Source organism: Littorina saxatilis, linkage group LG15 (genome assembly GCF_037325665.1).
Source record: "Littorina saxatilis isolate snail1 linkage group LG15, US_GU_Lsax_2.0, whole genome shotgun sequence".
In the NCBI taxonomy this organism is placed as follows: domain Eukaryota; kingdom Metazoa; phylum Mollusca; class Gastropoda; order Littorinimorpha; family Littorinidae; genus Littorina; species Littorina saxatilis.
In genome coordinates this window covers 32,541,741-32,656,740 of record NC_090259.1, presented here as the reverse complement: position 1 = coordinate 32,656,740, position 115,000 = coordinate 32,541,741, and the positions used below count along the sequence as shown (strand labels likewise).

Here is a 115,000-nt window from a genome sequence, read left to right as displayed (position 1 = left end):
TGTGTGTGTGTGTGTGTGTGTGTCTGTCTGTGCGTGTGTGTGTGTAGAGCGATTCAGACCAAACTACTGGACCGATCTTTATGAAATTTGACATGAGAGTTCCTGGGAATGATATCCCGGACTTTTTTTCTTTTTTTCGATAAATACCTTTGATGACGTCATATCCGGCTTTTTGTAAAAGTTGAGGCGGCACTGTCACACCCTCATTTTTTAATCAAATTGATTGACATTTTGGCCAAGCAATCTTCGACGAAGGCCGGACTTCGGTATTGCATTTCAGCTTGGTGGCTTAAAAATTCATTAATGACTTTGGTCATTAAAAATCTGAAAATTGTAAAAAAAATTATTTGTTTTTAAAACGATACAAATTTACGTTTATCTTATTCTTCAGCATTTTCTGATTCCAAAAACATATAAATATGTTATATTCGGATTAAAAACAAGCTCTGAAAATTAAAAATTTGAAAATTATTATTAAAATAAAATTTCCGAAATCGATTTAAAAACAATTTCTTCTTATTTCTTGTGGGTTCCTGATTCCAAAAACATATAGATATGATATGTTTGGATTAAAAACACGCTCAGAAAGTTAAAAAGAATAGAGATAAAGAAAAGCGTGCTATCCTTCTCAGCGCAACTACTACCCCGCTCTTCTTGTCAATTTCACTGCCTTTGCATCGAGCGGTGGACTGACGATGCTACGAGTATCACGCTCTTGCTGTAAAAATGCAGTGAGTTCAGTTTCATTCTGTTAGTTCGACAGCTTGACTAAATGTTGTAATTTCGCCTTACGCGACTTGTTTATAGTTCAAGATGATGGGTTCGAATGTTCGAATGTTAAAATCCAACGCCGGGTTTCAACTGCGACCACCCCTCCACTTTGACAGATGCCAAAAATCAACATCTTGGAAGCTTGCTGTGCAGAGTGGAAATTTGTCAATGAATTAATTTCTTAAAAGCCACAAGACTGACTGGTATCAATCTGAGACATCAATTCATCCACAAATTCAAACTATGCACACGAAGCAGTGTAGAATTCAAACTATGCACACGAAGCAGTGTTGAATTCAAACTATGCACACGAAGCAGTGTTGAATTCAAACTATGCACACGAAGCAGTGTTGAATTCAAACTATGCACACGAAGCAGTGTTGAATTCAAACTGTGCACACGAAGCAGTGTTGAATTCAAACTATGCACACGAAGCAGTGTTGAATTCAAACTATGCACACGAAGCAGTGTTGAATTCAAACTATGCACACGAAGCAGTGTTGAATTCAAACTATGCACACGAAGCAGTGTTGAATTAAAGGGTGTTGATTGGATACATGTGTCTAGGTGGAGGGGTGGTCACTCACACACACACACACTCACAAACACACACACACTCACACACACACACATACACACACATACATACACACACAAACACACACACACACATACATACACACACACACCCACCCACCCACACACACACACACAATCACACACACACACACACACACACACACATACACACACACCACTACCACCACCACCACCACCACCACCACTCTCGTCTCAATTACCCGTCTATGTTAAAGGTCCTTGTCTACATTTTTATACTGAAATCGCCATTTGACCATTGAAATGCAGAGTCTATTATCTACAAATATCAACAATACACCCCCTTTCGATGAGGAAAGACGAAGCCAGTGTAGCCGTTTAAAAATTCATTGTAGTACAGTATTCCAGCGTAGTACTCATAGTAGGATATCCATATTTGGAAAATGCCAAGCGCAAAACTCCTCTCAAACCCCGTGCGTTAAAAAAAAAAAAAAAAGCGTGGACAGCGCTCCAGTGTCAAACTGTTGCTGCAGTTGTTTGGGTGTGGCTATAAGCATAGTGACATGAATTTGATTAGTCAGTATTTTTAGGCAAAGCACATGTTCTCAGCAAACAGAAAACAAAATATTGGAAGCGTGAGTCACGCTACCCAAAAATAAAATCTTTTTTTACATAATTATATTTTTTTTCTATAACTTTTTTTTTCCCCATGGTTCATTCATCATTTGACATCATTTTGTATCGAAATCTAACCATAAGATTATTGAAAAAAAGCAAAAATGTAGACGACCACCTTTAAAACATTTAATCAAAATTTGACTGAATGTAAAAACGATAACACACACACATACGCGCACACACACACACACACACACCCACCACCACCACCACCACCACCAACGTCTCAATTACCCGTCACTTTAAAACATTTAGTCAAAACTTGACAAAATGTAAAAATGATAACACACACACACACACACACACACACACACACACACACACACACAACCAAACAGACAGATAGATCGACAGACGCACACACACACAGTCACACACAAACGTTAACACACACACACACACACGCACACACCCACCCCCCTCCCCCACACTTAACAATGGTTATTTAACTGTTGTGACCTATATTTCAGACTGGAACGACTTCTGCAAGGAGTACGCGTTACGCTGGACAAAGTTTCACTCTCTTTGGCTCAACTTCAAAGGCCCGCTGCTCATCATCAACTTTGACGATCTCACTCACTCCTTGGAAAAAGAAGTCCACAGGGTAAGTCCTTTCTGTAAAAGATCCAGTGCCTAAGTCACAGCATGGAGAGCAAAGATTTGTCGTCACGTTTTGTCGCAGATTACGATATAAACAGCCAGCTATAGGAGCTTCCCACAACTATCTCACTTATGCCTACACATACCTATACTATAGTGTTGCCAGCCAAACGAAACTTCATGCGGTTTGTCAGTTCGCATCTCCCGCCAAATAGTAATTAACATTTCATTTGAACACGTTCTGAGGCTAAAGAATGTATGCGGTATTCAAAAGTTGACCCGCATACAATCTTTTACAATTTGTTTACGTTTATCAAACACAATGTCTTGACATAAAGTACTCAAAACAGAAAGAATTCTCCCTCTCGCCGAGACCAATAGACTTCTATGATTGTAGGCTTTTGACGTAACTAGTTCACGTGCGGGACTTGCTGTGAGCCTGGCCGAGGGCGACTAATAGACCGGGCGGTGGCAGTACAAAATTAATTCGTAAACAATTTGCAGTTTTTGACTCCTAGCTTACATGAAAGTGAATGAAACTTGGTATTTTTTTCAAACGGATAGCTGTCTGTGGCATGACTGAAAGCTCTAGGTCGCGGAGTTGACCGGTCCTGTAACTTTAACCTACATAGAGAATACTACTTAGCTTGTTGTGTAATATCAGATTTACACGAGTTTTTTTTAGTTTTAATACTGAAATGCGAGCAAAAGCGAGCTTTTCAATATTTGAAAAAGCATAGAGTGCAAATCTGGTATTTCACAGCAATCCATGTAATATTCTGTTTATCCTACATACAATATTTGTGTGCTTTTTACTTCAAACGGTCGCGTTTTAAATCGTCCAAATACTTAAAGACGCGTCATATGGGACATCAATCTCTTCCAAATCCTCGTGAAATCGTTGACGTCAAAGCAAAAATTCCTCACAGTGACTCTAGAAAGTATAGTGTGACCTGTAATTTCTCAAAATGCTTTCAGATGGAACAGCAAGCGCAAAGGTGTTTCCAGAATGACGTTTGTTCGGTGACGTTGTGAATCCTTTTTAGTGCAAAATTAGGTCCCGACCAGACTAGTTTGACACTCCTCATTTACATGGCTTTAGTTATGACATGGATGGTCTCTGTCGCGTATGTAGCTAGGATACATAAATATACTAACCTGACCACATATGTCTATCGACCTGCTAACTACCTGTGTGCCTAACTTACTTTTGTGTGTGTGTGTGTGTGTGTGTGTGTGTGTGTGTGTGTGTGTTTGTTTGTTTGTTTGTTTGTTTATTTGTTGCTTAACGTCCAGCCGACTATGCAGAGCCATATCAGGACGAGGAAGGGTGGGATGAAGGGGGCCACTTGTCAAGCGATTCCTGTTTACAAATGCACTAACCCATTACTGTGTGTGTGTGTGTGTGTGTGTGTGTGTGTGTGTGTGAGTGTGTGTGTGTGTGTGTTCATGCGTGCGTGCGTGCGTCTGTGCGTTCGTGTGTGTCTGCGAGTGTGTTTGTGTCAGTGCACGCGTGCGTGCTTGCGGCGTATGTCATTTCCTTCTCTAATTGTCTTGTTCGCTCACTCACTTCACTGATTCAAGTACTGATTAGTTACAACTTTTGTAAGTGGTCGTTTATAATTCTGCATCCATTCATTTCTTAATTGGTGTTCCAGATCTCAAGATTCATCGCACATCCATCCCTGCATTTAGATATCGCCTGCGCTCTGGCGGATTCAAGGGGCGGGGCGAAGAGAAAGGTTGCACCTTTTGACAAGAGTGAGGCTTTCTCGGTGGAGCAGATTGAACATGTCAACAAGAACATCCGCGCAGTGCAAGCAATACTGAGGAAAAAATTCACAGAGGTCGCGGCAGCCATCTCGGTTTGGCAGCGGAATGCCACCGGAACTGAGCAAACTTGGTTAAAACTGCTGAAAGTTATATCGTAGTGATAGGCGCAATATGAACCGATTTCGGACCACATTTACACGGTGATTAAAACTGCTAAAAAGTTATATCGTAGTGACAGCAATATGAACCGATTTCGGATCACATTTACACGGTGGTTAAAACTGCTAAAAAGTTATATCGTAGTGACAGCAATATGAACCGATTTCGGACCACATTTACACGGTGGTTAAAACTGCTAAAAGTTATATCATAGTGATAGCAATATGACCGATTTCGGACCACATTTACACGGTGGTTAAAACTGCTAAAAGTTATATCGTAGTGATAGCAATATGAACCGAGTTCGGACCACATTTACACGGTGGTTAAAACTGCTAAAAGTTATATCGTAGTGATAGCAATATGAACCGATTTCGGACCACATTTACACGGTGGTTAAAACTGCTAAAAGTTATATCAAATCAAATCAAATCAAATTTTATTTTTCGAGGGTTGTGGCATAAGCAATACAACGAGCTTTTTATATCGTAGTGATAGCAATATGAACCGATTTCGGACCACATTTACACGGTGGTCAAAGCAACATTCATTCAATGTTGGCTTCGTAAATTGTTAATTCCATGACGATGTAAGTACCAAAACACACCCTGTTAGCTATGGTACTGGAGTTCTGGTCCTTGATCCTTTTCTAAACTTCCGGTGCGGCACGACGCGGTAAATTTTCTGCTTTTTTCTCAAAGTATACTCTGTTTTACACCCTGTAAGCCTTCGATGCAGTTGTAGACATATGTCAGGTAATACCTCACCAAGTTGTATGGTGTATGAGGCTGTCGTTGTGGCACAAACTTGCAATGAAATCTTCGATCGGGAGGTAACGTCCCAGGTCTTCTTAGATTTGATGTGGTAATGTCCTTGATGTTTACCTTTCGGGAGCATTATCGTCCGTTTTCTATACATATTTTACAGTCTAACACATTCACGCATTAAGTCAGCTGCTCTTCCCACCTTTCTTATCAACAGAAGGTCCATGCTCCGTGCTCAGACGTCAGTAGTCACTCCATTCATTGTCCTATGTATTCATGGGTAACGTCCTTGTCTTTTTCGCCAAGCAAGGCACAAAAGATAACGTCTTTGTTCACTTTTTGAAAGAACAATTGCAACACTGTTTTGGCCAGTTTACAGTTGATACATGTGTTCTAAAATCTCTCAAGCGTTGAATTGCTTCTAGGGGTACTACAAGTGTTTCCTCAAGTCTACTAACGTGTTTTGGGGTGTTTTCGCATTTCATCATGAAGCCAACAGTTCAAAGGGTGGCATTCCAACTGAATACCCCTTCCCCTACAATACACAATAGCATGAGTATTTCTCTGTTATGAATTCGTTGTTCCTTGTTTCAGCTGATGGACTTCAGGTGTTATCACTGTGAAGCTAAATTTGACTCACTCCGCGCCACTAAAGAGCACCTTGAGTCAACGCATTCTGACAAACCACTCAAGTTCCGTCAGTTAACAATTGATCATGCTACATTACTTCAAGCAGCAAACAAAAGACAAAAGAAAACGAAATGATTTTGGCGTTTAAAAGGTGAACAGTATCTCTGAGCTTTACATCCAGGCGTGAAAGGAATTAAGTTACATGCCGGGACACGACTTCGAGTGACGGAACAGGCCCGACCGATACTTGTAGTGTTTTGGGCAAGTAAGACAGCGGAACATGCCCTTTGCGTCGTGGATGTGCCTGTGCTGTGCAAGCAAATCCTTGGTGGCAAAGGTTTTGTCACAGTCGACGCACATAAAGGAGGGTGGAACGTTTGCCCCTTTGCAAGACTTCTGGTGCCTTCTCATGCAATGTAGGCTTTGGAAAACCCTCTCGCAAGTTTGACAGTTGTGTGGTGCTTTATTGTCATGCCAATTGAGATGGGAATCCAGGTAAGTCTTTTCCATAAACCCCTTGCCACACACCTTGCAGAGGTATCTTGCACCTTTTCCAGCGCTGTGTACCAGTCTGGCGTGCTCATGCATGTGACTGGATGTTTTGAAGGTTTTGCCACAGGTGACACACAGCCGCGGGAGCTTTTTGTGAGGGGTGGAAGTGTGGGTCGGGTTTCCCGGATCCACAGGCGTCGGATCCACAGATGGACCAGGTGCAGTTGCTTCCACCACGACCTCCGAAACGTTTAAGACACTGCCATCTAGCGTTTCCACAGACAAATCCGCCATCTGAAACAAGCATCACCTCGCACACCATTAACATTTTGTTTGAATCAAACAAATGTAGGCTCAATCCCCCCTCCTAGTCTGCAAAAACAATGCACAAAATTTTCATTGTTTTCTCTACTTTATCTTTTTTTCAACTGACATCATGTGCATATCGCTGTTGGGAATTTAGAACAGATCAATCAACTGTAAACTGGCCAAAACAGTAATGCAATTGTTCTTGCCAAAAATGAACAAGGACGTTATCTTTTGTGCCTTGCTTGGCGAAAAAGACAAGGACGTTACCCATGAATACATAGGACAATGAATGGAGTGACTACTGACGTCTGAGCACGGAGCATGGACCTTCTGTTGATAAGAAAGGTGGGAAGAGCAGCTGACTTAATGCGTGAATGTGTTAGACTGTAAAATATGTATAGAAAACGGACGATAATGCTCCCGAAAGGTAAACATCAAGGACATTACCACATCAAATCTAAGAAGACCTGGGACGTTACCTCCCGATCGAAGATTTCATTGCAAGTTTGTGCCACAACGACAGCCTCAGACACCATACAACTTGGTGAGGTATTACCTGACATATGTCTACAACTGCATCGAAGGCTTACAGGGTGTAAAACAGAGTATACTTTGAGAAAAAAGCAGAAAACTTATCGCGTCGTGCCGCACCGGAAGTTTAGAAAAGGATCAAGGACCAGAACTCCAGTACCATAGCTAACAGGGTGTGCAAAAGCTGAGGTGCGGACTAAGAGGGAGAAGGCGGGATCTAACCCCCCCCCCCCCCCCCGCTCATAAGGGAAAAAGGGATTTGTGCAACTGACATGTGTTTATGGAGAACAGCGACTACAGCAATAATTTGTCTTTTCTCCATAAGCAGTTTTCTTTTTAAAGTTTACAGAGTAAGAAAGAAGCGAGGGTTTAGGAAGCAGAATATATTATCCAGGTCAGTCTTGAGACTGTGGAGTTAACATGCACTATTTAAAATCGGAATTATTCTTTCTTTTTAGTAAGGGGTTTGGTCCCAGTAAAGTCCAGTCCCTCCCATTGTTCTAGCATTGGGGGTTTAATCGGTAAAATATCCCTTGTGCTCCCGCTGTGGGGGTTGATTGCCCCGGCACTGACCAGAACTGGCTATTCTACTCATGCTAGAGTCTTGGTGGGGGATGGAGGGGCCAGCCTGCGACGCCTCCCCTAACCTTTCCCCAACACCCTTTATGGCCTGCCGTGCCCTAACCTTGCCACCCCCATTTGTTTTGTCTGCAACGTAGTTCTCTCCCCCCCCCCCCCCCCCCGCAACGTTATGTATAAACGAATTTAGCCATAATTTGGGAATTTTGATTTTTGAGACATGAAATCCATATTTGTAAAAAAATAAAAATAAAAAAATTCTTAACGGAATGAGTTTATATTGGTGAAACAGCCTGCATGCGCATTTCTTTCTTGTTCTTATATTTTTGCTTTTTCATGGATCCCCTTGGGGTTTCTTGAAATCAAATTTGCCTCGCCAAATTGCCGTCGGTACTTTGAATGCCTTTTCTCTACCCAAATTTCATAAAGATCGGTCCAGTAGTTTAGTATGAATCGCTCTACACACACACACGCACAGACAGACAGACAGACACACACACACACCACGATTCCCCCTCTATGTTTAAACATTTAGTCAACAAGAAAAAAACAGGTCACGTGAAGCGATATAAAAATATTGAGTGAATCTGTAGGCATCAAACTAAAAAAATCAACTCCAAAAACCAGTCATCGGCGAGAATATATTCAGCTAGTCTCGGTTAACCATAACCGAAGACCGAGACGGGTCACGCTCGTCTCCGCAAAGCATGTGAACATTATACTCAACGTATTTTCTTTAATTATGAGAACGTTTTTATAGTATATATAACATATCTATATATTTTTGAATTCAAGGGAAGATGAGTAAATTACTATGCAGTGATTTTTAAATCCGTTACTGAAAATTAGGTTTTGAGGACAACTTTAATGAGCAAAATAATCAACTAATTTTTAAGCTTCCGAGCTGAAATGCAATCCCAAATTCCAGACTGAGTCAGAGATTGCTTGACAAAAATTTCAATCAATTTGGTTGATAAATGAGGACGTGACAGCCTCAACTATCACGAAAATCCGGATATAATGTCATCAAAAACATTTATTGAAAAAAAGAAAAAACTGTCAGGGGATATCATACATAGGAACTCTCATGTCAAGTTTCATGAAAATAAGTCCAGCAGTTTTCTCTGAATCGCTCTACACATATACCCAGACACACACACACGCACAAAGACACACACACACACATACATACACCACGACCCTCGTCTCGATTCCCTGTCCATGTTAAAACATTTAGTCAAAACTAAATGTAACAAGAGGCGAAGCCTTCGAGGCTCACGTAAGAAATCGACAAACAGTAACACAAACTCAATCACTCCGTCACACATACACACACACACACACACACACACACACACACACACACACACACACACACACACACACACACAGTAAGCATAGGTGAAACTGTGCAAGAAAGCGAGACACTAGATCTAGATCTGTCTGTCTGCATGTAGCCTACTTACAGGGACACGACTGCCAACTAGTCTCGGCCCGCTCAAAATAAAAAATAACAATGACCGAGACTTTCAGTAATTCCTTCGCGTGACGTCTAACCCTCTTACGCCATAATGTGACATCTTCAAATGACGAAATGTTAAAGTTTCTACCACAGACATACACACGCACAAACAAACACACACACACACACGCACAAACGCACAGACAGACAAAGTTACGATCGCATAGGCTACACTTACATGAGCCAAAAAGCAGTCTTTGCAGGAAGTTGCACTGTATTCAGGAACAATTAACAGTTAGGTACATCATTTGGTCTGTCCAAAAGGGCACATTTTCATTATCACCTCATTATTTCATACTTTTGAGTAAAAAACATTACTGTCATTAAAATTAAAGAAAAATACGCATTAACTATTTAAGATACAAATATAGTTACATCTAAAACCAATGATATGGTACAGAAAAGACAAACACTTTATACAAATGTCAGGTAGGAACATGCAAGTAATTTGAAAAATGCATTTTTGATTCCAGCTGTACAGAAACCATCTATATATATATACGACTAGTGTCTGTCTGTGTGTCTGTCTGTCTGTGCGCGATGCGCGGCCAAGGTTCTCGATGGATCTGTTTCAAATTTGGTGATCATATTCAGGTACACCCTGGACACAACCTGGTCGATGAGATATTTCAACACGTGCTCTCAGCGCGCAGCGCGGAACCGATTTTGGTTCCACCTCAGCTATTTTGGTTCCACCTCAGCTTACCCGGGCCCCCATACCGACACACCATAGCCGCTACACCACATCACAACGCCAAAGTTCTCGGTGGTTCTTTTTCAAATTTGGACACCGTATTCAGCTACACCCCGGACACAATATCATCGATGAGATATTTCAACACGTGCTCTCAGCGCGCAGCGCTAAACTCATGTTCGTTTTTGTGTTCATTTCACCATTATAAGTAACTCTTCCTTATCTTCTCCAGTGTTTGGCGTTTATCTCCCTTCCTTCGTGTGGCTTTCCCGTTCAGTTGTAAGTTACTATTTATTTTTAGAATGTCACTGCGCTGTCCAGAACGCTTCCCTTGCACCCGTAAGTTGTTCTTACTGTCAAAGTGAAAAGGTCGAATCAATTTATAGCCACGCGAAAAATACACTCTCACCTATCTCTATATATTTATAGATACAGATATGCATATATATATACGACTTCTCTGTGTGTGTGTGTGTTTGTGTAGGCAAAAACCTATGTATTATAGAGTTCTGTTTGTGATGGGGTCTAGCGGCTTTTGTCTGTATGTATGTTCTGGCATGTGAGAAGCCACAGTAGATAATATAGGGCTAAGAAATAAGCTCTAAAATTCTCAATCCCGTTTGACAGGACTTCGCCTTTCAAAGGTGATTGTGGTGAACCGCCACGCTGTCTGTCTCACCCCAAATTCCCGTTTCTGAGAGTGACTATTTTTAGAATGTCACTGCGCTGTCCAGAACGCTTCCCTTGCACCCGTAAGTTGTTCTTACTGTCAAAGTGAAAAGGTCGAATCAATTTATAGCCACGCGAAAAATACACTCTCACCTATCTCTATATATTTATAGATACAGATATGCATATATATATACGGCTTCTCTGTGTGTGTGTTTGTGTGTGTGTGTGTGGGGGAAAAAACCTGTTGATTGTAGAGTTCTGTTTGTGATGGGGTCTAGCGGCTTTTGTCTGTCTGTATGTTCTGGCATTTGAGAAGCCACAACAGATAATATAGGGCTAAGAAATAAGCTCTAAAATTCTCAATCCCGTTTGACAGGACTTCGCTTGCAGAGGTGATTGTGATGAACCGCCACGCTGTCTGTCTCTGTCTCGCGATTCACCCCGGCGAAGCCGGGTATTCCTCTAGTTCAATATATATAAACACATGCAAACACATATTTTTATGTACACCCACACACTACATCAAACACACATCTATACAAACAAGCATGGAAACAATCATAATAACAAGAATATGAACACACACAATCACTTAAAACTGCAAATACATTTTCCTTTAAACACAAAATCATGTATATTTTGAGTCTACAGATTAGAAAAAGGCAACAAAGCAACATAACATGACTGAAAAATACAAACATTCAATGCAGACTGGTTAAAAAACAGCACGTTTAACACCTGCAAAATGTAAACAAAATATATCACAGACTGAGATTTATATTGTGCATTAATATACCAAGGTAAAATAACAAACACAATTACTATATATTCATATATTCAGACACACAAACGCATACACATACACACACTAATTTCAAAAAAACACTTAACACAAAAAAATTGTCATTTACAGGTTCTTAAATGAAACATTTAATATCACTTCATGTACTTTTCCAGCTGTTTTTTTCCACATTAAATTATCTTTAAAGGCACAGTGCGCCTCCCGTAAACCATCACAGATACTGTCAGGCTTTTACACACAGTACAATTTTTTAACACCCTTCCATTTGAACGCTCACCAAACGGGAACATCCTAGGTGCCCTACGTAAAGAGCGAGCAATTTACAAAGAATTAATTTTGCGGATTGTGTCAGAGACAATCGGACTGTGGTGCGTTTTGGCGTTAGACCTAACTTTTAAAATCTAAATAATAAATTGACAGCTTGTTACACAAACATTCTTAAATCATAAAAGAATTCTTTTTTCATCAAAACAATTCAGTACAATTCGAAGTTTTGAAAGTTTGAAAAAAGAAACACCCAGAAGCAGGGTCACGCAAGGTCGTGGTTCTCGTAGCAGACGACGGTTTATGTCTATCGCCAGTTCCTCTGAACAGTCAAAAGCCATCGCGAGAGTTCTTGTGAACCACAGCCGTTTGTTTTGTGCATAGTCAGAGGTACATAATAACGTGCTATTGCAGATAAGCTCACATCGAGTCGCATTCAAATTACTAACTGACGACTGCATTGTGAAAAAGGGAAACTGGATCACACGGGTTCACGATGGCAGGGGTAAGATAAACCACGCAAAAATAAATTCTTTGAAAATTGCTCGCTCTTTACGGAGGGCACCTAGGATGTTCTCCAGAGGTGAGTGTTTAAATGAAAGGGTGTTTGTACTGTGTGTTGAAGCCTGACAGTATCTGTGATGGTTTACGGGAGGCTCACTGTGCCTTTAAGGTTCACTTTATTTTATCATGCAGGGAATGCACTGACTTCATTATGACATTAATAAGTCATTTTTGGATTAACCTTGAAGTCAATTAGAAATGAATTGGAAGTCATTCAATTACACACATGACTACGCCATGAAGGGATACATGTGTTTTGATTTGTTTAATTAGTTGGGTTTCTTTTTTTCTCTCCACAGACTACATCCTCAGACGGGACTATGCAGCTTGGCGAGTATCCATTAATACAAATCTTATTCATGAAATTACCATCACAGAAATAGCTGTCATTAAGAATATGATAGATTCAAACTAAAACATGGATGCGAATCCCAATCACAGACAATGATAAATGCAAAAAAAGCATTCATATGATTATCACAGATAAGCAAATAAACAATGGCGACTGCACATGAGAGCGAACAACAAAAAGACAACAAGCACTGTACTCACGTTAAAATGCCGTGTTATTTTTATTCTGGAGATCGCATGTCACAAATAATTCACTGTAAGCTCAGGTTATATATAAGTGATCTTAATAACGATCTAGTGAGACGCCACGTTGCTACAGATGCATCTTGTGACTGCGGATTCCCGTCCGAATCCGTAAAACACTTCATACTCGATTGTCCAAATTATCGCGAAGCACATCAAGAAACTATACATACCCTCCCTAATCACACAATTCACCTCCCCCACCTTTTAAACGGAGACAGACAGTATTCTTTAGATTTGAACAGGAACATTTTTTCCACCGTACACTCGTTCATTGAACGTTCAGGCCGCTATATATACAAGCCGGACAACAACTTTAACTTCTGCACATCTCCTATCCATCCCTCTTCTTTTATTCATCTCCCCCCCCCCCCCCCCCACTTCCTTTTACTGTCTTTCTTTATAATCATTATGCAACGTTTATTACGTTATTAATAGATTTGGTTTATTTAGACAAATTGTTCAGCCGTTACCGCCTTATGTTGTACTGTCATGCAGGAACACCACTTTAAACTTCTAGCTTGTTGCTGTTTCTGTGAACTTTGTATACATTTCATGATTGTAACCTTTGTTAAAATAAACTTATGTTTAAACCAAAATGACGAACAGGGACCAAATAACGGCGAAGTTTCGACCGTCGAAAACGTCACCGTTATTTGTTTCCTGTTTGTCATTTTAATGTGAGTACAGTGCTTTTTGGTCTTTTTGTATCACAGATAAGTCATTCTGAAACAGCAGATTGGTGTATAACCCAGGAGAAGTAAGGCAACATGGAGATGCATGTAGTGCCTCGTAGCAAATGTATAATCTGCTTATGAATCAACTATAACCATGGGACAGTGACCAGAATTTAAGCTGAAAAACTGATGTAGATTTTAATCTAACCCGGATCAACTTTCTGTTTGCAAAAACTATTTTCAATCATGCTGACGAAGACACAGGAAACATTTTTATTTTTTTTATTTTGCTTAACGCCCAGCCGACCACGAAGGGCCATATCAGGGCGGTGCTGCTTTGACATTTAACGTGCGCCACACACAACTTGAGACAGAAGTCGCAGCACAGGCTTCATGTCTCACCCAGTCACATTATTCTGACACCGGACCAACCAGTCCTAGCACTAACCCCATAATGCCAGACGCCAGGCGGAGCAGCCACTAGATTGCCAATTTTAAAGTCTTAGGTATGACCCGGCCGGGGTTCGAACCCACGACCTCCCGATCACGGGGCGGACGCCTTACCACTAGGCCAACCGTGCCGGTTCACAGGAAACATCTTCAGTGATCAGAAACACAATACTGGCAATGTCTGTGTAAACAAATGTAAAGAATAAAATTGAGGTATATGTAAATCAGTATATATTATGAGCAGCCAGATTTTTGGGTCAGTTTTGACAGTTTTCAGAATTCAATAGATACACTAATTATATATAATTATCACAAAACAGAGAATCACAGATTCATAAGTAAATTTTAATATAAAATATGCAAATACATACACATTAAAGCGGCACAAAAAGTATGGTGTATGTTTACAACTGTTCATTGAGCAAGAAGAGATTATGAGCAATTTGACTTAGCCCCAAACAAAACAACATCACATTTAGCACACATGCTCGGAGGAGAAAAGTGCAGCCATAAAAGAAGAAAAGAAAGAATACACTGAGATAAAAGAACAAAAAATGTTACAACAGAGAAAGAAAGAACAAGTCGCGTAAGGCGAAAATACAACATTTAGTCAAGTAGCTGTGGAACTCACAGAATGAAACTGAACGCAATGCAACGCAGCAAGACCGTATACTCGTAGCATCGTCAGTCCACCGCTCATGGCAAAGGCAGTGAAATTGACAAGAAGAGCGGGGTAGTAGTTGCGCTGAGAAGGATAGCACGCTTTTCTGTACCTCTCTTCGTTTTAACTTTCTGAGCGTGTTTTCAATCCAAACATATCATATCTATATGTTTTTGGAACCGACAAGGAATACGATGAAAGTGTTTTTAAATTGATTTCGAAAATTTAATTTTGATCATGATTGTTATATTTTTAATTTTCAGAGCTTGTTTTTAATCCAAGTATAACATATTTATGTGTTTTTGGAATCAGAAAATGATGGAGAATAAGATGAACGTTTTATAAATATTTTTTTTTTTTTACAATTGTCAGATTTTTAATGACCAAAGTCATTAATTAATTTTTAAGCCACCAAGCTGAAATGCAATACCGAAGTCCGGGCTTCGTCGGAGATTACTTGACCAAAATTTCAACCAATTTGGTTGAAAAATGAGAGCGTGACAGTGCCGCCTCAACTTTCACGAAAAGCCGGATATGACGTCATCAAAGACATTTATCAAAAAAATGAAAACAACGTCTGAGGATATCATACCCAGGAACTCTCATGTCAAATTTCATAAAGATCGGTCCAGTAGTTTAGTCTGAATCGCTCTACACATACACACAGACAGACAGACACACATACACCACGACCCTCGTCTCGATTCCCCCCTCTATGTTAAAACATTTAGTCAAAACTTGACTAAATGTAAAAAGGAAAAGGCAGAACAATTGGTAAGAGGGAAGGAACTGGTGTGTTTTTTTTGCACTCAGATATTGTGCAATCTTCATTTTATCCCAAACAATATCACAAAAGCTTGAAGGCAACCTCAGTAGAATGAGCACAACATAAAACAAGTTGCGTAAGGCGAAAATACAACATTTAGTCAAGTAGCTGTCGAACTCACAGAATGAAACTGAACGCAATGCAACGCAGCAAGACCGTATACTCGTAGCATCGTCAGTCCACCGCTCATGGCAAAGGCAGTGAAATTGACAAGAAGAGCGGGGTAGTAGTTGCGCTGAGAAGGATAGCACGCTTTTCTGTACCTCTCTTCGTTTTAACTTTCTGAGCGTGTTTTCAATCCAAACATATCATATCTATATGTTTTTGGAATCAGGAACCGACAAGGAATACGATGAAAGTGTTTTTAAATTGATTTCGAAAATTTAATTTTGATCATAATTTTTATATTTTTAATTTTCAGAGCTTGTTTTTAATCCAAATATAACATATTTATATGTTTTTGGAATCAGAAAATGATGAAGAATAAGATGAACGTAAATTTGGATCGTTTTATGAAAATTGTTTTGTTTTTACAATTGTCAGATTTTTAATGACCAAAGTCATTAGTTAATTTTTAAGCCACCAAGCTGAAATGCAATACCGAAGTCCGGGCTTCGTCGGAGATTACTTGACCAAAATTTCAACCAATTTGGTTGAAAAATAAGAGCGTGACAGTGCCGCCTCAACTTTCACGAAAAGCCGGATATGACGTCATCAAAGACATTTATCAAAAAAATGAAAACAACGTCTGAGGATATCATACCCAGGAACTCTCATGTCAAATTTCATAAAGATCGGTCCAGTAGTTTAGTCTGAATCGCTCTACACACACACACAGACAGACAGACACACACACATACACCACGACCCTCGTCTCGATTCCCCCCTCTATGTTAAAACATTTAGTCAAAACTTGACTAAATGTAAAAAAGCAAACACCTAAAAAAAAAAAAAAGAAGAAAATAATAAGACAGAGTTAATTATGACAAATACAAGCATGATATTGAGGGCAGCTTGGTAGGTAGAAATTGGACGGATATATTTTTTGGGAAAAATTCACCAGAACAAACTATTTTGGTGTCGTTAATTATATATATCTCTTTCATGCGCACATGCAAGAAAAAAAACAAAACACACACACACACACACACACACACACACACACACACACACACATGCTCCAGCATGCACAGCAGATCTCATTTGAGTAACCGAAAAGCTTGATGCTACACAGTATGGTTTAAAATTATAACAGATGCACATCTCCATAAAATATAAATATTTCAATATTACGAAGTAGTGGATTTTGCATAGCTGTGCCATGAATTAACTGCATTCATATGTACTTTCTTTCTGTACTTTTCTTTCTTTATTTGGTGTTTAACGTCGTTTTCAACCGTTCAAGGTTATATCGCGATGGAGAAAGGGGGGAGGGGGGGGGGGGGATGGGATAGAGCCACTTGTTAATTGTTTCTTGTTCACAAAAGCACTAATCAAAAAATTGCTCCAGGGGCTTGCAACGTAGTACAATATATGACCTTACTGGGAGAATGCAAGTTTCCAGTACAAAGGATGCAAGTTTCCAGTACATTTCTTACATACTGCTTGACTAAAATCTTTACAAACATCGACTATATTCTATATAAGAAACACTTAACAAGGGTAAAAGGAGAAACAGAATCCGTTAGTCGCCTCTTACGACATGCTGGGGAGCATGGGGTAAATTCTTCCCCCTAACCCGCGGGGGGTATTCAAATGTACATGAGTAATTCCATACACAAAACAGAATGATAAACTGCATAAAACCAAATCACTTTAAAAATCGCGTGAAACTAGATTTTTCATACACACTGAAAAAAAGTGTTATATATTGAATCAAGTTTTGTAACACAACATGAATTTAAGAAATCTTTAGCACACAACTCCAGTCAAAATATATTACAAACTGAATAAATATAAATATAGATACAAAGGACACTGACAAGAAGTCCATGCAACCTACGAGTAACTTTTTTTCTCTCAAAATAAACTGCACAATATAGCATCAACCTCAAATATTGTCTTTGACAATATTAACCATACATGCAGAGCTTTTCACATTTTAAAGAGAAAAACAAAATACACAAGGTATATAATTTCACCACGTTGCACAACTTCCAAACTTGAACTGACAAAGCACCCGAGTTTCTGTTAAATATGGAACCCCTCCTTTAAAGGGGCAGTGCAGGGGTCACAGTATTGCTGATTCGCAACGATTTGTGTTTTTGTCCCAGATTACGATATCAACAGTCAAAAACTTTGCACAACTATCTCACAGGTGCCTACACATACCTTTAGTGTGCAGCCAGGCAAAAACACTTTTGCGGTTTGTCAGTTGAATCTCCCGCCAAAATGTAATTAAATGTAACATTTCCTGTGATTACGTTCTGGGTCTGAAGGCAGCAGTGTGTGAATTATGCAAAAATGGACCCACATGCCATCTTTTAAAATGTTCTTACATAATAAAATACAATGTCTTGACGTAAAGTACCCCAAATAGAAAGATTTCTCTCTCTCGCCAAGACTAATAGACTTCCATGCAGGCTTTTAGCGTAATTAATTCATGTGCGGGACCTGATGTGACAATGGTCAAGGGTGATTCGCTGTCAGCTAGGTCAGACACTGTACTGACCAAAATAAATGTACCTCAATTTTAAAATTCCCTTCCTTTTAAGACTTTATTTTTTCAGATCTTTGAAGGTTCTGAAAGAGGGGTTGCATTGGACGGAGATATACTGAGTAATTAATCTAAGTCAATATGGGAAATGAGCATTTTTTTAACAGACACTTTGTGCGTAATTCATATATACAGAGTGTATATATATAAATAACAATACAAGTCCAAGGCATTTCTTTCATGCATTATTAAATATGATTGTCTGTACAAAAGTATTTGTCAAATATTCTATCTAGTAAATCAGACACTTTACATCATTGTATTGTGCCCAACAGTTCAATTAAGAGGTGCATCAGAGTAGTACAGCGTTTAACGTTTCTTTCAAAACACAACATTGTTAGAAATACTTCCTGAACAATTGGGAGGGAGAAAAAAAGCTGAAAAGTTTGCTCCCATCAAGGTACATAGGTACCAGAATTCAAAATACCCTTGTAGCCAGCCAAAACTGTCCTTACATTGCAGGTGGTCTGCCATGACGGGTTTATTTTGGTCAAGGTATTAGACAAAGGGACACTGCTGGAACTCTTTACTGGGAAATAACAGCCAGGCAAATTGGTTTTGAATGATTATATTAAGGGCAGAACTCAATCGTCATATTACAGCAGAAAATTTGGAGCGGGCGAAAACAATTTTGCTCAGTATTAGGGACCAAGAAGCTTCAAAACAGTTAGAAAATCAAAGTTTGTACCCTAACTAAGACGGAGCAGGTCGCAACAACGCAAGTTTAATTTTGTTTCTATATGATTCTTAACCAAAAGTTGCCATTCTTTTCAGGACAAGTATCTCCTAAAACCCTAACCAGATAAATTAAAGGCCTTTCCGAAGAAATATAATAGTAATATTCAGGAACAATATTTGAAGCAATCAAATTTGGAACTCAGTTTGGCTGAGTTTTATGGATGGAGAGGCTTAAAAATACATAGTCAAACAAAGTTTGTTCCCATACTAGGCCCAAACTGGTAGTGATAAGGCACATAAAATGTATTAATATTTTTTGTATTTACCAGTCAAAAAACCAATGGTAACAAGAGGGATTAGAATTTTATAAGAGTTACCTGTCCCAAAAAGAATGGTGACTTCTGGTTTAAATCATAAAAAACCCCATTACATTTGCATTATTGCAACCGGTTCGGTCTTAGTTGGGGTTCAAACTTCGTTTTCCTAACTGTTATCAAGCCGTCCATAACATTGAGCCAAACTGTGTCAATTTTGCCCACTCCAAATTTTCTTCTGTAAAATGACCTTAAATGCTCAGCTTGAAGGTCAATTTTGCTTGTCCGCGAAGGTCAAGCTGGCCTGTGACCAGAGGACCTCACCCTGCAAGTGCCACTGTATTATGATGTCAAGGATTTACGGAGAAAAGAGATGCAGTACCGTACCTGCAAACAACTGGCCTCGTTTGCTGTATGTGTTAGTTACCATTGCAAATGAGTGCAGTGCAAGTCACATTCAAATCCAGACTTTTTTCTAAGGAAATAAGGGTGAATAACTTTTCAGAGAAATAGAAATCTCTGTTTTCAACTTGTAAACTTGTGTAGAAAATCAAACACAGTCAAACCATTAGCTCGATCAACACAGTACTTATAGGAATATTGTCCGTTTTCAAGTGCACTGCCACACCAACTTCATGTTAATTAAGGGGTGACTTTCATGTCAAAAACCATCAACAAAGGCAAAACCAAACCATGAATAACTACTTCAGGACAAAAAGAATGTGTAAAGCAGTTGGTGACTAGATGGTATTTAAAGCTCTGTTAGAAGTGCATGGAGGCAGATTTAAATTGTGCATTATGACTTTATATCTATCAGTACCTAGTGACAACTTTTTTTTTTTTATAACCATCTGATCAAATTATCAAATGCCAAGCTATAGGACCAAAACATCATCTCCTTGATTATATTTGATTCTTGATTGACTATTGATAGGCATTAACATCAAAGAAATACTGCAACACATCCATATAGCAAGAATATTATCCCATTCCATTAAGAAAACAAAACAGAGAGAAATTAAGGGGATCAACTCAGCTCCATCTCCAGATAGCACTGTTACTACTTCTTCAAACTGGGACATCCCTATAATCAGACAGGAAGGTGATGACATTTCTATCCAACACCCTGGGTCAGGAAGGCGATGCCGTCATGATGACGTCCCTATCTGACACGCTTGGACAGGAAGGTGATGACGTCACAATGACGTCCCTATCTGACACGTTTGGACAGGAAGGTGATGACGTCATGATGACGTCCCTATCTGACACGCTTGGACAGGAAGGTGATGACGTCATGATGACGTCCCTATCTGACACGCTTGGACAGGAAGGTGATGATGTCACAATGACGTCCCTATCTGAAACGCTTGGACAGGAAGGCGATGCCGTCCCTATCTGAAACGCTTGGACAGGAAGGCGATGCCGTCATGATGACGTCCCTATTTGACACGCTTGGACAGGAAGGCGATGCCGCCATGACGTCCCTATCTGAAACGCTTGGACAGGAAGGCGATGCCGTCACGATGACGTCCCTATTTGACACGCTTAGACAGGAAGGCGATGCCGTCATGATGACGTCCCTATCTGAAACGCTTGGTCAGGAAGGCGATGCCGTCATGATGACGTCCCTATTTGACACACTTGGACAGGAAAGTGATGCCGTCATGATGACATCCCTATCTGAAACGCTTGGACAGGAAGGCGATGCCGTCATGATGACGTCCCTATTTGACACGCTTGGACAGGAAGGTGATGCCGTCATGATGACATCCCTATTTGAAACGCTTGGACAGGAAGGCGATGCCGTCATTCTTTCTTTCTTTATTTGGTGTTTAACGTCGTTTTCAACCGTTCAAGGTTTTATCGCGACGGGGATGCCGTCATGATGACGTACCTATCTGACACGCTTTAACAGGAAAGTGATGAAGTCATGATGACGTTCCTATCTGACAAGCTTGGACAGGAAGGTGATGACGTAATGAAGATGTCCCTTTCTGACACGTTTTGACAGGAAGGCAATGCCGTCATAAAGACGTCCCTATCCGACATGCTTGGACAGGAATGTGATGACGTCATGATGACGTCCCTATCTGACAAGCTTGGACAGGAAGGCGATGACGTCATGATGACGTCCCTATTTGACACGCTTGGACAAGAAGGCGATGACATCACGATGACGTCCCTATCCGACACACTTGGACAGGAAGGCGATGATGTCATGATGACATCCCTATTTGACACAAAGGTGATGACGTCACGATGACATCCCCATCTGACAGGAAGGTGATGACGTCAAGTTACTACTTCTTCAAACTGGGACATCCCTATAATCAGACAGGAAGGTGATGACATTTCTATCCAACACCCTGGGACAGGAAGGTGATGACGTCATGATGACATGCTTGAACAGGAAGGTAATAACATACCTATCTGACACGCTTGGACAAAAGGTGATGACGTCATGATGACGTCCCTATCTGACACACTTGGACGAAAGGTGATGACATCATGATGACGTCCCTATCTGACACATTTTGACAGGAAGGCAATAACGTCATGATGACGTCCCTATCTGACACGTTTTGACAGGAAGGTGATGACGTCATAATGACGTCCCTATCTGAAACGCTTGGACAAGAAGGCGATGCCGTCATGATGACGTCCCTATTTGACACGCTTGGACAGGAAGGCGATGCCGTCATGATGACGTCCCTATCTGAAACGCTTGGTCAGGAAGGCGATGCCGTCATGATGACGTCCCTATCTGACACGCTTGGACAGGAAGGTGATGACGTCACAATGACGTCCCTATCTGAAACGCTTGGACAGGAAGGTGATGACGTCATGATGACGTCCCTATCTGACACGCTTGGACAGGAAGGTGATGACGTCATGATGACGTCCCTATCTGACACGCTTGGACAGGAAGGTGATGATGTCACAATGACGTCCCTATCTGAAACGCTTGGACAGGAAGGCGATGCCGTCATGATGAAGTCCCTATCTGAAACGCTTGGACAGGAAGGCGATGCCGTCATGATGACGTCCCTATTTGACACGCTTGGACAGGAAGGCGATGCCGTCATGATGACGTCCCTATCTGAAACGCTTGGACAGGAAGGCGATGCCGTCACGATGACGTCCCTATTTGACACGCTTGGACAGGAAGGCGATGCCGTCATGATGACGTCCCTATCTGAAACGCTTGGTCAGGAAGGCGATGCCGTCATGATGACGTCCCTATTTGACACACTTGGACAGGAAGGCGATGCCGTCATGATGACGTCCCTATTTGACACGCTTGGACAGGAAGGTGATGCCGTCATGATGACATCCCTATTTGAAACGCTTGGACAGGAAGGTGATGCCGTTATTCTTTCTTTCTTTATTTGATGTTTAACGTCGTTTTCAACCGTTCAAGGTTTTATCGCGACAGGGATGCCGTCATGATGACGTACCTATCTGACACGCTTTAACAGGAATGTGATGAAGTTATGATGACGTCCCTATCTGACAAGCTTGGACAGGAAGGTGATGACGTAATGAAGACGTCCCTTTCTGACACGTTTTGACAGGAAGGCAATGCCGTCATAAAGACGTCCCTATCCGACATGCTTGGACAGGAATGTGATGACGTCATGATGACGTCCCTATCTGACAAGCTTGGACAGGAAGGCGATGATGTCATGATGACGTCCCTATTTGACACGCTTGGACAAGAAGGCGATGACATCACGATGACGTCCCTATCCGACACACTTGGAGTTGGACAGGAAGGCGATGATGTCATGATGGCGTCCCTATCTGACACAAAGGTGATGACGTCACATTGACATCCCCATCTGACAGGAAGGTGATGACGTCACGATGACGTCCCTATCTGACACACTTGGACAGGAAGGTGATGATGTCATGACATCCCTATCTGACAGGAAGGTGATGACATCACGATGACGTCCCTATCTGACACGCTTGGTCAGGAAGGCGATGCCGTCATGATGACGTCCCTATCTGACACGCTTGGAGAGGAAGGTGATGACGTCACAATGACGTCCCTATCTGACACGCTTGGACAGGAAGGTGATGACGTCATGATGACGTCCCTATCTGACACGTTTGGACAGGAAGGTGATGATGTCACAATGACGTCCCTATCTGAAACGCTTGGACAGGAAGGCGATGCTGTCATGATGACGTCCCTATCTGAAACGCTTGGACAGGAAGGCGATGCCGTCATGATGACGTCCCTATTTGACACGCTTGGACAGGAAGGCGATGCCGTCATGATGACGTCCCTATCTGACACGCTTGGACAGGAAGGTGATGATGTCACAATGACGTCCCTATCTGAAACGCTCGGACAGGAAGGCGATGCCGTCATGATGACGTCCCTATTTGACACGCTTGGACAGGAAGGCGATGCCGTCATGATGACGTCCCTATTTAACACACTTGGACAGGAAAGTGATGCCGTCATGATGACATCCCTATCTGAAACGCTTGGACAGGAAGGCGATGCCGTCATGATGACGTCCCTATTTGACACGCTTGGACAGGAAGGTGATGCCGTCATGATGACATCCCTATTTGAAACGCTTGGACAGGAAGGCGATGCCGTCATTCTTTCTTTCTTTATTTGGTGTTTAACGTCGTTTTCAACCGTTCAAGGTTATATCGCGACGGGGATGCCGTCATGATGACGTACCTATCTGACACGCTTTAACAGGAAAGTGATGAAGTCATGATGACGTTCCTATCTGACAAGCTTGGACAGGAAGGTGATGACGTAATGAAGACGTCCCTTTCTGACACGTTTTGACAGGAAGGCAATGCCGTCATAAAGACGTCCCTATCCGACATGCTTGGACAGGAATGTGATGACGTCATGATGACGTCCCTATCTGACAAGCTTGGACAGGAAGGCGATGACGTCATGATGACGTCCCTATTTGACACGCTTGGACAAGAAGGCGATGACATCACGATGACGTCCCTATCCGACACACTTGGACAGGAAGGCGATGATGTCATGATGGCGTCCCTATCTGACACAAAGGTGATGACGTCACGATGACATCCCCATCTGACAGGAAGGTGATGACGTCACGATGACGTCCCTATCTGACACACTTGGACAGGAAGGTGATGACGTCATGACATCCCTATCTGACAGGAAGGTGATGACATCACGATGACGTCCCTATCTGACACGCTTGGACAGGAAGGTGAGGAAACGTTGCGAGTAGTAGTCGGGCGGCATGGTGGAGTGCTCGCCGCAGCCGTACTTGACGATCTTCCAAAGTCGCGCCACCTTCCGTTTCAGAGTCCAACGCGTCAGGAAGTCTACGATGCCCAAAAAGTAGCGATACTCCGGTCCCTCGATGATGTGCAGCGCGTTGGGACAGAGGGGCAGCAAGCGTCTGCGCGGATCGGCGAAGGTGTCCGGGATACTTTGCAGCGAGTGAGGGAAGTGAACGCCTTTCTTGGGCACTGAAAATCCGTCCAAATCTACTGACGTGGTGGTCTGCGGTGCACCGGGCAACATGTGCTGGTCTGTGGGCTCTACCGAAGTGTGGCTGGTGGTTGACGCGGTTGATGGGGTTGACGACTTTATCTTGGACCTGCGGACATACACCGTGAGTGACCATGATCGCATGCCATCACACAACAAGAGCTGGTCGACCTGCTTTCAGGTAACGTTGTCATCTGTGCAGAAATCAATAGTTTGTTCTTTTTCTGAGAACACGTGTCACTGAGACAAAGTCATGGCGAAGTGTTAGAGAGCGAAGAGAAGAATAACAACATTATCTTCTATTCCTTTGTCAACGGTATCTGTAAGGTAAAAGTAAAGACTAATGTCTGTATGCAGCACATTCAGATAATAAAGTTGTATTGAACCGCATTGAATTAAATTGAATCAAATAATAAAAATGCCAAAGTAAACAACCATATATAACATCCAAGCTAAAATGTAAGAAGTGTACTTATCTTCCAAAGCCAGTAAAAAAGGCTGTGCAGCCAACACACGTACTCACTTTGTGATGCGCGACACAAGCTCCGGCAGACCCTGATATTGCTCCTTCTCACTCAGTTTATGTCGTCCAATCAGAATACTATAGTCCATTACGTTCAAGTTTTTCAGGAAAGTGGAGTCAGCTGTGATCTGATCGATGAACCATTCCCTGCTGGACCCTGTTGTTGTTATCACAAAACAACAGTGAGATTATGCTTCTCACACAGCTGCAGGGGGTGAACTGAACCATAACTTTTATACACAGTGTTACAGACAGACAGACGGGTAACTCCGTAATTCTTTTATTATCTACTCCGCCACTTTGCCTCACCCAACGAGCAACCGGTAGGTCATCGCACAATCAGCGAATCATTACGTCATTTACCAAACGGGTGTGATATAATTGGGGGGGGGGGGGGGGGGGTCTTATAAGGGGGGTTCCACTGTAATACGCAAGTATTTTTTTGAAAACTCTACATGGACAAGACGAGTCACTGGTGGGTATAAACACCGCTAGCCAAGACGTTTTACAAAATTATTTTAACATTCTTCAACAATTCCTACCAAATACAAACAATGACTTCTGTGCAAATCCCTGCTACACAAATACAACAAGGAAACAAAAGCAAGCTGTACAAAATCCCCCATTTAAACCGCGTGCAGAACTACAAACATATCACAGTCTCCACACAATCAACACTGACAAATTACATATCCATTCTGAGCACTGCGTTTCGTAACACACAGCATACCATCGGCCCAGTGACTAAACGCTTGTTCATTCAATGCTCCTTGGTCAGTTACTGTCTGAGGTACCATTACTGTTGTCTGATATTGAGAGTGCTTACATGTATTGCTTATGCCACAAACCTCGTAAAATTTGATTTGATTTGATTTGATTTAATTTGATTTGATCTATTATTATTTGGTCTCAGCTGACTGACTGATGGATGGACGGTCATACAGACATATGTACACGGACAGACAGACAAACTGACAGGCAGACAGATGTACATGGACAAACTGACAGACAGACGTACACAGACAGACAAAGGACAGACAGAGACACAGACACAACATACCAAGCTGAAGATGTTCCTGTAAGAAGTTCTGATCTTTGAGCACAGTGATGGTGTGAGACCCAGGGGGATCTGGCTGGGAAAAAAAGTAAAAATACACAGATGAACAATTTTCTTCATGTTACCAAAATCTCATATCACTCTAAAGAAAACAAGAAAAGCAAATGCAGGTTACACGACTCGCCTTTGTAATGCCCTTGATCACTCGATCCCCCCTCCCCTGGACCACCCTAACCCATAGTAGACTCCCTCCCTTTTAAGACCCCCAACCCCTGATAAGACAGACCTGTTTTCTCAAATATTCTGTTCATAACCTCTGTAATTTTAAGCCCATTTTAAGACCTGATTTTCTCAGGGTCTTAGGTCTTAAAAAGAGGCTTTCACTACATACAACTCCCCCCCCCCCCCCCCAAAAAAAAAAAAAACAGAATAAACAAGTCGCGTAAGGCGAAAATACAACATTTAGTCAAGCTCAGTCGAACTCACAGAATGAAACTGAATGCATTGCATTTTTTCCGCAAGACCGTACACTCGTAGCATCATCTGTCCACCGCTCGTGGCAAAGGCAGTGAAATTAACAATCCAGAAAAGCGCGGTAGCGGTTGCGCTGAGGAGGATAGCACGCTTTTCTATATTTCTATTCTTTTTAACTCTCTGAACGTGTTTTTAATCCAAACATATCATATCTATATGTTTTTGGAATCAGGAACGGACAAGGAATAAGATGAAATTGTTTTTCGGAAATTTAATTTTAATCATAATTTTTATATTTTGAATTTTCAGAGCTTGTTTTAATCCGAATATAACATATTTATATGTTTTTGGAATCAGAAAATGATGAAGAATATGTTAACGTATTTTTGGATCGTTTTATAAAAAAAATAATGTTAATTACAATTTTCAGATTATTAATGACCAAAGTCATTAACTAATTTTTAAGCCACCACGCTGAAATGCAATACCGAAGTCCGGCCTTCGTCGAAGATTGCTTGGCCAAAATTTCAATCAATTTGATTGAAAAATAAGGGTGTGACAGTCTTTCTTTTCTTTATTTGGTGTTTAACGTCGTTTTCAACCACGAAGGTTATATATCGCGACGGGGAAAAGGGGGGGGGGGGGGGGGGAAGGGGGGGGGAGATGGGATAGAGCCACTTGTTAATTGTTTCTTGTTCACAAAAGCACTAATAAAAAAATTGCTCCAGGGGCTTGCAACGTAGTACAATATAATTATGACCTTACTGGGAGAATGCAAGTTTCCAGTACAAAGGACTTAACATTTCTTACATACTGCTTGACTAAAATCTGTACAAACATTGACTATATTCTAAGGGTGTGACAGTGCCGCCTCAACTTTTACAAAATGCCGGATATGACGTCATCAAAGACATTTATCAAAAAATGAAAAAAACGTCAGGGGATATCATATCCAGGAACTCTCATGAAAAATGTCATAAAGATCGGTCCAGTAGTTTACTCTAAATCGCTCTACACACACACACACACACACACACACACACACACACACACATACACCACGACCAGGGCCGGACTAGGCGAAGAGGAGGGGGGGGGGTTGCCAGTGGTGGCCCAGGGGGATGTCCCCCCTGGCAGCAGGGGCGGATCAGTTTATTTTATGACTGGTTTTTTTGAAAAGTATATTGTGAAGATATGGGTGTGAAGGCGCGAAGCGCCGAGCCGACGGCGCGAAGCGCCTAGCTTGCTAGGGGGGTTCGGGGGCATGCCCCCCCGGAAAATTTTGAAAAAAAGGATGCAAAATGGTGCAATCTGGTGCATTCTGAGGATGATCATTACCAGTTTCAGGCAGCAGATTTTGTCACTGATTAATACCCCAAAAATTGAAACTCAATGTAAAATAAAGAAATGCATACCTCATTCAATATTTTTATTTTTTGGCTGGGGGGGGGGGGGGGGGGGTCCGGAAACCCTAGAACCCACCCCCCCCCCCCCCTCGTTGTGGGGGTCAGGGGGCAAAGCCCCCTGAAGCTGACGGGTAGGTCATATTCTGAGATAGGAAAATGGTCGCTCGATCCTTGCATGAAACGGCATAAAATAAGCAATAATAAAAAAAAATTAAATAAGTAAGGTACATGTTTAGGCTAAGGGGGGGGGGGGGGGGGGGTTGCGCAACCCCCATAACCCCCCCGGTAGTCCGGCCCTGACGACCCTCGTCTCGATTCCCCCCTCTATGTTAAAACATTTAGTCAAAACTTGACTAAATGTAAAAAAAGAAGATGTTCAAGCTTCATAAAATAATGTCCGGCTAATTGACACACACTTGCCCCTGATGTGACCTGTATCAATCCATTTCAACCCTAAGAATATTTCACATATACAAACTTGCATAACCCCCCAACCTCCGAGATAACTTCAACGTTAAGTTTTTATGAAACGAACATGACCCTGCTGTGACCCCAACATTTGACGAGGACCAACTATAATGTTATTTGTTGACACAAAGGCAAAACATGTTGTTCATGTTTTCAGTGGTTTATTCAGGAAGCTGCAAGCGTAGGAAGGCATAGCGCATGCGCGTGCATTATACGATACAGAGCTATGCGACATTTAGGTTTACTTATGTTATGGTTTCGTATACTCGATCGTAGTGTAGGCAATCATATTACATCTCCCTTTCCAAGATAAAAATTCCATACAGGGAGTTATGCTGGATTGTTTCAAACAAATGTCTTTCCTATTTCAATGTTCATACATCAAGAGCACACAATATTGTTGAACATTTCTGAGTCTGTTTTCAGCTTTGGAGTGTTCATGTTACAAGTTTGTATTATTAACATTACATAGTTGCTTCAGGTAAACATGCTGGAAACACGATTTGACTAAAATTGTCTTTGGCACATATGATGACATCTTCTGGAACTGTCTTTGGATTGTTCAGCTGGCTGTGGTCAGATAACAAAAAGATATGGAATATCCAGCTGCTATGCACTATAATGTGTAACCTGCTACACGGTTACTTACATACAGGTGTGACAGCCTACATACACATGCTGTTCACCTATAACAGGCCATGAATTTCACAACTAAAAGCATACTAATGCTTCTACCAACTTTAAACACAACTGCTCATACTTTGGCAGATACTAGACAAATAGAACAGCCTAGCTACACATGCTGTCTACTTGTGCACAGGCCATGGGTTTATTCTTTATATCTAACAGGTTGGTTGATCTTTCTACCACTACGAGTGAACACAGCAGATGGCTCTGGTGCTGCTGCTGGTGAGTGTGCAGCTGGGTTGTTGACAGTTGGAGATGCTGTGTTATTTACTGGGGCTCTGACTGGGGTGTCGGCTGGAGTGTTGACTGAAGCGTTGACTGGAGTCGGAGTTTTATCAGCAACCGGCGAGTCTGTGTTTTCAGTTAATTGTTGCTGTGGCGAGTTTCTGATGTTGACTCTGTTTCTTCTCATTATTCTTCCGGTTGGTGTTTCTATCAGGTATGACCTTGGTTCCTGACATTTCTCTTTGACCACCGCTTCTTTCCATTTGCTTGAAGGTTGGTCTTGGAATCTGACGTGCTGGCCTGGGGTCAGTTGTGGCAAGTCCTTAGCCTTGGTGTCGTGGTATGACTTCTGGTTGTCTTGGCGGTGCTGTAGTCTTTCGCGAATGAGGTCGTCGGTTGGATTTCCGGTGTGTCGAGTAGGAAGATTTCCACGAGGTTTTCTTCCGGTGATCAGCTCTGAGGGACTAGGAATTTTGGGGGAAACTGGAGTTGTGCGAAGGCACAATAGGGTAAGGTCAGGGTCACTGCCGTCCTGTTTTGCCTTGATGAGAGCTTGCTTTACTGTCTGCACCTGTCTCTCAATGAAGCCATTTGACTTGGGGTAGATGGGGGAAGAAGTGACATGGTCAAAACACCACTCCTTGGCGAACTCTTGAAATGCTTTTGCCGAAAACTGGGGCCCGTTGTCCGATTTGAGCGTTTTGGGAATTCCGTGCTCGGCAAATATCTGCTTCATCACTGCGATGGTGGTCTTGCAGGTGTAGTCGTTTGGGAGTTTCCTGCAGACGAAGAACTTGCTGTAATAATCAGCGACGAGGATGTGTTGGGTGTTGTCCACTGCAAAGAAGTCTACACCCAAGACTTCCCAGGGCTGTGTCGGAATCTCATGAGGATTGAGTGTTTCCGGCACTTGGTTCTTTTGGTGCTCCTGGCAGATGGGGCATTGAGATGTCAGTTTTTCGATGTCCTTCGAAATACCTTGCCAGTACACCGAGGCTCGTGCCCTTAGTCTGGTCTTCTCTATCCCTTGGTGGGCTGCGTGCAGTTGTCTCAGCATCTCTTGCTGGAGGTTTAGCGGAATGACCACACGATCACCTTTGAGTACGATTCCGTCCTCCACAGAAAGTTCGTCTCGGAATGACCAAAAACTGCGAATCGGTTCGGGGACTTCTTGTATGGTGTCTGGCCATCCGTTGATGATTGTTGGGATAAGCTTGCTCAGAGTCGGGTCATGTTTGGTTTCCTCTTGGAGTGACTTGGTTCTCTCCGTGCTGAATCTGACCTGGCCAACAGTGAGGTCGAGATCAATGGTCTTGACGTTGCCAGGGCTCGGCAGTCTGGACAGTGTGTCTGCTACTGTCATGTCCTTGCCGGGTTTATATTCGATTGTAAAATCATACTGTTGTAGTCTGAGGAGCATTCGCTGCAGTCTTGGGGGTGCTCTGACGAGAGGTTTGTTGAGGATCATAACCAGTGGTTTGTGATCCGTTTTGACGAGGAATTTCTGACCGTATAGGTAGGTGTGAAATCGTTCAACCCCGTAGACGATGGCCAAAAGTTCTCGCTCAATACAGGCGTATCGCGTTTCAGCGTCCGTCAGCGTCTTTGATGCATATGCTATCGGCTTTCCCTGCTGGAGCAGTGTTACGCCAAGACCCTTGATGCTGGCGTCTGTCTCCAGTGTTGGTGTAGCACTTGTGTCAAAGTAGACCAGCGTGGCATCCTCTGAGACTGCATCCTTTAGGGCCTGGAAGCACTTTTGATGGTGTTCACCCCAGATGAATACTGAGTCTTTCTTGATGAGTTCTCTGAGTGCAGCTGCTTTCTCGGCCAGGTTGTTGATGAATGGCGACATGTATGTCACAAATCCAAGGAACTCTTGCAATTCCTTTTTGGACGTCGGCGCTGGCATGGCTTTCAGGTCGTTGACCTTGTCAGGATCAGGATGCACGCCTTCCGGAGTGTATGTTGCGCCGAAAAATGTGATGGACTGTGTCTTGATGGTACACTTCTCCGAGTTGAAAACCAATCCATTCTCTGCTGCGGCTTTCATTAGGTTGCACAGGCTTTCGTCGTGCTCTTCTTCTGTCTTGCCGTAGACTACAACATCGTCTGAGATGCCGGTGGCTCCTTTCACGTTTTCAAGGATCTGATCCATTTTAAGCTGGAAAATATCTTGGCTGACCTTGAGACCAAATGGAAGTCTGGAGAAGCAATATCTGCCATAGGGAGTCTGGAACGTCGTCAAGAGCTGGCTTTCTTCATCGAGCTGAACTGACCAGTAGCCACTCTTGGCGTCTAGCTTGGAAAAGTAGCGACTTCCACAGAACTGATGCGTCAGCTCTTCAATGGTCGGAATCTTGTGGTGTGGGCGTTTCAGTGCGAGGTTGAGATGACGGGGGTCAAGGCAGATTCTAAGCTTTCCCGACCGCTTCTTGGAGTAGGCGAGACTGGACACCCAGTCCGTCGGCTCTGTCACCTTTCTGATCACACCACTTTCTACCATGCTGTCGAGCTCTTCTTTGATCGCGTCTCTGAGAGCGATTGGAGTTTTTCTTGGTGCGTCAATGTGTGGCGGGACGTCTGGATCCACCACAAGTTTGACAGGACCAGGCATCTTGCCAATTTTGTCAAACTGCTCCGGATTGTCTTTCAGCAGGTCTTGGACACAGGTGATCTTGTCCTTAGCTGCTGGGGGTGACGCTGAAATGCTGCAGTGCAGTGTCACGATTTTCAACTTTTCGCACGACGGCAACCCAATGATGGCTGGTCCCTCTACATCTACAATGTAGAACCCCGTTTCCTGCCACTCGCCTCTGTAGCGACAGGGAAACGTAATCTTGCCAAGGCAGGAAATGTCTGTGCCGTTATAGGCAGTCAGCTTCGTGCCGCCTTTCTCTTTCAAGATCTTGTTGATAGGTGTCCCCTCCTTTGTCAGTAGATCAGGGAACATGTCTCTAAACATGCGCAGGGGCAGTGTGTTCCCCTGTGCACCTGTGTCGACCTTGACGATGACGTTGTGTTGTCCGGCTCTACGTGGAAGTTGTGTTTTGAGTCTGACGAATGCTTCGTCACGTTGTTGGGGCGTTGAAGAGACTGAAGAGATGACGACCGGACTAAAAGTTAGTTCGTCGAAGTTCTCTTCGTCGATTTCCGCCTGCATCGCCTTGATTTTCGCTTCTGACCTCCGGTGATGTCCTCCACCGCGGTTGCTTGATCCGCCACGTCGTTGCCCGCGTCCATGTGAAGGGATGCGTGGAGACTGGTGTTGCTCGGAACGGCAAACTTTGGCAAAGTGATTATTTTTGCCGCAGGCATGGCAGGTAACACCATGGGCTGGGCATTCTCGTGGTTTGTGTCGTCCGCCACAGTTTCTGCAGGTAGGATGGGTTTGAGAGGGACGGTTGTTAGACTTAATGGTACTGATACTGGCAGAGCCGGCCATTGTTTGTAGCTGCTCTACATGTGATGCAGTAGCCTCGAACGTGCGACCCATCTTTACCACATCAGCCAACTTGACACCCTTCTCTTGTTCCAGGAGTTTCCTTTGGAATTCTTCAATGGGTGTGCTCGAGATGATCAATTCTATCAGTCTCTCCTCCAATTCTGCTGCAGCGTCAAAAACACACTTCTGTGCCTGGAGCTGCGCCCTTGTCACAAAATCATCGAGTGACTCTGATTTGGCCTGCCTCATGCTCATGAGTTTGAGCCTGCTCACACGAAAGTGTTCAGCTGGTTCGATCTGTTCACTCAATTTTTGGAAAACAATCTTGGAGCTCTTCTTTTCTTCATCTGTGAGGGTCATAGCATTGTACATGCGAAGGCCTTTTTCACCAATTTGGAGGAGTATGTGGGCAACCTCATTCTCTTTCGGCACCTTCTTTGTGATAAAATACAGTTCTAGTCTTTGCTTGAACATTTTGAAAGACTCTGCGACGTTTTCACTGTCCCATACCATCTCGGGAACTTGTTTTGAAGACATGATTGGAGACGACTTTTCCTAACCGTAATCTGTGTAACGGTCGCGAACACGTGCTCGAGCGAAGAGGCTATTACTAACAACACAACAGTGTATTCAGCCCAAAAAAGTCCGATTGTAGGCTTCTAACTAGATGCACACTCACGGGGACTGGATCTGCTGCTTGTTACCTTTTCCGCTGCCACCATATAATGTTATTTGTTGACACAAAGGCAAAACATGTTGTTCATGTTTTCAGTGGTTTATTCAGGAAGCCGCAAGCGTAGGAAGGCATAGCGCATGCGCGTGCATTATACGATACAGAGCTATGCGACATTTAGGTTTACTTATGTTATGGTTTCGTATACTCGATCGTAGTGTAGGCAATCATATTACACCAACCAAACTAAAATCACTTTGTGAGATACTCAAATCCTAAAAGTGTGCACAGTTTCGAAGGTCTATCTTGAAAAACATTTGAGATAAACTCAACGTTAAGTTTTTGGCCCACGGCCGGCAGCAAGCTATCCGTCCATACAGACGAACACGGATGAATACTAAGACTCACCCATTACTCAGGTGAGTCAATAAAAACATAAATAAGTTGCCTGATATCTCACTCATAGCTTGAAAATGAGTCATATCATTGACTCATTGGGTTAAGCGGGGCAGCTGTCAAAATTATCACTGTTAAAGAGGTGGACACATTTTGATTTATGCAGGTGGCCACATTTTCGTTTGGAGTTATGAATCTCTTGTTAAGCGCCATGTTAAAATCGTAAGAATCCAGCATGAAGTATTTCCTACGCTCGAATCATAAGCCGGGCAGGATTTGACCAATAAGGAGGCGAGACGGTGATGACAAACAAGATGGCGGACATTGATTCGATTTTCTTCCTTGCAGTATAGCTAATTTATTGACTTTTAAAACAGTCACGATGCACTCTTGACCACACCATTTGAGTGTTTCTTTAAGAATAAGTATGCAAATACCGTATCATAGCTGTCTACACAGAGAAATGCTGTAGGTATAGCGCAGAGCTTATTGGAACTGCGCGATGAAAAGTTCCATAAGCGAATGGCCACTCGGGAAAATCCTGATCTCCGTAAAACTGAGTCGGAAGACAATACGTAAGCTGTTAAAGTTCTTAAACGTAACGAAAGTGTGACTATATAGGCCTTAAATAACCAGCGTTTAAAATCAGTTTCTCACCTGTTGGTACCTGCCAGCCGTGCAACCTTTGATGTCAAACCTGTCTTCTATCCTGTCCGGCGGGTAAAAAACATTCTGCATCACCAGGAAGAATAACTGAAAAACAAGAAAATAAGTCAGTAAGTAAACTAATAAATGAATGAACAAATAAATTAAAAATTAAATGAATGAATAATTAGACACAAAGAAGTAAATAAACGTATACTGACTTATACATGTACAAGCAGGCTTAAACTCACTCACACACACACACACACACACACACACACACACACACACACACACACACACACACACACACACACACACACACACACACACACGCATGCATGCACGTACATACACACACGCATGCACACATACAGTGCAATCATGCATGCACACACAAGGACAAATAAAATCCTTTAAACGTTAGACAGGTGTTCCACAATACACCAGTAACACTGGGAGAGATCATTTGCATGCAGTCTTACCTTCTTCTTGCCTGCAAATTGGACGGAGTAACATCCCAAGTACTTGACCAGCAGTGAGTGAGGGTAGGACAGAAAGTGCTGAAGATATTCCCTGCAAAAAGACGTACAGCCCAATAATTCATCAGATCAAGAATAAATACATTAATTAACTCATCCGCTCAGACTGTTAGCTTCAGTCGCGTCCTGTAACGTCCATCTAATGCCTGCATTCCAGCCTGTTGATACACAGTTACTACACAATTCTGAGTGACATGCTGCAGAACAGCTAGTCTCGGCTAAGAAAACCTTGGTCAACATAGGTGGGGTAGAAAGTGTTAAGACAGAAATGATGTTTTACACACACGGTGCTGTCATTTTTGTTTAGTCTTTCGGCATATTGGAGCCTAAAAGCATGCCAACCCCAACCCTCCCCAAGAATGTTTTTAAAACTGAATACGAAATTGTTTAATCGGGTAATCTTACGAATGATTAAAAAATACTGTAAATTAGCCGAACCTGCCCTGGCGACCATCTCTTGATCACGACCACCTGCCAATTAAGACTACCTCTAAGTGGTTAGCGCATCGGACTGCGGGCCGGGAGATCGTGGTTCTTCTTCTTCTTCTTCTGCGTTCGTGGGCTGAAACTCCCACGTACACTCGTGTTTTTTGCACGAGTGGAATTTTACGTGTATGACCGTTTTTACCCCGCCATTAAGGCAGCCATACGCCGCTTTCGGAGGAAGCATGCTGGATATTTTCGTGTTTCTATAACCCACCGAACTCTGACATGGATTACAGGATCTTTTCCGTGCGTACTTGGTCTTGTGCTTGCGTGTACACACGAAGGGGGATAAGCCACTAGCAGGTCTGCACATAAGTTGACCTGGGAGATCGGAAAAATCTCCATACTTAACCCACCAGGCGGCCGCGACCGGGATTCGAACCCTCGACCTTCCGATTAAGAGGCCGACGTCTTACCACCCCGCCACAGCGCCCGTCATAGATCGTGGTTCGAATCCCATAAGGGGTGCGTGGGTTTTTCGAGTTTCGGTCGGCTCCAACCCAGAGTGGAAGTGCTAAAGTTCCAATGGGAAGGCATGGATCACACAGCCGAGTGTCATTCACGTCACGAATGCGATTGACTCAGAAAGCGCGAAAAAAAACCTTGTCTCGATTCTTGTGACCCTTCCTGCTCAGGGCTCTCATGGTGACCTTGGTCCCAGTGTTCCTGTTCCAGCCATTCCTGAATATTCTGCTGCCAGCCTGGGATGCTCCTGGGGGGTCGCAAGAAGGACGCAGTGGCGGTCTGCTCTCTGAGGAGGCGCTCACTCAGTCTGGCTCCGCGACTTAACAGTCAGTGTGGTAAGTAGAGGGCTTAGTAGGTAGCGGTGCCTGTGTCCCTGGCCAGGAACAGGACCAATACTGAACACCATCGAAGTGACTCAGCAGCAGTGCAGTGTCATCTTCCGAGGGTAGCCTACCGCAGCGGCCTGCCGTCCTTCCCTGGAGTGTCTGTAAAATTTGTGAGGGTGCCCAGGTGTCTGACCAACACTGGGGGTTCATTGATTCGACAAAGTCTGGCCGCGGAGCGAAGTTCAGGGGTGGATGTTGCAGTGAGTGCTGGGACGGGGCGGGAGCATACTGGGAGAAGGAACAAGCGTAGGGACAAGCAAAAAGAGGATGAAACAAACAAACAAACAAATCTATATATATATATATATATATATATATATATATATATATATATATATATATATATATATATATATACGGCTTGTGTCTGTCTGTGTGTGTGTGTGTGTGTGTGTGTGTGTGTGTGTGTGTGTGTGTGTTCGCGATGCACGGCCAAAGTTCTCGATGGATCGGCTTCAAATTTGGTGGGCATATTTACTGGTAGACCCCGGACACAACCTGGTCGATGAGAATTTTCAACACGTGCTCACAGCGCGCAGCGCTGAACCGATTTTGACTGTTCTGTTCATCTTCCCAGATCTATTCCCACTAACTCTTCCTTATCTTCTCCAGTGTTTTGCGTTTATCTCCCTTCCTTCGTGTGGCGTCAATCCATATTCCCGTTACTATTTTTAGAAGGTCACTGTCCACAACGCTCAATCCATATTGCCGTTACTATTTTTAGAAGGTCACTGTCCACAACGCTCAATCCATATTGCCGTTACTATTTTTAGAAGGTCACTGTCCACAACGCTTTCATCCCGGCGAAGCCGGATATTACTCTTCCTTGTCTTCTCCAGTGTTTTGCGCGTTTATCTCCCTTCCTTCGTGTGGCGTCAATCGCGTGTGGTCACTCACCCGGCGAAGCCGGCGTACGGTGAGCCACTCACCCGGCAAAGCCGGGTATTCGGCTCTACTTCTTCCCGGCGAAGCCCGCTACCCGGCGACGCGGGTATTCATCTAGTATAAAATAAATAGGCCTACATAAAGAAGAAAAGAAGAAAGAGAAGACAAGTCAGGCGAAAATACAACATTTAGTCAAGCTGTCGAACTCACAGAATGAAACTGAACGCAATGCAATTTTTCAGCAAGACCGTATACTCGTAGCATCGTCAGTCCACCGCTCGTGACAAAGGCAGTGAAATTGACAAGAAGAGCGGGGTAGTAGTTGCGCTGAGAAGGATAGCACGCTTTTCTGTACCTCTCTTCGTTTTAACTTTCTGAGCGTGTTTTTAATCCAAACATATCATATCTATATGTTTTTGGAATCAAGAACCGACAAGGAATAAGATGAAAGTGTTTTTAAATCGATTTCGGAAATTTGATTTTGATAATAATTTTTATATGTTTAATTTTCAGACCTTGTTTTTAATCCGAATATAACATATTTATATGTTTTTGGAATCAGAAAATGATGAAGAATAAGATAAACGTAAATTTGGATCATTTTATAAAAAAATAATTTTAATTACAATTTTCAGATTTTTAATGACCAAAGTCATTAATTAATTTTTAAGCCACCAAGCTGAAATGCAATACCAAACCCCGGCCTTCGTCAAAGATTGCTTGGCCAAAATTTCAATCAATTTGATTGAAAAATGAGGGTGTGACAGTGCCGCCTCAACTTTTAAAAAAAGCCGGATATGACGTCATCAAAGACATTTATCGAAAAAATGAAAAAAACGTCCGGGGATGTCATACCCAGGAACTCTCATGTCAAATTTCATAAAGATCGGTCCAGTAGTTTACTCTCAATCGCTCTACACACACACACGCACACACACATACACCACACCCTCGTCTCGATTCCCCCCTCTACGTTAAAACATTTAGTCAAAACTTGACTAAATGTAAAAAAGAAAAAACAAGTCGCGTAAGGCGAAAATACAATATTTAGTCAAGTAGCTGCCCTTTTTCAGCAAGACCGTATACTCGTAGCATCGTCAGTCCACCGCTCATGGCAAAGGCAGTGAAATTGACAAGAAGAGCGGGGTAGTAGTTGCGCTAAGAAGGATAGCACGCTTTTCTGTACCTCTCTTTGTTTTAACTTTCTGAGCGTGTTTTTAATCCAAACATATCATATCTATATGTTTTTGGAATCAGGAACCGACAAGGAATAAGATGAAAGTGTTTTTAAATTGATTTCGAAAAAAAAATTTTGATAATAATTTTTATATATTTAATTTTCAGAGCTTGTTTTTAATCCGAATATAACATATTTATATGTTTTTGGAATCAGCAAATGATGGAGAATAAGATAAACGTAAATTTGGATCGTTTTATAAATTTTTATTTTTTTTTACAATTTTCAGATTTTTAATGACCAAAGTCATTAATTAATTTTTAAGCCACCAAGCTGAAATGCAATACCGAACCCCGGGCTTCGTCGAAGATTACTTGACCAAAATTTCAACCAATTTGGTTGAAAAATGAGGGCGTGACAGTGCCGCCTCAACTTTCACGAAAAGCCGGATATGACGTCATCAAAGACATTTATCAAAAAAATGAAAAAAACGTTCGGGGATTTCATACCCAGGAACTCTCATGTCAAATTTCATAAAGATCGGTCCAGTAGTTTAGTCTGAATCGCTCTACACACACACACAGACACACACACAGACACACACACAGACACACGCACATACACCATACCCTCGTTTCGATTCCCCCTCGATGTTAAAATATTTAGTCAAAACTTGACTAAATATAAAAAGAAGAAGAAACAAGTCGCGTAAGGCGAAAATACAACATTTAGTCAAGCTGTCGAACTCACAGAATGAAACTGAACGCAATGCCATTTTTCAGCAAGACCGTAAACTCGTATCATCGTCAGTCCAGGACCGCTCGTGGCAAAGGCAGTGAAATTGACAAGAAGAGCGGGGTAGTAGTTGCGCTGAGAAGGATAGCACGCTTTTCTGTACCTCTCTTCGTTTTAACTTTCTGAGCGTGTTTTTAATCCAAACATATCATATCTATTATGCTTTTGGAATCAGGAATCGACAAGGAATAAGATGAAAGTGTTTTTAAATTGATTTCGAAAATTTAATTTTGATCATAATTTTTATATGTTTAATTTTCAGAGCTTGTTTTTAATCCAAATATAACATATTTATATGTTTTTGGAATCAGAAAATGATAAAGAATAAGACGAACGTAAATTTGGATCGTTTTATAAAAAATATTTCTTTTTTACAATTTTCAGATGTTTAATGACCAAAGTCATTAATTAATTTTTAAGCCACCAAGCTGAAATGCAATACCAAAGTTCGGCCTTCGTCGAAGATTGCTTGGCCAAAATTTCAACCAATTTGATTGAAAAATGAGGGTGTGACAGTGCCGCCTCAACTTTTACAAAAAGCCGGATGTGACGTCATCAAAGGTATTTATCGAAAAAAAACGTTCGGGGATATCATTCCCAGGAACTCTCATGTAAAATTTCATAAATATCGGTTCAGTAGTTTGGTCTGAATCGCTCTACACACACACACGCAGACAGACACACACACACACACACCACGACCCTCGTCTCGATTCCCCCTCTATGTTAAAACATTTAGTCAAAACTTGACTAAATGTAAAAAGAAGACGAAGAAGAAGATAACAAATTTTTTTACGAAAAATGACCACCTCTAAAAGATGGCCCCAACAGACTTTCTTTTCAATGTAATTCACCTTTCCAAAGCGACCACCTCTCAATCAGGACCACCTGCCCATGAAGACTACCCTAACAGATCCCCAACAGATTGTTTTGTTCAAATTGTAATTCACCTTTACATAGAGACCACCTGTCCATAACGAACACTTTTGGTCACGGTCCCTTGGGTGCATGGTCTTTACAAACAGGTTCGACATTAAATATCACTGCTGGCTACAGGTATAGGATTGATAGGAAAGTTCACTGTTTGTTCACTATACAGCTTTCAACACTTTTTGTCTATACCCTCAAAAAGTTCATGAAAACATGAAATTATCATTCTCATGCTACAGTTAAAGGGAAAAAAATAAATGCTTTATCATACAGTGGTACAGTAGCCCCCCCCCCCCTCCCCCCCCTCTTAAAGACCTAAAAAGTAATCTGCGGAAATTAGGTCTTTAAAATGGAGGTAAATTGAAAGAGGTTACAAACTACAAATCTGAAAACCAAGGTCTTATAAACGAGGAAATATTAAACTCAGGTCTGAAAACGGAGGTTCCACTGTAAAGAGTCAATCTGTGCACTCACTCTAAAATGGACAGCAGGAACATCACATCCCGTTTGTTGTTGGTTTTGATGAGGTAGCGCATGTCAGAGCTGAAAATCACAGATCATACATGCTTCATTTTCAGTGACTGTTGCAATGTGGTAAATCAGGCACAAAACAGGACTGGGTGGCCGAGTGGTAACGCACTTGCGCTCGGAAGCGAGAGGTTGCGAGTTCGACCCTGGGTCAGGGCGTTAGCAATTTTCTCCCCTCTTTCTTAACCTAGGTGGTGGGTTCAAGTGCTAGTCTTTCGGATGAGACGAAAAACCGAGGTCCCTTCGTGCACACTACATTGGGGTGTGCACGTTAAAGATCCCACGATTGACAAAAGGGTCTTTCCTGGCAAAATTGTATAGGCATAGATAAAAATGTCCACCAAAATACCCGTGCGATTTGGAACAATAGGCCGTGAAAAGTAGGATATGCGCCGAAATGGCTGCGATCTGCTGGCCGATGTGAATGCGTGATGTATTGTGTAAAAAAATTCCATCTCACACTGCATAAATAAATCCCTGCGCCTTGAATATGTGCGCAATATAAATTGCATAAAATAAAAAAATAAAAAATAAAAATAAATCCCTGCGCTTAGAACTGTACCCACGGAATACGCGCGATATAAGCCTCATATTGATTGATTGATTGATTGATTGATTGATTGATTGATTGATTGATTGATTGATTGATTGATTAATTGATTGATTGATTGATTGATTGAAAACATTGGAGAAAGTGTCCCTGATGGACAGCCTCTTAAAACTTATGGTCAAGATAAAAAAATCAAAAAAATCAATGTCTTCGATTCTTTTACTAACTTTGTTTTCTTTCCAACCCTAACACTTTTTTGACCCTTCAAACCAATTATAAAACAAGTCGCGTAAGGCGAAATTACTACATTAAGTCATTAGCTGTCGAACTCATGGAATGAAACAGAAGACAATACAGCTTGGTCAATCTCTGCGACAAGGAAATCGCTCCCCTTTTCACGTGCAAAACGAAGTTAAATTGACAAGCCGGTAAAGCGCGGAAGCGTCTATTGCGCTAAGCAGGAAAGCATGCTTTTCTGTATTCTTTTTAATTTTCTGAGCTTGTTTTTTCATCCAAACATAACATATCTATATGTTTTTTAAATCAGGAAACAAAAGAGAATAAGATGAAATCATTTTTGGATCGATTACCTAGTTTTAATTTTAATTAGGATTTTGAGATTTTTAATGACCAAACTTTTTAATTAAGTTTTAAGCGTCGAAGCTGAAATGCAATCCCATAGTCCGGGCTTCGTCGAAGATTGCTTGGCTAAAGTTTCAATCAATTTGATCTAAAAATGAGGGTGTGACAGTGCGGCCTCAACTTTTACAAAAAGCCGGATATGACGTCATCAAAGAGATTTATCGAAAAAATGAAAAATATGTCTGGGGACATCATACTCAGGAACCCTCATGTAAAGTTTGATGAAGATCGGTCCAGTACTTTTCTCTGAATCGCTCTACACACACAAACACAGACACACACACACATACACTACAACCCTCGTTTCGATTCCCCATCTATGTTAAAACATTTAACTTGACTAAATGTAAATAAGTCGCGTAAGGCGAAATTACTACATTTAGTCAAGCTGTGGAACTCACAGAATGAAATTGAACGCACTGCATTTTTTCACAATTACCGTAGTCCGCCGCTCCTGCAAAAGGCAGTGAAATTGACGAGCCTGTTTAGCGCGGTAGTGGTTGTGCTGTGCTGCACCTCTCTTCGTTTTAACTTTCTGAGCGTGTTTTTAATCCAAACATATCACTTCCATATGCTTTTGGAATCAGGAACCCACAAGGAACAAGATAAAATTGTTTTTAAATCGATTTCGGAAATTTTATTTTAATAATGATTTTTATATTTTTAATTTTCAAAGCTTGCTTTTAATCCGAATATAACATATTTATATGTTTTTTTAATCAGAAAATGATGAAGAATAAGGTGAACGTAATTTTGGATCGTTTTAAATTTTTTTTTTTTTTTTTACAATTTTCAGATTTTTAATGACCAAAATCATTAATTAATTTTTAAGCCACCAGGCTGAAATGCAATACCGAAGTCCGGCCTTCGTCGAAGGTTGCTGGGCAAAAATTTCAATCAATTTGATTGAAAAATGAGGGCGTGACAGTGCCGCCTCAACTTTTAAAAAAAGCCGGATATGACGTCATCAAAGGTATTTATCGAAAAAAAGAAAGAACAAGTCGCGTAAGGCGAAAATACAATATTTAGTCAAGTAGCTGCCATTTTTCAGCAAGACCGTATACTCGTAGCATCGTCAGTCCACCGCTCATGGCAAAGGCAGTGAAATTGACAAGAAGAGCGGGGTAGTAGTTGCGCTAAGAAGGATAGCACGCTTTTCTGTACCTCTCTTTGTTTTAACTTTCTGAGCGTGTTTTTAATCCAAACATATCATATCTATATGTTTTTGGAATCAGGAACCGACAAGGAATAAGATGAAAGTGTTTTTAAATTGATTTGGACAATTTAATTTTGATAATAATTTTTATATATTTAATTTTCAGAGCTTGTTTTTAATCCGAATATAACATATTTATATGTTTTTGGAATCAGCAAATGATGGAGAATAAGATAAACGTAAATTTGGATCGTTTTATAAATGTTTATTTTTTTTTACAATTTTCCGATTTTTAATGACCAAAGTCATTAATTAATTTTTAAGCCACCAAGCTGAAATGCAATACCGAACCCCGGGCTTCGTCGAAGATTACTTGACCAAAATTTGAACCAATTTGGTTGAAAAATGAGGGCGTGACAGTGCCGCCTCAACTTTCACGAAAAGCCGGATATGACGTCATCAAAGACATTTATCAACAAGAAGGGCAAAGCCCATACGACTCACATGCTTGACCTTGACCTTTACATGACCTTGACCTTCAGGGCCAAGGTCAAATAACTAAACCTAGCAATGACATCATACACTAAGAACTGCTTTACACATTTTTCCTACCAAAATACATGTGACCTTGACCCAAGGTCAAGGTCATCCAAGGTCATGCAACACAAATCTGTTAATTCAAGACATAGGAAGTACAATGGTGCTTATTGGCTCTTTCTACCATGAGATATGGTCACTTTTAGTGGTTCACTACCTTATTTTGGTCACATTTCATAAGGGTCAAAGTGACCTTGACCTTGATCATATGTGACCAAATGTGTCTCATGATTAAAGCATAACATGTGCCCCACATAATTTTTAAGTTTGAAACAGTTATCTTCCATAGTTCAGGGTCAAGGTCACTTCAAAATATGTATACAATCCAACTTTGAAGAGCTCCTGTGACCTTGACCTTGAAGCAAGGTAAACCAAACTGGTATCAAAAGATGGGGCTTACTTTGCCCTATATATCATATATAGGTGAGGTATTCAATCTCAAAAACTTCAGAGAAAATGGGAAAAATAGCTGTTTTTTAGACAACATTTATGGTCCCTGCGACCTTGACCTTGAAGCAAGGTCAAGATGCTATGTATGTTTTTTGGGGCCTTGTCATCATACACCATCTTGCCAAATTTGGTACTGATAGACTGAATAGTGTCCAAGAAATATCCAACGTTAAAGTTTTCCGGACGGCCGGCCGGACGGACGGACGACTCGGGTGAGTACATAGACTCACTTTTGCTTCGCATGTGAGTCAAAAAAATGAAAAAAAACGTCTGGGGATATCATACCCAGGAACTCCCATGTAAAATTTCATAAAGATCGGTCCAGTAGTTTGGTCTGAATCGCTCTACACGCACGCACACACACACACACACACACACACATACACACACACATACACACACACACACACACACATACACCACGACCCTCGTCTCGATTCCCCCTTCGATGTTAAAATATTTAGTCATAACTTGACTAAATATAAAAACGTCCGGGGATATCATTCCCAGGAACTCTCATGTAAAATGTCATAAAGATCGGTCCAGTAGTTTGGTCTGAATCGCTCTACACTAACACACACACAGACACACACAGACACACACACACACACACCACAGCCCTCGTCTCGATTCCCCCCTCTACGTTAAAACATTTAGTCAAAACTTGACTAAATGTAAAAAGAGAGAAACAAATCGATTTCCAAGCCACATGCACCTCTGTAAATAAAAAAAGAAACTGCAATGAAAATAAACAAGTCACGTGAGGCGAACATACAACATTCAGTCAAGCTCAGTCGAACTCACAGAATGAAACTGAACGCATTGAATATTTTCCGCAAGACCGTACACTTGTAGCATCGTCTGTCCACCGCTCGGGGCAAAGGCAGTGAAATTAACAATCCAGAAAAGCGCGATAGCGGTTGCGCTGCTAGCTAGCGCTGAGGAGAAAATCAGCCCGCTTTTCTATATCTCTATTCTTTTTAACTCTCTGAACGTGTTTTTAATCCAACCATATCATATCTATATGTTTTTGGAATCAGGAACGGACAAGGAATAAGATGAAATTGTTTTTAAATCGATTTAGGAAATTTAATTTAAATCATAATTTTTATTATTTCAATTTTCAGAGCTTGTTTTTAATCCGAATATAACATATTTATGTGTTTTTGGAATCAGGAGTCCCGGGAACCTCTTAATAAAATGGAGAGTTTGTGGGGGGCTCAACCTGTTCGCTGCCAAGAAATAATTGTCTACAAAGCATTATCTGTATTTATCTGAATTGACACCATACAGTGTGTCCTTGATGTATATAGAGAACTAGAGGAATACCCGCTTCGCCGGGTAGCCGGCTTCGCCGGGATGAAATACTTAGAGCCGTACGCCGGCTTTGCCGGGTCCGAACAATGGACCCGCCAAGCTTAGGTCCCTCCCAGATTCGTGGAATGGGAACAGCACGAAAATGATTCAGTGGCCATAATGCCATTCCTGACCATATATCGAGTCCCATCCTTGTCGACGAATGTAACCGTGTTAATCACCTTTGGAGGCGAACTCCACTCAAACAGGATTGTGCAATTTAGAGCTTAACTGTAAGCCCTTTTGAACTGTTACGGCTTTTCAAAGGAAGGCCAGTACATACAAATACACAAAAGCCGCCAGACCACATCACAAACAGAACTGAACAATCCCCAGGTGTTGCTCACATAGAGACACACACACACACACACACACACACACACACACACACACACACACACACACACACACACACACACACACACACACACAAACACAGAGAAGCCGTATCTATAGAGAGATAGATGACAGTGTATTTTTCGCGTGGCTATAAATTGATTCGACCTTTGCACTTTTACAGTGAGGATAATTTACGGGTCCAATTTACGTTCTGGACACTGCGGTGACCTTCTAAAAATAGTAACAGAACGCCGGGAATATCCGAAGATGCCCCCCTCATACTATAGTGCACCATACGAAGGAAGGGAGGTAAACGCTGAAAACATGGAGAAGATGAGAAGATAAGGAAGAGTTACTGGGAATGGTGAAATGAACACAAAAACCAAAATCGGTTCAGCGCTGCGCGCTGAGAGCACGTGTTGAAATATCTCATCGATGATATTGTGTCCGGGGTGTAGCTGAATACGGTGTCCAAATTTGAAAAAGATCCACCGAGAACTTTGGCTTTGGTGTGTCGGTATGGGGGCCCGGGTAGCTGAGGTGGAACCAAAATCGGTTCAGCGCGCACAAAATCGGTTCAGCGCTGCGCGCTGAGAGCACGTGTTGAAATGTTGTGTCCGGGGTCTCTGTGAATAAGCCCACCAAATTTGAAGCAGATCCATCGAGAACTTTGGCCGTGCATCGCGAAGACACAGACAGACACACAGACACAAGTCGTATATATATAGATACTACGTGGCTTGCTGTGTCGTACCAGATTTACACGAGTTGTTTTTTTAAATATTGAACTGCGAGCGAAAGCGAGCTGTTCACTATTTGAAAAAGCAACTCGTGTAAATCTGGTACGACACAGCAAGCCATGTAGTATTCTGTTTATCCTACATACTGTACTTACGTGTATTTTACTGAAAATGTCCTGCAGACGAGGCAGCTAAATTGAAGACGCTTGTTTTGGAACCTCGATCTCTTCTAAAGCCTCGTGCAATCTATTACGTCAAAGCAAAGAAACGTCACTCTGAAAGTGTGGCGTGACGTGTTAGTTCTAAAGATTCATCGAGGGTAATTAGCGAGCGCAATTTTTGTTTCTATAATGACGTTTGTCTCGGTGACTTTGGCATCATAAGCAGTGGAAAAACAGGTCCCTGCCAGACTTGCTTGACATGACCTCATTTACATGATATACACACGTGTGATTTGAACGATTATTATCTCACGGGTGTCTCTCTCACGTATGTACGTAGGATAAAAATGAATACACCACACACACACATACACATTATTTGTTTTTTGTTTTTCTTCTTCTTCTGTTGTTACATTTAGTCAAGTTTTGACTAATAAATGTTTTCACATAGACTGGGCATTGAGACAAGGGTGGTGGTGTCTGTGTGTGTGTATGTGTGAAGTACGATTCCACGAAAACTACTGGATTGATCTTCATGAAACTTTACATACGCATTCTTTCAGATGATATCCCCCCGACCATTTTTTTCCTTTTTCAATAGATGTCTTTGATGATGTCATATCTTTTAGTGAAAGTTTGGTTTTTGAAAATGTTTCTTTTTGACAGATTGACTAAATCATTATGTATAAATGTATTAATTTTGCTTCACTTGTTATTTATTTGAAAATTTTCATCTAAATTTTAATTTGATTATATACTTACCCAACTCACATACAGCAATTTACTCCAGTTTAGTGCTAGGACGCTGAATAGCATCGCCTTGGTAACAAGGGGAGGTCACCCTAAAAAAGAGCTACCTTGACCCCTTAACATGACAAAGTCACGCGTGACTTCCTGACCTTGCCGCCATCTTTGAATCATTCAATCGAAAGCGAACATAGAAAAATTTCCCTCTTTTTTAGGAAAAAACACCCATAAAACCCCAAAAGCGGGGCAGGCGGGCAGGTATCAACTATGTGAGTTGGGTAAGTATATAATCAAATTAAAATTTAGATGAAAATTTTCAATTAAATTACATATCTTATCCCAACTCACATACAGCAGAATGCTAATGAAGGAGGTGGGAAAACAAAATTCCACTTGTCCAGCAGCGACAATGGCTGGTAGGGAGCTACTGCCACCATGACGAGTGCTGGCCACATCTCGCAGGTAAAAGTTGATGAAAACGCCCTGCGATTTCCAGTAGGCAGCGTCTAAGACCTCTGCCAGCACGCCTGAGCGGAGGACTGCCAGAGAAGTAGCCCAGGCTCTGGCTTCATGAGTTCTTGACAACTTCATAGGAAGGACAGAATGCCCAATCCCAACTTGTCTGTGCCACCACGCATACGCTTGTTTAATAAGCGTAGAGACCCATCTTACCAAAGTGACCCGCGACAAGTTTTTGCTCCTTTCAGTGTCAACTGAGATGAAGAGCAGTTTTTGGTCCCTAGACCTAATGGGCGTGGTACGGGATAAGTAGCTGGTAAGAGTACGAACAGGACAATTGACCATATCAGGGTCACCAGACGCAAGAATCCTACTTAAAGGAGGAATGCGAATAACAGAGGAGGACAGACCTTGTTTTTGGTCTTGGCAAGGAACTCCGGCCGAAATCTTAAAACAAAAGAGCCATAGCTCTCAAAAGAAATATCCTTAGCCAGGCCTGAAAGAGCGTGCACCTCACCGCCTCCACGGGCAGAGGCTAACAAAACGAGGAACAAGGCTTTACGAGTCAAGTTAGCTAAGCTCGCTGAAGCTAAAGGTTCGAAATCCGAAGAGGCTAGAAACTTGAGTACCAAAAAATAAGTCCCACGCGGGAAGAGGGGACTTAGCCTTCGTAAAACCAATCGCTGCCCCCTTAAGAACACTAGCAATTACACCGCCCAGGTTAATGCTATGCCCTAATTGCTTAAGAGTAGAAGAAACGGCTGAGCGCCTGACTCTCAAAAAAGAAGGAGCCAAGCCCTGAGCAGCCAAACACGAGAGATGATTTGCTACATGCATAGAGCGAGGTGAAGTAGCAGTAACTCCATTCTCCGAGCACCACTTTGTCCAAGCTGACCAGTGTGACGCATAAACAGTGCTGGTCGATTCCCTGTGGGCCTTTTGGACAAAGCCTAAAGTAGCGTCTGAGGAGCCAGAACGGCGCAGCGACCTAGAAAGAATGGAGGGCCGTCTGCGGGGCGAAGGAGGACGGAGAACCAATGTTGGCTGGGCCACCAAGGGGCCACCAACACCAAGCAAGGCTGTCCCCGCTCCGCCTTCCTGAGAACCTTTCCCAAGAGATGAAACGGGGGGAAAGCATAGGCTCAGACGCGACCAGTTTACTTCGAGGGCGTCTGTTTCCCTCCCCTCTGGGTCTGGAAAGGGGGAGATAAAGACCTGAAGCCTGCAGGAGAATCTTGTCACAAACAGATCGACTGTAGGCTTGCTGAAATGCCACCCAGACGTTGTAGGACCTGATGAGTCAGAGTCTACTCCGTGTGCATCGTACACTACGGGCGACTGAAGTAGTCCGCAAGAACGTTGAGTATGCCTGGGACGTACTTCGCTGACAACAGAATAAGGTGCTGGCTGCCCCAGGCAAGAATCTGACCTGACCTGACAGAAAGAGCGAGAGACAAAGTGCCTCCCTGTTTGTTGAAATAGGCCGCCATGGTCGTGTTGTCTGTGCGAACCCCAATTTATTCGTTCCTGACCATAGACAGAAACGATTGGAGTCCCAGGAAAACAGCCTCTAACTCTAGGGCATTAATGTGCCCCCCACTCTGCGTCTCGTTCCACAGACCTGACGCAGTGTGAACAGAAAGATGGGCACCCCAGACCTCCATAGACGCGTCTGTGAACGGAAACTCGTCCGGGGGGGGGCAAACGAGATTGGCACTCCCTGTGAAATCCCAGGGAGCAGCCACTGCCTCGTTGAGTGCCGAAACAAGCTTTCAAGAGAGACTACTGTCTCCCAGCCCTGAAGAGAAGGCTTCCACAGCGAACTCAGGGCAGCCTGAAATGGCCGCTTGTGGACTCTGCCTAAGGGCACAAGAGTGGCCATCGATTCCATTTGGCCAAGAAGAGAGGTCAGAACACGTACAGCCGCTCTCTTTATCAAGGACAGAGTACGAAACAGACTTTGCAACCTGTCCACCCTTCTCTGTGAAGGGCGTACCCGCCAAACGACGGTGTATGTCTTTGCGTGTGGAAGAAAAACAACCCCAATGCTAAAAACGTCTGTGCCAAACCTAGGCTTAGCCACATGATGGTGTTTAGTTCTTTCCGTAACCTCTTAGAAAGAAAAGCTGAAACTAAGGAATTCCTGCGAGTCCTTTGTGCTGCGCAGCGAAAGTCGCTGACAGAAGCCACTGCCTCAAGAGGTAGGCTTAGCCGGAAAAGTTCCGACTGAGAGGTTACGAGCAATGGCTCAGTGAGCCTAAAAATTTAGTCAGAATGTGAGCCCATAATTTTGACATGTTCTGGCGACTTGTCAGAAACCAAAGCTTATGACCCTGATGAGAAAGCGCAATTCCGTAAGCCGTAAAAGCTGAGAAAGTTTTAACAGCTTGCCTTGTTTTTCACCACAGAGGCAAAAAACAAAAATTGAGGCCTTAGCAACTTCACCCTAGAAGGTGAAAAATAAGAGGTATGCCGCACCAAAGATGGGCGTACATACCGCGAAGCTGCCTAAGGCAGAGGGTTTAACCCAATGTGTGTTTGCTTAGCTCCGTATCTTGCCTAAATAAAGGCCAAATGTGGCCAGCCGACGCAGATCACAGCTTCTCCCAGAAGATGAACCACAAAAAGCAAAGAGCGGAGTAGATCCGCCTCTTGTTTGCAACCTGAGCCAAGAAATGTGCCAAGAAAAGCGCTGGGAGGCTCCGCTGTTCAAAAGACTTTAGCCAAAGCAGGTAGAAGCGACATGACATCCTTCTCCCGTGCGTCACGGCGAAACTCGAAGTTAACAAGAGCAGAGAAGATAGAGCTCTATAAAAAAATCTTGCAAAGTTTCCTAAACAGAGGATAACTTGAAAAGATCATGTGCTTATTCCCCCAGAGACAAGAAAGAGGACTCAGTATAACATACTGTTCTACTGTAGCCGTCTTCCCTACCAGAATAGTGACAACTTTCTCTACCGCATCGTCACGAAACCTGAATGGGTCTAATGACGACGCGATCAATCTCGACAGAGATCTCTGCAAAGTCTCAGAGAGAGACGATAACTCAAGCAAGCGTAAGCCAGTTACTCCAAAGACAAAAGAGAATTCTCCGAAAACGGGACTACTCTGTCTCTGCTGTATCATCTTGCCTAAAGACTGCAAGTTCCGGAAAAGTGGAACAAGGCAAGGCAAACGAGCCAATCAAATTGACTGAATTATGCAGCAGTGTAAACCTCTTAGCCAAACCAGCAGGCAAAGCTGAGGCTAAAAACAAAGAAGCACGGTAAGGCTGCGCTGAATCAGGAGCCAGCCTTGTGCTGTTAACCACGGTACAGCGTGAAACGCACCGCCATACTGCCCAGTAGTCAGTAGCATAGACAGCTCAAACGCTACCAACGGGAATTTCCGAAAACGGGAATTTCCGAAAACTGAACTGCTGTTTCCAGTCCTTCGCAGAACGGGAATCCCCCAAAGCGGAAGGAGGTTGGGCAACAAGCCTACGAGTGTTGCCGCACCCTCCTCGAACTACCTTGAAGTAACTTCCGCCGCCAAAGCCAGTGCTAGCGGAAGTTCAACCAGTACACGGAAGTTGGCATCTTTGTCAACCTGAACAGAAGCACCAAAATCCGACTCATAATCCCGCACATCCGTGCAACAAGGCAACGAACTTCCGCCCTGACTACAGACCAGTAAGCTTAACCTGTGTAACATGCAAGGTATTGGAGTCTCTTGTTCGGGATTCTATAGTGTCTTATCTCACAGACAATAATTTATATGCTGACTGTCAGCATGGTTTTAGAAAAAGACGTTCTTGTGTCACTCAACTCATAGAGGTCATGGAAGACCTCACAAAATTCGTTGATGAAGGTGAAGCCATAGATATAATTTACTGTGACTTTAAGAAGGCCTTCGATACTGTGCCGCATGAGAGATTACTCCTAAAGCTTGCATCGTATGGGCTTAGTTCCAGCGTCCTTCCCTGGATTCGGTCATTCCTGAGTGGCCGGTCCCAGAGGGTACGAGTTGGACAGGCAACGTCGAACCAAGCAGCAGTTCTCAGCGGAATTCCACAGGGCAGCGTTTTGGGGCCGGTTCTATTTACAGTGTTTATAAATGACCTACCAGATGTGGTTAGTGGTATAGTGAAGATTTTTGCGGATGATACAAAACTGTACAATAAAGCAACAAACAGTTCAGTCATGCAAAAAGACATACACTTACTTCAGGATTGGACAAATAAATGGAAATTATTTTTTAATGTTTCAAAGTGCAATGTTCTGCATTCTGGTAAAAAGAATCCCAAATATGACTACGTGATGACTGTCAATGATGCTATTGAAAAAATAAATGTATGTGATGAGGAAAAGGACATCGGTGTTGTTTTCGACAGCAATTTGTCATTCGACCCGCATATTCGAGGAGTTGTGTCAAAAGCTAATCAGAGGATTGGAATTATCAAACGAACGTTCTCATTTCTTGACAAGGACACCTTCTTAAAGCTATACAAAGCCTTTGTGAGACCACTGGTGGAATATGCAAATGTGGTGTGGAGCCCATTCCTCAAGAGACAGTCTCAGACAATTGAGAGGGTGCAGCGTCGAGCAACTAAAATTCTAAAGGAGTGCCGGGATAAGTCTTACGCGGACAGACTCAAATACCTAGACCTCCACTCTCTGAAGGGAAGGAGGACAAGGGGTGACCTAATACAAACATATAGAATTATAAATGGGGTGGATGACATTGACATGCACAAAATATTCACATTCAAGCAGACAGACAACACCAGAAACAGCCACGGACAAATTTTTGTTCAACACTGTAAGACTAACAAGCGCAAGTTTTCGTTTTCTCAAAGAGTTGCTAACAATTGGAATGCACTACCCGCTAACATAAAATTCGCACCCACAGTAGACGCCTTCAAAAACTTCTTGGACAATTCTCCAAAATTTCTTAACCTTTTTTACGACTTTGATTGAAAGCATTGAAAGAATAGGGATTTAGGCATGCAAAGTATCTGACAAAGAAGGGGCACCAATAAGGCCTCGCGGCCTTCGGCTAACAAATATAGCCGCCCCAATATACTACTACTACTACTACTACTGAAGCGTCACCCAGAAGAGACGACACACGAGGGATGCGATACCCAAGCAGTGTGTCCCTAGGGACTGCTTTCCTGCCCAGAGGGCGGAAGCGGGGAATGTCACCCCCTCCTCAAAATACCGTGAAGCCACTTCCTCCGCTAAAGCCAGAGCTTGCGGAAGCTTAGTCGGTATGCGGAAGTTGACATCTTCGTCAGTCACCCTGGACGGAAGTGCCAAAATCCGACTCGTAGACCCTCACTTCCGTGAAGTCAGGCAAGACACTTCCGCCGTGACTACCATAGTCCGACGAAGTGTCGCCCGGAAGAGACGCCCACGAGGGATTTTATACCCAAGCGGTACGTCCCTAGGGACTGCTTCCTGCCTGAAAGGCGGAAGCGGGGAAAGCTATGAAAGCTGTGCTGCCGCACCCACTGTTCCTCTAGAGAGTGTAGGAGGACGCACTTCCCCTGTTCGGTCAGAGACCGAACGCGTGTCTGGGCTTTTCCCTCGATCTAGACGTTCACTCAATCGGAACGACGTAGACCTAGGGCCTAAGCTTTCGCGCACACGAACCGGTGTGGCTACTCTCTCCAAACACGCACTTCGTTTTGGCCGGAGAACCCGGTTACTGGCGAAGTATAAATACCTTGATCGTCGTCAGTCCAAGAGGCCTGGGAACGCAGCAGGGAAACACCACGGCTGCCCTCAAACGAGGCGTGAACGTCAGCGGACGTAAAAGTGGAGGAAGGCGGAACACACACCCTGGCAAGGGAACGCACACCTCCCACACCGGAAGGCAAAGACACATCTCAGCCTTGGTAGACGAAAACTCGGCTGAAAGAGAGGATATCTAAGCACTCAAGGAGTGCAAAATAGCATAAACATCCTGCTTCTCGCTAACAGGGCCTGAACCGGACAAGACCGGTGAAGCAGCTGAAGGCAAACTAGGCATAGCCGGAGAATTAGGTAAGTCTATCGCACATCAAACGAGGATTTAGTCAAGGATCTGTGACTTTAATCAAAGCTTAACATGCCGAACTCTACGACTTACGAGAAGGCTTCTTTGTGGGAGAAGGCTCGGCCACCGACTTAGCATTTTTATTCTTTCCTTATCCGACATGGCGAACGGAAAAAATGTAAACAAAGCTAAGTATTCGACCAAACCTAAGTCACAAAACGATAACAAACGACAAAAAAGCTCACCCAAACACACAGTAGGAGCAGAGGGACCGTGTGCAAGTACCAAGGCAGGGTCTGACAAAGGCAGAAGTCAGACAAACCGGCTGAAAGCCGGAGCAAAATCAAAACACGTCTGTAGACACAGACCGCTGGAGAGTGAATGATTCAAAGATGGCGGCAAGGTCAGGAAGTCACGCGTGACTTTGTCATGTTAAGGGGTCAAGGTAGCTCTTTTTTAGGGTGACCTCCCCTTGTTACCAAGGCGATGCTATTCAGCGTCCTAGCACTAAACTGGAGTAAATTGCTGTATGTGAGTTGGGATAAGATATGTAATTTAATGAACGGTTTGTTTCCTGTTAAAGCAAGTTACCCAGGACATCAGTTGACGTTCCACAGGCAGCGGAAGGGTGACTAACACTTATAAACGGCCTTTCAAAAACCGGGCCATACCATGCTCACACAGTGAATACACATCGATCTCCATGTTTCCTACCTGAGAAAGAAATCCTGGCCACTGCGGGAGTTGCTGATGAACTCGAGGAAAGCTCGCTCCTGGCAGGTGATGGTTTCCATATAGCTGTTCTCCTCCACTTCCACCGATCTCCGTATCGTGGCAAACACTGCCGGTGCGTAGCTCTCAACGACACAGTGCTGTAACAATCACAACTTGATTGCTCTTGACAAGTTCTGCAAAGTTTGGCATATCCAGGTTGCCCACACACATATAGGTCTCAAACAAAGACGGTACTGTGAAAACCATAGCTTAACAATTTTGACAATAAATGTACGTACGTACCAGGTCTCAAACAAAGACTGAGTACTGCAAAAAACATAGCTTAACTCTTTTGACAATAAATGTACCATCAACATCTACATCATGATCAATTAAGGTCTAAATGTCATGATGCACACAGTGCTCACTGGCAAACACACAGAGCTGCAACAACGATAGCTTAATTCTCTTGACAATTGTTAGGTTATCATCATGATCACGTTTTTGGCTCACGTAAGTGTAGCCTATTTGGCTCACGTAAGTGTAGCCTATGCGATCGTAACTTTGTCTGTCTGTGCGTGTGTGTGTGTGTGTGCGTGTGTGTGTGTGTGTGTGTGTGTGTGTGCGTGTGTATGTCTGTGGTAGAAACTTTAACATTTGACTAAACACCAAAATACTCATTTCACCTGGTTATTTTTCAAGCACCATCTTCAAAATATTGAAGCAATGATCAACATTGTGTCGGCATGTGTGTAGTTAAAGCGTGTATCCAAAGAAAACGGGTGGTAGGGGGTTTTGAACGGGTACAAGCAGTTGACTGGTTTCTGTCGTGTGTGGCATGTAGACCAGGTCAGGTGTCAAGACCAGGTCAGGGGTCGCGCAAAGGATTGTGGTATAGATTCACTTCTCCAGTTCTCACTTCTGCATTCGCCGATTCGGGGAAGACGACTTCATGTTGTTCGGTTTCTAAGCTCCAGAAAAGTAAATAAAGAAGCTACCAAAGGGAGATTTCCTACAATTTGATCTGCACAGCGTTTTTCCAATGTCCACGCGAGGAAGAGCTGTCGAAAGCGCAGTGTCGATCTGGCAGCCGTATCCCGGTAAGTACAGAGAGAGATCTAGTGTCTCCCACTCTGATAACGTACGTGTCACCTACTGTTTTAATTTCTTTTTATTTCAGCAGACACAGATGTCAAACACAGTGCTAGGCAGTCACCTCTAGTGAAATGAGTTGATCTAAAGTGCCTGTGATGTTTGGATGTCTTTAATTGTTCGTGGTTCGATTTATGTGATTTCAAGACTTGCAGTAGAGTCTCAAGTTAAGTTTACTCTGCCCGAAAAAAACTGTCCATCATTTACTTGAACATGCAGATATAAGGAAACGGAATGAATCTGTTCTCAAAGTCAAAATGATCACGATTTTTTCCTCAGATTCAAAACATGCACTGTCATGGTTTTGTCTGTACAATTTAGTAAGTCTTACCTTGCAACAACTTCCTTGAACTTGAAAGACAGTTTTTGAATGCTAGATCTGTATCGCGTTTCATTCCAGACTCGATTCTCTCTTTGATTGTACTGTTTGCTGTTTACGCACTATCATGATTCGCTATGTAACGTTTGGTAAGCTTACCTTGCAACAGCTTTCTTGTCTTTGTTGGCATTTTCTTTCAAGGCAGTACAACGTAAGATTAGATTCTTTCGGACAGAAGGTAGAATGAGAATTTTGAGACAAAGCTTGCTGTGGCATTTGTTTGTAAATAATGGTACATGACATGTGTCACAGTGATTCTGTATTTTTCTGCGGTTGATGTGGTTTCTTTTTTCCTCTCTTGTTTTTTCCCTCCTGAGTTGATCGTTATCATTTAAACAAGACCCTCAGAGAGTACCTCCGTTGTTCCTTAAAATGGAATGTGAATAGTGTGTTGACCGTCAGAATTATTTTAAGAACCAGGCTGCTGCAGTCAGTTGACATGTTTCGCATATATTGTAGGGTTACCATGCTGCATAGGTAAAGTGGCTTGTATAACCTGACTATTCTGTTTAAAAACACTGTTTATATTTGTGTAGGTTGTAGTCATCATAACTAATCGCATTTTGCCATTTGTTTCAGAAAGGAGGTTAATCTACAAGATCGACGCTATGTCAGATATGCCTCAGCCACACGAAGACTTCCGAATTTAGATCCACTCGGCATGGTACGTGACAAGTCTTGATGAAAAGTATGGGACTGAGGACAGCAGTGGAAAAAGTGGCCACATGGCAGGTACCTATTGCTTAGTGTCTGCAGTGCAAAAGACAGATAAGCTGATGGTAGATTTGCAAATGAACACAGTGCCTGTGTGTGTGTGTGTGTGTGTGTGTGTGTGTGTGTGTGTGTGTGGTAAAGTGGCTTGTATAACCTGACTATTCTGTTTAACCCCTTCCCTGCCAGCGTGAAAAAGCGCATTTGTATTCCTGTGTGCCGGAGCAAAATTTGACTTTTGAGGGTGTGTTCACTAAAACGTGAATAATTCAGGCATTTGAAGAGATATCTCTTAGATATTTGGCATGTTTTTTTCTAACATCCCTGGCCCCAATTACAAGTGAAATTAGTTTCATTTGGCAGGACAGAAATTTTTAAGTAATTATTTATTCTTTTTTTTTTCCCCGTGATCAAGCATTTTCGGAACATAACAACACACTTGATCACAAAAATGCATGACAAAACACAACAAAAAACTGGTGTAACAAAGGGAAAAACATCAGGTACTCACAAAACTTCTTGGTAATCAACTTCACTGCTATAAGCATCCAAAATTATAAGGGTTAGCTGTTCATGGTAAGGTAAGTCCGGAATCGCACGTCATACTCCACAGCTGAGACTCAGAAGCAACAAAGTCACAATCCACAGAGCAGGCAAAGTCCACACACTACTTCCAGTATATGACGTTTGTGCTCGAGAAAATGCAGACAGATCTGGGTGGCTCTCAAGGTACTGGTCAGCATAAAGGTTTGTTTGGAAGACAAGGTGGTTGATGAGGTCGTCATCAAAAAACAGCTGCATCCAGTCTACTGGTTCAAAATTGTCAACATTGCACTGCATGCCTGGATTGCCTTGAAATTGGATGTCTTGGTTTGGCGCAGTTGCATCAGCATCTGTCCAATTTCTTATCTTATCTTCCTGACGTTGTCTTGGAATTTGTCGGGCACGGCCGCGGCCACGCCCCCTCGCATTACCTCTCCCTCGTTGTCCTCTTCCCACACTGCTTCCTCGACCCCTGCCGCGACCTCTGACCACAGGACATGAAGTTGATGGGCCAGGCATTGGTTCTGCTTCGGCATCACTGCCATCAGTCTCCGACTGATCACTGTCAGTGGCAGATACACTTGGTTCGTAGCTGATATCATTGTCATCATCAATGCCTACCTCGGACAAAAGAGGGTGGTGCTGGTTGAAATCAGTTTCTTCCTCGTCTGATTCGCTGTCACTTCCATCTCTAAGGTCTTCATCATCACTGTCTTGGTCATTTAGGCACTCTTGAAGCACTTCAAGTGCTGAATAGCGCTTGAAAACAGACCTCGTGGTACCCCCACGCCGTCCACCATCCGACATCTTTGTTGACGACTTAACACAGATAACTCCCGAAGTTTCAAAATTCTCCCAAACATCAATATTTGCTATTCATAACGGTCAAAGGGAAGGAACCGTTGGTTCAAGATGTCTAACTGCTCTGCCAACAGTTTTTGCAGTTACCCCCCTTCTTGGGTGGATACAGGACTCTGATGCGTACACCTCGAACGACGTTCGTGGCGGGGCAGACAGGATGCCAAAAAACACCTCGAACGCCGTTCGTGGCAGGGCAGGGAAGGGGTTAAAAACACTGTTTATATTTGTGTAGGTTGTAGTCATCATAACTAATCGCATTTTGCCATTTGTTTCAGAAAGGAGGTTAACCTACAAGATCGACGCTATGTCAGCCTCAGCCACATGGAGACTTCCGAATTTAGATCCACTCGGCATGGTGACAAGTCTTGATGAAAAGTATGGGACTGAGGACAGCAGTGGAAAAAGTGGCCACATGGCAGGTACCTATTGCTTAGTGTCTGCAGTGCAAAAGACAGATAAGCTGATGGTAGATTTGCAAATGAACACAGTGCCTGTGTGTGTGTGTGTGTGTGTGTGTGTGTGTGTGTGTGTGTGTGTGTGTGTGTGTGTGAGGATTGCACAAGATCTCATTGAAGGACAACTGCACCAACAACAAATACACAGTCATTTTATCTGTTTGCCTTCTTTTGAAAATTATACATGGAGTTGATATGATGCGTTAGTTTTAACTCTGTGTGTGTGTGTGTGCGTGTGTGTGAGTGTGTGTGTGTGTGTGTGTGTGTGTGTGTGTGTGTGTGTGTGTGTGTGTGTGTGTGTGTGTGTGTGTGTGTGTGACGGATGAGTTTGTGTTACTGTTTGTTGATTTCTTACGGGAGCCTTGAAGGCTTCGCCTCTTGTTTTTGTTGTCCATGATGCTCACAAACACGGGTGCTTAATTTAAAGATTTTGCATATATATATATATATATATATATCACATCTGCAGCTTTTGCCTATACAATGTAGCAACAGCCCTCTGCAAAACAAATCTTTGCACAGTAGACAAAAACGGCCAAAGTTTCATACATACATACATACCTTCCTTTTTATAATTCTGGGAAAAAGTGTAATATAATCCATTTACCGGTACTGTAACTTTACGGTAACACCTGATTACAGGATAATATATGCCCCGGCATTTGTTTTCTACATCATAAATTGTAAAAAAAGAATTCCTTGGCTGCCTGCGATCTCTAGAATTCTGAGAAAATAAGGCCTTAATAATAATATTATTAGAGTTTAATTAGCCTTGAACTGCAAGGAAATGTCAAAAACAGAAAATATGACAAAACAAGATCTTAAAAGGGGGCCGACTCCACTTCTTTTGCTGATGCTATGAAAACAGAACCTGTCTTAATTTTAATGTAAAACTTGTCCCATTCCCTCATGGAACTATATGCCACAACCTGGCCGCGTGAATGATCATGCAACCTAATTTTGGATGATGTGATAATTCCTGTGTCTCGTTTTTGTAGACTGGCTGTAAAAGCAACCTGTCGCTCAAAGGTTGGCTACAACCTCAGCTAAATAGGCTACTACTTGATACACTGCACTGAACACTGCCAGTTGCATACAGCAAAGTTGCATTGTATAGTACTGGCCCTTAAGCTGTCTAAGAATAATAGCTATAATGCGCACACATAACTTACTTTTTGTTTTCCAGATTCCTCCACCCCTTGCAAGGTCAGCTCTTCACTGAGAATCACCTGGTAGTGTTCATCCTCTAAACTTTCCTGTAAAAAAAGAAAGAAAGACTTTAAGAAAGAAAGAAAGAAAAAAAGAAATCAATCAATCAATCAATTCATCAATGTAAGTAATTAATTAAAATACAGAAGAAAACATAAATCATGCAAGCAGAGGAAAAAAAGAAGCAAGGAAAGCAAGAAGGAAATTAAGTGATGATAATTAAGATGGTCTGTGAGTTCAACAGGGATGAAAGAGTGCAAGGAAGATCGACATGAAAAAATGTACAGACAGCCACTCAAACATGTAGATTACAATGCACTAGCAAAAGCAACAGCTGTACACCCATGCTTGAAGCTGACCACTTTCGCAGTTTTATCTATAAATACTCTCACCATTTAGCTCCGCACCTAAATTCATTGAAATGACAGGGATGAGACTTGACTTGTCATTTATGTAACTGACAATTCAATGACGGGCGCAGTGGCAAGACGTCGGCCTCCTAATCGGGAGGTCGTGTGTTCGAATCCCAGTCGCTGCCGCCTGGTGGGTTAAGAGTGGAGATTTTTCCGATCTCCCAGGTCAACTTATGTGCAGATCTGCTAGTGACTTAACCCCCTTCGTGTGTACACGCAAGCAGAAGACCAAGTGCGCACAGAAAAGATCCTGTAATCCATGTCCGAGTTTGGTGGGTGATGGAAACACGAAAATACCCAGCATGCCTACCCAACGAAAGCGGTCACACGTAACCTGAAAATTCTGGAACGCTGAAGAAGAAGAAGTAACAACTGAAGAAAAAAAATCTCCACAGCTATTATTTTATAACCGTTTCAAATCACAAAGAAACACGCAAATATATGCAGATAGAGAGGTGGAAAAGACACACACATGCACACACTCACCCACCCACACATGCATACATGTACAATTACTCGCACACACCCCTTACTCACCATAGGTCCAAGTCTGTCTGGGTCCTGCAGAAAGGTGGCCACACCACACGATATCGCTTTGAGGAAAAAGTAGTATGGATGCTGCCCGTTCACCTCCACTACTCCCATGTGAACTTTTCGATGTCGCAGTCGATACCATAATGAACGCCGCTTATGTTTAAACTTTCTGTCTTTGGTGTCTTGAAGCATCACACTTTGCACATACGTTGGCGTTCTGGTGCAAACATTGCTTACACTGGCCCCTACTTCACCCTGACCTGCTGAATACTCTGTTAATTTTGTCTGAAGGGCTGAATCAAAGGATACACAAGTATTTGTGGCGCCTGGTTTTAGAATAGCATCACCCTGCATGAATTCTTGTTCTACTTGCAGACTGTCTTGTGTAGGTTTTCTCACTTCACTTGGTTCCTCAACAGCAGCGTTCATGGTGACATCCACCTCACTCCCCATGGACCCCAGACTGCTGGCTGACTTTCTGTACTTCACAGCTGGTGGATCTGACGTCTTTTCGTTTTACTTTGCTGGCCTCTCCGTCTTCTCTTTAACACTGATGGTGATGCCAATGAAGCCATTCTGAGGTACCTCGTTCGGAGCTGCCATGGTAAAGTTGGTACCATCTAGCTATGATACCATTATTTGATCCTGCACGTACGTGCTTGAAGTTGATTCAGACAAAACCTGGGGGGAAAAAAGAAGAAAAAATCCAAAATGAACACTCACATGCAGATAAAGAAACAGCTGTTGACAGTCTTAAAAATGACAACTAAAAGGAAAATCATTTGCTCATAAGCCACGGTTAATAATTTCCGAATCTGTTCGTTTGCTTTTCCAACCTCGTGTCGAAGTCCACAAAAAGATACGTCTTTCCGGTGAGCAGTACAGTTAGAAACGAGTTTCCCACGTCTCAACAAGGAATTCCTTGTAAAAAAACCCACTATATTCGACGTTAAACCACTAGTATATAGTCTACAAAGCAGAGCAAGTTTTATGAAATCGACATCTTTTGAAAAGGGCCCACTGCTTGCTGTCTCCGACTTACCAAACGCTGTTTGTTTACATTTTCTTGGCGACAGCCATCAACAGGAAAATGACGTAAGGTGATTTCTTTTGATCGCTCTTCTTTTTGGGATGTTTTAAGCGGCAATACAGAACTAACTACAATCACTAAAGTAGCAACACTGTCTCTTAAATAACATCTGTGAGGTATTACTTTAGGACTAGAAAGGTACTTAAGCTGGTTTTAATCCAGCAAATCAAGAAGAAAAATATTTGTCTTTATTAACGTTTGGAGCGGTAACAAAGGCCACGGGAGATTACTCTGCTACTAGTTCCAGGGGCAATCCTCGTTGATTTACTTTCAGTTTCTGTTCCAGAATGTGTGGATTCTTGGCTGTTAAGAAACCTTGCTTGGGAGGACATAAGAAACAGGCGTACGTACGCTTTCGTGTTGTGTTTACTGGCGCAGCGTCTGAAACATGAACTATAATGCCACGTCACCGGATGATTTGATATGAGCCTGTGCCAAAACGTGGTCAGCAAGAAGATACCTTTCAAGAATAATTTCTCTTTATGAAAGCAGCAAGTTACTAATAGCACTACTCCTTCTTAAAGTAAACCCTTCAGAGAGATAGTACAGATAATTTCATCATTTTTTATCAACTGGAAGGTCTTGAAAAGGATATTAGAATGCCCCAAAATGACAAAATCCGACACTTTTGAACAAAATATTTAAGCATAGTAGTTAGTACTGTGTCCTGTGTTACAGTTGACACACAAAAATATCAAGCTTTGTCCTGGCATTATCAAAAAGGTGTGCTACCAGTTATCTTTTAACTGTCAAAAACAGAATCCTAAAACAGTCAAAATGACTATATTAAATTTGCAAAGCTCTCCCTTACAGAAAAGAAAAGTCGCTGCGACCTCGCTGCGACCTCGTTGCGAGGTCGCAGCGATCTAAACACATCGCAGCAACTAGTCGCAGCTGGTCACGGCTAGCCGCGATGTTGGCGCGAGCCTCGCAACAACATCGCGGCTAGCCGCGACCTTGGCGCGAGCCTCGCGACAACATCGCGGCTAGCCGCGACCTTGGCGCGAGCCTCGCGACAACATCGCGGCTAGCTGTGACCCTGGCGCGAGGCTCGCGACAAGAGCGCGGCTAGCTGCGACCATGGTGCAAGGCTCGCGCCAACATCGCGGGTAGCTGCGACCTTGGCGCGAGCCTCGCAACAACATCGCAGGTAGCTGCAACCTTGGCGCGAGCCTCACAACAACATCAAAGTTAGCTGCGACAATTGGCGCGAACCTCGCAACAACATCGCGGGTAGCTGCGACCTTGACGCGAGCCTCGCAGGTAGCTGCGATCTTGGCGTAAGTTTCCGAACAACATCACAGCTAGCCGCGACCTTAATGGAGGCTTTTTCAACATCATATGGAGGGGCCTGCTTATAGAGCGATTATTGTGTCTGACTCTCTGAGTGGCCCTATTTGCAAATATTCTTACCATCTTGGCACAAGAATGAGACATGGTGGCAGCAAATATTATTCAGAAACATAACACTCAGCTTGCTTCATGTTTTAAAAAACTGTATGAAATATGTTTCATATTACAAAGTAAATATTTTCTTTTGTTTTTAAGCAAAAAGTGTATTTTGGCATTAATTCTTCTGTTAAAGGGATGTATAAATCAGCAGCCCGAAATTCTTGTTTGTTTACCAACTGCCAGAGACTTTTATTCTGTAGTTTCACACAAAATGTTGTTGAAGCAAAATTCAAGGCTTAAAGGTCGTCTACATTTCTGCTTTTTTTTCAATAATCTTATGGTTAGATTTCGCTAAAAAGTTATGTCAGATGATGAATGAAGCATGGGGAAATTTTTTTTATCAAAATAAAAATAAATGTAAAAAAAGTTTTTATTTTTGAGAAGTACAGTATAACACTTCCAATGTTTTGATTTCCATGTGGAGAGAGCATGTGTTTTAACTATAAATATCGACCAATCAAATTCATGTCACTATGCTGACAGCCACACCCACACAATCACAGCAACAGTTTGACACAGTGTATTAGAGCGCTGTCCACGATGTTTTGTTAAACGCACGGAATGCATGGTATTTGAGAGGACTTTTGCCCTTGGCATTTGCCAAATAAGGATATCGTACTACGCTGCATTACTTTCATGAATTTTCAATCGGCTACCCTGGCTTCGTCCTTCCTGATCGATGGGGAGTGTATTTTTGATATTTGTAGGGAATAGCTAGACTTAGTATTTGATGCCGATTTCTGTATAAAAATGTAGACAAACACCTTTAAACTCGAGTATTATATTTTCACAAAGATGGTCGCAAACGTTTATATGGCATGTTGCATTTCCATTTAAAAATCAGGTAAAGTGTTATCTTGTGCTTCTTTAAAATTTGGGAGCTAGAAAGTACCATGGTGATGTGTTGCTAACTGCATTAGCTTAGGGAGTTTACTATTGCCCAAGTACTCCTTCTACCCTGAGAGAAGTAGTCCTTGCTATTGCCCATTAAACTCAAAGTGTACAACCAGCCTATATTATAAAGACTTAACAGAAATTATCAGATTCAGAGCATATGACAGCACACGAATGGAATCACTATATATAGCTTGCACACCAACAAACAAGAGAAATTTTAACTGGCAGTGTGACGATCAAACAATTCCATTAAAAAATATAGCTGGAACCCTAGCTGTTTTGTGCTTGGAGTATTCTCAAACAAATTTGGCATATTTATATATTTTCAGGAAAAAAAAGGTGTACTCCATACATTTGACCGTTGCAACATTAAAAAGTTTACCAAAACATTAAACCAAATGCTTCTTTCAATGTGTAATGAGAAAAGCGGTTACCATTGATCAAATGCAGAGTTGTAAAGTTGTTATAATCATTAAACCATACTCTGTATCTGTATCTGTCTGTTACGCTGCACTTGTAGAACAAGTCATCCAGATGTCTGGCATTGTTGCAGCGGAGTGGGGGGTGCGCAGCTGATCGTATTTTTAGACAAACAAGCATACATAGTCTAATAAGGCAATAATTATGTGTTCCCAGGTCTTGATCACAGGCGGAAGGTATCGTCCACTGGTCAAACCTTCTTTGTATCACTTAGCTCCTAGCCGCAATCGGGATTTTTTCCACCCCATTTCAAAGGACCAGACCATGCTGTTTTAAAGGTTATTAGAACCACTAACCGATGACTGAAGGTTAGAGAATGCACCTGAAGATGCCAAAAATGTAAAGAAATTCACCGAATAAAATAAAAAATGTATACCACATCAAAATACATACCATTTTCGTTAGTTAATTTGTGATTACTATGTGATTTTGTATGAATATTTTATTGAAGTACCGTTCAGCCTCACACAGCCTCCGCGCGCTGTGATGCGCAACATTTTTCAGTTCGGTCGTCGTACTTTACGCTCTCTTGCTCCGCGTCAAAGAAACTACAATGGGTGTTTTGAAAGAGCAGAGCTAGCTCTATAATTTCGTATATTTTGAGAACTGGAAAACAAAGTGACCAAAAATTGCGGTTGAAGTTTTCAAAATCAAACTACCGACAACTTAATCACACTGCCAAATGAAATACACCATTCGATTCAGCTCGAAGTTTTCTTTAAACAAGCAAAAAATGAAGTCAGTCCGACATGTGTCCTCCGAGCAAGACGCCCAAAACGAGGCTCGAATAGCTTTGCCTGCAGTTTTGAAAATGGCGCCCGGTGGCTCAAGCCGCGATTACCGACTCAACAAATTCGACCCAAGCATTCTTTTCGTCCGGCACATCGATTCAAGATGTTCTGTTCGGTAAGTTTAGACATATTAAAGTATTGATTGAATGTTTTTAATGGCGGATGTACGAAATGACAGAAGGTATTTTGTACTGAATTTGACGAAGCGGTTCGACTTCGATGGCCTGTCTGTGTTTCAAGCGGAAGGGTTGTGTTTCGAACCGCTTTCGTTTTTTTCTCTAACCCAATAGAATCTAATGACGAAAATAATCATTGACAATGTATCTAAAGATATAAAAAAAAAACCTATTTCTGGTGCATCTACGAAATGAAAACATTGCATATTGTTCCAAAACTGATTTTATTCAGGTCACGTAACTTCTTTTCTTGCACCAGCTGAGTGGAAACCAAAAGTAGAATTCACCAGCTGACTCTGAGAACGTTTTGCGGACTCGCAATGTTTCGCACATGTATGTCGACTTATTTCGTGTGAGAAAACAGATATTACAGATATATTTTTTATAAAATACTGGTAGCTGCTTTTTCATTTATTGAAAATGAAATAACTGACTTTTCTTCTTTGAGTTTGAATGGTGTTTTTCTTTCTGCAGAAGTAGTGTTTGATGTTATTGTTATAACTTACTTTTTGTTCTTTTCTCCAGATGACACACATGCACCAACAACTTGCTAACTATTTTCTTGCCTCTGGCCGTGGCGACCGGGGCTGACAAACAAGGTTTTGCTGCAGTTACAGAGGCAAAGTGGCAAGCCCTCTTCAGTGGTAAGTACTCGGTTGATCACAACTCTTTTTTGTCTTATAGATATGCTTATGTATTTATAAACAGGCTAGCAATCCTTTGCGTCTTTTCTTTATCCACTAAAATTAATTACAAAATAATAATAGACATTGATAATTTGTATTTATTTCTTTGGCTGTCCCTTTTACTATACTGCAGCATAGTTCATGCACTGGTATATTGCTATTTCATATGTTACGTGGATTTCCATTGGTCAATTGGGCAAAACTGAGCTCAGTGCAAAAGTGATATCGACGACATTTCCGTTGATATCAGTTTTGATATCGACGACCTCTTTATTGCTTCCCCACTTCAAAAACAAAAAAACCTAAATTTTAAAACAAACAAATATATATATATAAAAATGTAATTATCCCAGAATTTAGTTGAGCAAGTGACTAAAGACTTTTTGAAAGAAAAAACATTTTGAAAAACTGAAAAGTACAAGAAAAGAGTGAACAAAAAGAAATGATAATCAGAGGGAGGGATATGGAACAGCCAAAACTGAGACAAATACTTTTGTAATTTCTTTACAATAAATACAAAATGTCCCGAGAATTAGCAATATATCTAACATTGACTGACTGTGTGACGATATCTTCTGCTATTGGTCTGTTTCGACAGTGATATCAAAATCTCGACCTCCAGTCTCGATTTTGATATCACTGTCTCAACAGACCATAGCAGAAGATATCATCACACAGTCCGTCAATATTGGGTAATATTATCTTTTGGAACACAGACTGATATTGACTTTTTTTCAGGTCCACTCCTGGTTTGAGAAGCTCTTCCCAGAAGTTACCTTTCCTGTGGATCGGATTGGTGGTGTCATTGATCGCAGGGAGACGCAATTCAAGGAGCGCCTCAGTGGGGAGACAGGAACAACAGCATTTCTTCAGGTTGTCAGAGATCTTGATTCAGAGATGAGATTCCCAAATTTTGACATAAGAGGGTAAAGGAAGTTTGGCCCTTTGCGTTGCCCCTTGTGGGAGTCAGGGGGCTGAAGCTGATGCGTTTTTAGCATTTACATAACAAAAAATTGCTCAGAAATGAGTCTTAGCAGCAGAATATTTTGATTAGAACTTTGGGCATTGTTCATGCATTTCTAGAATGAATCTCACAAATAAACAACAACAGTCACTGAAAATAACATCACACTCACAGACTGACAAACACAAGTGTGCACACAAGGACAAATATGTGGTCAAATGGTCTTTCAACACGCTCTTGCCTCTCTATTTGTAGCCCAGTACTTTATTACACCACGTGCATTGTGCCTACCCCGAACATTCAACTTTTGAACCGAATCTCCAAGACGGATGGAAAGTTTTCGTCCCTTCACTTCGGTAGTTATAATTTCGTCTTTCCACGCCCAAACCCATTTGTTCTTTAGCCCTTTATCAATCTCAGAAGCTAAAGCATGTTCTGTTTCTGCCAACAATCGCATTGACGACGCCATCTTGCTAAAGTGGCTAAAGTCAACAACTAAATCAGCCCATTTAGGAACTTCCGCGATGAAGACACTGATGATGAGGAAAAATTTGTTCCCAAATGGACAGTTCGTACACGGGTCTAAAGTTCATTTCGTAGATTTTTGGTTTTGAGCTCGGCGGAGATTTTTTTGTCGGAGGTATTGTCGGTCCGGACAATCAAAAACCGGTCTAGTCTTTTGGGCGATTCAGTCATTGGCAGGTCAGATTTTTGATAATCAACCTCTACCCCCCCCCCCCCCCTTTTTTTTTTCTCAAGGGATCTGGACGATTCAGGAAAACGGTCCTGGGGATCAACTTTTGAGCAGAATTCCGCGAAAAAATCTCATCTCTGTTGATTTTGTTTCTGATGCACTCAGCCACCTTGGGTTAAGAAGGGGAGAACTTCTTGGAGAGTGCATACACTACTTGGTAGGTATGCAACATATTATGTACTGGTTAGCCTGTAATGTACTGTCTTGATTTCATTTTCGAAATATAGTTTTTCATAATAACTATATCGCTGATAGCTCTACACTTTTACTTTTAGGGTGTATTGCAATTAACTTTGGTGTGATGGGGTGGAGTGGAAGGGGGTTATAGATAGGCCAGGAAGCATAAATGAGACGCCAAGACAGAGGTTGCGATAACGTGACTTTTACTTAACGTACACCAGAAGCAAACACCAGAAAGTTAACACCAGAAAGTTAACACCAGAAAGTTAACACCAGAAAGTTATCACCAGAAAGTTAACACCAGAAAGTTAACACCAGAAAGTTAACACCAGAAAGCAGTGTCTGATGACACATGAAAAGAAAAGAAAACATAATATAAGTACATGGCATAACAAGTAAAACGCATCATTCATACCAATGCATCCTAACCATACATACATTCCACAATAAACATAAACAATACAGCCAAAATCCTGCAGACACAGCATTCCCTGAAAGAGAATCCACAGTGAGTTAAACAACTCCACAACAGCTAATGTCAAGGGAAGTAACCAACATCTTCCCTTAGGCCTAAGCCTTGCATTGGAAAATGCTCTACATAAATTAATCAACTGCATGAACCGCAACTGCAAAATAATTGTTATTATTAAGTATGTTCATCGCCATGAAGACACATTTCATCGAGTTGAATAATAACGACAAGAATAAGAAAGATAACTCATGATACGAGTTCATTACCCAAAATATATATGTCAACCATAATTCCCGTTCATCAATTGTAGGGGTTTCTGCGCCTAAATCGTAAATAGGTAGCTTTACGGGCCAATGGCACGGAGGGCTTAACTGTGGGCTTTTAACCGACTACTACTCAGACTTTACTGATCTCCAGAAATAATATGTGATAAAATGGGGAAAAATGGCAACGATACACATGGGTTACGATACACGCGCGAGTTTTATGTGCTAGACATTATTTAGCCCAGTGGAATGCTAGTACAAAATGTGTATATGTGTTTTCCCCAAACAAAGCCCATTGAACTGGCGGGAAAACGAGAATGAGTCTGCCTTACTTGATTCTCTACGAGTCTTTAGTTTACAAGACTCTAAAACAGCTTTAGAACTACTGGTCATCAAATATTAGAAGTTATCAACGCTCAATTTCAGCGTCAAATCATGAAAGTGATTAGAAACTGATCTAGAAAACACATCTCTCTGATAGATCAAAATGGCGTCATAATGTACATATATGCAAACATCATAGCATCAAATGAATAAAGCAAAAGGAAAGAATACAGCATAAGGAATGAATAAAGCATTTAGTTACTTACAGATTCTCCTCAGTGAACACACTTGCAACAGTAAACACAAGAGCACAGGTATCCGAATCTAACACCACAAGTCGACTGATTACAACTTCGCGACAAATTTGGTCAGCACTTCGACCGTTCACGTCAACCGACACAATCGAGCAGCACACAGCTCAGTATATCACAAATCGTGTTCTCTCCTCTAGCCTAAATGCTCAGTCTTTTAAAAGCTGGTCAACTCCGATTCCCAATAGCCAATAGGAAAGATACCCGGTGTCAGACAACGGGGGGCGTTCTACTTAAGATTGCCTGCCCAATGAAAGGGATCGTTAAAGAGGCAGAAATCGTTACAGAGGTGTCACACACCGGAAATATTACGCACACCGGATAAGGCTCATTATATTACAACCAGTTACAAAGAAGGGGGAGAGGGGTAAGAGACTAAAACCTCTTCTATGATGTTTCCTGTCAAAAGAAATGACACCCACTTGACAATACGCCGTCCAACGATACCCAGACAGTCTGGCGGCACATTACATAACGACCACCTAAATCTGGGATAAGAGGTTAGAAATGCATCCGGTCAAGAGTCTACCCTACGATAGTAAACACACAATCATCCTAGCGGGAGACACAACTTGGGTCAGGGGAAGATAATAGACAGGGGAGGCAACTGAGTCGGGCAGGAGATAATTACACAAAAGACTGGATACGCCACTTGACTACATCCCCCCCAGCTCTATACCAACTGCGTCCTCGCAGGTACAGCGCCTCGGGAATAGCTGAAAATGACATCTATAAATCAAACACAAGTTCACCCAAGTGAAACAACAAATAAAATCAGAAACGGTACCGGATGACACTCACAGTCACCCAACCCATTCATACAAGACACAATACAACAGGCAATCAATAATCATAGTGTACACAGAGTCTCTTAGCAGAGCACGAACAGTCTCACAAATGACACATTGCCCACATGACAGCAGCACATTGTTTTCCTGACTGTTCACAATAGACGCATGGCGGGGTTATGACAGCGGCACACTTATTACTCACACAAATCCGTCTGTTCAAAATGATCAAGTTTATTACAGCACTACTCAGAACGAAGACAGTCTTTCCCGTATTCGGTGCGAGCGGCGAACTACATACACAGCACCTGGAGGAGGGACCAGAGGTTCCGGGTCTCTAGCAAGAGGCTGGTCTTGAACACGTGCTGGAGGTGCCTGGGGATCAGGAACTGGTGCAGGGGCTGCTGGCTGCACCGGAAGAGGCTAGACGGGTGGGGGGAAGACAGGGCGTGCGATGCAGACAGTGCCTCGGTCAGGGAATGTTGGGGTAGCAGGGACTTGGGGTAAAGGGGCAAGATTGAGCATGGAATCCCAAAATGTGACCTGCTGAGTGTCGTGTAGCTGCACGGGGACTGGCAGTGTCACATTCTGATGCTCTTCCTCTGTCTGGCAGCTTTGCTCACGGAGAGGTTGCGTGATGGATGTTGACTGATGACTCACGCGTTTCTCACTTGGCTGTCTCCATGACAGCAGTTGTTCACCTCTATGACGCTTGGTAGGGCACCTGCTCTGTAGATGGCCGTGGCGGTTACAAAGCCAACAACGTGGCTTCGCGGATGGCTTTTGTTGTCGTGAGGCAGCCGGCGGGCGTTGGTGCAAGGCAGCGCGAAGCTCTGCTGACTTGATGGCGAGTTCGCTGACTTGTAATTGCAGGCTGCGTACCTTAGTGCTGCTCTCTGTTGCTTGATGTTGTTGCTTCGTCACCACCTCGAAATCATCCCTCATCCACCTGAGAGCTTCTGCACGGACTGCCGCAAAAGGGACAGCCTCACGCCCTCTCACAAAGCGCAGCAGATCTCGTCGTAGAGGATGCAAAAACAGTCCATGGATGAAATGATCCCGGAGAGCATCATCTGTTAATGTATCAGGAACAACAGAATTAATCTTGACATGCAGAGACTGCAAACTGTGGGCGTATGAAAGAAGGCCCTCCTCTTGTCCCTGGTAGCGCGTGAAGAATGACGAAAGCAGTGAAGAACTGCTGGCGTGGTCTCCAAACGTGTCCTGCAGAATGGTCAGGACTAGGTCAGCCGTAGCGGTCGCCTGAGGGGGGTGCAGGTTGATCTCCTTCTTGGCAGGCCCAGCAAGTGACTGGATCAGCCATTCAGCAGCCTCGCCGCCCAGCGCCTCCAGGTTGAAGTGGGCAATGATGCGACGAGCCTCTGTGACGTAGTCGTCTAGCAGACAGCCATCTTTGCTGCTAGTGAAGAGGGGGAGCCTGGGAGGGGAGAACATCTGCCACTGGGGTCTAGGAACCCCGTCGACCGCCATCTCGGATACGCCGAGTACCTCCTACACTGCTACCCCTGCTTTCTGGTGTTAAACTACGGCGTCTCTACTTCCTGAATCCTGCTCGCAGCGCCAGATGTGATAGGGTGGAGTGGAAGGGGGAAAATAGGTAGGCCAGGAAGCATAAATGAGACGCCAAGACAGAGGTTGCGATAACGTGACTTTTACTTAACGTACACCAGAAGCAAACACCAGAAAGTTAACACCAGAAAGTTAACACCAGAAAGTTAACACCAGAAAGTTAACACCAGAAAGTTAACACCAGAAAGTTAACACCAGAAAGTTAACACCAGAAAGCAGTGTCTGATGACACATGAAAAGAAAAGAAAACATAATATAAGTACATGGCATAACAAGTAAAACGCATCATTCATACCAATGCATCCTAACCATACATACATTCCACAATAAACATAAACAATACAGCCAAAATCCTGCAGACACAGCATTCCCTGAAAGAGAATCCACAGTGAGTTAAACAACTCCACAACAGCTAATGTCAAGGGAAGTAACCAACATCTTCCCTTAGGCCTAAGCCTTGCATTGGAAAATGCTCTACATAAATTAATCAACTGCATGAACCGCAACTGCAAAATAATTGTTATTATTAAGTATGTTCATCGCCATGAAGACACATTTCATCGAGTTGAATAATAACGACAAGAATAAGAAAGATAACTCATGATACGAGTTCATTACCCAAAATATATATGTCAACCATAATTCCCGTTCATCAATTGTAGGGGTTTCTGCGCCTAAATCGTAAATAGGTAGCTTTACGGGCCAATGGCACGGAGGGCTTAACTGTGGGCTTTTAACCGACTACTACTCAGACTTTACTGATCTCCAGAAATAATATGTGATAAAATGGGGAAAAATGGCAACGATACACATGGGTTACGATACACGCGCGAGTTTTATGTGCTAGACATTATTTAGCCCAGTGGAATGCTAGTACAAAATGTGTATATGTGTTTTCCCCAAACAAAGCCCATCGAACTGGCGGGAAAACGAGAATGAGTCTGCCTTACTTGATTCTCTACGAGTCTTTAGTTTACAAGACTCTAAAACAGCTTTAGAACTACTGGTCATCAAATATTAGAAGTTATCAACGCTCAATTTCAGCGTCAAATCATGAAAGTGATTAGAAACTGATCTAGAAAACACATCTCTCTGATAGATCAAAATGGCGTCATAATGTACATATATGCAAACATCATAGCATCAAATGAATAAAGCAAAAGGAAAGAATACAGCATAAGGAATGAATAAAGCATTTAGTTACTTACAGATTCTCCTCAGTGAGCACACTCAGTGAAACGTAAACACAAGAGCACAGGTATCCGAATCTAACACCACAAGTCGACTGATTACAACTTCGCGACAAATTTGGTCAGCACTTCGACCGTTCACGTCAACCGACACAATCGAGCAGCACACAGCTCAGTATATCACAAATCGTGTTCTCTCCTCTAGCCTAAATGCTCAGTCTTTTAAAAGCTGGTCAACTCCGATTCCCAATAGCCAATAGGAAAGATACCCGGTGTCAGACAACGGGGGGCGTTCTACTTAAGATTGCCTGCCCAATGAAAGGGATCGTTAAAGAGGCAGAAATCGTTACAGAGGTGTCACACACCGGAAATATTACGCACACCGGATAAGGCTCATTATATTACAACCAGTTACAAAGAAGGGGGAGAGGGGTAAGAGACTAAAACCTCTTCTATGATGTTTCCTGTCAAAAGAAATGACACCCACTTGACAATACGCCGTCCAACGATACCCAGACAGTCTGGCGGCACATTACATAACGACCACCTAAATCTGGGATAAGAGGTTAGAAAGGAATCCGGTCAAGAGTCTTCCCTACGATAGTAAACACACAATAATCTTAGCGGGAGACACAACTTGGGTCAGGGGAAGATAATAGACAGGGGAGGCAACTGAGTCGGGCAGGAGATAATTACACAAAAAGACTGAATACGCCACTTGGCTACATCCGAAAAAAGGTTAAGCAGCTGTTTATGTTTAAACAAAAAATTACTCACAAGACCTTTAGCTAAACCCATGTGACATTGGTAAAAAAAACCAGCATGAGCGATTGCTAGTGCTGGCGATCTTGTATTTCGGCAAAAAATTGTGAACTCTGATAAACTTGTTCGTCCTGATCGCAGGATACAGCTTGCTCTATTTAATCTGAATTTATGCCAAATGAGCTTTTATTAAATAATTTGAATTTAAACCAATTGTTTGTTTTACATTTGAGAATATGCGTCTGCATGTGTTGAACTGCTTCTGTCTCTAGTCAATTTAGAATGTATGTAGCACAATGGCCTGTCAGTGCGAAAGGATTTGCATGCACCCACAAGCTGGTTGCAGCATTTTTCTGGGAGGGTTTAGGTATATTTTAACTGGGACTTTAAACCATCTAAACAATGTTCAGGGTTTGGTAAAGCATTTCCTCCTGCATAACTGCAGTAAGTTATCACTCATCACTAGGTTGCAGCTCACTTGCTGTGAAATTTGAAGGTCGTTGCTTGATGATTTCATGGACATCGCAGTAAACCGTGACAACTGCACAGGTAGCTGCAGCTGGCTCAAGGAAAGCTTGTACGTGGTAAGAATTTGGAGGACAGGCCAGGGATATCCCGGCTCACCCTGGTCGTTGCTAGCTATAGCTGTGACATGGTCGCGGATATATAGCTGTGACTACCACATATAGGTCCGGGTAATCGCGGCTAGCTGCGAGGTAATCGCGGCTAGCTGCGACCTAATCGCGGCTAGCTGCGACCTAATCGCGGTATATAGCTGTGACTATCAGGAACAGGTCCGGGTTACCGCGGCTAGCTGCGACCTGGTCGCGGCTAGCTGCGACCTGGTCGCGGCTAGCTGTAACCTGCTTGGGTCTATAATAATTCATCGTGGCTTGCCACGACTAGATCGCAGCTAACTGCGACTAGATCACAGCTAGCTGCGACTACATCACAGCTAGCTGCGACTAGATCACGGCAAGCCGCGCAGCATGATCCCAGGAACATCGCGGCTAGCTGTGACCTGGTCGCGGCTAGCTGTGACCTGGTCGCAGCTAGCTGTGACCTGGTCGCGGCTAGCTGTGACCTGGTCGCGGCAAGCTCACAGTAAGGGGTCCAGGACATCGCGGCTAGCTGCTGCTAGGTCGCGGCAAGCTCGCAGGGAACATCGCAGCTAGCCGCGACCTCATCACATCAAGCTCGCGGGTGGGATCTCCATATAAGGAAATATAACTACATCGCAGCTAGCTGCGACTTAGTCGCAGCAAACTTAATTTGCATGGTAAATTACGGCCTCGCAGCGACCTCGCAGCGAGGCTCGCTGCGACCTCGCTGCGAGGCTCGCCACAGGGCCTTTTTTTCTGTAAGGGCTGTTTGCATTCTGAATTTTGCATGTGAATGTCCCAAAATTTCAAGGATCACCTTTTGGCACAGGCTCATATAGGTGTGACTGAGAGAAACCTGAGACAAAAGAAAAGCGATGCTTGCTGTTGCATACCTATGGTACCTGTTGTCAAGTAAGAAGCCTGTCACTCCTGTGGCAGTTCACGAAGAAACTGTGGCTGAATTTGAAGAGAAGAAAGTGTACAAGCCTTTAGCTTACAACGCATTACCACAACAAGAAGGAGATCCAGAAAAATATCCGGCCTTTAATCACTGCGAGTCTGTTGGAGGAAAGACTGATCTTTCAGAATTGTCTGAGGCTCAGAACAATCAGATGCACCATACTATGCACTACGAAAGCTCAGTGACCCAACACGTAACAGGTTGCAGTGATCATGTTGATCATCAGTTGCAGAAAGAAACGACAGAATTGCCAGGTTTGGAAATGAGGAGTTCAGGTGACAGTGTTCATGACCAGACACAGGAGAACACTACAGGGAAAAACCACGGAGAAGAAGAAAGCGTTTCGGGGGGTCCGAAGTTCAGCCCACCAGTGTACATTCAGCGATACAAGCTGGTGAAGAAAATCATGCAGGAGCACACGATTGAATCGGTAAGATGTGATGAAACATTTGATTTCCGTTATTCAATGCAACAAAATGATTGGCTGCGTATATATTCTGCATGCATGGTGCTGTAAACTAAAGTTATTATGTTTGTTTGTTCTAAAAGTATGTGAATTGTGATGGAATCTAATTTGATAAAAAAACAACCAGTTCTACTTAAAGCCTGACCACGTACGTCCTTGAAATCGGGTAAAGAAGCTGCAAATTGCCTCATTGTTTTTGTGCCTGTTTTGGGAGTAGAATTGAAAAACCTAACCTAGGGGAGCAAAGAAAAAAATTGCACCATAACATTAAAGGCACAGTACGCCTCCCGTAAACCATCACAGATATTGTCAGGCTTTTACACACAGTACAAACACCCTTTCATTGACACACTCACCGCTTTTGAACATCCTAGGTGCCCTACGTAAAGAGCGAGCAATTTTCAAAGAATTCATATTGCATATTTTTGTCTAATAACAAAATCGGACGGTGTGTTTTGGCGCTATAGACCTAACTTTTAAAATCTAGATAATAAATTGACAGCTTGTTACACAAACATTCTTAAATCATAAAAGAATTCTTTTTTCATCAAGACAAGATCAGTACAATTCGAAGTTTTGAAAGTTTGGAAAAAGAAAAGCCTAGAAGCAGGGTCACGCAAGGTCGTGGGTCTTGTAGCAGACGACGGTAATGCCTATCGCCAGTTCCTCTGAACAGTCGAAAGACATCGCTAGAATTCGTGTGAATCACAGCCGTGAGTGTTTAAATAAAAGGGTGTTTGTACTGTGTGTAAAAGCCTGACAGTATCTGTGATGGTTTACGGGTAGCTTACTGTGCCTTTAAGAGCAAGAATCAAAGAAATTACAGACATTTGAAATGCACACAAAAGAGACAAAGAGTATAAGTAGGGAATGTGAATTGCAATTCTGTTTGGGTAATATATATATATAAACATGTATACATGTATATATCTTTCACTGATAATTGATTTCCATTGATTTTCAGATGGTGGACTTTGGGAGCAATGACTGCAAGATCACGCGCTGGTTGAAAGACGTTGAAACTTTGACGAACCTATCCCTTGTTGACATCGACGGAGAGACTTTACGCTCCAGCATCAACATGGTGAAGCCCCTGAACTGTGAGTTCATCATACGACGCCAATATCCGCTGACAGTGAAGGTGCTGGAAGGCAATGCTGGAGAGCTGGATGGCAGAGTTGCTGGGTGCCAGGCTGCATCCCTGGTGGAAGTGTAAGAACGTTTGTGCATACATGTAGTTTGAATTTAAAATTGATTCATTTTTTTGGGTAATATAGTTTTAAAGAATTGCAATTTTTTGTTTGTTTTTTGTTTTGTTTATTTAGATCATTGTTGGCATGAAGTGTTGATCAATGTGTGTTTTCTTCTCTGCCTTTTGTTTGTTTTCTTTATAGATGTCTATCTCTTTGTCTGTCTTTATTTTCTCTGCTTTCTTTTTCTTCTATGTGTGTTTGTGTGTGTGTGTGTTTTGATCTGTCTGTGTCTTTTTACAAGTATTGATTTGTTACGCAGGCTGCTTGTGCTTGTTTTATGTGTGGTATTCAACTCTTCAACAAACTTCCTCATGGCGTAATTGTCTTTGGATTAGTGTTTAGTTTAATTTTTTTAATTTTGTTTTTTTGTTTTGTTAGAATGCTCTGCCTGTATCTTTTTCTGATTTGGAGCTGTCTGCATCTTGCGCAGGGTTGAACACTTGGAACCGGACGTCCTGAAGCAGGTGACACACTGTGTCTTTGGACGATTGCGGCCACCCCTTGTAGTAGTGACCACTCCTAACGCTGACTTCAACATTCTCTTTCCAAACTTCACAGGCTTCAGGCACTGGGACCACAAGTTTGAGTGGACGAGAGAAGAGTTCCACCACTGGTACAAATATTTTAAGTTTTTATGGTTTTAGAATACACTGGAACCCTTCTTTTAAGACCTCCAACAATCTGAGGAAATCAGGTCTTAAAAAGGAGGGAGTCTTAAAATGGAGGTACATTTACTAAGGTTATGCAGACTGGAACCTCCCTTTTATAAGACCTCCCAATTTAAGACTTCCATCTTTTTAAGACCTTATTGTTTCAAGATCTTCTGTTCACGATCTCTGCAAATTTACCTCCATTTTAAGACACCCTCTTGGTTAAGACCTGATTTTCACAGACTTTTGGTCTTAAAACGTGGGCTCTGCCTTAGAAATATTCTTAAAAATAACCAGATGTATTACATTAATGTGAAAAGACGTTTCCCGGAAACAACTCTGTCAGGATTTTCAAGCAATTTTTGTAGAAGAGTTGCTCCCCGCTTTGGTGACCAACAAATTTACATGTGGACAGCCAGTTAAAACTACCAATGGCAGCGAATAACTGACTCCAATGTGTAATTGTTTTGCAGTGCCTGCTCGATAAGACTCCATTTCTTTTAAAAACATGTACACATCAGAGGTTATGATTTGTTGGGGCAATAATTGTTTACCCGGAGTCAGATCTCTGATAGTTATGACAGTGTGTTTTACCTGAGATGATAAGTTTCGCTTGAGGTCATGTGGGTTTAGGAAACACACGGGCTCTGCAATCACTGCATGCAGGCCATCGCCAGTTAATCGTGGCTCTGATGTGTAGATCTTCGAAAGTAAGAGGCATCATATCGAGCGGACACTGCATTAAGAACATACACATGTTTCGGAGTCAGGTATTTCCATGACATGCTGGTTTTAACTGGTCGACTACATGTTATTGTTATGTTGCCGTAACTGGACATCAATAAAGCGGGGCACATCTCTTCCACAACGCTTAGAAATCCTGACAGAGTTATTTCCAAAACTCGTCTTTTGAGATTGCTGAATATCTTTGTTGTTTCAGGTGTGAGTGTATCTGCACACAGCACGGTTATTCAGTCAGCTACACCGGTGTTGGAGATGCTCCGGTGGGTATGAGTCACTTGGGATTCTGCTCTCAGGTGGGAATCTTCACCAAGGTCTCTGGGAAACCAGGGGAAAGTACTGATGAAGAAGTCTACAAACTTGTAAGTGAGCGTTTATGTCATATGTGTGGTGTGTGTGTGTGTGTGTGTGTTAACTCATAACTCATAACTCATAACTCATAACATTTTATTGATCCAACAAAGGAAATTAATTTAGTCATCAGCACATATAGGTCATTAATTAATAACTATAAAAGAATAAAAGAAGAAAATTCATAAAACCCATGATATAAAAATACCCTTTTTTCTTGCACACCTGACACACCGACACACCAATACACATGCATACATGCCTACATACATACCTACATACATACCTACATACATACCTACATACATACATACATACATACATACATACATACATACATACATACATACATACATACATACATACATACATACATTCCATGTTAAAGTGTAGTTAAGAACATCACAGTAATTATATCCTTGTTTGGATTAACAGATAAGTTTTTATGTAAATGATGATAACAACAATCCATAATTAACGCTATTGCACTACCAAGGAAGAGACCAACCAAACACATAAAAACCAATAACAGTAATCATCATCAGTTATCACAGGTATCACAGTAGATTAGCCATCAGGTAGTTAGACTCAATTGGGCAAAATATAGTGTCAACACCATCACAACAAAGCTAGAGCTCATTTTCACAGCACTAGTTATGATCAAAGGTCAAACAGTCATCAAATCATATTAAATCTATCACTAAGAGGTACATTTAAAAAGGCATCACTGATAGTCTGTGGCCAGGACGATGGCTCGGTTGCTGTTAAAATATCTCACAGCTGCAGGAAGAAAAGAACGCCGAAAACGCTCCGTTCGACACCTAGGCATGAGAAACCGAGCGTTCCGTGTGATGCGGAGATCCATCAGTGCGTCGTGGAGGGGATGCCCTGGGTCGAACAGAATAGCTCTGGACTTACTGGCAAGCCTTCTTTCGACAAGGACTTCAAGGGTGTCAAGGCTCTGGCCTACAGTAGAACTTGCTTTCTTTATCAGCCTGTTCAGCCTGCCAGTGTCCCTTGCAGTGGCATTCCCTCCCCAACACACTGATGCAAACACCATCACACTGCACACCATACTCTGATAAAACATGTACAGCATCTTGTTACACACATGGAATGATCTCAGCTTGCGCAGGAAAAACAATCTTGACTGCGTCTTCTTAAAAACAGCATCAACATGATTAAACCAGCTTAGCTTGTTATCTAGAACTACACCTAAATACTTGTACTCGCTGACTATCTCAATCGCATCACCTTTGATGACTACAGGATGGACAGTGTTTTTCTTTTTGCGAAAATCAAAAATCATTTCCTTCGTCTTGCTTGCGTTTAATACTAAAAAGTTGGAATCACACCAAGACACAAAATCATCGATACGTTCTCTATACAAGCTCTCATCACCATCAAGAATACTACCAACCACGGCAGAGTCGTCAGAAAATTTCTGAAGATGACATGACTCTCCTTGTACTTTAAAATCAGATGTATACAGGGTGAACAAAAAAGGTGACAAAACTGTTCCTTGTGGTGCTCCGGTGAAAGTGTTAATCATGTCAGATGTAAAAGTACCATTCCATCGTACAAACTGTGGTCTATCTACTAAATAATCCAGAATCCATTTCACTGTACTATGATGCAACGACATGTTTTGTAACTTCTGAGCCAGAAGGTGAGGCTGAATAGTCTGAAAGGCAGAAGAAAAATCAAAAAACATAACTCTAACACAAGCAGAGTTAGTGTGTGTAAGTGTGTGTGTGTTAGTGTGTGTAAGTGTGTGTGTGGAATGTGTAATGCTTTTGTCCTTTGGTCCATTAATTTTAGCAAATCATAGTTCAGTTTCCTCCATCAGTCAAAAAATATATATGTATGCACTTAGCCTATAAGGGGTTTTAAAATCATTCGTACAAATTCACATATATATATGTATATATATATATATATATACTAGAATGAATACCCGCTTCGCCGGGTAGCCGGCTTCGCCGGGAAGAAGTACTTAGAGCCGTACGCGGGTCCGAACTATGGACCCGCCAAGCTTAGGTCCCTCCCAGATTCGTGGAATGGGAACAGCACGAAAATGATTCAGTGGCCATAATGCCATTCCTGACCATATCGAGTCCCATCCTTGTCGACGAATGTAACCGTGTTAATCACCTTTGGAGGCGAACTCCACTCAAACAGGACTGAGCAAGTTATGGCTTCTCAAAGGAAGGCCAGTACATAAAATTACACAAAAGCCGCCAGACCACATCACAAACAGAACTGAAGAATGCACAGGTGTTGCTTACATAGAGACACACACACTCACACACACACACACAAAAACACAGAGAAGCCGTATCTATAGAGAGATAGATGACAGTGTATTTTTCGCGTGGCTATAAATTGATTCGACCTTTGCACTTTTACAGTGAGGATAATTTACGGGTCCAATTTACGTTCTGTACACTGCGTTGACCTTCTAAAAATAGGTAACAGTAACAGAACGCCGGGAATATCCGAAGACGCTCAGCGCAGTGGACAGCGCAGTGTAGTAACTTACAACTGAACGGGAAAGCCACACGAAGGAAGGGAGATAAACGCCAAACACTGGAGAAGATAAGGAAGAGTTACTTATAATGGTGAAATGAACACAAAAACGAAAATGAGTTCAGCGCTGCGCGCTGAGAGCACGTGTTGAAATATCTCATCGATGATATTGTGTCCGGGGTGTAGCTGAATACGGTGTCCAAATTTGAAAAAGATCCACCGAGAACTTTGGCGTTGTGATGTGGTGTAGCGGCTATGGTGTGTCGGTATGGGGGCCCGGGTAAGCTGAGGTGGAACCAAAATAGCTGAGGTGGAACCAAAATCGGTTCCGCGCTGCGCGCTGAGAGCACGTGTTGAAATATCGACCAGGTTGTGTCGTGTCCCGGGTCTACCTGAATATGCCCACCAAATTTGAAGCAGATCCATCGAGAACTTTGGCCGTGCATCGCGCACAGATACACAGACAGATACACAGACAGACACACAGACTCTAGTCGTATATATATATGAGCCTTTGCCAAAAGGTGCCATTTCGGACCCATGTATTTTTGGAAAGCAAGTGTAATTAACTGGATTACCCCAACATGTTTACATGTATTGTGCTTTGAAAAAGGGAGTTTGATGAATGCTTTTTTTAATGTTTTGAAGCCTGTTGTTGTTGTGAATGTTAAATAAAAAATAAAATGTTTCAAACATACACCAGAAACGGCCCCGAAAAATTTTGGACATTTTGGTGTCCTCGGGAAATTTTCGATTTTTCATGGTCTGCATCACTTTATCGGTTTTAATCAGCGTATTTCATACAGTCTAAGCATGCAACTCTTAGTAGAATGTGCAACAATCGTAATTAGAACCAGAATTTACCGAAAACCTCGCCCAGTAAATACCCGGTTATTTTCGAAGGCCTCATGTCCGCAGACCAACTTGTTTACAGATTCGATTTTCGCCGGTCTTGGTGCTTTGAATGGCCGCCATTTTGGATGAAAACGATAGTTTCGTGTTCGAGGAAATAAAAGCAGTGTGTTGCATTTGAGTCAGAATTTGCGAAGTTATTGTATCTAGCAGCTAAAAAGAATCGATGGAGTTTAATGTCCGAAAGTAACGTTTGACACATTTTGTTATTTTTGCAATTTTCACAAAGAAGTTTCGCGAGTATTTTATACAAAAGCGTGGAAACCACTAGCTTTGCTTCTTTGGCGTTTCCGGTCACCGATTCGATTGAAATCATGGAGACGACGAGCCGTAAAGTTGAGAAAATATTGTACTGTCTGTTCAGGGTAAGGTGTAGATCTATACGTAACGTTTGACACTTTGTAGATCTAATGTTTGACACTTGCCCATAATTCTTCTCCCGACGAATTGAATTAGCTTATATTATCCCATGACCTGCCTCTTTATCTCTGTTAGCTGAGGAGGTGATTATTCTGAATATTCCATCACAACCATATGGATATCCTATGGATATCCCATCACAACCGAGTTTCGATCTCAACTGTCATTGGTCATTGTCTTTGATTTCAGAGTACAATTGAATAATTTATGGAGGTCATCTGCATATTCAGAGTTTACAGATGGACTACTTTTTACAATTAGTCAAGTTTTGACTAAATGTTTTAACGTACAAGGTTGTCGTCACCAAGACTGAGACTGGTCTTTTTTGCACAGAATCAAATGACGACATTTATAACAAATGACGTCATTATCAAGATTGGTACATAACGTATTATTGTGCATAATTTCTTTGTGATCCGTTGTGTTTTCGTAAAGATACAGTGTATTTAGTCATGTAAGCGAGAGACACTGGCCTAAAAAATGGCGGCAAAAAGCACATTTTCAGAGAAGGATTTTCGATCCTACATCAAAATAAGAACGGCACTTGGTAAAACGGCCGGTGACATACTTGAAGAGCTGAGAACTGTAAGCCCAGGCACAGCACCATCTCGCGCGACAGTTTTTCGGTGGGCAAAGCATTTCTCAACAGGGAAAACGTCTGTGGAAGATGCAAGGGGAAAAGTGAAGAAACCACCTGTAACCGACAATAAAATGGTGTCCCAAGTGCAACGGTTAGTTGATGAAGATCCCCGAGTGAGCAGTCATTTTATCGCCGAAACACTGGACATTTCGTCGTCGTCTGTCTTGAGAATTTTAAAACACAAACTTGGATACACAAAGGTGTGCGTGCGATGGGTACCACATTTCCTCACTGAAGAGAACAAGAGGTGTAGGGTTACGTTTGCCCAACGGCTACTCAAGATATACGACGGATGTGATCAAAAACGCTTGGATGAGATCGTGACTGGAGACGAAACGTGGGTGTACTTCTTTGAGACAAAAAGAAAAGCTCAAAACAAAGCATGGATAAAAAAAAAGGTGCCAATGCCCCTCGGATCGTGCGAAAAAGTCGCTCCGGCAAGAAGGTTTTATACACAATATTTTATAACACAAAGGGCGTCATTTTTCAAAAACCACGCGAAAAAGGCAGAAGCATCACTGGGGTGTACTACAAGGAAAAAGTTATTGCTGGCATCATTCGTTCCTACAAGAGAGCCAGACCAACTACAGGATTGAAAGGGATCAAATTACTTCATGATAACGCACCTGCTCACAAATCCAAGGTGGCGAAAGAGTACCTGGAGGAAGAAAACTTTGAAACTTTGCCACATTCTCCCTACTCTCCTGATCTTGCACCCTGTGACTTTTTTTTGTTTCCTCATCTGAAAAGACAATTGGCTGGGCGTCGATTTGACAGTCGATCAGCCCTCGGATCGGCTGTTTTCCAGTGTCTGAACCAGGTGCCAAAAAACGACTTCAAACGGTCATTTCTTGATTGGGTCCAACGACTTAAACTGTGTGTAGCCGCTAAGGGAGAATACTTCGAGGGTTTGAAATAAAAAACAACTGCATCATCTAAAGATTTCCCGGTTTTTGAGACCAGTCTCAGTCTTGGTGACGACAACCTTGTATAGGGGGGAATCGAGACGAGGGTCGTGGTGTGTGCGTGTGTGTGTGTGTGTGTGTGTGTGTGTGTGTGTAGAGCGATTCAGACTAAACTACTGGACCGATCTTTATGAAATTTGACTTGATAGTTCCTGGGTATGATATCCCCAGACTTTTTTTCTTCATTTTTTCTTATAAATGTCTTTGATGACGTCATATCCGGCTTTTCGTGAAAGTTGAGGCGGCACTGTCACGCTCTCATTTTTCAACCAAATTGGTTGAAATTTTGGTCAAGTAATATTCGACGAAGCCCGGACTTCGGTATTGCATTTCAGCGTGGTGGCTTAAAAATTAATTTATGACTTTGGTCATTAAAACTCTGAAAATTGTAAAAAAAAAAAAAGTTTTTATAAAACGATACACATTTACGTTCATCTTATTCTCCATTATTTTCTGATTCCAAAAACATATAAATATGTTATATTTGGATTAAAAACAAGCTCAGAAAATTAAAAATATAAAAATTATTATCAAAATTAAATTTTCGAAATCAATTTAAAAACACTTTCATCTTATTCCTTGTCGGTTCCTGAAGAGAGAGAGAGAGAGAGATTGAGAGTGAAAGTGAGAATGAGAGAGAGAGAAAGAGAAAGAGAGAGAGAGAGCACCCATTGCACACCGGTTGGACCGTATATAAGGTAACGTCAAATTATGCTTGTGCAACGTATGTGGGAGTATCACTTATACCCTCAGGATATCTCTTATCCTGTTGCGTAGCGTCACAAGCAGAGAACAGTATACCGAAATGGGAAGGGTAAAAAATGGATCGGGAATTTACAGGACGTCCGCTGTGCTCTCAATCTTCAGTAGTTATTAAGTCCCTCTTAGTTTATCCGAGTTGTGTCTGTCTAGATAATGCCATTTTCTCCACCCCTTCTTTTGTACTTTTTTTTTTTTTTTTTTTTGACTGTGCTTGAAATGAAAGTTATTCGTTAGATCGTTTCTACTTTTTTGTAACTTGAAACATGGCGGACATCGGATGAACTGTCACGAGTGGGGCGGTTTCGCCCTGCGAAAAGAAGCTACGTGCCGGTTGTATCGGACTACAAGTAGGGTCGGCAGGCCCAAAACACGCAGAATAAACCTAGATTCCTCTTCTGGTTCCTCGCGTTGCGAGTCGTCATGGGTTCGCTCCTCAGCCGATTCAACCCAGCAAGGACTCCAAGTAGGTCAAGGAGACAGTGACGGCGACTGCATGGGCAAAATCCCACAGTAGATCATTAGATGAAAGGACGTTATACTCATTCCGTAAAACTCCAAAGGTATGTAAATGACTTAGGACATAAATCGGAGGGTTAGATTTCGGAGCAATGAATTTACAACGCTAAAGTTCAAAACTTCTACACCATGACCATACAAATTACTTTTTTTTTTTTCATTCAATTTCAAACTCAAAGATTCCATTTTGTTCTGTCTGTGTTTGAACTGCATTTCGACTCTCACTGCATCATGATATTGATAATGACGCAGAGCAATCAACACCTACTGAGCTAAGTTCCTTTTTATGTCTGTTGGCTAGTACAACAGTACAACTTGAACTACAAGTACAAGGGCCATGAGGTTGACATAATTTGTGGTTGGTTAATTTTGTTTGTTTGTGATGTTGCCACATAAGGCTTTGGCAGTTTTTAGTCCCATGACTCATTGAATGTTTTAAAGATCTACATATTTATGTATTATATGTCTACACACCAATGTCTCATGCACTGAGGAATTCCTGTTATGATGATGTATTGGTAACAATTCTGCAGATTGCTCCAATTGTAATACTCACTAAGGCCAAAAAAAATAATAGGTGTGGTTACGGTAACATAGCCCAAAAAAATAGGGTAGGAAGGTAGGCAATCACTTTTTTTTTTTTTTACTTTTTTTTCTAATGTGTACAAATTAAACCTACTTGACAGAGAAATAAGTGTGCGACTCGGGCGCTTTCGCTTTCATTGTGTTGTCTGCACTCGTTTACTTGTTTTTTGTGTGTATTTTTTTGACAAATGTAATAAAAAGTTATAGGGTCGGCCCCAAAAAATAGGGTAGGTCGGGTTACCGTAACCACACCTATTTTTTTTTAGGCCTAATACAGGTAATGGTATGATCATACTGACATGTAGTAGTTCACTACTGCTGACTCAATCAGTCAATGAAATTAAGCCATGAAACTACAGTGTTGCAACTGGATTTGTTACACATATTTGTTATGCGGTGTCTGCATGAGGAGAGCTAGGTACAACCTCTGTCCCCTCTGTTAAAATAGCAAAATCTAGATCGGCACTTTTCAGGGTGAGTACGGGTAAGGTCATCAAATCTAGTTTTTATGCCACATGTTTGCCAAGATCTGCAGTCTTGGTTGGAGCAAAACAACGTTTGATTTGGAACAAAAAGGACTGGGTGGTCGGGTGGTAACGCACTTGCGAGAGGTTGCGATTTCGACCCTGGGTCAGGGCGTTAGCAATTTGCTCCCCCCTTTCCTAGTAATACCTAGGTGGTGGGTTCAAGTGCTAGTCTTTCGGATGAGAAGAAAAACCGAGGTCCCTTCGTGTACACTACATTGGGGTGTGCACGTTAAAGATCCCACGATTGACAAAAGGGTCTTTCCTGGCAAAATTGTATAGGCAAAGATAAAAATGTCCACCCAAAATACCCGTGTGACTTGGAATAATAGGCCGTGAAAAGTAGGATATGCGCCGAAATGGCTGCGATCTGCTGGTCGATGTGAATGCGTGATGTATTGTGTAAAAAAATTCCATCTCACACGGCATAAATAAATTCCTGCGCCTTGAGTCCGAGTCTGGAGATACGCGCGCGATATAAGACTTCATATAACATCCTGACTGCTTGCTGTGCAGAGGAAGTGTTCTTTTTAAGAAATGCATTCAAATAAAACAAATGGAGAAATGCCCACTGAACAGAAACAGCCAGGCTCCTAATGTGTGGTATGAATCCAAGTTGAGAGAGATCAGCTGAGCTAGGATTTTACATGGAACAAGATCATCCCTCCACTTGCATACATACCAGAAATGAACATACAGTGTGCTTGATGTGGTGATCAAGTGACATTTTGCTATGAATTTGTTTAAGCAACTAGTAGCTTCTTCAGCGTTAATTCATTAAACAATTACTCTTATTCTTAGCACATAGAACACCTTGCTAAGTTAAGTTATGCGTGTGTTTGTTATTGCAATGTAAGACCTCATGACATAGATAATTATAACAAAATAACACATGATGAGATTCTAAATATGTTTTGTTTACTTGCAGGTCTCAGTTATTACCAAGCCCTGCCTCATTCTTCCCGCAACAGTGACATGGTGCTGTCATAGAACACAAGTAAGGCTTTTGATCATTTCCAAAATACACTAGCAATAGATTGTGAGTGCAACTGGTAATGAGAATATTTTACCACAAAAGGCTAAAGTACAAATAACAGATTTATGATGTTGGAAAAAGAAGTCCGCCAGAGCAAGTGATTAGTGTACCAGTTAGCTAGGGTGGATATATTATATAATTACAATTTACAGTCAGCATAAAATGTTGAGGCCAGTCTTGAATTGTTCTCGCCCTGTGAATTCACCGGCAAATCAGATGGCATGAAGAAATCAATGGTATTTTATGCTCTGCATTGAATGAACCATCTCCAGTCATTCTGAGTGACACACCTCTTTACAAAAAAACATGCCAGTAATTAAATCCAGGCTACATGGGGATGGAAAATGACCCTGGCAATTTCAACCTCTGCTTGTGCCTTTGTGTAGCAGGATTGGATATGGATCTTCAAAAGCCTTAGTTCATTTGTTTGTATCATGTATCATGTATGACGTTATAAGTTAATACTATTAGTCAATTTCAAATAGCAGAGTTATTTTCAGAGCTTTCTAACTTCAAACCCTGTCTGCCCCGTGGAATCTAATGTAATTTAAAGGGTATTTTGATTTTGACTCAGTTTCTTTCTTGCAAGTTCATTCTTTTCTCATTCTAGGTACTAAACCACTACTGATGACTGCCTGCATCAGGGTTATAATTTATGAAGAAGTCAAAATGCACATATTATATAACAGTTTACAATTTAAAGGCCCACTTGCTTTGTCACTATAGTGTGGGTCACTGTCTCCCATCTTGGCCACATACCAAAAAATAAAATATATATTCAGTGACTGCTTGCTGTGGTGAGTTAACTCAAAATATGGGATATTTTCACGAACATTCAAGCTGATCTATGTTGGTATGCGTCCAAGTAGAGGGATGATCTTATCCCAAGTAAAAGCCTGACAAGATCTGAGACTGTGATTGTGTTTTTACATAGTAAAGTAAGCCTTTAACGAGAAAGTATGTCTATTGCACTGGGTGTTTTATTATTATTATATATATTTTTCTTCCAGGTAGTCTCTCTTTAAACTGACTTTCTACACCATGGTGTCTCTGGCAGTGTTATATTGGCAGAAGACAGTTGGAACTGGATATCCTCATTTAGATGGTAGGCATGTTTTCGGCTTTTGTGTTGCTTTGGTGTATGTGTGTATGGTGTGTGTGTGTGTCTGTGTTAAGGCCATGTCAGACTCACAACACAAAACAGTGTTTCCTTTCAAAACAAACACAAAACAGCGTGTTTCCCATGTGACATCCCCCAAAACGCGTTTCAGAAAACACTGTTTCGTGTTTTTGCATCGTGTTTTGGGTTTTAGAGCATGCTCTAAAATCTAAAAACACGTTTTGGTAGTCAGCCAATGAACGCGGAAGATCAACTCAAGTGACTCGGTTTCCGGCACCACGGAGATAGAAAAAAATGGCAGACTCAGATGTGGTACCGATTCAGGGTAGTATCGGACCCATGAATCCTAACTAGAGTCTATGGATCCTGTCACGATTGAAGAGAGGCAATAATATCAGTGGGCGCTGCCAGCCGTGTTGTTTACAAACCCAAACACAGCGCGGTAGCTGAACGGGTCAAGCTGACACTGACCGTATCAGTGGACACTGACCGTATCAGTGGACACTGACCGTATCAGTGGGCACTGACCGTATCAGTGGGCACTGCCAGCCGTGTTGTTTACAAACTCAAACACAGGGCGATAGCTGGACGGGTTAAGCTGACACTGACCGATATTTCTGTGAAAACACGCACCGCGCTTCATCTGTGTGTTTCGCAAGTGACATCCCCTCTTTAAAAACATGTGTTTCCCCGACGTTTTGAGATGGTGTTTTTGTCGAAAACAGGGTTTTGTGTTGTGCGTCTGTCTCCGCCTTTAGACACATACCAGAAATAAACACACTGTTTGCATGCTGTGGTGAAGTGACATTTTGTGATTTGTTTTTTTAATGAACTAGTACAGGTAGCTTTTACAGCATTTATTCATAACACAATCGCACTTTTTGGGGTATGTGAACAAGTTAAGAGATCAGGGTTCGACACTAGCGGGGGCGGGGGGCGGAACGCCCCAGAGTTTTGTGTTCCGCCCCAAACATTGCCGAAGCTTGGGGCCCACTCCGCCCCAGGATAAATTCCAACAATGACAAACCGAAAATTCTAATGCCAGCAGAGCCAATCACTAAAAATCGCCAGTCAAAGTCGTCACTGAAATTTGCGTTACGATCAATGCCGCAGTCAAGAAAAAAACACATTCAAATCGTCGAAGGACAATGTCGTAAGGGAAATAACTCCCAGATTGCGCTCTTTAGCGTGAGAGATAAGTATCGCCTTCAAATGCCAAACGCAAAATGTGGCGACACATCCCTGGTGTAAAAAGACATGGTCAAATGAAGATGAAGAACAGGGTGGAGAGAAACGAAAAAAGGAGACCGATGCAGCCAAAAGCGCGAAGCGCTGTCGTAATTTCAATGTCAAATGGTTGAAAGAATTTCCCTGGCTTCAGTACGATGAAGAAAAACAGACAATGCATTGCCGCACGTGAATACTGAGAGTGGGCCCCAGATTTTTTTTTTCCGCCCCAGCAATTTCCATCTCTGGGGCCAGTGTGGCCCCAGGCCAAATAAGTTAGTGTCGACCCCTGGAGATCATGTCTTATCCCATTTTAAAGCCCTACCAGATCTGAGACGGTGAGCCAAATTGTTTTCATGAGAAGGAATGTGCCTTTTAGTGAAATCTATGTACTTTACAAAACATATTTTAAGAAATGAAATGTGTTACAAGTAACAGCCATAGGAGTGATAGCCTGTAGGTGGAATAATAATCTTCAATTGCCTATAAATGATTATCTGGTTAAGAATGACCTCTTCAAGAAAATTAATGCAAAGCATTTTGATGTTTGTGACGATTAGTTACTCTTTATCACGTTTGTTCGCTGATTTTGCTGTCAGTGTCAGTGTTGGGCAGGTGTGCGTCCATGATGTCATTGCTATTGAAAACTAATCTGTACTGTAAAGTAAATGTACCCATACATGGCAGTTGTCTGGTCAAACCGGGGGCCAGCCATGACTGGGACTGATGTATCCTCAGGCACTCGACACCAGGTGGGCGGGGCCAGTGGTTGGGGTGTGATTCCCTGCCTTACACCACCACAAAGTGTTGTATCAGTAGACAAGACTGAGCAGAACTTCTGCCCCTCCCACCCCCCTCACCAATTGACCACTCAGTGCCATGTGCCTGTGGCAGTATCATAAACACTTTGTGACAATAGTTGTTACCTCCTTAGAACATATCTTGTGATGCTCCTCGGTGTTTGATGTATGCTAACTGGTGTACTTATGACATAGTGTTCATATGAAAGTTTTATGTGTTGCAGCTCATCCAGATCACAGGTACACAAAGGAGCTGGTTCCAGTGAAAACATAGGCACATGGAACTGCTTATGGACTACTTTAGAAAGTGTGCGGTTACAACCAAGACTCTCCAGTTAGGAAGGTCTGCGGAAGGGTGCTTGTTCTGTTTCCTCGGACAGGCTTTTCAAGACTAGGTAGGTTGAACCACATGATTGGGCTTTAATTATGAATGCACTTCAAAGTTCACTTATTTCATTATCTGGTACAAGTTCTCTTGCATGTGGGTGTAAGGCTGAAGAAGAACCTCTGACAAGTCAATTTTCAAGCAACTGAGCATGAACCCAGGTAAAAAAAAACCACAGAGCTCTCTTTCTCTCTCTTTCTATTGGTCTGTTATTCATAGAATGACACTAACAGTGACACAAGTAAAAAATCTGTATCATTGTCTTGACCTCTAGAAATTTGGTAGAGAATAAGATGACTAATAGTATTATTTTGATTATTTTATGGTCATTACTGTGGACTCCCCCCCCCCCCCACACACACACACACACACACACCACCCCACCCCTGCCCCTTTTAAGACACCCCAATCTAAGACTCCTTCCTATTAATGACCCTGTTTACGCAGACTTCTTGTTCATAACATCTGTAAATTCACTCCCATTTTAAGACTTGCTCCTTTTTAAGACCTGATTTTGCTTATTTTGGATTTCGAAAAAGAGAACAACAAATCCCCACTCTCTAGCCAGGCACATGATTTTTGTATGAACCAAGTTGAGGGATGGCATTTGTATAGGCCTGACCAGATCTGAGATGTTGAATCTATTGCTTACAAAGAAAGCATTGTGTCATTAAAGGCACACTACTTCTCTTCACCGTCTCAGTTCAGGCCAGGCTTTAACATAGGATAAGCTCATCCCTCAACTTGGTCACATATGAACAATCAACACACTGACTTCTTGCTGTAGTGATCGAGTCAGATTTGCCAAGGCGTGTACATGGAATAAGATCATAATTCTAAATGCTGAAGTAACATTCTGTTTCCTATGAAGCTAGGCTTGATTTTGGTATGAATCCAAGTTAAGGGATAGCATGTGTAAAAGCAGAATTGTTTACAGAGGCAGCTTTGTGTTATTAAAGGCATCTCAGATCACCTGCCAGGCTTTTTTTTTTTTTATTTTTTTACATGGGGTAAGACTATCCCTCCACTCCGGCACATACCAGCAATAAACACAGTGGTTACTTGTGATGAAATAGTGGCAAGACAGATTATTTAAGCATCACATAACCTTCCTAAGTGAAGTCAAGTCGTGTGTGTGTGTGTGAGCATAGAATGTTGAGGACAGCCTTGAAATTTTCTGACTGTGTGAATTCAACAGAACTGCTGTAAATCTGGCGCAGTATAGTTTTTATTGTATGAAACTTCATTTCCAGTCAGGTGCTATGAAGAAATCATATCAGGTTATGCTTTGCAGTGAACCACCACCAGTATTTATTTATTTATTAAGGAGATTTCTATAGCGCATAACTAAAAGCACTATTTCTGAGTAACACGTCATCTTAATTAAAGCATGCCAGTATCGCCAGGCTCCTTTTGGGTGGTAAATGTGGATCTTCAAAAGCCTAAGTTAAAAAAACAAGATGTAAAAGTACATTTTGAATAGTAGGTTTTTTTCAGAGGGCAGATATCACAAAATATGATCGTTCAACTGCATGTATGCCTCATTACTAAAACAACAAGAAGAGCAAACGCTCGATCGAGTCACTTTCGCAGTTCTGAATATTATATGAGGCATCAGATGGACAGGAAGAAATTGCTATTCACAACACAATGAGTCACGTTCACATAAAATTTGAGCCCGGTCACTTTTATAGTTTCCGAGAAAAGCCCAACGTTAAGTTGTGTGTTGCCGAACAGAAAAGGCTAGTTATCTTCCTTGTTTTTCTGATAACGTTCGTAAAAGGCTACAGATGTAAATACTTTGATGTAAAGAATAATCCTACAAAGTTTCAATCACATCCGATGAACTTTGTCAAAGATATAAAATGTCTAATTTTTCCTTTGACGCTGACCTGTGACCTTGAAAAAGGTCAAAGGTCAACGAAACCATCGTTAAAGTGTAGAGGTCATTGGAGGTCACGACTAAACAAAATATGAGCCCGATCGCTTTGATAGTTTCCGAGAAAAGTCCAACGTTAAGGTGGTGTCTACGGACGGACGGCCGGCCGGACAGACTAACACTGACCGATTACATAGAGTCACATTTTCTCAAGTGACTCAAAAATTAAGTGGTATTTTACTCGTCTTTCTGGTAAAACATATACACCATCAATATATTATAATAATGATCTTGCTTGTTTACAGATGGACAACAGCTGCTGCCAGGACTAGGTTACGCATAAAGAAAACAGTCAACACTTGGCTGGTGCTGGAGCTTCTTTGATGTCTATATCAACAACAAAAAGACAGACAGATACCAGCTCATTCAAGACCATATCCCCATTTTACTCACACAGAACAGAGAGCCATCTTCCGCCTTCGCACAGGACACTGCTGTCTGAAGGTACACCTCAAAAGGATAGGTTTTGCACCTACAGCGGACTGTGGCTAGGGTAGGAAGAACAGACTCTGCAACACGTTCTGAGAGGGTTGCCTTTCCTTGCCACCCCTGTGCAACAAGACTTGGCCAGAGAGCACACATCCAAATGCAAACACTGAAGAGGAAGAAGAAGAAGGTGCCCACACAGAAGGGCATGAATCTACTTCAAGGGCAGAAAGGTTTACAGCAGTTTATAGACTTGTAGCAGATAACATGATTGTTGAGACAAAATTACCTTAACCTTCGCCGGCACTCGTTATCGACTACACACGAACGCATTCGTGGGGCCAAGCAGACCCATGCTTCTCAAAGAAGGAAAAATGTGCATATCCTTCCGTGGCACTCGTGGGGCCGTGCAGACCCATGCTTCTCAAAGAAAGAAAAATATGCATATCCTTCCGTGGCACTCGTGGGTCCGTGCGGACACAGAAGGGTGTTTGATGCAAATATCTCTTAAACGAGTTGGAATTTTTTAATGAGCTTTTAGAAATGCCTCAGACACCTAAAAAGCTATCATCTCCTAAAAGCTCATTAAATTTCAGTGATAATTAATTAATTAATTAATGGTCAAATTTAGACTACACACGGTATTTGGTAAAATATTATGGGTCTGCATGGCCCCACGAGTGCCACGGAAGGGTTTGCACAATTGTCCTTCTTTGAGAAGTATGGGTCCGCATGGACCCACGAGTGCCTCGGAAGGGTATACACGCTTTTCCTTCTTTGAGAAGTATGGGTCCGCACGTCCCCACGAATGCTTCCGTGTGTAGTCTAAATTTGACCATTAATTAATTAATTAATTAATTATCACTGAAATTTAATGAGCTTTTAGGAGATGAAAGCTTTGTAGGTGTCTGAGGCATTTCTAAAAGCTCATTAAAAAATTCCAACTCGTTTAAGAGATATTTGCAATCAAACACCCTTCTGGGTCCGCACGGACCCACGAGTGCCTCGGAAGGGTATACACGCTTTTCCTTCTTTGAGAAGTATGGGTCCGCACGTCCCCACGAATGCTTCCGTGTGTAGTCTAAATTTGACCATTAATTAATTAATTAATTATCACTGAAATTTAATGAGCTTTTAGGAGATGATAGCTTGTTAGGTGTCTGAGGCATTTCTAAAAGCTCATTAAAAAATTCCAACTCGTTTAAAAGATATTTGCAATCAAACACCCTTCTGGGTCCGCACGGACCCACGAGTGCCGGCGAAGGTTAAAGGGAGAAAATGAACAAGCTAAATAGGCTGTACAGTACTTCACTTGAACAATTTATAAGGTTCCCTGTAATGTATTAAGTATCAAGAACATTTACAGATCACAAGACATTGTGTTTTCTTTTGTTTGCAATACAAATTTTTCACAATAAAAAGATATGCACTTGGCAAGATCCTTAAAATGTAAAACTAGTACGTGTGACAATTTTGAATTGTTCAGAGATGGTTTTGCTTCAGTGGTAAATGTTTTAGCTTTGTTATAAGATTCCGTTACTGAAGCATACTTTAAAACCTTGACCTTCCAAGTCTTGAACAACATACCCTAACTGTGTTAGCACCCTGGGCTGCGATCATTGTGTTGAGCTACTTAACAGAGGACTCCTTGGTTTTATTACATATACTTTGGTTAACTTTAATTATTTGATAAATAATTCTAATACAGGACAACTCCCCCATCAAATGTAGAAATGTCGTCTGCATTTTTATTTTGTATACTGCATATTTTAAAAGGCTATTTTTGTGCACAAAACATGCATCTGCAGGGAGCTTTAGAGGGTGAAGTTAGGATCTATTATGGGGCATGCAGCACCACACCCATTTTGTGTGTGTGTATTTTGTGTTGACACATAAGACACTGTCATTCCAGCAGAAACCTGTGATGATGCACATTTTATTGCAGTAACCAGCTGAAATTGTATGTACGTTGTTATGAAATTGACAAATGATCCCTGCTTTGCAATCCTGGGTTAATGATATTGCCAAAATTAAAACGTGGAGGAAAAAGTGAGTGTAAACCTATTCTTGTGGTGGTGGTGGTGGTGGTGGTGGTGGTGGTGGTGGTGTGTGTGTCTGGTTAGTGTGTGTGTGTGTGTGTTTGAGTGTGTGTTAAACAAACAACAACGACAAACAACACCAAACCTAAATCAAACAAGCACAACAAAAACAAATGACACAAAAACTGACAAAAATCAGAATATCAACTGAGGAGAAAAAAACAGTGGCTGAATGCAATACTTATTATAACTTAAAAAGTAAAAGTGTGCGTGTGATGTGTGCGTATGTTTGAGTGTTTTAAACAAAAACAACAAACCTAAATTAAACAAGCACAACAACAACAACAAAACAAACGTGGAAAAATTCTGAATATTAACTGAGGAAAAACAAACAGTGCCTGAGTACGAGACTTATTATCAGGGAAACAACGGCAAAACTCGCAATGTCGTATGGAATAAGGTAAAAGATGTAAATCATGGTTTACAGAGAACATCAGTACTGAGTTCTGTCATGTTTTATTTTCTCCAGAGTGTGACGTCTGCAGAATGATCGATACAAAAAGCAGTGTCTCCAGTCATGGCCATATGCTGCTTTCCTAATTTTTGCTTTGCACTATTTTTGCTTTGTGCACATATTTGAACCTTGTGGTGCTATGATTCGGTTCTTAAAAGAAAATTATGACTCACACTCACATACAATCCTTGTTTTTGAATGTTTTAAAACATTGCTGCTTTCTGCTTTGAGCCTGGAGGAACAAAATGACTCTGAAGCCGGACTGCCGAGAGGAAGAATGAGAGGGAAAAGAACACGCAGCCATGAAAACACACACAACTCCCTGACAGATAAACTGCTTATGTTCCAAAATCAAGAATCTTTAAGTGCGCACGCACGCACACACACAAACACACACGCGCGCGCGCGCGCACACAGAGAGACTCTCCTCGTGGAAGTAAACTTATACTCGAACTTGAAAGTAAGTATAAATGTTTGATACGAAATAAACCTGTGATAAAAGTCTTTTTATAAATCATCGGTACCAACAAAATTGTCACAACACGTAAAAGGACATACTGTAGTTTCAAATTAGTAACAATCTAAGCCATTTTAATCAGCACTGGTGTCCGGCAAGCACTAACAGATATAACAGCACGTGTATGCATCTTGAAGTAATAAGACCTTGAAGTAGGCCTAGAGTTTACACTATGCATTACTATGTAATGCTTTAATTCAGCTGCCTAACTGTGGAACTTTGCAAATGTGTGAGGACCGTTTCACAAAACAGACAAAACACCCTCTCAGTTATTTACACAAATCAGTTCCAGAATGTGCGTGTTCCTTTTCTGTCTCTACAAATTAATGTTATCTGGGGGGAAAACGAATCATTGTCGCTTCCGCCCTCAGTTATAATTGCCTGAGCATAATAGGAAATGCAACAGGTGTAGTCTTCGGCCTGATTTTTAGTCAAGATATTTCGACACAGAATGTTTCTTTCTTTTTTCTTTGTATGTTCACAAGCTCACATACAATCATTTATGCAACACTGACAATAAGACCAGACCAGAGTTGTGATTGAAATGGGCAGTTTATTTAATAAAGCTCCAGAATGAATAAAAATACATGACAAAATAAGGTGGTCCCGCTGTACAAAGCCGGTTACCAAACACACACACACACCAACACACACAAACACACTCACGCACGCACACACACACACACACACACACACACACACACACACACACACACACACACACACACACACACACACACAGAGTAACATTGTACAACTTACTGTCACATTCAAGCGGGAACACCAAACAAAACGTATCATCAAATGAAACAACATTTTAAGTGGTCAAGCAGATGACCACAAACCACACTTGAAATCTTCACATTTTAACACTTTCTCCTGTATCCATAAAAGTCATTTATGCTGACTAGATAATGACATCAATAAAACCATTCCCTTTTTTATTTTAAAGAAAAACAAGAAAATTAAAATAACGCAAAGAACTGATGCTCAGTAAGGTTGGGTATCGATCTCAAATGTGTGCATAGCTAATTACATGTAACCGGCATGGACTGGGGCTAGAATTGGCCTTTCTGTCAGGCAACTCGGCCTCTAATTGGTTTTATATTGTCTGATCCCCCTCCAGAAAAAAACAATACCATTTGCCCCGTGCTTCTGCGCCCACAAAAAATATTCGGGAATAAGAAAAGTTCAAATTTTAGGCACCCCACATACAACCTTAATTGTCAGTCAATTACTTTACTGCAATCAACGTTGATTTTAAAGTACCATGTCATTATTATTTTGGAGATAGATTTGAAAAAGTCCATAATTGCAGACTGCGTATTGCATACCTGTCAAGTACTTTTGGCCTCTGACCATAGTAAATGGCATAAGAAACCATAGTTGGGGATCAAAAACCATAGTTAATGCGTGGATCAGGATGTGGTTAAACGCACAAATTCAACTTCTCACGCATACACACTAAACCAATCAGATTGGTTTTCACAAACTAAAAGTAAAACACATAAATTCCTTTCTACACAAACTGCTCTTTATTTACCACTAGCCTACATGTAATACATTTACACTGCACTCTTGTTCGTTCATTTTTTTGGTCACTTGTCACTTGTGTTCTTTGTTGTATTCATCTGTGCAAATCTTTGCTTTGTCAATCATGCTGCCAGTCACCTTAAAATCATGGCAGCATGCATCAGAGTTAATTTTGACCTGTAAGAAGGCAGTCAGTGTGTCAGCTCCCAGACTGTGATCCAGCACTTGAAGGTGTTGCAGGGTTTCACTGCCAAATGGAAATTTATTCAACATTTTCCTCACACAGGCCATGTAGAACTGGCGCACATCATGCCAGAACTTCTGTTGTGTGGCTGGTGCAAGCTCCTCCTCAGAAATGAATGAACGGCAGTCCATGCCAGCAAAAAAAAAAAAAAAAAAAAAAAAAAATTTTTTTTTTTTTTTAATGCTGAAAATGCGTATGGTTTGAGGTATACGACGTAGGACCCAAAAAACACCGAAAATCCGTAAGAATTACGCAGAATGCGTAGGACTTGACAGGTAAGGTATTGGTTTGAGTGATTTGAATTTTGATTTATGTGAGCGGCACCTCAAGGATTGCCCCAAATGTGAGTGCGGTTACCCAAGGGAGACTGCTGAGCACTATTTGTTGCATTGACCCTTGTGTAGAGATGTACGATTATTGTCAATTGATAACTGATTATAAGTTTATTGAAATATTATTGAAAGGCATCCCGCAATATTCCCGGAATGTCAATCAGACCATATTCATAACTGTACAAGAATTTATTAAGACAAACAGGCATGTTCCGTACATGAGCCTCTACATTTTATTCATAATGTTCATTTGACACTGTCATGAGACAAATGCTGCCTGACCAATTGTTCTTCGTAATTTCTCTCGTGTTTTGTGTCCTTGTTTCGACTTATCGATTATGGCCCAATCGTTATGTAATTTAGTGCCATTTTCGCCGATCACAAAATGTATTAACTTTGCGTGTGTGTCTTCTGTGCATTTAATATTATTGTGACGTGACCCACTCTTCCAACATTTCTGGCGCTCCAAGTCTTCGTCGTCCTTTTTTTTTCCCCTTATGCTGAATTCTGTTCTCTCGTACCCCATTTCTTTTTGTTTCTTGTTTTTACCCCCACCAAGTTCTGTACTACCACCCCCTCCCTTTTTTGATTGCTTGCGCATCAGGTTTGTCTGTTTGTTTTCGTTGTCTGAAATGAGTAAATGTATCTAGTCCGCCATCATGCTAAACTTTGTTATGTACATACCAGGATGACTTAAAATAAGCATTTATGCTTGAGTTATCTTAAAAAAACAATGCATTGTTTCTGTCATGATAACAAATTGAATAAAGTTTTGTAAACCAATGGACTGATTATAGTTGACCCTGATATGTGATTACGGGATAGTGTCACGTTAATTTATTTCTACTTTCACTTGTACTTTTGTACTTAAAACAAATCACTGAAATGTAAAAGTTATTTTTCTTTCCATTGTGAAGTGTCGTCAGTCTCCTCAAGGTAATGCAGTCAAACTCAACCAAAAGTTGGAGGGGCTTCTTCATACTTTCAGTGTGTGTGTGTGTGTGTGTGTGTGTGTGTGTGTGTGTGTGTGATTTCTTTTGACACTATGCACGTTTCAAAGTGAGTATAGTGCGCTTCCCAAGCATAAAACGGTGCATGACTCTGGATTTGCGTCTGAGATATTGACACATCACTGTGAGAAAAAGCGTTAATGAAAAAAGAAGACTATTTATTTTCCTTGAGCATTATCTTAAAGTGGTGTGCCAAAAACTTTTAAATTTAAAAATTCAATATTTAACTTTAGGAAAAGCACTGTAGAGAGAAACCCACGCTTGTGTGTTCAGAATAGTCTCCATGTGGTATCAATATAAATGATTCAAATGTATGGAAGAGAAGCTGTTTCTGCTGGATTAATACACACACACAATTGTGCACTCACACATAAGCACGCATGCATGCTCACACACACACACACACACACACACACACACACACACACACACACACACACACACACACACACACACACACAGAAACAACAAATTCATTATGACAAAACCAAATACGAAGTCCTATTTCACAAATTTTATATCTTCTCCTTTTCACCATATACAAATACAGTCACGGAGTACATTTATAAGGCTATATTTATGGGATAGAGCCACTTGTTAATTGTTTCTTGTTCACAAAAGCACTAATAAAAAAATTGCTCCAGGGGCTTGCAACGTAGTACAATATACTACCTTACTGGGAGAATGCAAGTTTCCAGTACAAAGGACTTTAACATTTCTTACATACCAATCAATATGAGGCTTATATTGCGCGTATTCTGTGGGTACAGTTCTAAGCTCAGGGATTTTATTTTAATTTCATTTTATGCAATTTATATCGCGCACATATTCAAGGCACAGGGATTTATTTATGCCGTGTGAGATGGAATATTGTTTTACACAATACATCACGCATTCACATCGGCCAGCAGATCGCAGCCATTTCGGCGCATATCCTGCTTTTCACGGCCTATTATTCCAAGTCACACGGGTATTTTGGTGGACATTTTGATGAAAATTTATCTATGCCTATACAATTTTGCCAGGAAAGACCCTTTTGTCAATCGTGGGATCTTTAACGTGCACACCCCAATGTAGTGTACACGAAGGGACCTCGGTTTTTCGTCTCATCCGAAAGACTTGAACCCACCACCTAGGTTAGGAAAGGGGGCAGAAAATTGCTAACGCCCTGACCCAGGGTCGAACTCGCAACCTCTCGCTTCCGATCGAGCGCAAGTGCGTTACCACTCGGCCACTGAGTGGAAGGTACACCAACACGATATTAGCACTCCAGATTTTTATCTCGCAGTTTTTCTGAAGGACTTTGCATTTGAAAACTATTCTCAGACAAAATCGCTGCCCTACACGCCACCAGGCGTGAAAGGCAAAACCTACTACTCAGACAAAATATGAGTTTAAACTGCAAGTACATGTACAGGGAGTCTGAAGGGTTCAAGTCGGATGAGATAGACTACTGTTGTGGCAATCTTCGAATTTGAAAATCATTTTTTTAAAAGAGTAAAACTCATAGTTCTTCTTCTTCTTCGCTCATGGGCTGAAACTCCCACGCTCACTCACAAATTTGCACGAGTGGATTTTTACGTGTATGACCGTTTTTACCCCACCATTCAGGCAGCCATACGCCGCTTTCGGGGGAAGCATGCAGGGTATTTTTGTGTTTCTATAACCTACCAAACTCTGACATGGGTTACAGGATCTTTTCCGTGCGCACTTTGTCTTGTGCTTGCGTGTACACACGAAGGAGGATAAGGCACTAGCAGGTCTGCACATAAGCAATGACCTTGGAGATCAGAAAATTCTCCACCTTTAACCTACCAGGCGGCCGCGATTTTGACTCATGACCTTCTGAATAGGAGGCCGATGTCTTATCCACAAAAACACCGAGCCCGTCCAAACTCCTAGTAAAAACAACAACTGCAAATCTGGGAGCAAAATGTGAACGGTTACAGTTTCAACTATCCTTCCCCTTTAAATCAGCATTTTTGGAAACCTAAACGAAAGAGTATTCAAGAACAACAGTCACGGATTCAGATTTAAAAAAACAAATGGTAACTATGCTTTTTGGAAATTCTTTCTTTAATTGGTGTTTAACGAAGGTTATATCGCGACAGGGAAAGGGGGGGAGATGGGATAGAGCCACTTGTTAATTGTTTCTTGTTCACAAAAGCACTAATAAAAAAATTGCTCCAGGGGCTTGCAACGTAGTACAATATACTACCTTACTGGGAGAATGCAAGTTTCCAGTACAAAGGACTTAACATTTCTTACATACTGCTTGACTAAAATCTTTACAAACATTGACTATATAAGAAACACTTAACAAGGGTAAAAGGAGAAACAGAATCCGTTAGTCGCCTCTTACGACATGCTGGGGAGCATCGGGTAAATTCAGACCTGGGAACCCCTGTTTTGCACTTAGAGTATTCTCAAACAAACTTGGTGTATTTTCAGAAAAATGAGCGTACTCCACACAGCATTTGAACATCCATGATTCAAACATGCTTCACACGCGTCCGCCACATCGTTAATTAAGTTTACCTATACATGTACATTCAAAACAAATCCTGACAAAAACTGTAATCATGTGTCAAAATACTGGATCGGCTTCAAGATGGGCTTGTGAATAAAAGTAGTCTAGGAATTTTTCTCGTCGTATTTTTTTCCCACTGACCGTACTGATTGTATTCTCGACAATCTTGCGTACAGAATACGGCGAAATCGTATGGGTTCCCAGGTCTGTAAATTCTTCCCCCTAACCCGCGGGGGGTCTTTTTGGAAATGCGCTTCAGACAAATGCCTTTGCACACGTTATGTTACTCACAGCAAAATGCAAGAATAATTGGGGACCATATGGGATGGGGCAAATTGGGAGGGAGCAATTCGGGACACCACCATATATATCTACCAAATATTTACAAATAGCTATCTTAGTACATGCATAACATGCTGTACCAATACACAATTTCTTTAAATAACTATGTAAGGATTATTGGCAGTCTCCCGGAGCATGTTTCACGCTATCCTGCGATCAGGACAAGCGACTGACTGTGATGTGTATGCTGTGCGGCGTGCGCTACATAAGAAACCTTTTTTTAAATTTGTATTAAATACAATCACCTGAGCCACGAATGGCTAGCTGACAGCGGCTATCTTTTACACAACAAATTCTGAACTCTGATGAACTCGTGACCGCTGATTTTTAAAGGCAAGGGGTATCATATTGTGCGCATGGCATACACATCCAAGTTGGTCGTTTGTCCCGATTGTGGGATACAGCCTGTCAGAGGCGTAGAGCGTGCTCGAGATGTTTTGAAAAACCTGACTGCAGTACAGGGATTTTTACACCTCCGGACTGCTGATAATTGGGGCGGGGATATAGCTCAGTTGGTAGCGCGCTGGATTTGTATTCAGTTGGCCGCTGTCAGCGTGAGTTCGATCCCAGGTTCGGCGGAAATTTATTTCAGAGTCAACTTTGTGTGCAGACCCTCTTCGGTGTCCGAACTCCCCCCCGTGTACACTACATTGGGTGTGCACGTTAAAGATCCCACGATTGACAAAAGGGTCTTTCCTGGCAAAATTGCTTTGGCACAGTTAATAATTGTCTATCTATACCCGTGTGACTTGGAATAATAGGCCGTGAAAGGTAAATATGCGCCGAAATGGCTGCAATTACTGGCCGTATAAAATTTCATCTCACACGGCATCACTGCTGAGCGCCTAGAACTGTACCCACGGAATATGCGCGATATAAGCCTCATTGATTGATTGATTGATAATCCTAACAGAATTATTTTCAAAAACCGTCTATTGCCTTGAAAGCAAACCTGGAATTTCTGATGCGAGTTGCCAGAAAGAAAGTTCACTAACAAGATCCAGGCCAACACCCCCCCCCCCCCCCCCCCTAAATAACACTAAGGAGTGAGGTGAGCTTAAATAACTAATTAATTAATCAATCAATAAATTCTCTGCTGAAATCCCCAACTTCGCGCATCGAAGCTATGAAAAACAGGACGCTGCCACGTTTCCATTCAGCTAAACGCCACACCATTTTCAAGAGGGGATGTCTCAGGAAGAAAGATGTGACGCTCCCGATTCATATGTTTCAGAAGACAGCCCACCTGAGAAAAAGAAGAACACAATATAGAAATAATAACAACCTGTCAACCACAAATACATTAAAGTTTTTCAAACAGTTCACTAATCCGACAAACTCATGCTCGTTTCTGGTGCATTTGATAAAGCCAATTACGGGTAGATGCTAGACAACAGCAAAACCACCACCACATAACAACAACACAAGATTGTTTATGGTTGTTTACAGTCTCTTGAACACAGGAGTCAATCGAGACCGTATATATAACAACAAGAAGCATAAAAAAGCACTTCAGTTTGAAACCCAGGTTCAATGTAGTAAATGATATTGCATCAATGTTCCATCCATCCTCAGCACTTTCAAAACCAGTTTCTTCTAGGTCATACACACCTTTTCCTCGATTGATCTACAGTATATCAGATCACTATTGTTCTTTTTATGATTTGCACCAAGGGAATGATTAACATTTCTGTCTTAGTCATAATGTAACAAGCTTTAAGCAAAAGCATAATATTCTACACATTCACATATTGTAAGGTTGAAGGGGTCTATGTCGACCAAAAGAAGGTGTATTCCCCATAGCCATAGGTGTTTTCCCTGTGTACCGGGAATACAGTTGGATTTTCTGTAGAGAAGTATAATATCGTACAATCTTGCGCCAAGCGCGTGACTGCGGTTAGATAGGAGAATCTATACTAGCGGAAAAAAGTTAGGGACGGGCCACTGATTTCCCCGCTGACTTTCATTTGTTTAAAACACCCTGTTCTTTCGTCAGCAAAATCAAATGGCTGTCGCATGCTACACACCAATGGGTAGGTTATGCTGTGTTAGCAGAAAAACTGCACGGGGCTCCCGGGCGCAGAGCTGCAGCACGTGACTAAAATAGCAAAATCGCCAAAAAGTAGGCTGTTGTTTGGCGTGCGCACGGGTAGAATAAGGCAGGTAACATGGCAAAATTGTTGTGCACATGCAAGGACAATCCTTCGGGTGTGAATTGTGATCACGAACTCGGCTTTATAAGCCGCCGATTTTCTGCGAGCTGCCATCTCCTCACCATGCCTGCCAGACGGAAGCTGACAACATTCAACCGAGGAAGAGCAATTGCCTGGCTCCACGACGGCGTATCCAAGTGCGAAGTGACCAGACAACTTGGGGTATCGCATTCAGTCATTGTAAGGCTGAATCAACGGTTCCAGACGACAAACAATGTCGAGGAGAGGCCCAGGTCGGGTCGCCCCAAAAAGACTACTCCTAGGGAAGATCGTTTCATCCAACGGCAGGCGCTGCAACACCGGGCCACCACCTGCAAGGTCATCAGAGGGCAGTTACGGGAGGCCACTAACATCAACGTTAGTGAGAGGACCATCGGCAACCGCCTGCATGACGCCCGGCTGCGGAGTCGTCGTCCAGCTGTGCGTCCCCTGCTGACACAGGCTCATCGCCGGGCTCGTCTGGCCTGGAGTCGCCGCCACTTGAGATGGACGCGCCGGGACTGGGCTCAGGTCCTATTCAGTGACGAGTCCAGGTTCAACCTGTACCATTCTGACGGCCGGCGCAAGGTCAGGAGGCGTGAGGGCGAGCGTTATGAAGACGACACAGTGCATGAGAGGGTGGCCTTCGGCGGGGGCTCTGTCATGGTTTGGGGGGCTTCAGCCTTCATCAACGCACCCCCCTGTACCATGTGGTCGGGAATCTCACTGGTCAACGCTACAGGGACGCAATTCTCGCCCCTATTGTCTTGCCGACCCTGCAGCAGATTGGCCCAAACGCCGTGTTTCAGGATGACAATGCTACTCCTCACAGGGCCAGGCTTGTCAACGACTACATCCAGCAAACCGGGGTCGTCAGGATGGATTTCCCTGCCTGTTCGCCAGACATGAACCCCATAGAGCATGTATGGGACGAACTGGACAGGCAGGTGAGGGCCAACCACCAGCCTCCCAGAAACCTGCAGCAGCTGCTGCAGATGCTCCAACAGGAGTGGCAGGCCATTCCACAGGCCTTTTTCACGAAGCTGATGAACTCTATGCGGTCAAGGTGTGGTGAACTTGAGCGCAAACGTGGCGGACACACCCATTATTGACCTCATGAAAGACTTGTTATGTTTATTTGTGACCCCTCTGCTGTTTGTGGACATGAATAACCGAATCGGCTCGATGAAATAAACCCAAATTTTGCAGTTGCGTTGCACATTGACTGAAGTAAACGTGTTCCAAATTTCCGTACGATATGTTCATTCGTTCTTTTGCTGTGATTGCGTGTGTGAACCGTCCTTAACTTTTTTCCGCTAGTATATTTAAAATCCTGAAATCGCGTGCGGCATCCAGTCAAGCAAAACATGCTTCGACCGTTTATCAAAACGGATTTAGTTAAAGAAACATCTGCACCCCCACCCCCAACAGCCTGGTATTATGTTTTCCTCGCTGGTACTCTCGTCCATTGAATCACTTTCACTCTCGTAAGCTTGAAGTAACTCCATGGCGTCTAACGGAAGTATATTCCCTAGTGTATATGTACAGGAAATTAACATACAGGGAATACAGCCACTGTTGGTCGACATAGACCCCTTCTAAAGTGCTGCAGTGGTTACCTTTCCCTCCAAGGACCAAGCTGTTCATCCACTGTAGGGCTGACCGGGGTTCCCCCTTAGCAGAGTGAGTGGTGAATCCTGGCTGATAAATTTCCTTTCATTTTCCATGAATGAAGAATACCAGCTGGGTTCTTTTATTCATGGACCTGTGTTCTGCAACACACACAAATCAGCCACCAACTTGTAAATATATGTAAAAGAAAGCAAGTGGCAATCTGAATAACAGAATACAAAATGATCAATCCACACAATCATACTTCAGCACTGAAAGTCCACAAAATGAAGCACTGCTAGTACATGTACTTCTCATAATTTACTGAAACTTTACTCGTCAAAACAACCATTTGTTTTATCAACTTTACTCCATCGAACGCAGAAGAAGAAGAAGAATCAACTTTACTCGCATGTGGCGAGTAGATTAACATTTCTACTCACCATTTACATGATTTAAACTCGCCATGGCGAGTAATTGAAAATACTCGCCACTTTCAGGCCTGTACTTGTGCATGAGATGTGTTTACCATCCATATGCCCAGACCATGCGCCCTTCTGTTGTGCTCAGAACAGTAAAGAGTTGCTTGCTGGGGTGGTTGTTCATAAGTTAACAGTTCACAAGAGGGCACAAACAAGAGCAAAAACACAGGTGCCTGATTCAAACTCATTCAAATGCAGAACCTTATTTTTGCATGAACAGAGTAAGACATGATTCTTACATAGCTGACCCTACCCCTGGCAGAAAAGTGCTTGAAATTGTCCATGTGGTCTCTATCAGTACATTTGATGCGTATTTGTGATACATATATACTGATATAGAGACAAGTAACAAGTGGACATTTCCTCTGACACCTCTACCATTTGTACACCTGCACAAATCTCCTGCCATAGACTACAAAAGGAAAACATACAAATCAAAACAAACACAAATTTAACCTAATGTTTACCTTTCAGCAGCAGAAAAGGCTGTGTTTTCTGTGGTGTCTCAGAGAAAAGCCACGGTGTTGGAGATGCAAAACTAGGCTGTAGGCAAGGTCCAACATCTTTAGCTGCACACACAAAAAGAAGAAGCAAGAAATCACATGACATAGATGACATTCCTCACTAGTACAAAACCACAACTACACTAGTCAACTACCAATGTAAGAATCATAGTCCTGCAAGATTACCCTCTTAAAAAGTAAGATTGCTTTCATTCAAACACTACCGTGGGACCAAACTCCCCCCCCCCCTCCTTTTTTTGAGTTTTTCCTGCATGTGTGTTGATGTTTCCATTAATTCCAAGCCCTGAAACTGTGAACTTGAGATCTTTATGTATGCACACAGTCACAGGCTTAATAAGCTATTCAGAAACCAAGCAGAGTCTGCACAACGTTAATTCTGAGAAATAAATCCCCACAACTGGTTTCAAGGCCACTATACCGACTGAGCTATTGCTTGCCATGCCAACCTCCACCCCCATTTGGAACACGCACAACTAGTATACCCATACACATGTAATAATACTGCTTGTCTTCCTCCCCCACCCTCCAAATCAATAAACACTAAATGTATGCAATCAGTAATCTTTTAGTTAGTAGTTGACTACCATCACTACTCTCTCCACACCCACCCACCCTCTTACACACCAGCGACACACCCCCATCACCCAATCATTTCCATGATTCTCTCTGCCATATAGTTATCCTAAACACTAACATTATGACACATTTGTTTTCCAATTAGGAACATTAAAAATTACTGTAAAAAAAATGTACAATCATGCACTCTCTGAGTCTGACAAGAGAGTGTGAGAAAAGTCAAGAAAGCAAGACGTGTGACATAACTAAATCTTCTAATCTATTCCTGAGATTTACTCTTGACAGCTTAAAATGGAACCTCATGCACTTACTGTTCTGAATTGTAGAAATTGCTTGTAGTTATAGCAGCAAAGGCAGTTTTATTGGGTACCACCAGGTGTCACTCTGTCATCATCTGATCAAGAATTCAAGCAAATGGTTCAGCACTGAAACAGTAAATAGCAAGAGTGTACAGAAAAATACACAAACTTTCTCATTAATTTGTATCTTCAACTTCACATTTTTCATAAATAATGATACCTTACTTTGACTAAGTTTGAGTAGGATTAACATCATGCAGAAGTTAACTTGAAATAAAATAACTATACGTTACTCAATACGGCACTCAATGAGTCAATTGTCAGCAAAGGTGATAATCAATGCAAGGTAAAACCAAAGGATGCAACTCAGTCAGCAATTGCAAAAACTACATAATTCTAATCAAGCTGTCAGTTTCACTAGCTATCAGAATTCAAAACATGTTCTTGTTTTTGTTGTTGCTGTTGTTCATGACTACATCAATGTATCTCAGCATTTCTAGTTTCTACACTATAGCCATTAAATGTTCAACAACAACAAAAGAAGTGTCCCAATGTTTAAGGAAGCGCTGTTGCAAGTCACAATTGTTAGCAGTTGCTGAGAAAAGCTAATTGTCCTTACTGTAAGGCCTAAAAAAAAAATAGGTGTGGTTACGGTAACCCGACCTACCCTATTTTTTTGGGCCGACCCTATAACTTTTTATTACATTTGTCAAAAAAATACCAAAAAACCCCAAGTAAACGAGTGCAGAAAACGCAATGAAAGCGAAAGCGCCCGAGTCGCACACTTATTTCCCTGTCAAGTAGGTTTAATTTGTACACATTAGAAAAAAAAGTTAAAAAAAAAAAAAAAGTGATTGCCCACCTTCCTACCCTATTTTTTTTGGCTATGTTACCGTAACCACACCTATTATTTTTTTTGGCCTAAGTTGAGTAACAAATTATAAACAATTGCTGTTAACACTCATAGTACAAGACAGCAAACCACTGCAAAACTATAGTCATCTATCAATGTTATGCTTGCCATCCCACCCCCGACCCCAAACCAGTCTGAGTCCAAGCTAGGGTTCGTCGGGTGATCAGGAACAGACTTTTTTTTTTTTGGTCTAATCTTCCTGTCAGTGTCATGCAACTTGAACTGATGTTGTACAATCTTGTAAATTATGATAATTTTGTACAATGAATTATCTTTTTGACTTCTTAAAATTATAACATGCACATACTGTCGGATGAGACCTTAAACCGAGGTTCAGTGTGTGTAGTGTACACACCTAGTGACGTATGCAAAAAGACTGAGCACGCAAAATAAAGATCTGTCAGCATTAAAGTGGCCTATAGAAACACGAACACACCCAGCATACACCTATCCCTGTGGTGTTACATCAGTACTACTAATACTACTAAGCGCCGGCGGCAGCCGAGTCACTGGTCTCACCACAGGGTGAGACAGCCACCACGAGGGAGGACTAGAACATCATCCAAGCGCCTTGAGCATACACCTAGTGTGTGGATATGTGTGCTATGTAAGTTGCATATCAATCAATCAAATATTTACTCTGTGATCTATGAGCGAGCTAAAATAATGAACTCCCCCCCCCCCCCCCCCCCCCCCCTGTACGTGCAATCAATTTTAATCTCAGTTACCTACTCCTAGATCTATAGAATTTTACTTACGTGTCATTTGCAGGCCTTTGGACTAGATCTGTTTGGATGTCAGTCAGTAGTACTCCGTTGCTGCTCTCAGTTGCACGTCGCACCCATCTGCAGGACTCGGAAGTGACGCTCGTTTTGCTGTCAGTTCTGTAGTCGATGACCTCATACAGTGTGGCCAGAACATGGCGGCAATAACCATCCAATCTGCAACAGTTTACGCATTCAATGTAAATTGTAATGATGCATTTATACAGTGCTAAAATAGTTAACCCTCTCAACATGAATGACACTACTGTGTGCTTCCCCAGCACAAGCTGTTCAGACATTACACCAGATTTTAACTTTTAGGTTTTAAATGTCATTGGTACAATGACAAATACTAAAATAGGGAGTAATATATGAGTTGGACATCTTAAAGTTATGAAGTCGCAACACTAATGCTGAAAAGGTTAATTAATTTTTTAACACTTCAGTATAAAGCACACACAATGACTTCATCATTCTGCCCACAACTGTTGTTTGCATACACATGTATGTAGATCAGTTTAATTTAAATGAAATAGATAAGTTACAAACAGTGCAAGTCTACTGATGGCCTGTACCAAAGTTTGTTATGGCCTAAAAGTCAATCAACCATTAAAATAGTCCCCCCGCCCCAAAAAATAAAATAAAAATAAAAATTAAAAAAAATACTGCCTGACATCCTGGTTAGTTAGTTAGCTAGCTTTACTTCCCTTTATCTTGGTGTAGATGTAAGGAAGAATAGACAGCCTGCTAAATGTGTTAACAATAACGAGCAAAATATGAACATACCCTCCCTTGCAGGTGCAGAAGGCTGACAAAATGCAGCTCCTTAGGTCCATGTCCACACTTGTCATTGCAATCCACTGTGAATAAAATTTTGCACCAGTCACTGGGTTCTTGGCTTCACTTTGCTTTTGACAGCAAAATAGCCATCTGTTGGGGGCTCTGATGGCAGTGATGGGATGCCACACGCTTGTATAAATTCTACCACATAATTATCCATCTCTCATCATCTGGAATCCTTCTGATTTACGATAATCCCGCACACTGGCAACAGACGCATTTGATGCACTGAGCTGGTACGTGCACACATCAAACTCAGAAAAGTCAGGTAGAATGTTTATGTTGGTACTTCCTGACAAGAAACCAGGATTCTGCAGAGCTCTGAACATTGCGTCGTCGTGGGTTTTCTGGACCGGCTAAATCGCGCAGTTTCAAGCCGATCACTTCGGCTCGATCCTCGATCAGCGCCTCGGGATCGATGGGCAACTTGATTTCAAATGCTTTCTGCACTAAATCGGACAGTTCATGCTTGCGGTAATCGCTAAACGTGACGCCTCTTTCACGCAAGAACGACTGTGACTCGCTCACAGATCTATACAGCTACAGATGGTAGGATTTCCCTTCGCTGACGCCATTGTTTGGCCCAAACAAGGGAAACTACTCTCATAGGTCAGTTTCCACTAAAAAGACGGGAGTTTATGCATACGCCCTATTGTTGATGGGTTTTTAAAATTTGTGACAAAAGAATTTAAACGTTCAAATGACTTACCACCCCCCTCTGATATGTCAGTTGCGAGTGTGTCTGTATGTGTTTGTGTATGTGTGTGTGTGTGTGTGTGTGTTTGTGTATGTGTGTGTGTGTGTGTGTCACTAGTGTACGTGTGTGTACGTGTGTGTGTCACAGTGTGTATGTGTGTGTGTGTGTGTGTGTGTGCGTGCGTGTGTGTGTGTGTGTGTGTGTGTGCCGGTGTGGGGGTGTGTCTGTGTGTGTGCCCGTGTGTGTGTGGTCACGTTGTGTGTGTGTGTGTGTCACGTGTGTGTGTCAGTGTGTCAGTGTGTGTCGGATGATCAGTGTGTGTGATCTAGGCCAGGGTGGACTCCCAAGGTTCCTGGGTTCCGGAAGTCCACCCACCCCCCTTACTGACTCCACAAATGTACCTTTTGCCTTTTTCTCTCTGCGAATGTATGTATTCATTTGCTAATTTGTTCGTTTGTTTGTTCGTTCGTTTGTTCGTTGGTTCGTTCGTTCGTTCGTTCGTTCAACAGTCCGTCCGACAGTCCTTCAGTACGTCCGTCAGTCCGTCCGTCCGTCAGTCAATCCGTTCTTCCTTCACTGAGTCCGTATCAATAAATTCCTCTTGTGCAGGGCCGAACTACAGCTAGGAGAGAGAGAGAGAGAGGGGGGGGGGGGATGTTCCTCATTGTTGGTGGGACAACCCCCCCCCCCCCCCCCACCCTGGCCTAACCGTAAACCTCCTCCAAACGTTTGACAAATGCTCTGAAAATGCGCCAGTTTGCACATATTGTTTATTGTTTGCTTGTTTATTTTTTTTTTGTTGTTGTTTGTTTGCTTGTTTGTTTGTTTGCTCGTTCGTTCGTTCGTTCGTTCGTTCGTTCGTTCGTTCGTTCTTTCGTTCATTCGTGGGTTGGTTCGTTCGCTCTTTCGTTCCTTCGTTATTTCCTTCGTTCATTCGTTCCTTCGTCCTTTTAGTCCGTCCGTATGTCCGTCCGTACGTCCGTCCGACAGTCTGTCGGTCAGTCCATCAGTCCGTCCGTCAGTCCGTCCGTCCTTCAGTCTGTATCAAAAGATTGCTCTTGTGCAGAGGGTTGAAGGAATACCCTGCAGGACCGGATCAGGAGGGGTTACCCGTAACACACCCCCCCCCCACCCTCCCCCCACCCCCTGTCCATCGGTCCGCCCCTCAATCAGTCTGCCCGTTGGTCCGTCCGTCAGTCTGTCCGTCAGTCCGTCCGTCCGTCCGTCAATTCGTCCGTCCGTCCGTCCGTCCGTCCGTCCGTCCGTCCGTCCGTCCGTCCGTCCGTTCTTTGGTTCATTTGTTCTTTCGTTCGGTCGTTCTTTCCTTTGTTCGTTTCATTGCTTATTTATTAGCACACATCATTGTCAACTAGTGAATATCCTGAACAAGGCGGTGCGTGAGAATATCTTCTTGTTTGTTAGGATAAAATAACATCAGTTTGCTCTGAAACAAAACACACACAAATTCCGCTGCTTGAGCATCGTTTCAGTCTAACCGAAGTGAAGGTATACCTCATCTTCAGAAGGAGAATAAGCGACAGCATACTCTTCTACCATATAACATGTCACGTGAGGTCGTTCAGACCGGAGTGGAGGTATATCTCCGAGGGATCAGGGTATACTTTCAACCCGATGCACAAGCGTAGTTTATTGATACCTTAGTTTCGGTCGCACCGGTGTGTAATACCTCGAGAGAGAGATGGAGAGAGAGAGAGAGAAAGAAAGAAAGAAAGAAAGAGAGAGAGAGAGAGAGAGAGAGAGAGTGAGAGAGAGAAAGAGAGAGAGAGAGAGAATGAGAGAGAGAGAGAGTTTGTTTGTTTGTTTGCTTAACGCCCAGCCGACCACGAAGGGCGGCCACACACACACACACACACACACACACACACACACACACACACACACACACACACACACACACACACACACACACACACACACACACACACACACACACACACACACAAAACCCGACCGACTGAATATGTAAGTGATCCACGTGTGAAAACCAAAACATAACAGCGCGATGACAGCCAACATTTCTATCCCCGACTGACAAACAGTAACACTGCATGCAAACTGACTTGGGTCAACGATCAAACCAGCACGGCCCGAACTGAATTTGTTGCGCTGCCATTATCGTGCGCAATTCTGGTAAAAATATAAACCCGGTATGCCGAATTGAGTATAACGAAAGTCGATGTCATATACATGATACACAAGGATATTTTAAAATGACTTTCAAAATGTAAAAGCAGATAGCAGACCTTTTTATAAGCAATTTGAATGACTGAATGTCTACATACAAGTCGAATGACGCCGTCCATTATGCTGACAAATGGGAACTAGCTATGCGCATGAATTCATTGACATGAATTTCGACTGCGGAGGCTTTTGGCAAGCTGAAAACAGGCACGGGCAGGTTTTAGTGGAAAAAGTAAGTGTTTTTAATGAAAACGTCGGAGTAATGGGATAAATAGCTTACACACTCCGAGTTCTGATTATCTTGCATATTGTGTAACCTATATACAACTGCTTGCTACTTTTGGAGGCAAATTTGATTGAAGAAAAATTCGATCCTCTGTTTTTGTTAATATCCGTGTTACGATTCAGGAGGATACGTTCATATCCGTGCAACGATTTAGGAGGAGACATTTATGTCCTTGTAAATATTGTAGCCAAAGCTGAAAAAATGCTTTTGGGTTAGCAGGGGGAAGGAATATTTTCATGAGATTGTTTTAACACCACCACCCCCCCCCCCCCCTCCCCAACATAAAAAAAAATCAAAGTTTTTTTTTTAAATTTGGATTTTGCTAGGATTTTACGTACAACTAATTAAAAAAATTCGATTTGATTGAGAACCTTGTTCCAGATGTACATAGACATTAG

The 115,000-nt window shown here is 42.2% G+C and overlaps 5 protein-coding genes and 3 long non-coding RNA genes across 9 annotated transcripts in view; 5 read left to right on the top strand and 3 right to left on the bottom strand.

The window, feature by feature from the left end:
- Positions 1–7,443, top strand: part of LOC138949101 (WSCD family member GA21586-like) — a 19,320-nt gene extending 11,877 nt beyond the window's left edge. Inside the window, exons 4-5 of the mRNA XM_070320850.1 lie at positions 2,478–2,611; positions 4,266–7,443. Coding sequence (XP_070176951.1) covers positions 2,478–2,611; positions 4,266–4,538 — 407 coding nt within the window. The 3' untranslated portion in view covers positions 4,539–7,443. The remainder of the gene's footprint in view (positions 1–2,477; positions 2,612–4,265) is intronic.
- Positions 7,444–21,933: 14,490 nt separating this feature from the next.
- LOC138947995 (uncharacterized) lies at positions 21,934–24,352 on the top strand. The gene is made up of 3 exons (XM_070319522.1): positions 21,934–22,647; positions 23,211–23,846; positions 24,101–24,352. The coding sequence occupies exons 1-3, from the start codon at positions 21,934–21,936 to the stop codon at positions 24,350–24,352; spliced, it is 1,602 nt and encodes a 533-aa protein (XP_070175623.1).
- Positions 23,732–61,839, bottom strand: LOC138947994 (phosphatidylinositol 4-phosphate 5-kinase-like protein 1). The gene is made up of 9 exons (XM_070319521.1): positions 61,176–61,839; positions 60,189–60,272; positions 54,916–55,073; positions 40,930–40,998; positions 35,275–35,365; positions 34,802–34,897; positions 26,374–26,446; positions 25,314–25,470; positions 23,732–24,899 (listed from the first exon to the last, which is right to left on the bottom strand). The coding sequence occupies exons 1-9, from the start codon at positions 61,623–61,625 to the stop codon at positions 24,479–24,481; spliced, it is 1,599 nt and encodes a 532-aa protein (XP_070175622.1). The 5' UTR covers positions 61,626–61,839; the 3' UTR covers positions 23,732–24,478.
- Positions 61,840–62,498: 659 nt separating this feature from the next.
- On the top strand, positions 62,499–79,440 carry LOC138947992 (small RNA 2'-O-methyltransferase-like). Its single transcript, XM_070319519.1, has 5 exons — positions 62,499–62,706; positions 75,777–76,338; positions 77,339–77,586; positions 78,058–78,240; positions 79,218–79,440. The coding sequence occupies exons 2-5, from the start codon at positions 75,823–75,825 to the stop codon at positions 79,438–79,440; spliced, it is 1,170 nt and encodes a 389-aa protein (XP_070175620.1). The 5' UTR covers positions 62,499–62,706; positions 75,777–75,822.
- On the top strand, positions 65,026–68,753 carry LOC138949085 (uncharacterized). The gene is made up of 3 exons (XR_011450161.1): positions 65,026–65,997; positions 66,584–66,702; positions 67,483–68,753. It is a non-coding gene; the product is annotated as an uncharacterized lncRNA (long non-coding RNA).
- LOC138947993 (uncharacterized) lies at positions 71,227–74,293 on the bottom strand. The gene is made up of 2 exons (XM_070319520.1): positions 73,602–74,293; positions 71,227–72,615 (listed from the first exon to the last, which is right to left on the bottom strand). Exon 2 carries the CDS (start codon positions 72,292–72,294, stop codon positions 71,227–71,229), a length of 1,068 nt encoding a protein of 355 aa, XP_070175621.1. The 5' UTR covers positions 72,295–72,615; positions 73,602–74,293.
- A 1-nt stretch (position 79,441) lies between the features above and the next one.
- LOC138949084 (uncharacterized) lies at positions 79,442–81,075 on the bottom strand. Its single transcript, XR_011450160.1, has 2 exons — positions 79,716–81,075; positions 79,442–79,667 (listed from the first exon to the last, which is right to left on the bottom strand). It is a non-coding gene; the product is annotated as an uncharacterized lncRNA (long non-coding RNA).
- A 4,704-nt stretch (positions 81,076–85,779) lies between these two features.
- Positions 85,780–96,204, top strand: LOC138949083 (uncharacterized). Of its 2 annotated transcripts, XR_011450159.1 has the most exons (5): positions 85,780–86,157; positions 88,151–88,219; positions 89,269–89,363; positions 91,630–91,800; positions 93,975–96,204. It is a non-coding gene; the product is annotated as an uncharacterized lncRNA (long non-coding RNA). The 2 variants fall into 2 exon arrangements; XR_011450158.1 differs by lacking the exon at positions 85,780–86,157 and having other exon boundaries at positions 86,416–88,219.
- Positions 96,205–115,000: the final 18,796 nt, after the last annotated feature.

Bases quoted from the DNA above. Each gene is read 5' to 3' on its own strand.
- LOC138947995 (XM_070319522.1), top strand. From the start codon at position 21,934: ATGACGTCCCTATTTGACACGCTTGGACAGGAAGGCGATGCCGTCATG. The intron at 22,648-23,210 runs GTTATTCTTTCT...CCTATCTGACAG, and splicing joins TTGGACAGGAAGGTGATGCC to GAAGGTGATGACATCACGAT. The intron at 23,847-24,100 runs GTCATGATGACA...ACGTTTTGACAG, and splicing joins TTGGACAGGAAGGTGATGCC to GAAGGCAATGCCGTCATAAA.
- LOC138947994 (XM_070319521.1), bottom strand. From the start codon at position 61,625: ATGGGGAGTGAGGTGGATGTCACCATGAACGCTGCTGTTGAGGAACCA. The intron at 35,366-40,929 runs GTGAGTGCACAG...GTCTTTTTGCAG, and splicing joins TTCCTGCTGTCCATTTTAGA to GGAATATCTTCAGCACTTTC. The intron at 34,898-35,274 runs GTAAGACTGCAT...CTTGTTTTTCAG, and splicing joins AATTTGCAGGCAAGAAGAAG to TTATTCTTCCTGGTGATGCA.
- LOC138947993 (XM_070319520.1), bottom strand. From the start codon at position 72,294: ATGGCGGTCGACGGGGTTCCTAGACCCCAGTGGCAGATGTTCTCCCCT.
- LOC138947992 (XM_070319519.1), top strand. From the start codon at position 75,823: ATGCTTGCTGTTGCATACCTATGGTACCTGTTGTCAAGTAAGAAGCCT. The intron at 77,587-78,057 runs GTAAGAACGTTT...CATCTTGCGCAG, and splicing joins GCTGCATCCCTGGTGGAAGT to GGTTGAACACTTGGAACCGG. The intron at 78,241-79,217 runs GTACAAATATTT...TTGTTGTTTCAG, and splicing joins AGAGAAGAGTTCCACCACTG to GTGTGAGTGTATCTGCACAC.